The sequence below is a fragment of the Maniola jurtina genome, chromosome 2 (assembly GCF_905333055.1).
Source record: "Maniola jurtina chromosome 2, ilManJurt1.1, whole genome shotgun sequence".
Classification (NCBI taxonomy): Eukaryota; Metazoa; Arthropoda; class Insecta; order Lepidoptera; family Nymphalidae; genus Maniola; species Maniola jurtina.
The window spans coordinates 5,557,903-5,702,081 of record NC_060030.1 but is presented as its reverse complement, the minus strand read 5'-3'; the positions used below and the strand labels follow the sequence as shown (position 1 = coordinate 5,702,081).

Here is a 144,179-nt window from a genome sequence, read left to right as displayed (position 1 = left end):
CGAATGTAACGACGACAAACATTATGTTAATTCTATCGCACAATCATCCCATTACATGTGCTTACAGAAATACGCCACCGAAGCTATTCGGGCTGTTTTCGTCATTTACCTTAAATATACCACCATTACTGTGGAATACTATAGGTTCCATAATCTTAGGGAATACTATTATGATTATGATTATGATGAGTGCTATTATGTCAAAAATAAAAAATTTCGTCCACAAAGGATGTTTTACCACGCACGACACGACAAAATACAGTGAAGCTATCAAAGCTGTTTTCATGACATTATTGTGGAATACTATGATAAGTGAGATTATTACGTCAAATACACTTTTCGTCCGAAAGATTTTCTACAGACCACCGTGTACGACACGACAAAATGTGGCGAAGCTATCCAGGCTGTCATTCACCTTAAATATATTTGTAATCATGCGAAAAATCTTAGGTCTATGTTTGTAATACTGTGGAATTCTATTATGGTTATGATTGTGATGAGTGCTGTTACGTCTAATATAAATGCGAAAATGTCTCTGTCTGTCTGCTATCTTTGGGGTGTTATAAGTTTGACGTGTGTATCTGTGTATCTGTCTGTGGCATCGTAGCTTCTAAAATATTGAACCGATTTTAATTTAGTTTGTTTTTGTTTAAAAGATGGCTTGATCGAGATTGCCCTTAGCTATAATCCAAGAAAATCGGTTCAGCCGTTTGAAAGTTATCAGCTCTTTTCTAGTTATTAGTGTAATCTTCGGGGATGTTATAAATTTTTAATTTACACTTGTTTATAATAAAAAGATTTTTAAAGAAACAGTTGAGAAGTAAACATGTCAAAGCCCTCCTTTACGTATAAGTTACGTATAAGGCTACACAATGCCCCAAGGCTTAAATATTATATTTCACCCAGTTTGTATGAAAATAAATAATAAATATACTTAAATTCTTGCCGATGTTTACTTACCTCAACGTAACAAGATTTCAATTTTTCATGTGTATATTCCCCTTTACAAAGAATATCTTAACAAGTTACAGGCTAATCCATTCAACAAAATAACGCCAAGTGTATAAGCCGGTTTACCGAAAAGGCTTATGTTTGTAGAAGAGAGGTAAACTCATAAAGTATTTACTGCATGAAAGTACAGTGTTTCTACGCTGAAATATTGGACGATCAGATTTGACCTCAATATGCATTAATAATAAGGTTTGATATTGCATGCTTGTTTAAAGACAACCGAGTTTAAATGTATATGTGTACGCATGGTTATAAATTAAGTATAAGGTATTCGGAATTATTAATAAGCTTGTTCATCCATGATGCTACCTTTGTGATATTGTAAATTTATTAATTATGCAGATGTTGGACAAAAGTTTAAAGTGGTCAGTAGAGAGCCTAATTTGTTTATCTGATAATGTATGCAAATTAGTTCAGAAGTTTTCGGTTTCCTCTCGGGACCTGGCGTTTTATTTATTTTTAAATTTCATGTCGTCAACTATGTTTTCTTCATATCTTTATTTATGTTCAAAGGGCTTTTATACAAAAGGCATAATGTACCAGTCCTATCTTTTTATATTAAACAAATTAGCCTAATTAATAATAATCAATTTATATCAAGACTATTATAATTGTACACATTCTACAAGGTACCTACTTAAATAATAGTTAACTTAAACCTTTTTTATACCAAATTTCTAATCTATTTTTAAAACATTTTACTTTTATACAAAAGCTAAATAGAATTTTAGCCGAAACAGAATTTTGTTCCGCTAAAATGCTATGAACCTTTTATATTTAAGGCCCGATTTCCACGTAAGCGGAGTGGAGAGGGGTTGTGTTCAGTCGAACAATCTGTTTCTTATTAAATGACATGAAGAAATCATCATCATCATGTTTTATAGTAATTCTGATTGGTCGACTAAATATATCTCTCCGCTTTGCTTAGGTGGAATCTGGCTTCCAATCTATGTTTTTTAAAACACCTAGGTAATTTTCGATTTTAAAACGAAATTGTATTCAGTTATTAAATCGACATTTAGATACAAAAAAAAACAATTTTAAGTGATTATATTTAAAGTCTAGGCTTAGAATATAATTATAATAGGACAGGTCTAGGTATAGTATGTGATATCAGAAGCCGCTCCCATTTTCAGCTTCCATGAAGTGTTGTTTGACTTTCAGAGTTTGAATTCACTGTTTGTGATAGTAAAAGCATTTGCTGATTCATTTCTGCACTTTGGACTTATGCAATCCAGGTTATTTCTTCTATATTTTATATTCTGCTTTTCGTTGCAAAAGTTATTGTTTGTTGTTCAGTCACGCTAAAATCAGTGAACTTTTGCTTTTCATTCTGTTCTTTACATTATTTACTAAAAAAATACAAAGATTTGGAAAAGCGGTAGAATATAATAAGAAATTTTTGTGTATGACATTAATAATAACAATTACTCTAAGGCCACGATTACACCTATAAGTTTTACTTAGCTAAGTAACTCACGTAATTAATGGACAACCAATTTACTAAGGTGAATGAGACTATAAGAGTATTGATATTAGTGTTGTAAGTTAATCAATAATCATGTAAGCTAGAGAGTAAAACTTACAGGTGTAATCGCGGCCTAAGACTGACATCTATAGAGTCTGTTTCAATTTTTTTCAGACTTTAAGTACAGTAAAAAGAGAAAATGTAGTTAGATGCATAACTCTGTCCCGTTTTAACTGAAACATAAGTCGAAAACGCTCTCTGTATTTAATATCTTTCAGTGAACGGCCATAATTATATATGTAGATAGCTGAAAGCTGTCTTGTCTGTCGGTCCAAGATGCGACTGCATCATCATCATCTACCCATCCACAGCTCACTACTGAGCACGAGCCTCTTCTCAGAATGAGAAAGGTTAAGCCATAGTCAACCAAGACCAAGTGCGGATCGACAGACTCAACACACCTTTGAAACATTATGGAGAACTCTCAGGCATGCAGATTTCTTTACCATGTTTTCGTTTACTATTAACAGGGCTCTATCCGTCACTTACTCCATACAATCGTAGCTCCAATTTCATTTGAATATTAAGCAACCAAAGTCCATGAAATTTTGCAGACATATTATAGAAACTAATATCTGTGCCTGTGCCTGTGGTGTTTTAGATTTTTCTAAAAATATATAGTTTTGAAATTACAGGAGCTCAAAGATTTGTATGTGAATTTTTAAGACCGCGTAACTTTGAAACCGAATATTTTAACGGAAATCTGGAAAACCACAGGCATAGATATTAGTTCCCGGAACATTTCTACAAAATTCCATTGAGTATGATTGGTTAGTATTCCAATGAGAGAGGAACTAAGTTTGTATGGAGCGAATGACGGGAGACCCCTCTTAAAACAAATGATATTTAAGGCACATAACTCCGAACGTTTAGAAGTTACGTGCCCGGTATTGAACCCCGGACCGCCTGAATATGATGCCAAGGTCTTAACCACTACGATATCATCGTTTGCGCGACTGCGTAGTGGCCTACAATCTTCCTTTCATTGTCATACATGAGATTGTTTCAAGCGGTCCAGGTAGGTCCATATTTTGTTCAAGGATCAACGGTTCGAGTTGTCCATGGCCACTCTAAAGCTTCGTAACTACCTAGTTAATCTGTTTAACGAAATAAACTTAAGAGGAAAAGCCAGTTCACCGAGAAGGATTATCTCGCCGAAGAGAGGTAATTTCATAAACTATTTACTACACGTATGAAACCAAATGTAATAAAGCATATAGGAACGAAGAAATATAAACTCTATTGACCAGTTGTAAGGTTTTATATCGAGTACGTAGAAAATAATGATATCATGACTAAGTTTGTTCCTTGTGTATCACGTGAACGGTTTTTAGGGACAGGAACTTTGGAATTATTAATACGCCTCGCTCACTCATCTCCGTAGCTTTTTATACAGATTGTAGTTTGAATAAGAATGCAGAATCTAGCTGGACTATGTTTTTTTGGTTTGTTTTACTCTTTATTGCACATAAAAATGTATATGGGTGAACTTAATACCTAGAGATGTTATTAGTAGAAAAATGTTAAACAAAATCGTCCGATAAAGGAAATCCTTCATCGCATTAGCTAAGCACGTCCGTGGCTACGAGACTGCTACGCAGCTACGATGCTACGCAGGTTGTCATTGTCCTCATAATTATTTTAGCGTTAGCTTAGTTTTTTATTTAAATACTATTTTTATTTTAATAATAAAAAAAAGGAACAAGGTACAGATATTCAGTTTGCTAGAAACATTTAGAGTGTTCAAGCCAGTTGAGGGTCACTTTTTAAGGTAACGTGACGCCGGAGTGACGCGTAATATCTACTAATATTACAAAAATAAAAGTTTGTTTCTTAGTTTGTCCTTTAATTACGCCGTAATGAGAAAACACATACATATTGACATAAATAAATAAGTTTTATGTTCATACTAAGCATTCAACCAAGATCTTTATCAACGTACCTACGACGGTTATCAGGTATTCATCAGAGTACACTGAATAGAAAATTTGCTGACTAATTTATGCACAGACGGCTCTACATATTACAACCTTCAAGCTTATTTAATAAACAATTTGTTTTTCTATTCATAAATTGTGTAGAGAACGTAATCAAATAATATTGTTTTTTCAAGTATTCAAACATTTTAGGCCCGTTCTCGGAGTGAGCTCAACAACCTATTTGCATTTCTCATTTTCACCCCTCATTTTGTACTCCCCCGAGCTAAATTTTCACTCCACGGCATACAAAGTAGGGTTATTCTATGTGAACTTTTTTATTATATTTTGAGGAAATTTAGTTGCCATATCCTAAAGTATTTTAAAAAAAATCGCAAAAAAATAATTGAAATGCCGGCAATGCATTGACGGTTCCTCTGGTGCTGCAAATTTTCATGGGTGGAGGTAATCACTTAACATCAAGTGGCCCGGCTGCTCGTTTGATCGCTATTTTTATTTCAAAACTTATATCTATGATAATATAGTTGTTATATCTATTTATTCTATTCAATAGACTGACATCACGCAATCAATAGAACGATATAAAACTTGTTCATTTCGAAACCATAAAATAGACAGAATAATCAAATAATTCTTGGAGTAAAAATTGGTTTACTTAAACCCAAAATACGACCCAAAATTGACAATAAACACTACTTTTTAATCACCATAATAATTTTGAAGTTGTATTGCTATCTTAAAAAAAAATTGCCAGTGTTTTAGTTAAAATAATGAAAACAAACAGCGGATTCTTGCAGCGAAGCATGCGTTATGCGCGCCCTTGGCTCGGCTCCAAATTGTGTAGGGAATAATATCTACATACTCGTACTCTCCATTTAATCCTATCTTCTACCCGTAAATTTTATTTCCGAGGGATATACGAAAGTGGCAGTTTTAAATTCTTCAATTACCACCTTGGTTTTTATTTTTATTTTATCAGCACTTTAACAGTAACTATTTAAAAAATAAAATTATCAAAACAAAATTGGAATTTGCAGATGTTTTTGTTAAAATAACGAAAACGAACAGCGTATTCTTGCTGCTGGCGTGCGTTATGCGCGCCCCTGGCTCAGCTCCAAAATGTGAAGGGAATATGTGTACACTCCATTTAATCCATTCTTCTACCCGTAAACTTTATTTCCGAGGGATATACGAAAGCGGCCATCTAAATTCTTACAATTACCACCTTGTTTTTGTACCACCAACATAGTCGTGCATTCTTTGTACATAGTTAAAAGTTATTGTTCAAAGATTTTAAAAACATAAAGTTTGAATTCATTATTTTCTTTTCCCCAATAGGTGGTATCATTTAGGATGTTCTTATATACCTTATTATTTATCAAAAGTCATAGTGAGTTGCCTAGGATTTTGTATAAATCAAATTTCTATATTTAATTTTAATGTTTGTGTAATCTGCATTATATACGATTCGTATTGAAGTACTTGTAGTTGGGATATAGCCTTTTCAACTCGTTTTCCCTCTTTATAGCTCTCGGATCCAATTTGCATAGTGAATGCATGGTTAAGTTGACTAAAGAACTTTATGGGTGCTGTTAAGCGAAAACGGACGATGTTTTGAGTATGAGTCATTAACATGACACATTAACCGGTGTGGTTCCGCCAGAATAATGATACTGCATCGCTGCGTGCCAAATGCCTTGTACAGTATGCAGTTTTTATTTTTAATTTTACGTCATATTTTATCGTGTATAAATAATCTAGCAGCCTGCAGAATGTCCCGTGAATTCTCACTAGTCTGTAGGAATAGCGCGTCGTCTTTCATGGAGTTACGTTGGCATAAATGCTCTACGTTAGACGCATGCTATTTTCAATGTACTGTAGTTAGAGTTGTTACCTCACAAAATTAATGCTAAAATTGTTTGGTCAGTAACAGAGTCATTCGTTGAGAATATAAAAGTGGAAGGTACGTTAGGACTAAAAGGTGTGACTAACTACTTACTATAATGTTGTTTGTTGTACACCGAAGGCTATCGTAGTAAAATATAATAATACTGGATTATGCCCATGACTTCATCCACTTGGGCTTAGGTTTTTAAAAAATTCTGTGAGATCTCTTTGATGTTCTAGAATAAGTAATAAGTAGTCTATATCGTTTAGTTTTCTAACTAGTTTAGTTTTTTTTTGTTTGTAAGGTGGCTTGATCGAGAGTGTTCTTAGGTATAATCCAAGAAAATCGGTTCAACCGTTTGAAATTTATCAGCTCTTTTCTAGTTACTGTCACCTTCACTTATCGGGGGTGTTATTAATTTACACTTGTTGTAATGAAGATTGGAGCGAATAGTGATCCTCTGATGGTATGAGATTAATTTCTGACCAACTGCATAGCAATGATTAAAGTTTTACGCGGTGTGCTAAAAGTGCCGCGACCATTGCGGGCACCGCAGATAAATTGGAGGCCGATCGTATCTGGGGAAGCAATTAAGATAAGCGAACATTGTGCTGTCACAGCTCTATTGCGCCGAGCGGACACTCGCCCGATTTATATGTTCCTGCACGGCAGACATACATCTATGCCAGGCTCAGCCGTTGTGAATTCGGAAGCCAACACATTACACATTCCTATTGTCTTTAATAGGCTCAACACTTCGTTTTGGCCTGAATTCGTTTACCTGTGTATTTACTGTTATCAGAACTAAAAGCCGATTCACACCAAGCATGTACACCGTGACACGCGCGTAGTGACGCACGTGAATCTATAGACATAACTGCACGCATTACGTCTACGCGAACGTTCACGCCACGCGAGCTTTATGCCATGTCTCATACAGTTCCATAGATTACAACGCAAATGGTACGCGCTACGTCAACGCTTACGTGACGCATACGCGGCCTGTGTGACCGGCGCTTAAACAGCAGCAGCTCTAGCTCATCTGATGCTATTGCTAGGTATTATGCAGAAAACTGGCATGCTTTGCTTTACTTTTATATCGGATATATACCTACTTTGGAATGTCTGCTCAGGAGCTCCACAACCTTGTTTCTTCTTTACCGTTCTACCACAGAACGAGACACCGTGAATGCTGGCACCTTTATGTGGTCAACATCGAATCAACTCGCAGGAAATATTTTTGCTCAACGTTTCTGATACAAACCGCTAAGGTGTGGAATAGGTACTCTTCCAGCGTCCGTGTTTCCTGCCAAGTATAACTTAAATACCTTAAAGGCAAAAGTGAATAGGCATCTTCTATGGAAGCGAGGTAACATCATTGTTTTTAAGTAGACATGGTTATCGTCAAGTACAAACCTATTCAAAAAAGTAAACTGGCTCGTGTTACTTACCGTTGAAATCTAACGTAGGTAGGTACTTTGATCTTCTAAGCCTCAAGGCAAGTAGCTTTAACTCCAAAGCTAACTAAGGCTGCTCGGGTAAACAGCCTTAGTTTGATTCACGTGGAGGCTTGTTGTGAACTGAGGCTGCTCATATTATTATGCTGTCCACACAGTGCCCTGAGGCTGACACAGAAGTGAGTCTACAGTGTTGATTGCATAAAATAATATTTTATCTTATCCAATCCAATAGTCTGTATGTATCCACTGCTTGACATTGGCCTTTTTAAGAGCGCGCCACCAAACCCTGTCCTCCGCTCTCTTCCTCGTCCACCTTTCTGCCACTTTCTTCAGCTGATCGGTCCAGGGGACTAAGAATCATCCTATACTGCGTTTACCTGTACATAAAATACAAAAAATATTTACACCTACAGAGGACAATAATTTCAAAATCTACATGGATTTTCTATTTTTGATAGTATTATGAACTGATTCGCAGTAAGAATGACTGACTACTAAACAATGTAAGTACATACCTATATCGTAAGATAGAGTTTCGAAAATATTTCTTGAGTACCTTAGGAACGCAGCAGGAATTTTAACGTGAGTTTTAAAATCCACGCGGCCGAAGTTGGGCAAATAAGCTAGTTTTGGCATAATACGTTGACGGGCGAGTATTTTAATGCATAGTTTGCACGCAAGCCACGCAAAATAGCTTGAACCGAATTGTGGAAAAATAAAAGCAATTAAAACTCAGATTTGTACCACAGCGTTTGTAATTAAGAGGAAAATGGATGGTCTGAATTTTACTAGCCTCGCTTTTAAAACTATTGAATTTTCATAAATATGATTGTAATTTTAACTAACTGCTTTTTTACATACACTATTTTAAACTCTTTCTTTCTCGTTTTCAATAAAATAGCTATTCGTAGTGCGATTTAAATAGTAGGTACAACTATCTAATCGTACAATGGACAAAGTTAAATATTCATTCTGTAAACTGGCGTGTTGAATATAAATTACCTGCCGTGAACCAAACCTGTTTCTAACTATAATGACATGACTGAAATGAATTTGTTAAAAGGTTGATTTCTGAACTAATTAAAATCAATATTTAGTTAACATTAAAAATTAAAAACTAAGTGGTTAAAACTCTTGCTAACCTCTAGCAAGCTTCTAGCTTCTAGCTTGAAAGTGTTAAATTATAAAAAATCACAATAGGTATTTTATATAATACACAGGTATTTAATACACAGATACACACATCAAACTTATAACACCCCTCTTTTTGGGTCGGGGGTTAAAAAACAAGATATGAAATACACAATGTATCCATCAAGCTTGTATGAGTATGTTTCATTGTCAACAGCGAATTTCCGCATTTAATTACAGGTACTCCGTGTACACGGCGGTGTTGACAGCTTTAAGATGAATTATTGTATAGCTACGTGTGCAAGTCGGAGACGTTGCTCGTTACTGTGTGACAGCCATCCTTGGTGATAAATTTTCCAACACTTATTATTTCCAGCCTTAAAAAGTTGATGTACACCCTATTTATAAAATTCTTTTCCATGAATAGAAGAATAAAGCATTTTCAAAACTTTTGTCATCATGTTTGCATACATATCATGAAAATGATAAAAGTGCTTGGATTTAACCTGCAGCTCGCTCCAGCAATGCGCGGGACTTCAATTACTTTTGTGAATAGCATAGTATTGCATATCAAATCTTTGAAAAGATCAACCGCCGAGTTTCTTGCTGGCTCTTCTCGGTAGGAAAGGTATTCCGAACCAGTGGTAGATGTAGGTACTTGACGATTCTAAAGCACTTGTAAGAGTTCAATTGAATAAAAATATTTTGAATTTTGAGTCAGTCAGTGAGTTATTACTCACGCTAAATAATACCTATATCAAGAATTTGCGCGCGGTTTCTGCAAATTAGAAATTGGCACTTTTGAATAATTTTCATTTATTGAAATTATTTTTCTTCGCTGTGATTTAACAGTTGAATTTTCATGGAAAGTCATTTTTACTGTCATTTGCTATATTAATTTAACTATGAATCAAGATTACGCTGAAAAATTCACATGTCTTATTTTTAACCCCCGACCCAAAAAGAGGGGTGTTATAAGTTTGATGTGTGTATCTGTGTGTCTGTGTATCTGTGTATCTGTCTGTGGCATCGTAGCAACCGATTTTAATTTAGTTTTTTTTTGTTTGAAAGGTGACTTCATCGAGAGTGTTATTAGCTATAATCTAAGAAAATCGGTTCAGCCGTTTGAAAATCAGCTCTTTTCTAGTTACTGTAACCTTCACTTGTCGGGGGTGTTATAAATTTTTAATTTACACTTGTACTTACTAGGTAGTAAGTAGGTAGGTTTATTATATCTAATTACCTAGTGTGGAATAGGTTTCCAAAACTCTACCTCCCTATTAGCAACATCGTTAAAATTAGAACTAAGTAATTTTCTGTACCTAAACGATCGTTCATTTAATGTTGCCAGACGAATTTACTTTGAGATTAATAAACCATTATCGAAACTGGGTCACGTGGAAAGCAGGTCTTTGAAATGGCAGTTTAATTTATTTCTTTGTATGTCAAGTTAACTTAATTACTTTAAATAAGTATTAATTAGCCTTAACGACTAAATTATGATCTTTGTTAGAAATAATACTTAATAGTAGTTGGGAGTAACTCGAAGCATATTTTGTGGTTTAGCACCATACGCAATACCCAATCATTGTATTTATTGTGGTAAATCTCGTTATTTATATTTTATTTAAGTTTGTTGAAGTTGTGAATAAAATAGACATTTACTCTTTTTTAAAAATTTTACTAACTCTAAAATCTATTAAGCGCACTTTGACCGTGCTCATTGAATGAAAGAAGTTGATTTTAATCAACTACACTATTTCTATTTTTGGTTTTTATATCCAATTCAGTACAAAGTCTGAAAGTAAGGATCATGGTAATGATCCAGTTTGTGGAAAATTGCAGGCTCAGTAAGATCCCATTCTGAGTCGGCTCCGGGGAAATTAAAATTGTTTATTCGCCTACAATTTGAATTAAAAAGAAAAAGAATCTTACTTTGCATAGTAAAGGAGTGTCTAAGAACAATTAGAAATAGATATACACAAGTGATGTGGTGCAGAAAATTGCTAGGTTAGCTAGGTTCTTGTCTTACGCTCAAGGTAAATTAAGTATGTTTATTATGGGAATATAATTTGTAAACTATCTGGCCCGTTCCAGCTTTGTATGGGTGGAATTTACGAAAATACATTATAATATTATGAGGGGGTCTAGATTAGATAAAACTTACATGCAAACTCTCAGGTGAAGGCTGTACGTTGATTCGTATAAATGTACATATATCCATACTAATATGCAAATGCCTATCTGTCTGTTTGTGTGCTAGCTTTTCACGGTCCACCCACTCAACCGATTTTGACGGAATTTGGTACAGAGATAGTTGCATTTCGGGGAAGTATATACTTAGATCACGGAAAATGAACGGGCATAGGCTATTTTTTGTAGCAGAAAATTTCCATTATGTTTTGAAAAAACCTAAATCCACACCGACAAAGTCGCAGGCATCACCTGCTCGCAGAGATAGCTTGAATCTCGGAAAGGGATAGAACTTACTTTTATCCCGGAATATTACCTGTTTCAAATAGATTATGCCCTTGACTTCGTCTACATGAATTTAAGTTATTAAAACTCGAGAACTTGAGAACTCTTTAGTTTTCCTGGACAAAAAGTAGCCTATGTCCGGGGTGTAAGCTAACTCTGTATCCTTCGAAGTAGGTTGAACTGATAGGCCGTGAAAACGTATCAGAAATACAGACAGACACTCTCGTAGTAGGTATGAACATTGCTACTACGGGAAATCTTCATTTGAGTCTTACTCCAACTGCTAGCTTCAGACTTCCTTATAATATAGTATCTACCGTTTAATGAAAACAAACAGAGCAATATTGCTCCAAGGAATGCGTAACGCCGGCCCTGGCGTGGTTCCAGGCCGTACAAATACGCTCGCTGAAATATATCTTCTGCAAACTTTAATAATGTACTCATACGTGACAAATTTACTGCACCTTATTTCAGGTAAGATCGCGGTTCGCCTTTTTACACTTTTGGACTAATATTACTTAAGTGTGGTTTTCCAGTTTAAATAAAAATAAAAGCAGATATGAAGTTTCATTTCGTTATCCATTACAATAGCCCATTTCGCAATCTTTTATACTAATATTATACAGAGGTAAAGTTTGTAAGTTTGTTTATAGGGGGTAATCTCTGGAACTACTGAACCGATTTTGAAAATATTTTCACCAGTAGAAAGCTACATTACATTATTCCTGAGTAACATAAGTTGAAAAATGAGATCCTACAAATTTAATAATAAGCTACCCGTACGAAGTCGGGGCGGGTAGCTAGTATGATATAATTTGAACTATATTATAATAATTTTAACTAGGCGAAGAAAGTTCGTGGTCAGCTATTTTGTTCCGATAATACATTAATTCCTCTGGAAAATATGTGCTAATATTTTCAATGGAATTTCATTACTACAAGCGTTGTGGCTTTCAGATAAACAGGCGTTTTATTGCTTTCCTTCTTTCTGCGTGGTTCAGTATTGGAATTTATAAAAGTAGTTTAAGTCTAAGATAATTTTGTCGAAAGAAATAAGTATACGTAGTAGAGTCACAGTAAGATAAATATCATCCTTACTCTGTGGTAGAGTTGTGTCACGTATGACGTCGTTTCGTAAATATTCTAAGGATCCTTGCGGCTGTATGCAATCTCAGGCCTCAATTTCTCTTACGATAACTGACTGCAAGTATTACATTACCAAAACGGAACCAATATACGCACCAGATATCGATGTAAGGGGTATTAAAAGAGAGGGGCAGAGCCCTGATTGTAAGTTTTTATAATTATTAAAAACGGAACACCAGATTACCATTCATCTGTTAAAATTATGTGAAGATGTCATGGATAAAACGCACGATTAACGTTAACTTGAGAAGTTCGCTAGAACCTTAAAGTTATCTATACAATCACAAATATACTATTACTATGTAAAGAAGGAACACTCATTTGTCCCGCCAATTTATCGTTACCTGCAACGTAATGGCGGTCTACTGGCACTGCTTTTGGTGTCATTCGGTTCTAACCTTGTTGTCACACGAGTGAGAAGCACTGATCTGTTGATTACTTACACCTGTGTCCTTGTCCCGCTCGATTGGCTTCACTTTGACCTAAGCCCTGTAGCCTATAATTACTTACACAAGTAACAAGCCGGTGTTCGATAGTAGTGATGATATTTAAATCAGTTCGCTTGTATGGACTACTTTTTCTTGAACGTTCTTTTGTTTTACTTTGATGTGAAATAATATTAAAATTATATTAAAAAATTTCCTTATCATGGATGCCAGGCAGATTAAGACCCGCTCTAGCTAGATTTTCCTCGGGCTTGACATCACCTGGCGTCCTTATTCCACGATATTACCTCATGATTTATAGTTCCCGCATTTCTGTGCTTTCCGTTTTACATTTTCCAATTTTCGTTTAATAACAATGAAGGTAAACATATTAAATCTAGAAAGTTTTATTTAATTGAAACGGAAGGTTTTATATCGAAAACTATAAAGGTACAACTTTTTGTATTATCACATGAAATTTTAGCTAGCTATGTTATAGTGTTGGAAATACGAGTAATATAGGATGTTTTTTGTATAGGCTGACTAACTGACACATCAAAGTGATCTTGAGAATTTTATCCTCTTACGTAAATCCCCACTAATGTAGTAGGTATCTCGAGAAATTCCAACGAAATCTTTAAAAACCAAGCCCACGCAAACAATATCACCGGGAAAAGGAATTCTTGGTATAAAAATAAACCTAAAAGTATAATACGAAAATAGATAAATCCATCAGCAAAATAACTTTCCCACTCAAATTAAGCCGAAGAAGGTACTCGTACTGCAACTTTAGCCTCATTTACACGAGAAATCTTTGCCAAAACTGCTCTACTTAGGATATCTTAAGATTTACCTTTTCCCACATGACCAAGAAATGGGAGCTAAAAAGCGCAGCTGAAAAGTTCAAGTATAAAAACATAAATTAACATCGGATAAGTTTTTACGGACGGCTTAAAAAACTTGGTGTGGTTGCTACATTCGGTATTTATGTAACGTTTAGTTCGAGATTCTGTAGAAAAACGCAGCAATGATCACGTTTTCATCTTTTTTCCATAGAATAACGATGGTGTGTGATTACCTATTATTTAATGTATTTTATTTATGTGGTATTTTTAGCAATACATTAATCAAAATAATATAAATAGTTCGTAAACTTGTGTATATTGTTCATCCTTTAGTGCTATAGATACCTGCTAATATTATAAATCCGATATTGTTACTTTTTGCCTAGGTACCAAACCAGATTCAACGCAAGGCACAAAGCTAAATACTACCCGAAGAAAAACTTTTTATCCCAGAGAAATATAGAAATTCCTACAGAATAAAATAACTTAAGGTACGCGGACGAAATCGTGGGAAAAAGCCAGTTTTAAATACAACCGAGATTTTGGTACTTCAAGCCGGATACGAAGCAACAAACGAATCATAAATAGACTGCCAAAAACTTAATCCAACTTTTGGCCTTGTAGTGGAGTAATAAATATTTATAAGGAACCAGCTAAGTCGCAAAGCGGTGACTTAAATCTCGATTTATTTTGAATAGGTCTGTGATGGATTGCGCCATAAGCCTTCTCAGAAAAAGGGAAACCAACTCATTACGTGAACCCAGGCAAGAACATTTCGCATTCTGATCAGAACTCGGCATAATCTATCTGCCACATTGAGAATTGTCTATTATTTTATTTAGAAGCCTGATCTCGAGAGATTTTTGAATACATGAAATTCACAGCCCAAGTATTTTAAATTCATATGAGAATACCTGTCTGTTGAATCACTCTATCTATTAAAAATCCGTTGCGTACTTTTAAAGATCTAAGCATACATAGGAATAGACAGCGGGAAGCGACTTTGTTTTATACTATGTAGTGATTAGTTTGTTGCTAATGATTCTAATACTTCAAATATGATTCTATTATATAGTCTAGTGTCTTTAGTAAAAAGGATTGGGCTGTCGCTGCCACGATTTCACCCATTTTTCCGCTTTGCACCAACTGAAACCGAGAAAAATGGTTTACTGTCAACTTACACAAAATAATATTACGAGCTGCTTAGATTTTTGAACGAAATGATGTCTCGGATAGGAGCAAGGAATAGCTATTACGTATAAAGTTATGTAGCGTACCTAATATAGAAAACTCTTTATGTAGAGAAAGATCAACAGACCTATTTATCTACTTTTGACTACTAAAGGTTTTCAAGAAAGTATGACAGTAGGTGCATGTTATGGATTTACAGTCATCTTTTGAGTAGAGTTCAGGCATCAATTTTGGATTAGGTATTAGGTACTCGTATCTGGGTAGACTATTTGATAGGAGTTCGCACCTAATCCAACACATCGAAATTTAGATTTGACAATTATAATTATTATTATAATTAAATTCTAAGATACGCTGTATGGCATAAAATAAATATTCGTCTTTAAGATAACTTACCTAATACGACTCATCTTTATTTTTACAGTTAGTACATAAGACTAGAATTCGTGATACGTGGTTTTCTGCTCAACAGACTACCTACTGCCAAAATTAATAAATAATAATTAATCAATCAAATGGCGAGTTAGATCTCAAAATGTACGCATTATATAATTTTTGATAAATAACGACGTTGCTTCTTGCTAAGGGACCTATCGACAGATTACAAATATGATCGACCGATATTTGTAATTGCATGTAATATATGTGTCTCAGTGGATATCTTAAAGACCCAAACACACTTTGGTTCTGCGATAAAGTTCCTAAATTTTGTCTGTAATGTTCTGTTAAATATGGACTTTAATTTTAACAAAAGCACTTTATACTTTTCCCAGCTTGATAAATATCCGTGCAGATTTTTTCCCATCCACTCTTATTAGTGGCTCTGCGCGATAACCACCTGCGCCAGTTGCATTAAGCATACGAACACACCAGAGACTTTTTGTTTCAATTAACATCTCTATGTATTATGGTATTAATACCTTGTATCATAGGTCCACATTACACTTGTGGCAACATTACGTTCCAGACAGACTAAGGAACCGAAACGTGTAACGATATAATGTGATTAATTGTGTTGCACACAATGTCTAATCTTAAGAGGGACTTCGTCTGCGATGGCGTTCACTGGCGCGCGTGTTGTGCTTGTTTGGAGTGTTTTTTTTGTTAAGAGTGGCTGGTTTTTGTGTTAGTTGGTGTTTTTTGTTGGTGGAACTGACTGGGAAGCGCTCTAAAGGGGCGCCGCGCGTATGGCGGCGGGCGCCGGCGCAGACGGAGTCTATACTTGTATAAATTCAATAACTTGAAAATATCACAAACTTGACATTGGCTTATCAGAGTAAAGCCAGATTTAAAGGAAAAAAAAAAATCTTAAGAGGGGTCTCTCCGTCATTCGCTTCATACAAACGTAGTTCCAATTTCATTTGAATATTAAGCAACCTAAGTCTATGAAATTTTGGAGACATATTCTAGAAACTAATATCTATGTCTGTGGTTTTCCAGATTTCTGTTAAAATATTCGGTTTCAAAGTTACGCGGTCTTAAAAATTTACATACAAATCTTTGAGCCCCTGAAATTTTAAAACTACATTTTTTTAGAAAAATCTAAAACACCACAGACACAGATATTAGTTTCTAGAATATTTCTGCAAAATTTCATGGACTTTGGTTGCTTAATATTCAAATGAAATTGGAACTACGATTGTATGAAGCAAGTGACGGAGAGAGCCCTGTTAACTAAATTGACAGACGTTTTAGTGCTCTCTTTTTCTACAGAGAGCATTGTGAAAGCAATTTTAGACCTGCCATTTTTGTTATGAGATTGTGTCTAACAATAACCGCATTGTATTTCATAACAAAAATAGTTGCTTAGGTATAGGTAGTTACTAAATTAAGTGCTACTTGTGATTTTATTCTTAGAAGTTAAATACTTTTTTGCTAATATTCAGTTTGAAAAGACTTTTTTTAATTGAATTTACAATAAATAAAACAGACAGCAGCTTTTTATGCTTGTCTTCGATTGCACTAGATAATTATTTCGATGCATCGGGTCTAGACCGGTACATTCAGTTTTTTCCTTATAGGATATAATAGCTATACAAAGTTTTATCTTGGGGCATGTCGCTAGTGTAATCTTATCCTAAAACTGTGCACCACGTCACTGTGCATTTTTCAACCTTGCAGTAACTGGGACTAAGAAAAATGGTCCGCTGTTACAGAAAAATCTGCCCGATACAGAAAAATACACAAGTACCCCTAGCATGTTCACGGCACATAAGACCAATAAATAATTTAATGACCGTGGATGAAGTCATTGGTAAAAGGTAATATGTCAATGATCGGAGATCGTTTGATACCTGTTGAATTAATGAGTAGGTCAGTAGTTAAACAAAATAGAAAGATCTATGAAAATATTGAACTTAAATCGTTTAAAAAATTAATCCATTGAATTGGAAGGTTTAAATTTGTACAAATGAAGCTATTCGTTCGGAACATCGAAATTATTGTCTGGAAAGAAGTTTATTTAAGCAATGCTTCAATAATTTTATTGTTTTGAGTATGATTTTATCAGGTATGTTTTAATAAAGTTAGAATTATCTATGGAATTAATTTACATTTCTATAGCTATGTTTATAATATTTTTATTGGTGCATGCCCGAAACACTAAATCATAGCAATTCCTATACTTACTGCTATCTGATACCGGATTACCCAAACATTATATTTCCATAAATTGAAACGAAATACAAGTTCATTAATAAAATTTTATTAAATTTGCAGATTTATAGTCCCAAGATCGGTTCCTTTGATAAAATAGCAGACCGTAAATTTAAAAAAGGGATGAAGAGATAATAAAAGAGCTTATTGCTTAAAATTAATTTACCTGAAGATCTGTCTTTTGGGCATCCAAACTCTTAATCCGTAAGGTTTAGTAGATTTACAAAAAAAATGTTAGGTGAGCTTTCAGCGCAGCCTTGCATGAGGTACAAAACTTAAATAACACTCACCCTCACATGTTTCTGTAATATTTAAGTTTTATATGTCTCATTTAAATCCAGCAATCTGTGATCTATTGTTGTTGTCTACAATATTATAAAACTTATCTCTCAGCTTTCTAAGTTTGGGGTGGGCGTCGGCGAGTCAATCAGGACTTTGTTTTATATGTTAGACCTCAATTAATGTTCAAATAAAGGAAGGAAATTAACAGAATTTTCAAAATCAATTTATCAATTCATCAATTTATAATTAATCAATCGATTGTATGGCATTAAGTGAACATTATTCCTGCAGCTTTTCAACCTTCATTTTCAATTTCATGATTGACTAGCTGATGCCCGCGACTTCGTTCGCGTGGATGTGGGTTTTTAAAATTCCCGTGGGAACTCTTTGATTTTCCGGGATAAAAAGTAGCCTATGTGCTAATCCAGGGTATAATCTATCTCCATTCTAAATTTCAGCCCAATCCGTCCAGCAGTTTTTGCGTGAAGGAGTAACAAACATACACACACATACACACACACACACACACACACACATACAAACTTTCTCCTTTATAATATTAGTATGATTGAAAATTTAGAACCCGTGCTTTAGGTACTTAATTATTTTACGGTACCATAAGTTTACAAAAAATCGATTCAGTATAAATAATAACGTAATTGGAAAATTCGTAGCGAAAATTGAAACGAAAACCTCTACCAAAATTATATAAAATTGTTTACGAACAGTGTTCTTTTTCCAATATTTGTTCAGAGTTCAGGCATAACTAATAAGCAGATAACTATCGATAAGACAATAAATTTTAAATTTGTATTTTGTAGCGGTGCAGTACGATAATTTTGCTTCTGCATTAGGCACGATTCCAGATTTTAATAGGTTCTGTTATTTATTTTGCAACTGCAGTCTGCAGCGAGGGAATCACGGAATACGCTTGACTCCCACTTAACAATTATTACAAGTACAGATAAAAGTATTTTTCGACATTATTTGGATTCTGATATTTGATCCTGTTTATGTCCAAATGGTTAACGCTACTCCTAGGGCCATGTAATTGTACTTGAAGTAAACTGAGAATAGTGTCCGAACGAAGGTCGATTTCTGACGAAGCGAAAGCCGAAGCCAGTTAATCGGCTATCGCCACAACCCTCGGCCGGATAACCCTAAGAAATTCAGTTCAAGATTGGCTAATAGTGAATAAAATATTATTTTTTAGTTTATATCGAAATCTTCCCTTTCCTATTGCGCTCTCCCGTATTCGATGGTAATAATTCGTTTTTCAGTGCTTGCTAGAAACCTTCAGCTTCGGCGGACACTAACTGACAAGTATGGTCGTAAAACTTGAAAACTTCCACTCAGGGCTCTAAACCATTTAGTTCGTATATATAAATGTATGTTAGCTTCGCATTTCATGAAAATGTCACTCTACAATATAATTTAGGAGGAATTTGAGGAAGCGAAATTTTAAACTATCTTATGGAATCGTGCGTATACTTATGCTTTTTGTACAGATCCACATTTTATTTTGAAATTTTGCCCTATCAGGATGTCATGGGGATCGGATATAGAGTTCGATATGGATGCTAGTTAACATTTTAGTTAGGACTCAGGAGTTTCTGTGCGTAAGATTGTAGTGTGACTGCAAAGAAGTTAATGCTAATGATTATGTGTTTTGCGTATTTCTTAAATATTTATGATAACATACCTACCCATTAAGACTGCTGTTCCTATATAATTTAATTACATTTGAAACCATGTTGACATCAATAAAAATTTGAGTCGTGTCTTGAATGCTGCTTACTTTGCAAATATTATCACAAATTCAATACAAGACAAGAGACGTCCACACTGATGCGTTGTGTCTCCATCGCGTCAACATTTTCTCCAAATATAATGCTTAACGCACATTTCATTGATGTAAACCTACCTTAAGAGCAACGGCAAGGCAATGTTGCCGAGCTTGTACAACTCCTCTTTGCGGCGGGTATAAAAATATGCGTTAATGTTTCACAAGGAATTTCATTACAGCGAGCGTTGCTGCCGTTTAAATAAATAGACAGTTTATTGGTTTTTGTTGCAGAATAAGGGCATAAGTAAACATTACATAACTAGGTTTGTACTGAGTGCTGACCTCTATTCAAAATCTAGGAAATATTGGCAATGTATTTTTTACTAAAGACATATCTATAGTTAATATTATAAATGCGAAAGTGTGATTGATTGTTTGTCCTTCCTACACGCCCTTACTAAGCAACTAATCGACATCTTTAGCAAAGAGATAGTCGAAAGGACGGAGAGTAAAAAAATACATTTGTTCTGAAATCATTGGAATACTTACTTACAATATTACATTAGAAAAGATAACAGTTCTTTGAATACTAAAAGTTACATAACCTAGTTCCTGTAGGAACAAGTATTGGTAAATTTACCGTAAAGCGTCTGTCTGTCACATGGTAACGAGTTCCGTCTCCGACTTGCCCGCGACTGCCAACCATCTTTAATTAAATGCGGAAACTCGGGTTGACATCTAGGTACGGAACATTATCATATGAAACTGGCGATATAGCGTGCACATAATTTATACGTAGGTGATGTATTTCTCATAACTCGTATAGAATGTACAATGCCCACTGAAAACATTTACTGTGTTAATTGGCAAACAAATGAAGTGAAAAGATAGTTTGACATATCATTGACGTAAGTCAAAATAAGCAACTTAAGGCCTCATTCATACGAGAGCTTTTTTAACGTCCGTTAAAAAAGCGTTCACATAGAACAAATGCATTCCCAAGTATCTGTTCACACGTCAACGCTTTTTTATCGCGCACTGTTGTATTTTCAGCGTAACGCCGGGTTTTAACGCAACGCATTTTTAACGCACGTGTGAATTAGGGCTTACAGGGGAGTAAACTTGCTATATCTAGAGGTTTGGATTGTTTAGTAGATACTTTTTATTCCTTGAAGCGTTTCAACTGGACGTTTTCTTGTTTCTAATGGCAGAAACGACGTGTCTCTCGATGCTCTAACGAATTGCATCAAAACCGCCGCAAAATGATTTACCTGGTGTTAGAGCCTAAGCAACGATATGGAAATTGTATGAAGGCGCACGCACTCGTGAAAAATAAAATGAGTGAAAGGTTCCCTACGATTTCTTTTTGTCACAGAATTCTGCGGGAAAAATCGAGTAGTGAAATTTTACAGTGCGGGCTTACCATAAAGATAGGGTAGTATAATAATACGTTTACGGGACTTAACCCTTGTAGCACTCAGTTACTACACCAGAGGTCGTCAAATACTACTTACCAAGTTTTTTATGTAAACAGTTTTCGCCATAAGCTTAAATAAACGCTATACGATTGAACAAAGGAAACTTGGGTCACATGAGTGAAGGGCTACCACACTGTTGAAATAATTGTTTTATGAGGCTGTTGTTCTATGCTTCAACTTACATTGTACTTTGGAATAGGAAATGTTTAGCGATTTAAATAATATATGCATAGTATAGAATCGCTCATGAGAACCCTAGAATATGTACAACACGCGGGCCGATCGGAGTACGAGACAGAGCCTAAAGGTCGTAGCTCATTAACACGCCACCGTTCCCACACAACACACGCACGGCTCAGCCTCAAATCTAATGGCCGCTAGTTGTCCACGCATCGACAGCTACTCGTAGCAGAAGCTCGCTTTTACGCGATGACAGCAGCTAGCAGTTTATTATTTTACCGTGTGTGAAAACTGTGCCGTGTAAATGAACTACGAGCTTTAGTCTTTACTCACACAACATCACGTGCCCTAAGCAGCCTAGTTTTCAAAAAAAGTACTTGTCTAAATCACACTAATATTATAAAGGCGAAAGTTTGTATGTGTGTGTGTGTGTGTGTGTGTGTGTGTATGTTTGTTACTCCTTCACGCAAAAACTACTGGACGGATTTCGCTGAAATTCAGAATGGAGATAGATAATATCCTGGATTAGCACATAGGCTACTTTTTATCCCGGAAAACCAAAGAATTCCCACGGGATTTTGAAAAACCTAAATCCACGCGGACGAAGTCGCGGGCGTCAGCTAGTCAAGAAATAAACTTAAATTTTATAGTATTACGATGTCGTTGTCTAAAATAACTTGTAATTATCGTTACTTGAATATAATAGTAATATGAGTATTATTGTATTAAATTCACTTTCAGTATATTTCAATGGTTTACTCGTTTTGAAATTGTCACTCGCAACTCGCATATCCAGACTAAACAAGAAACCGTACATTTAAGTTGAACACAGCGAATGTTCCGGACGTTATAATTCAGTACCTAAGTTCATTATGTACCACTGTTAAGTGCCTGAATGTTACAAGATGAGTGATGGAATTGAAAGTTGTACTGTGTGGTTCAAACCCGAGGGACTCAGACGGTTTCTGCCGAACTCAGTAGGAACTCGTTGAACATCAACGTTAAGTATAAGTAGAATGGAATTCTCTGGAATTTAACCACACTCCCCCGCGCCCTATAAATATGGAACTATTCATAATATATCTACAACTTTGTACGAATACTTCTGGATGCTTGATCCGAACGCTCAACATCTTATAGACTACAGGCCCATGTTCAAAAATGGATGGGTCATATGAACCACCAGATGACGAATATAGTACGATATAAGACCATGCAATAATAAGATTCAGCACTATGCCGTCACTTGTAAGCTGTCCAACTGAGTGCTGGTGGTGGACCACGGAAAGAGAGGGGGTTGCAACCCTCGATGTTTTTCCCCTTGTCGCATGATTATTGTACGGCGTTGTGGAATAATGGATTAGAGGCTGTATTGAAACAGTATGAAACTAATGCCGTACAGAATGAAATGACCAAATTCACCTTGGAAATTGTCAGAAAATCAAAAAATTTACTGACTTTGTGGCGCACCATTTTTTTACGGCACTGCGCGCATTCTTATTATTTTTCATGGATCTATCGATGGTAAAAGTGCCGTATAAAAATATATGACCAAAATGTACTCACTCTACCTGCACTTTTGAATTTTCACCAGCACTCAGTTGGACAGCTTACAAGTGACGGCATAGTGCTGAATCTTATTATTGCATGGTCTTATATCGTACTATATACGTCATCTGGTGGTTCATATGACCCATCCATTTTTGAACATGGGCCTGTAGTCTATTAGTCTACATACTAATGAGAACATAGTCGAATGAAATATTATGATAATTTAGATAATTTTGTTCATTTAGGCAAAATTGGCTTATACATAAATAATAGCACAGGGAATCCTTGTTTGGAGACCAGGAACGTTCCTAGATACATTATTTTGTAACCGTTTTAATAACGTTAAGTTTTAACTTAACTTAAAATTTTTGTTTTTTAACTTTAATGTAGGTTTCAATTCATTATACTCGCCCCTCGACAAAATTTTTCAAAATCTGTGAAGGCATTAAATACGTATTTCATCATTTTAACCGAAAGTCCAAGTACCAATTTTCATGGATATAACTTGAAAAAACGACGGAAATTCAAACACATTTTCATCTCCTGTTTAATCCTCTTAGGGGTGTAATTTCCAAAAACGCTTTCTAAATGAATATGCTTATATCATAAAAGTAACCTAGGGTCAATTTTTTTAACCCCAGCAGCTAACAGTCAGTCAGTCAGGACAAGTCTTTTTATACCGTGTATTGTATATATATTATTATAGCCTACTTTTTACTTTATCTACTACTAGCGACCCGCTGGCTTGGCACGGGTAGCTTATTCAAATTTTCGTAGGGATCTCTAATTAAAAAAATTATAATATAATACAGCCTTTGTCACTCAGAAATAATGTAGCTTTCTACTGGTGCAAAAATTTTCAAAATCGGTTTAGTAGTTCCAGAGGTTGCCCCCCACAAACCACTTACAAACTTTACCTTTAAAGTACTTACTACTTTTATAATATTAGTAGAGATAATGTAGGTACTGATTCCCGGGACTGCAGTCACGTGGTTTTAAGGTAGGTAAGGTGAAAATTCTATAGGAACCATTTGTTTTTTAGGGAGCACAACTACGTCAAGAATAAATATAAAATAGTATGAACTATTTATTCAAACAAAAACAATGAATATTAGATTCAATAAAAAGTTTCGCTCAACTCATTGCTAGTTAATAATATTTCTATGTGCTAGTCAGATTCAATAAAATTGAATAAACTGTGTTATAATAGTAAGTTCATTGAAATGAAAGCTTCTAGAGGCTTATTTATTTAAATGAACGTTTGGAAATGAATATCGAATAAATCAGACATTTTGTAGCTATTGAATTGAACGTTTTCAAAACGATCAAATGAAGTTTTTCATCGGCGAAGCGAACTCAGTGTGTGTAAAAACGACGAGACAAGTTTCAATGAGGTTTCAATGGAATAGTGTAAATACCTCCCCGTGCATTTCGTCGACTTAATTTTCTTTTTATTTTTATTAAAAACTATCAGATGTCCGCGACGAAAAATGTCTATAGTAAACTTTATTTACCCAAGAGAATATTGACATGTGGATTCATTATTTAGACTATGTTATTCATACTCTATTATAAACATCAATCTTGTTAAAGATTTTCCTATAACCTTTTTCTTATAAAAATAAATTTTGTAAAGCGTTATAGGAACCGTAAGAGGTAATGACGCCGACATAATTTCCTGCGGTATATCCTATTGAAGTGTAGAGCGTAAATGTTCCGTAAAGAATATCCCAATACTACCCTATTTCCATTAAATTTTACAACCCTGATATTAATAGTACCTACTTTGGATCATATTACCTACTATTATTCAATTCATAATAGCTACCTTCAGGATTCAATACCGGAACACTTTTTTTATACAATTTTAAACTAGCGATGATTAAGATGTTTTGTTGGTAAGCAATATAAACGCACTCTTACACCTTTAGGGAATGGTCACAACTACTGAGCAAACACGGAATTGCGTCCTTTTCACTCTTTTACAATTGTGCAAAATAGAGCCCCTCATGTTAACTCGACTCCTTGAACTATAAATAGTGAAGTAAACGCGATCCAATCCAGTAGAGATCTTTAAATAAATAACAGAAACAATACAGGCAATGTCGTCCATTACATTCATCCATATACTATCCATCCATACTAATATTACTAGCTGATGCCCGCAGCTTCGCCCGCGTGGATTTAGGTTTTTAGAAATCCCGTGGGAACTTTTGAGTTCCCAGGACAAAAGTAGTTTATCCGTACCGCGCGACAAAGTCTTTACTTGGTAAATATATACCTTCAATATCAATTTATAACCGACGACAGTTTCTAAATCCCATCCACTTTGGTGATCAGATCCCCTGCAGCATCAGGCTTGAGGAGTTGGAATCCAAATTTTTTATAGGGCAATGTCGCAAAGTTCCTCTATCGATTAAAAAAAAAATTACGCAAATCGGTTCAGAAATCTCGGAGATTTTGGTATACATAGGTAGAAAAACACAACTCCTTTTTTGAAAGTCGGTTAAAAAAGTAGCCTATGTTACACCCTGATGAATCCTCTACTTGTCTGTGAAAGTCCCGTTAAAATCGGTTCAGCCGTTCCGAAGATTAGCCTTTTCAAACAGACAGACAGACAGACAGACAGACAGACAGACAAAAATTTTAAAAACGTGTGATTCTGTTATGGTATCGTTCAAATAACCATATGAGCTTTATACGAGGTAGTTATTTCGAAATTACAGACAGACACTCCAATTTTATTTATTAGTATAGATATCTGTCTGCCTGTCTGTCTGTCTGTATGCTAGCTTTTCACGGCCCAACAGTTTCACCGATTACACGTCATTTTTTAAAACCCTAAATCCACGCGGACAAAATCGCGGGTATTATCTAGTTTGTAATAAAAAATATCTTGAACACGTGAACCTGTGAACCGGGCATAATATCCTTGAAGTTCATAAACTGTGCTTATTAAATTTCTGTAAGTGCCTTCCTATTTTCTTATTCTTCGCGGTACATCAAAGCTTAGCTGACTACCCACTAGTTCATTGAGAAAGCTTTACGTATCATACTCCAAGAGGAAGTTTGTTCCGCAGTTGAGAGTTTGTGTGGATGCCGGCCGAAGTTGAAATTAGATGTAGGTAAGTACAATCGCATAATACGTATTATGTCTACATCAGGGTTGCCTCTTTCCTAATTACACTTATCAAATACAAAGGTTTGAGTCACTTATCACTGGAGATCAATATCAGAGATCGTATCGCTGTTCAGATCACTCTTCATACTTTTTACGTACCTGTGCCAACAAAGCCCTATTACTAAGCCTCCACAGTCCGCCCGTCCGTCTGTATGTCAGCGGGCTGTATCCCATGAACCTTTATAGGCAGATAGGCAGATAGTTAAAATTTTCACAGTGTGTATTTCTATTGCCGCTATAAAAAAAAATTAAAATGGCCACCATTCAAATTGAAAAATTGAGTGTGAATCTTGTACAATAAATAGATTTTCTTTAGTTACTCTTTAGTGCAGTTTATCATGCATTGGTTACCATCATATACCTCAATAGTTCATTCAGGCTCAGCCCACATTGCTGAGTTAATAAGTTCATACGGAATGCATGTAGGTCTGCTTATTTATAGATACACAAATAAAATAAGGATTTATACTGATATTTTTATACTGATGTTATAAACTCTGATAAATAATAATCATCCGTGATGCCATATTAAAATATTTTATTGCCTACCATGAGTTTTCATGCCTTAATAAAAGCTGATCAGTAAAGAGTGCTCACTGCTCGGCTTTCGTTTTTTTTTGTTTTTTGTTTTGTAATAAACTTGAATAGAAAAAGTTTGCAGTTTCTTATAAATTAATTTATGTTTGCGTAAAAAGAGAAGAAATATACATCTCAATGACTACTGGCTCTGAAGTCAACAATAGGAATACGTGTAGTGTGAGATAGAGGGCCCACAATAGAAGCTCGTTGCTCTCACAAAAGTCACGAGTGTGTATCTACATAGTGTAGCAACACATCCGTTGTGCTTACATAAATTGTGTTTTGTGAAGCCTCTTGTGGTTTTCTTTCATACATAAGAGAAAACCACAAATTTCCACTATCCCGTGGGAACTCTAAGATTTTCCGCAATAAAAAGTAGCCTATTTCACTCGCCGGGTCAAACTATACCTACGCAAAAAAATCTCACGTTGATTCGTTGCTTCGTTGTGACTTGATTGAATAACAAACCAATAAACAAACACACTTTCGACAGCATGATCAAATTATTATTATTTTCATTCCAAAATATTCCCCGCTATTTGACTATTCTTTTTATACATTTAGACCGTAGGTTATTTATTTACATTTATTGCAAATTCATAAACAAAACACATCGGACATTCGAAAATCATGCCTACTGGGTATGTATATTATTAAAACCTATGGAAGTGTAAAATATTCATAAATGGCTTAGAATGAGAGTTATAAAATATTCGAGAGAATGTAGCATGAGGGGCGAAAATGGGAAATGCAAATTGGTTGTTGAGCTTTCCCTTACACGTATAAGCCTATAAGCTCTTGAAAAATAACATTATCTTTTTTACTTTCCTTGTGTGTGTAGTTGTGTTTTACAAAAGGAAAAGTTGTCTGACTGACTGCTCTATCAACGCCAGCTTAAACTACTGGACGGATCGGGCTGAAATTTGGCATGTAGGTACCTAGAAAAAACGCAGACAAAGTCGCGGGCACACGCTAGTATTATCTAACAAAATATAGTAGTGTTCCGCCGCGGAAGATCGATGGCGAAATTTCCGCGTAGTGTAGCGCTAACCAATAGGTAGTTGCTAAACATAACATTTACGACTAGTCAAGGTAAACGTCGAAATTTCCCGCAACATTGCTTAGGCAGCGTGTTTGTGTAATGAGGGCCGTTGAACCATAGAATTAGCCCGATGTTTGCGGTCGAAATAATACTACCTCCCTAAACTAAATATTGTGTGCAGAAACGTTAAATGTTTATAGTTAGTAATGTGAATCTATGTGTGAACCTTCAGCATTACCTTGAGCACGACCAATCAAGTGTTTTATTAGGTTAAGAGCGTTACACTTAAAATTAAGCTAAGATTTTACAAACAACTTAAGTACGTAACGTAAGTAGGTAGGTATATGAGTGGAATTGTAATCCAGGTGGTGTAGGGCCGAACTTCATTCCTTAGAGTTATTTTCTCAAGTCAAGTTGACTGGTTAGCGTGAATAATATGTAGTTTTGCTAAGTTAATGAATATTGGAAAAAATGGAAATTGAATCCTCCATATATTTTTACTTATAGGCTATTACTAATACTTATTGTCTTATTTGGTATCATGTGTATTATTTGTGCCTGAGGCCGCAGTTAAAAGAATTGTGGTATGATACAATATTGAAAATCATCATGCTAAATGAGCCACGCCCTTGAACTTTCTGGGTTATAATAATATGTACTAGATATACTAAATATTATTATTAGCTATAGATTGAATGGGCACAGTACCACATAGCTCGCTCATGATATAAACAGGCCCATGCCTTATGGCTACAGAAAGCATTCACAATATAAATACAGACACTGGAGTCATAGCTACTCATACTCTCAAAATTTAAGCCTTCAAGCTGAAACTCTCGAGACGAATGCGTGACACATGCAGTGGTACGACGTGTTGTGTACGAATGTTTACTCTGTGTACAGTGTGCTAAAATAATATGTAACTTCTAAATAATGTTTTTAATACATATCAAACACACTGGTAGTAACAGAACCGTGGCTTAGAGGTCAGAACGTAGGGCGCGAACCCAGAAGACGTAGGTCCGAATCCTGCCGGTTCCGATATGTATTAAAAACATTATTTAGAAATTTCCATGAAGTGTAGGTAAAACACTATCATAAAAATTATAAAAATATGTAGCTTTTATAGAGAATTCTGAGGTTCCATACAATTACTTTCCTATAGAAACTTTAAAATAGTTAGAGGTCGTCAAGCTTATTAATCTTCTCTTCGGCAACGATAATACGTTATGAGACGTCTATTCAGGGCGCCTTCCATACAAATGAGGTTGTTTGCTATTCAAAGTTTTATAAACTCAAAAAATCTTTGAATCCGGAATCATCAAGGTGGAGGGTACCAGAGGGCAAAAAAGGTCGCCCATGCAATGGACCGACCAAATTGAGTCTGCTGTGGGTGGTGGTGCACTAGTGTACCAGACTATGATTGGCCAGCAGAGAGAAGTGGCGAATGCTCGTGAGGCGCATAACATGTGCCCCGAAAGACATCTCTTTATGCTGACAACGACGACTCTGCCTAGAGTATTACGACGAAGAAGAAGACGCCTGAATTAAAAAGGAGCGAGCGACCTTTTAAATAATAGTAGCCAGCCTGTTCCCAGTCTTTCTAATTTATTAGTAAGCTGAAATTCGTATGACATTGTAATAATATGTTCTGTAAACGCATTTATGACAGTGACTGTACAGATCCGTAATTTTTGTAAAAGCGACGCTCACTCATTGCGGACTCGCACCCTCACCCTTTTGTTGTCACAAGTAGTTGCCTACAGGTACTTTAGAGTACTAGTAAATATGTGGGAGGAATGGATCGTAAAATATTGTATTTTATATTATTTATATTATGTTATCATTTATTGTATAAAATCAACTTCTTATTGGTTTTATATACCTAGTTAGTACAGATACTTTCGGTTAAGTGGCTTAAAAAAAAAAAATCTTTTAATACTGGTTACCACCAGTAACCAGTATTAAAAGTTTTTTTTTAAACCAGTAGGTGGTGGTAAGTCTAAAATTGAATGCATATTCTGAAAAGATAAATTAGTTGCAGTCGGCGTTTCATGATTGTTGTTACAAGTACCTATTTTGAACTATTGAACGTTAGCAAGTTACTTTTTAAAATATCCAAGGAGTTTCTCCCTAGTAAAAAGTGTTATATTATATACTAACAGATGCCCGGGACTTTGTCCACGTAGATTTAGATTTCTCAAAATCCCGTGGGAAATTTTTGATTTTCCGGGATAAAAAGTAGCCTATGTGCTAATCCAGAATATTATGTAAAACGTTGCCAAACAGTACGGTATGAAAACGTAAACTATCGTCCTCTAATCTAATTTCAACTTTGAAAAGCGTCCGCACGTAGCCTGCGGAATAAACTATTTCGTACTGGTATATTATAATGCGTTACTTAACTGTAGGTAAGCCTTCTCGATGAACTAAGCCGTCGAGTTGGCTAAGCTTTGAGGTATCACCGCGAATAGATAATACATTAAATAATCTTATTATACAATGTTAAGTCAATCTGTAGGTATAGTCTGTTTTTGCATAGAACACCTAAAACATTCAGGAAATCTAAAAAATATTCATACTCAACCGATTTTAAAAATTCTTTCACTTATAGAAAGTTACATTAGTAACGAGTAACGTTTAATACATTTCATTTTCAAAAAAATTAGAGATCTCTAGGAAAATTGTAATAATATAAATCAAGTCGGGAAAAAACATCTCACCTGAGAGCTTATGTACGCTGCCTAATTGGTTAAAATTACACAAAAACAACGAATAGGGGAAAAGTTCTTTTCCCGCGCAAAGCCGGGGCGGGTTGCTAGTTTAATGTAAATCATGGATAAAAAACAGCTGTAATTTCCCCTGAGCCGGTGGAAACAGCGCGAGCCTGAGCCAGCAATTTGCCGCGCCCCGTCTCATTATGAATATCGCTGTTCTACTAGCATGGTCCTGACTTTTTCTGACAGCTTAGAACGATGATATTAAAATATTCAGCTCGTAATAATATAAAAAATCCAGCTTGCCACAGTGGCTCCACTCATAGATAGATAGATAGATAGAACTCTTTATTGCACACAAAAACACATTGAACACATTGAACACAACACAGAAAGATAAAACAGAAAAAACAGTTGTGTGCAAAGGCGGCCTTATTGCTTAGAGCAATCTCTACCAGGCAACCTTTGCTGAAAGGAATACTCATCTCAGAATTGCCGAATAGAAGAAAAGCCGATATGCCGATAAAGAAGTTGCAAACTAGATTACTATAAACCAGGCTTCGAATATGACATACAACCATATTATAACCCTTTAGAGTGTAAATATTCAACATCATCACCATAATCAACCCATTGCTCTACTGAGCACGAGTTTGGTCTCATAGTCTACCACGCTGGCGAAGTACGGATTGGCAGACTGATTGTGGAGGACTCTGAGATATGTATAGGTTTCTTCACGATATTTATCTTCTCCATTGACGCTAGTGATATTTAGTTTCTTAAAACTTAACTTTGACAAGTGAAGGTTATTAAAGTAATAACTAGAAAAGAGTTCATAATTTTCAGACGACTGAACCGATTTTCTTGGGTGGATAGCTAAGAACACTCTCGATCAAGCCAAGCCACCTTTCAAACAAAAACAAACTACATTAAAATCGGTTCATTAGTTTAGGAGCTGCGATGCCACAGACAGATACACGGATACTCACGTCAAACTTATAACACCCCTCTTTTTGGGTCGGGGGTTAAAAAGTTAGAGGTGTACGTCCGGGATCGAGCCGGGGACAGAAGGTTGACGTCTTAACTATCACCACTTCTTTTTTTATAAATATTAAAACCCTTAAAATAGCCTAAATTTTTTAAAACGCAGATACACGAAGATTACCTATAGTTGTTGTGAAAACAAAAAAATAGAAAGACTTGACCAAATAATCACGTTTTATAACAATGTGATAAAAAGAACGTGCTAAGAGCCAGACAACTATAAATCAAGAGATAATATCGGAAAGTTAAGGCGCCAGGTCTTACAGAAATCTCTAGGAAACCCAGCTCTTCGTCCCGTCTTGTTGCCAGGCACATTTAATATAGCTTTAATATTCTTTCTGATGCGAAAATACTATATTATAAAAAGGATTCCTAGAATAAGTACTTTGGTCTGAATCTCGACAAACATTTTATTTATGGAAAAAAATCTAAGAGTAGATTGTATCTACCCTGTTATTATTTACTGGCGAGGAAAATAAATAGTAGAAATATTTTAAAAGTAGTTTTTTTTATTTACTAAAAATAACTCATAACTCTAATGAAAGAAAACTAAAACTAATATAATTCGTACTACTAATGATACCTATATTTACAAATGCGAAAGTGTCTGTCTATCAGCTAGCTTTTCAAGACCTATCCAACCAATTTGGATGTTTATTACAGAGATAGCTTACATCTCGGGGACGGACATATTTAGGCTACTTTTTGCCCCCGAAAAATCAAAGATTCCTCACAGGATTTTCAAAAAAACCAAGTCTTACACATCATCTAGTAATAATCACTTGCCGTATCGTAGCTTCGTAGCCTACAGAAGTACTTGCGTAGTAGGTAGTTACTTGTAAATTAAACATTTGAAAATAGCAACCACCGAGTTTCTTGCTGGTACTTCTCAGTAGGAATGGCAATCCAAACCAGTGGTAAATTCTTTAGGTTCTCTAAAAGTTTATTTCAACAAAAGTCTATTCTTTTCTATTCTACCTGTATTGTGTCTAAGCGACTAAGCAATTATGATTCACACACACAGGACAATATGATACATTGTACGTAGGTATACGCGTACTCATCTTCTTTGTATTGCCCTTTTATGAAGTTTCCTAAGCCGCAAGCGTGAAAGGCAACCCGCGATAATGATAGATGGCTCGACTTTCTCATGGTAATATTAGCATGATAAATAACGTGTCCTTATTGAAAAGGAGGGCCTTTTTGGGGAATTTGTATAATTCTAACTTCATGACGAGCGTCGTTATTTCTTCAGATAACTCACTGGCATTTACCTTATCAATAGGCCTATTTTGTTTGAAATTCGATTAACAGAAATGTTTTTAAAATCATGCGACTAACCAACAAATTTAAAATTCTGCCCGTTTTTAAATTGATGTCAGTAAGCTTGGTATAAGTTTGCACATTCGACAACGTTAATAGATAGTTTTATATTTTATTAGACTTCAAAACATTGAAATGTCCTAAGATAGAAAAAATGGACGAAAACTGCCTTGCGATTCCGACTCGTTGATCATACACTACAAGCCCACATATTTTGATATTCAAAATCTATTATCGTTGTTTTAAGTGAAAATAATCCTTAAAATGAATGAACAAGTGCTGAATTACCTAACATTTCTAACTCAAAGTCCGTAAACTAACTCTTACAGCTATTACCTACTGAGATCTTTAGGTCTTTTCTCTGATGTTACAGTGTTTTGATACTCGAATCTCGATCTATTATCGTTGTTTGCATACTACGTTTTACTATACAAACTCGTACTAAGACGTAGGTAGTTTAAGCAAAATGATTATTCTATCCGATATCGGCATTAGTTTTATTGTAAAAACTTAAAACTATACTGCAGCGTCAGGAAATTCAAATTAAGTGAAAATAACCCTTAAAGGAAATGAATAAATGCAGAGTTAACATTGCTAGCTCAAAGACTCCCTTTAGTAAATTTATTCTCACGGCCATTACTGACTACAATCCATATCCGAGAGCTTGCTAATGGTTATGAATAAAAATTTATCGCCTACAAAATGACCCTTTATACTGTTAAGCTCTATCTCAATTAAAACGCTATTATGCACTTGATTTGTGGGCGCAATGGACGCCATGTGGTACGAACCATTTTCATAATAATATCTAGATACTTACGTTCGAACTAGTAGATTTCCCATGCAAAATCTTACAAAACGTCATGAAAAAATATGTAACATAATATGTTTAATTTTTTGTGGTTAATATTTCAAGCCGTACCCAACATATATTACAATTTGTTTCTATATGAACAAGTGAAATAGTTATGAAGCTTAAATGAATTAATAAAAGAAATAAATACTTAACTAAAAACATGATTATAAGGTAGGTATCTAGCTCATAACCTACCTGTATCGTAAATAATAAAATAGTAACATCAATTAAAACAGTAAAATTACTATCAGCCAAAGTTTCTAAGCTTCCACTATTGTATTCCAGTTTGAAAATTGTATAGTTTAAAAAATGGTGTTAAATGGCCTTATTGGCATTGCATTGTAGATATCCCCTAACAAAAACGAAATTCGCTGAAAAATTCAGTTTCGCATTTGATACTTAAGTTGGGTACACATTGGCTCGGTATCTACTATCGTCAAAGGGAACGCTCTTTTTGGCAGCGAAACGGCTGATTTTAAACAGTTTAGTCTTTCATCAAGACATGATTATCATGATATCATGATATCATACATTACCCAGTAGAGATTGCTCTAAGCAATAAGGCCGCCTTTGCACACAAATGTTTTTTTCTGTTTTCTTTCCTTCTGTGTTGTGTTCCTTTTCATGTTTTTGTGTGCAATAAAGACTTCTATCTATCTATGATTGTAGGCTTGTTTTGTGGTTATAATTAAGCGTTAATACTAATTCATCAAGATCTTTACTCATAGCACGAGGTAGCTCAGGTAGGTATCCGAACAAAATTATTTATGCAAGATAACTGCCGAACAAAACTTTGAGTTTCTCTTTAGAATCCTTGGATGTAAGCCAATATGCGCCCAGCCTTAAAATCTAAAAAACATCCAAAGCTCCACATTTTACACTAAAAGCCGACACGCGGTCGCATGCGTTTTTACATGTATATCCGATTTAGAGCAATAGCCATGTAGGCTTTTTGGTATTTCAGCCTTTCCAACGGCCGAGTCTGGCATAAAGTATACGGCATTTACAATAGTATCGCTTCGCTTAAAACTTTGCTGTGGCAGCAAAGAGCTTGTTTATCTTAATTGCTTCCCCGGATACGATCAGCCGCGGAATTATCCACAGCGAGTAGAATTCTGAATTGCTGTGACACTTTTTTATGTAATCGAACTGTAGTTAGTCACTGCTCGATTGCATAAAAAGTTCCAATGTAATTTTGTTTATTTTATGAATGCGTCTGATCCCGCGGGTTTGTCTGCATGGATTTAGGTTTCCAAATATCCTGTAGGTACTTACTCTTTGATTTTGCGGAATATTAAGCAGCCTGTTTCACTCTCAAAGTCTTGAACTACTCGTATATCTATGCATAAAAATCACATCAGAACTGTGTTATGGGAACATTACAACCAGTATTTTCTCATCTGCTAAAATGGTCCTCTAATTTTTCTATAGGGCCTCGCGTTGTACTCGTATGGGATCCGTAGGATACTTAGCTTTTGTTCTAACTAAAGTTGTCTCTATCAATGATTTGTTGGAGTAAACTCTATCTCCATTGAAACAATATTATCCAGCTAATTCATAAGCGCCATGTGGTTCGAACTGCCTTCATAAAATACACTGAAACTTACTTAAGGCTATCTATGTAGATATCCATAGTTTGACAAGAGAAGATAAAGACAAGACTACGACAAAAATACGAAGGAGTATGACAAGAGTACGACACGACCAAGTTAAGACTATGACTAGAGTACGACAAGATTAAGACAATATTGCGATACCACTATAACACGATTGCGACACGACTACGATATGAGTACGACAAGACCACGACTTGACTACGACAAAATAATGTCAAGAGTACGACATGACTACGACAAGACCATGCTAAGAGTATGACACGACTACGACAAGACAACGATAAGACTATGACAATTTTACGACAAGATTACGAGGAATGTTTTGCGTTTACGGTAGCTCAGAGTAGGCGATATGATACCCTGAGAAAGTCCATAGAGTCAGAAAAGACGATACTTAGCTTTGTAAGCGATGTAGCTTGCAGGTGTCATGCCCATGTTCTCAGATATTTGCCTTTACACTTAAACTGTGTTACTAGTTATTCCAAGCGCTAAACATGAACAAGCGACATTTTATTACCCACGGTGTTTCTATTTAATAAAAGGCCTGTTAATTATAGTAAGAGTGTTAATGAAGCCTTTCACGTCAAAACATTACTCAGCCGTTTCTATTCTTCGATCACTTTAATGGGGTTGATTACGCAAAAGTGGCCCGGGAAATGAAGGTAGCGACAATATGTCGCCGTACCATTTACGATAGATTATTTTATACAATTAAGTACGAACTTTTATTATTCATAAAGGACTATACTTTTTGAGTTACGGAGGAGGAGAAAAAGGCCTTAAGGCTGCCATTCCATCATAATATAAGTGATAGATCGCGCGTACTAGCGAGCAATGCATCGATTGGCTTGCGTTGTGCATTTAGCTCCAAGTAAGTAGGTACAGGAAAACAGGTGAGTAAAGGAAAACATCGCAAGGAAACCTACATGCCTGAGAGTTCTTCATAATGTTCTCAAAGGTGTGTGAACTTTGCCAATCCGGACTTAGCCGACGGATGGGTTACCTATATTACTTTATGCATAATATTATTTACATCACCAACCTATAGAATATAAAGGACTAAATATAGCTAACAATGATATTAATTATTTTGCAGCAATAAACAAATCATCTGTAAGGGCTTAAATAATCCTAATTTTGACCTTAAGGCTTAAAATACTCTTGCAAACTCTATTTCAATAAAATTAAAACTGTATTATGCAGTGAATACCCGCGCGCCATGTGGTTGGAACGACTTTCATGAAATATATAGCGTTAATCGTCAATGGGTCTATAGCATGAATTGTAAGCGGAGCTTTTCTTTACATAGTCATATAAAAAATAAGTACCATAACAGTACATCAAATCTTACAAGGAGAGTAGACAATCATAATAAAAGTCTCATAGCAAAAGTGTGTCTGTTTGTTGGTTTGTTGGTTCATTCTTCAGTCACGTTGCAACAAAGCAACGGATCGATTTGATTTTTGGAGTAGATATAGTAAATAAGACCTGGATATAGGCTACTTTTAATCTTGAAAAATAAAGCGTACCCTCGGCATTTTTAACAGGGCTCTCTCCGTCACTCGTATCATACAATCATAGTTCCAATTTCATTTGAATATTAAGCAACCAAAGTCCATGAAATTTTGCAGACATATTCTAGAAACTAATATCTGTGTCTGTGGTGTTTTAGATTTTTCTAAAAATATGTAGTTTTAAAATTACAGGGGCTCAAAGGTTTGTATGAAAATTTTTAAGACCGCGTAACTTTGAAACCGAATGTTTTAATAGAAATCTGGAAAACCACAGACATAGATATTATTTTCTAGAATATGTGTGCAAAATTTCATGGACTTTGGTTGCTTAATATTCAAATGAAATTGGAACTACGATTGTATGAAACGAGTGACGGAGAGAGCCCTCTTAAAAACCAAAATCCACGCAGACTTCAAGCTTTACATGTAATGAGTTATATCAAATAATAAAAATATAAAAACTAAATGATCACTCCGCGTAGATTTAGGATAAGGATGTGTCCGTCTCCAGAGTACAAGCTATTCTTCTTACCAAATTCCAACAAAATCGGTTAAATGGGTGAACTGTGAAAAGGACAGACACGCTTTCGTATTTATATTTTTAGGAACCAGAAGCGGAAATAAATAAAAAAACAATTCAAAACAATCGAACCTCATTTTTATTCCACAAAGGAATTACCAAAAACAAAGAAAAAGGATCAGTCCAACCTCATTTTATAAAGCACACGAAATAATCACAATTCTACACAAAATTAATTACAAAAATAACCCAAAAACAGATAAATATAGCTCACGTGACCTGATAAGCCCTAAAACACTGTCAGATTACACTTTTCACGTGTTGCACTGTCGAACGCCACGCCGTCAATGAGCGCGCGGCCCGGTATGTGAGCTCGCGCGCCCGCAAGGGCGCGGGAGAGGCACGTCCGAGGCAATGGCCTCCTGCATGCGGGATCTTCCGCCTGGCGTGACTACGCCAGGGTCCTTGGGTTGGCCCATGGGCCTACGGGCTTTCCTCCTCAGTGAGGAAGAGGGAGTTGAGAGCGGTCCTCACGCCGTCGTGGTCCGACCTAGCCGGGTGGAACCCGCTTGTGGGAAGCCCAGCTGGGTGGTCGACGTGTGCGGAGGACGCGCTCCGAGGCATCTATGTGGCGCGGTTCTCTTCTTCCTCCTGTCTGGCGTCCTTGGTAGGCTGGGCCTCACCGGTGAAGGCGGCGAGTCGTCGCAGTCCCTCCAGGATGCGCAGGAGTGGGTCTTCCCCGCCATTTTTAATGGCGTGGAAAACGTCTTCAAGAGTCTCAAACGCCACGGCTTTGATGGCCGCGACGCTTGGTTCGGCGGTCCTTTTGGGCTGGGGCGGGATCCCCTCGGCAGGTCTGGGCTTCTGCGCAGGCGGCGGCGAGGGTGCGCGGGTTGGCGATGTCGCCTTCCTGCGGCGACGACCTCTCCTCTTTCTGGCAGGAGCTCTCTGCGTGGCCTCTCGTGGCTTCGGGTCGTTTGCAGGCGTCCGTACCCTGGAGCCGGTGGTCTCGGTGCGCGGCGGCGGTCTTGGGACTGTAGCCGCGACAGTGCCCGCGCGTCTGTTCCGTGCCTCCTTGCGGAAGACGGGACAGCCCACGTGGTTTGCGGGGTGGCTGCCTCCGCAGTTTGCGCAGGTCGCCGGGTCCTCTCGGGGTCTTGGGCAGTCCCGTGCGCTGTGCTCCTGCGAGCAGATCACACAGGCCTGGCGCCTGTGGCAGTGCGTTGAGGCATGGCGGAAACCCTGGCATCTGTGGCACTGAGCGGGACCCTTCTTCCCTCTCCATGCCTCGATGCGGACTCCCCCCATGCAGAGCAGCTCGGTGACTTCGTACACTGCTGGAATCGTGTGTGGGGTGCGGCGGAGCATGGCGAAGAAGAGGCAACCTGGTCTGCCCTTCCTCGCCCTGATCTGGCGCACGTACTCCGGCTCGAACCCCAGCTGGCGGAGTTCGTCTTCTATCTCTGCCGGCTCGGTGTTGAAAGGAAGGCCGCGGATTGCGACCTTCAGGCTCCTCTCGGCCGGCAGTGAGTAGGAGAACCAGGACACGCCCTCCGTCTTCTCCAGGGCGGTGAGGTACCGCTGGACGAGGCGGAATTCCTGGTCTTCCTGAGGCGTGAATCTTATACCCTTTCCGTAAGGGCGAGCTGCTGGGTTTCTACCCAACTGGAGCTTAATCTGTTTGATGTGGTGCGTCCAGTTGGGCAGATTTTCCACGATGAGTGGCGGGTAGCGAAGCTTTCGCTGTTTCGTCGGGGCTGGGCCGCTCGGTGGCGCACCGCCGGAAGGGGCGGCGGCGGCGGGCTTCGGCGGTGGCGTTGCTCTCGCGCGGTCGGCGTAGGAGCGTGGGGCCGGCGTCGGAGCTCGGGTGTCGTCCGACCCAGAAGCTTCGGCTGTGCGTCGGGGCATCTCGTAGCGGGAGGGAGGGGTGGTCTTCGCAACCCGTTTCGCCTCAGCGGGCGCGTCCTCCTCCGAGTCGGTGCGCTGCCTGCGGCTGGGGAGCGCACGGCGATCTGGGCCTTCCAGGGCCAGGATGGCGGCGTAGTAGGCGTCATCCTGCCGAAGTCTAGGCTGGACCGTTGTCTCGCTGTCCGCCACACTGTTGTCGTCGAGCAAGGGCATCGACAGCGGGCGCGGCGCGGCGGTTAACGCGGCGGGCGCGGGTGCGGCGCGCGAGACGTGCGGGGCCGGTGGCGCGGCGTACGGCGCGAGAGCGCGCGTGACGGAGCCATACGGGGCTACAACGTCGGGCGCACTCGCGGGTGCGGCGCGTGATGCGGGTGCGGCGCGTGGTGCGGGCGCGGCCGGAGGCGCGGCGCACAGCGCGAGGTCGCGCGTGACGGAGCCGGTCGGGGCTGCAACGTCAAGCGCACTCGCGGGTGCGGCGCGTGATCTCGGATCGCGAGCATGTCGTTGATGGTGGCGGCCCTGAGAAGGGCCTTTGGAGGTGGATGGACGGCTGTCCATCCTCGCGCGGCTCTAGCGGCGCGTGGGAGCGGTCGTCACGCCACCCAATCGATCACCGGCTGGTGAGATCGGGCATCTCCGGGGTTCGGGCTTCTCCTCCGCGCAGACAGAGCGCGCGGGCGAAAACTGCTGGAGCTTTTTCTCAAAAAAGGTCTTCAGTTTTCTTCAAGGTGTAGGGTGCGTGCGTAGTGGACGACGTAGCCAATCCGAGCGCGCGGCAGAAATCAACCGGCTTTTTATAGCCGACCTGATAAAAAATGGTGGTCACCCTCCAAGACGGCTTCTCCTGACTATGCGGCGTCCTCGCCCGCCACTATAGCCAGAAGGGTCGCGAGATCCCGTCTGTTAGGACTCTCAGCTGGTGCCACAACGCCGTCGGCGTGCGGTGCACGAGGGGAGACCGGCGAGGGGCGCACGGGAACGAGCAGCGCCCCTGCCCCCGCCTCCAGTGGTGTCGGAGTAGACTCAGGTGCGGAACAAAGACCAGCACCTGGGTCGTCCGCTGCATCGTCAACGCCTGAAACCAACTTTGGTATAACACAACCCCATAGCTATGATTGGCAATAACAAAACGAATAAGCAATTCGAAATTCTACTAGTATTGGCTAGGCATGTAGATAAACCATTTAGCCTTATGGGGTATCCCTATCACCTAGAAGAGGTGATACCTAACAACCTATGAGACGTCTCAAACCTAGCGCGCGCACCCATGGACCGCCATACGGCCTTGCATCCATGTCAGTAGATGGACCGCCATTCGGCCATGCGTCCATTTCAGTAGATGGACCGCCATACGGCCATGCGTCCATGTCAGTCAGATGGACCGCCATACGGCCAGCGTCCATGTCAGTCAGATGGACCGCCATACGGCCAGCGTCCATGTCAGTCAGATGGACCGCCATACGGCCAGCGTCCATGTCAGTCAGATGGACCGCCATACGGCCATGCGTCCATGAACCAAGAACTTGAGATGACCATCATCAGACCGCCAGACTCGGGCAACGGTCGATGAAAGTTTATCCCAACTAGCCACCGTTGAACTTTCCTTGAGGGGCAAAGCATTACCGTGATTGGTTAATCATAGCACTAAAATAGATGTCATGGGTCAGTCCATAAGTAGGTAGGTATCCAAGGGCAGGTAAGGCCTTTTTCGTTAAAAGGGTGGGAGTTGCTGGGCACTATGGTTAACAAAATCACGACTTTAATCTTTACCACCACAAGGTAGCCAACAGGCTGGACTTTCGAAGAAAGCAGCACACGCATCCGGGCACCACTCTCCTCTCCTCGCCAAGGCACCATGTGCTCCGCCGCCGCCCGAGTGGTCTTGCCATATGACCCACTCAGCAGCCTTAACTCGTAGCGGCCACTTGGCAAGATATTCAGGACCTTGTATGACCCCCACATACCGGGATCAAGCTTCCCTGTACACAGAGAATTTCATTTCAAATACAAGGTCTTTAAATCCATTTGATAAACTCGTTGGACTCAAGCGTTCACCCTTTATCGCAGACCATTAAGATTGATACGCTTAATTCCCTGAGTTACTGCACGTTTTAACGCGATTTCATCTTTTGACGAGGTATTGGGCACAGTAGGCAATACTTGGTGAATGCGTCTATCATTAGCATGTTCCCAGGACGAAGACTGCCAAGATACAACCTGATACGCATCGAAAGGATGCAACTTCCGGAACCAGACACTAGGTCGCCAGACTTGGGAGCACGCTGCATCTGGGCCACACCAGCCACACGCTTCAACCAGCAAGACATCTCGCCTCACACCCACTCGTACGCGAACACATAGTACGTGCTACTGTAACAAAGGAAGCATTGAAATATTCGGTTGAATGCAGCGCAACACTCGAGATACCACTTTCTGGATCTTAGATTCTAATTTTCCCGCGGAATTGGAGTATTTGACAACAAAATCTGGTCGTTAATCTTAAAAACTTTGGGAGAGTGTCAACGACATTCACTGAGGAATCTTACTTAAAACCTTGCATGTGAAACCAAAGAGCAACAAGAACTACATCACTTTGGTACTGATGTACATTTCAGTAGATAACTTATGATGCAATTTAGCCATACAGGAACACCGGTCAAATAAAAACAAAGTTTTCTATCCATGACGGTAGAAGAACAATACCTTTCTGATTGAAACTGCAGGAGTGCTATCTAAATTATGTAATCAGGTGGCAAGTAGGTATTCACTAACAAAACTAATCTGCACAACTTAAGACAAGTTAAACGAAGTCAGTCTAATTCACTTGATCAACTCCTAAATAAGTGCTCGGTCTACCTGACCTTAACACATTCAAATCAACCTTTCACCTTAACACATTCAAACACACCAATCAAAATAGTACTTTCCAATAAAATCTGAAACTCAACGGTAAAATGAGATTGACTCGATTGAAAACTGGCAGAAACAGCACGTTACATGACGTGTAAACAAGTACTATTCTTTTGTAAAACAACAGAACATTATCAAAACCATACCTAAGCTTGTTGAACTGGTAAAGTTCGTTATAATGTTTTCCAAAAGTACTGAATCTCCATTTTTCACATCCACATTACACCATTTATGAACTTACTGCGTCATTGGATCCCAACAGACAACTTTTACCCATAGCGAGACAAGCAAAGCTAGAGCAAGGTATTTTCTTTCCATGATACCAATGATTCAAATAAAGTGCTTTACTACAACAGGTATCGACATTATAAATCCTCACTGGATAAAAACAAAGTAGGAAAGGTCTTACCAAATTGCAGCTGATACAAATACAAATGCTTATCACATCACCCCATGTGACAGAGGGTCTCACTGAGGCACCATAATGAGGCACCGCGTTTCATAGCAACGTGCACGGCTTGGCCACAGCACCAGGCGTTACGCTCGCGGAGAGCGCCGAAGCTCGAAGTAGCGTGCGCGGCGTGGCGCCGCAACACCAGCGAGCTGTCACGCCCGCGGAGAGCACAGGAGCTCGCAGCGCCATGCGCGGCGAGAGCGTAGCGAAGCGCCACCGCACCAGTGAGCTGTCACGCCCGCGGAGAGCGCAGGAGCTCGCAGCGCCATGCGCGGCGAGAGCGTAGCGAAGCGCCACCGCACCAGTGAGCTGTCACGCCCGCGGAGAGCGCAGGAGCTCGCAGCACCGTGCGCGGCGAGAGCGCAGCGAAGCGCCACCGCACCAGCGAGCTGTCACGCCCGCGGAGGGCACAGGAGCTCGCAGCGGCGTGCGCGGCGAGAGCGTAGCGAAGCGCCACCGCACCAGTGAGCTGTCACGCCCGCGGAGAGCGCAGGAGCTCGCAGCAGCGTGCGCGGCGTAGCGCCGCAACACCAGCGAGCTGTCACGCTCGCGGAGAGCACAGGAGCTCGCAGCGGCGTGCGCGGCGAGAGCGCAGCGAAGCGCCACCGCACCAGCGAGCTGTCACGCCCGCGGAGAGCACAGGAGCTCGCAGCGCCGTGCGCGGCGAGAGCGTAGCGAAGCGCCACCGCACCAGCGAGCTGTCACGCCCGCGGAGAGCACAGGAGCTCGCAGCGGCATGCGCGGCGAGAGCGCAGCGAAGCGCCACCGCACCAGCGAGCTGTCACGCCCGCGGAGAGCACAGGAGCTCGCAGCGGCGTGCGCAGCACAGTGCCACATCTCCAGCGAGCCTCACACGGCACACCCGTGTGAAACGCCAAAGCTCGCAGCCAGTATTGCGCCAGAAATTTCGAGAAAAGAAACATAAAATCAATGCGAGCACATTGTTCAAATGTAAGCAGCACCTGGTTGGTTTAGTATGTCTGTTTTTAATACAACAGATCTAACTATTCATAGAAAATGATTTCTAATGTACTTTCGGGAAGTTCAACGTCGTAAAATAATTTCATTCTACCTCTTGGCTGTCAATGGCACGTTATATGCAAAATGCGGTAGTTTGAGTACACTGAAAATGGTTATCAATCGATTCAGATAAATTACGTAAGTGATATCGTTGATTCACTGTCAAGCAAAATATCTACAGGTACCCTCGGTAAAACTACAGTGCAAATAACACCGACTTTCTTCTATCTTGCAGCAAAAATTGTTTAACAAAACAATCATCTACATTATGATTACTCTTTTTAAAAATAAAATTTACAAATGAAAATTGACCATTCGATTTAACTTTTATGGTTACAATTTTGGCTCCTCGTACTGGAAGTATTTTGCTAATTATGTGAGCAACAAAGATGACGACTTGAAACATCGATCACAACTCGACCTACGGGAGCGTATATTACAAGAACGTAACCGATGGTAATGAGTCTTATGACAATGTCGATTGGGACCTAGTTCACGAAAATTCCCTGTCCCTATAAGTAATCATGGCGCGTCATGGCGTTCGACTTCTCAAAAAAACTTTGCGAATGTGATCTCAATCTCAACGCTAGCTAACCCGAGACGGGTTTCGCGAACTGTGGCAAACCTGGCCACGTGAGCCATCCTTGGATCGGTCTTTCGATCAATAACGTGATCTATTTCGTGGCAATATTAAAAGAAAACACACAGGGTACTTACGTAACACGTAGAACCAAAACACGAAAATGAACATAAAAAATTCTAAAATGTGGGTAGACCTGTTCCCTTTTGATATTCTTTATGTGAGCGTTTTCTTCTAGCAGTTCTTTATCCCACTTCTGATTTTAGGAACCAGAAGCGGAAATAAATAAAAAAACAATTCAAAACAATCGAACCTCATTTTTATTCCACAAAGGAATTACCAAAAACAAAGAAAAAGGATCAGTCCAACCTCATTTTATAAAGCACACGAAATAATCACAATTCTACACAAAATTAATTACAAAAATAACCCAAAAACAGATAAATATAGCTCACGTGACCTGATAAGCCCTAAAACACTGTCAGATTACACTTTTCACGTGTTGCACTGTCGAACGCCACGCCGTCAATGAGCGCGCGGCAGAAATCAACCGGCTTTTTATAGCCGACCTGATAAAAAATGGTGGTCACCCTCCAAGAATATAATATTGGTCATATATTTCAGAACCTAAAAACAACTAGTGTGCCGATATGGCCATGGTCTGAACAAAAAACTCTACGCATATTTTCATAAGATTCAAGATTTACGTACCTGATTGGCGAATCGATAACACTAATTTTAATGATGCCTTTTACGCTGAGGCATATTTTATCCTCCCTTTCCATATTTTCGCAGGCCTCGTTATGGGCGTGATTACACTTAACAGGGCTCTCTCCGTCACTCGTTTCATACAATCGTAGTTCCAATTTCATTTGAATATTAAGCAACCAAAGTCCATGAAATTTTGCAGACATATTCTAGAAACTAATATCTGTGTCTGTGGTGTTTTAGATTTTTCTAAAAATATGTAGTTTTAAAATTACAGGGGCTCAAAGATTTGTATGAAAATTTTTAAGACCGCGTAACTTTGAAACCGAATATTTTAACAGAAATCTGGAAAACCACAGACATAGATATTAGTTTCTAGAATATGTCTGCAAAATTTCATGGACTTTGGTTGCTTAATATTCAAATGAAATTGGAACTACGATTGTATGAAACGACTGACGGAGAGAGCCCTCTTAAGTGCCACTGGACTGGAGCGGTAGATGTAAATAAATAAATATTCGGTTTAGTAAATAAAATTTATGGTTTAAACTTTATTCGTGGCCCCAAAATAAATTTTAGGTATTTCAATCAATTTACGGATTTCCTTCAGTAGACATAATATTATACGTACTATCTATCTAATGACACATAATATTATAATTAATAAATTAAAAATTTATAACACCCCCGACAAGTGAAGGTTACAGTATCTAGAAGAGCTGATAACTTTCAAACGGCTGAACCGATTTTCTTGGATTATAACTAAGAACACTCTCGATCAAGCCACTTTTCAAAAAAAACTAAATTAAAATCGGTTCATTCGTTTAGGAGCTACGATGCCACAGACAGATACACAGATACACATGTCAAACTTATAACACCCCTCTTTTTGGGTCGGGGGTTAAAAATTAATAATTTTCTAAAAATGTCGCATTCGTAATACTACTAGATAATTTTATCCTTGTATTTCGTACCATACAAATGATGTACATTTTAAGATGAAGTAAGTATTTCCAATTTCCAATATGAAATTCAAATTTACGTGCAGATAAAATTTTTGTCACGACTAGAAAATTTATCTAAGGACGTGAAGTTATACATAGTCGTCTATTTCGCATCGTACAAAATAGACGATGAATTTTATGGCATCGAATATTTGCTTACAACTACGTCCATGTACCAAAGTCCTCAATTATATTATCTCTAACAACTTATCCTCTCTAACAAGATTATTTTATTTCTCTCTACCTAATATTATTTTCGCTGGTATTTATAATTTTAACCGAGTTCATGGAAACAGTTGGAACAATAACAAGCAATATCGGAAAGAAGAGAGAAGTATCTCACAGGCACATTGATAACTGCATAAATGCTCTGTTAAAATATAATAATATGTCATCCATATTTTTGTGGAGCCTAAGGCTTAAGGCACACACTGTGACAGAGTCGAACTGACGCGGTGCGAGGCGTCACACCCGCCGTAGTCCGTGACGGTGGCGTTTCACTATAGCTCACGACAGTTAAGGAAACTTGTAGCAAAACGCCGAGGCTTCACCTGCACTAGCAGGCATCAAATTTTACCTACGTTCGACGCCAGGTAGGAAATGAAACGGCTAGGTATCTTTGATTACACGGCACTCAGCCTAATATTTAACAGATGTCGATTCAGGATCAAAACTGAGAGTTTCCTCACTCTAATTCATTCTTATTATTTTCTGTCAAGAGATTGATGCAGGAATAAGCACGGGCATTACCACGAGGCTGCAGGCGTCTCCCGCAATACGCGTTGAGCCTAAATGTTCCCAAAAGTTAGAAGCAAAGAGGTATTTTATTTGCGTCGATTTTATTAAATTCGGAAAAGTTTCGCCATCTCATTTTACCCTTTGGTTACCCACATGAAAAATTCAATCCGCTGCCTCCTGGTGAAATAAATTCTGAAGACAAACAACGTTATTAAACTGTAAGTTTTCCAAAGTTAGATGAAGTTAAAGATAACGTATATCCTTAATAAACATAAAAGGCGAAACTGAATGCTTGAAATATCAACCTACAGCTGCAGCTCTAATCGCTGGGTCTAGAAACTTGAGATTTTATATGTACCTAGATTCTCTCTGTAATATAGACACTATAAGATAGGGCTTTCAGAAATTCCACATGAGCGAAGCTGAGGCGCGTCGGTAACAAAATATTTTTAAAATTCATTTGATGAGACTATTTTCCAGGATAATAATTTTTTAACAAGTTATTTTGGTTTTTGCCAATGTTGGATAGAGATATTAAGTGCAAGGCATTTGTAGATGTCCTAAAAAACTCCGTCTAACAAGAAAATAAAAAGATTACAACCGATTTAAGCATAAGTACTTATGTAGAAGCATACAATGTAAGAGTCAGTATAGGTAAAGGTTATATGCCCCAGCTAATGTCTCCCCAGAGCTCGCCTCACATTAATTAGGCCGACTTGCCTTAACTTTTTTGTGCTAATAACTGACATGTGATAAGGTCTTACAATGCCGATCGCAACTTCGTATTACGAATAATAGGTAATAGCTCGTAAGCAGAAGGTTACGTAAGGTTGAGTGAGTTTGTAGCACCAGAGGAACTACCAATGCGTCACCGTAATTTGTGTTTTCACCTTTCAAAAACCACCTCATCCGCAGAGAATTTAGTGGACTGTGACCTCATCACTACATTCCATACTTTTCAGGAAACACTGCAGATGCATTATTATAGTTTCATTATTTATTACTTGTGCGAGATACATTACGTGCAGTTGGCGAATTTTAATTCAATTGCTTTTACAGTAATTTTTACATTAATATTTGGTATTCAATTGAAAATAACTTAAGTTTACTAAAACCCCGTTATCTTATACTTATACCGAAGACATTTAAACGCACTTGGTTCAGTTCTGTCTGCTACAGAATCGTAAAAATATGTGAAGAAAAGCGAAAAGGTTTTATATCGAGATTAATTTGCCCTCTGAGCTCACCTCCCATTAATTAGGTCAACCACAGCTGCTTTGGCGGGTTTTGTGGTGACGATTGATGTGTGTCCCGACTGAGGCCTGATACAAAAAGTATAGCCAAATTACTTGCTCCAAAATTACTTAATTTAGGATTTAATTTAATCATGAATGGTTATTTTTGTATTCTGTTTGTATGTCCATAGCTTACTAAAAAAGGTAAACAAAAACAAATGCAGAAAACTTCCCGGATAAAGTTGTTACCGAAGCATTTTGTTCGTTTGGCGGCACACCTTTGCTGATAGGAGGTAACTAGCCACGACCGAAGTAGGTATCCCAACAGATCAGACCAGAGCCAATTTACAAATCCGAATTGTTCCTGTCGGGAATCAAATTAGGAGCATACCACATAAAGTCAAGATGCTCACCACTACGCCAGGGAGGTCATCAAATCACGGCATTTTAAATGAGCTATAAGTATATCTTAACTTTTTATTAAAATTTAAACTAACAGCAGTAGTAGAACTGACTTGATGTCAAGTAATTAATGCTGTGCATGAACATTTGCTAACAGCTGAGCGTTGACCGCTTTTAGGAATTTGTTTATCCGCCCTTTGAATAACTTATTCGTTTATCTGACCATTGTGAGGATACCGCAGAAGGGAGCTGGTTCTATGTTTTGTATGTTCATAAAAGGTTTTTGTATAGGTATACTTTAATATGTATGGTAGGTATGTGATCAAAAAATACCGTTGTTGAGGTGACGAGATATTATATTAGAAAACCTTTTATTCGAATTATTAAAACAGAAAGAGCTATTGAGTGATACAATACAAGTTGGCTGCAGCTATTGGTCATGCCTACTTATTCTTGGAATCACTAACTCACTAAATATTCCTATATACAACTGAAAGCATTAAACAATAAATTTGAGTCACGAGTATAATTTTCCACTTCTTTTTGCTGTCATGTATTTGATGTCATTGTAGAATGTAGAAGGAAATATCAAGTGATTGTTGCACCAGGCTTGTCCAAAATCTCGGGCTTTTCTACATCGTCGGCGACTCTTTAGCTTTCACTGGTGCAAAACGTGTATTTACTATTTATCTAGGATTGTGATCTTTGACGTAACTTAGATCAACGCGCGACGACAGGACAAACAATACATTGAATTTAAAATCGTACATTATTTCGTGTTGCTGCCAACCATTTTGTTTTTTTTTTTTTTTTTACTAAACTAAAATAGAATTACGTAACATAGGCAAACTTAATAATACCTACAGGTATTTTTTCCCATTTTTACTCCAGGCTGCTCTTTGTGCCAGTCCAGGTCAGCTTTAATAAAATATTTTTTATCTTATGCTCGTAACCACCACTGGCCCCTATTTCCTCTTCCATTTCATTCATTCACTCGCTTTTAGGCACCTCGGTGTGAATATCAACGCTCAACAGACAGACGTGCCATTGTTCAGCGTTTCACAATTTTTTCACATTTTTTATCATTGTTAAAAATAAAATGATAAAAAAAGCAAAAACATTTTTGTGCCTCTTATCTCACTACATGTTTTGTAAAAGGTTATAAACGAGCTTTTGACTGTATCTCATTTTAAAGCCATTTACACTTGACGCACCGAATATACGAGAATATTATTAATCTCATAAAAAGAATCATCAGCACGTAACTTATTTTTCCTAAAAGGTTTTGCCAGTGAATAAATTTAGGTTCGAGTATTTTTGGATTTCCATTTGAAATGAGAGTCGATTTTCCAAAAAGGAAGAATAGAAAGGACGATATCTTTTCTGTATTTACATGAACATTTGATTCGTTCGTGACGTCATTTACGTACAGTATTGGTGTAAAACGACTGGGCGTCCAAATCTCGAATTTTCACATGTTTACTTATTTCATCTATTTACTTAAGCAATGTTTTAACATACCTGATTGCGCAAACAAATAGAACTCTACGCTCATACCTGTGCTCATACTACATGAATTAAGTAATAAATAATATATCTCTATCACAATTTCGAGTTATTAATCGAAAAGCTTAACGTATTCCAGCATTATCAAAAAAATCTAAAAGGAAATTATCATAATATGTAGCAAATCGATCAACGATCCAAATAAAGATATCAGTCAGTTATAGTCTCTACAAATGTAGGTCTTAGCTTATGAATACTTAAAAGGTGAGCCATATAAGCAGCGTGCACACTGAAAGGAATTATTGGAATGTTGCCCGTAATAATTTACGAATCCCGTGGAACGTTGAAAAGTATTTGTGAAACGGGGGATGTTCAAAACATCGTGAATTCACCCGTTGAAACAATGGCCGCGCGTAAAGAAAAATACGAGCAAGTTTCACGGATCGTGCGAGCTTTGGAACTGCTCGTGTGAGTGAGGACTTATTGTGATGGAGACATGCGCGGTGTGTGGCCCTGAGAGGGACTTCGCATAGTGACGGCCGGCGTCGCGGGGAACGCTCGCCGGGAGCGCGTCCTCCTACCGATCGCTACCACGTTCTAACTTACGTAAGTTGAGGAGAATAATAAATCAACACACATCAACTACCAATACTAATTACAGGACACAGTTGGACACTTGTGTCACGAGTATAAACCAATTATGACAGGATTGATGATAGCGCGCGGCTAAAGTTGTGGAGTGAGCAATCATAAGTGGGTGCTAGATCAGTGTTTATTTGACATTTGAGTGTTAAATTGAATAGCTCCGGCTTTTCCGCACGAATCTTATGTAAGTATTAACTGACCCGCTCTGATTTCCCTCGAGTAGAATTTTTAAAATCGGTTGAGGGCTGGAATTTACGTACAAACAACCCGAAATATGTATTTCTTTATTTTTTATCCGAAAGCTCAAATACCAATTTTTCATGTTCATTATTTTAAGAAAAATGGCGGTTTTTTATACAAACTTTCAGCCCTTATTTACCTCCCTAAGTGGGTGGAATTTCAAAACTCCTTTACTGCTGAGTGTCTACGACTTAGACACTAACTAATAGGTACACACTACACACAATAACACATAGACGCTACGTCATAAAATAAACCTAACTGTCAAAATTTCAAGTTTTTAAACCCAACGGTTTAGGTTGTGCGTTGATAGGTCAGTTCAGAGTCAGTTAGTTAGTCAATCAGTGAAGAAATTTCTTTTTCGAAATATTTTTAAAGGAAAACATTATGTAATAAGTAGGGATAATGTCCTTGTAGAGTGTAGATTGTACATATGGAACGCGGGTTTGAAAGTTTTTTTACTAACGATAGACCGTACTTACCTACCTAATCCATACTATTAATATTATAAATGCGAAAGTGTATCTGTCTGCCTGTCTGTCTGTCTGCTACGTTTTCACGGCTCAACCGCTGAACCGATTTTAATGAAGTTTAGTAAGTACAGACTTAGGATATATTCCAGGGAAGGACATAGGCTACTTTTTATTGCGAAAAAACAAACAGTTCCCACAGCATGCTCTAACACATGATAAAATAACTTAAGCTTTGCACCAAAAAATATTGTAACAAACCTCAATTATGATTATTAGATGACCTTGAGTCACGCGAGCGAAGCCGCGGGTAATAGCTAGTTTACCAATAAGCAGTGGATCATGATCTTAATGGATTTTGTCTGCTCACCACTAGGTAGTGGGGCGTCCTCCAACGCTGAGCTTTCCGGTGAGAGGTCGCCAATCTTGCACCTTGGGATCTCAACGTCTATCGGGCTCTTGAACTATCTGTCCTGCCCATTGCCACTTCAGCTTCGCAATCCGTTGAGCTATGTCGGTTACTCTCGTTCTCCTATGGATCTCCTCATTTCTGATTGGATCACGTAGAGAAACTCCATGACTCGGATCCAAGACGGATTCGGACGGATCACCTGATCTGCGCTCTCTTAATTCGGTCACACGTCTCTTTAATCATAATGATTATTATCAGTATGATTAAAGAGTGATATAATTATACCATGAACACCATGAAATTTTATTATAGGTACAGCAACTTGTACGACGTTAAAATTAACAACACGAGTGCTTTAAATTTTTAATAAACTGCGATTACCATGATTACAAAATTGTTGAGGCTAAGGTGCTACGAGTATTTATAAGCACAAGTGTAAATTAAAAATTTATAACACCCCCGACGATCCAAAGTATTTGAGTTTTCCAAAACATCATTTTCAAATAAATAATTTTGTATTTAGGCAACGTCCATCTTGACAGCTTGACATTTGTCTATTGACATAATATTATGAACCTAACAGTTATCTAACCTTCTTTTCTACAAGAAAACTAGAAAAGAGCTGATAACTCTTAAACGGCTGAACCAATTTTTTTAAATTATAGCTAAGAACACTCTCGATCAAGCCACCTTTCAAACAAAAAAAACTAAATTAAAATCGGTTCATTCGTTTAGGCGCTACGATGCCACAGACAGATACACAGATACACAGATACACAGACACACAGATACACACGTCAAACTTATAACACCCCTCTTTTTTGGTCGGGGGTTAAAAATGTAATAAGGTAGCGAAGTAGAGTTTAATTTTGTAAAATAATAATTGATGATTCAAGGAAGTACTGCATAAATACCTTGAAGGCTTAGGCGGCTAACAACCATACGGATTTGTTGTGAGTGTAAATCACTTCCATTGAAATACGATTGTACATAATATTCTAGCAAAGGTTTTTCTGTTAGTTAGGGTCTTAACTAAAAAAAAAAAACTAATTTGCTATAGGTATCTACAGCATAATATTTTATTATGATTCTGACGTTATATTAAAATATTGTTTCGTTTCATTTGCTCATGTATACCTACCTGTACGAAATCTACGCCAAAATAGGCAAAAACACACAAAACGACTTTTCGATCTGAAGGCAACACACAAAACTACTTTTGGACCTGAAGGCTGAAGCCCAGCGTGGTGACAGCTCCAGAAGATGATGATGCCTGTGTTTCACGTCGTCAAATTGCGAAACTTGTCAACTTGCTGGCGTGAAACACAGTGGTATTGCGCATCGTATGAAATAGAAGAATTTCCTTTTTAGCTGTTCCGAACAGATTAAACTATCCGATACAGCACTGTATACTGCTTGTTTCGTTGTTCTGGACATCGAATACTCCGTCATTCAAGGACTGAAGCCTTGAAGTGTATACTTGATATATGCCTAATTCTATGTACATATTACAAAAATATATTAGGACAAAAAGCATGCTTCCTTGTTTCACACCCGAATAACATGAGCTGTCTTCTATTAATTTTAGAGAGGTGTCATCCCTTATTACAGGAACAAGTCAAATATCTCAAGTCAGTACATTCAAGTTAAAGTTATACTTATAAAGGGTACTTCATTGATAACATTGTCTTTTATTTAAAACTGCAAATTTTTCCAACTAAATATAAACGTGGTTCAAAGAAAAATATGCCGTCATGTATGTAACAAGAATTGCAGAAAGTGAGTTTCTGGAAAGTAAAGCCGGATGGTTAAGCAAGAAGTACTGCGGGAAATTTGTTTCGGGCTCTCCTGAACGAATTTACTGCACAACTTAGTCCATTAGTGTTTCAAGAACGTACGGTTTTTAACTCGGCCTTGAAAACTTTGTTAATGGCTGCGGCAGAATGTTTTTCGGATTAAAATTTTGTACCAACATTGTAGTTAAACTTTAATGATATCCCACGGGCATCTACTCGAAAAATTTCAGACGGAGTTGAAGTTGCTGCAATAAAATAAAATGATTTAGATGAAAATGTTTCATTTTAAACAGAAATTTTCGTTTAAACGAACGTCGTACCTACTTGTGAGTGAATTCACGCGAATCGTAAATATTTTAAACGAGTGTGACATAATTTAAAATTCTCTCGTTGGATTTTGGAACTTTATTGTTTTTTTTTAATATTCGTATTCATAAAATGGAGCATAATATTTAGTATTTATGTTACGAATGGATAATAGGAGAATGTAACTGATTTGTATCCACATTTGAAATCATTAACAAGAAAATCAGATTTAAATTTTATTGGAATATTATAAAATCAAGAGTTTAACATCATCATTGTTATGGAAGAGCGGTGTCTTCTGACACAGAGGTAGTTCTCCTATCTGAAAAAGAAGGCTCCAACCTCTTACAGATTTGACATAAGTTACCGGAAATAAATAATTTTGAATTTGACCATCATAACGTATTTACCCAGTCATTGTGTTTAGTAGGTAAATTCACGGCTAGGAGTTGTCGAAATACAAGTAACTCATAGACCCATCAGTGTGACATCTTACCGTGCATCTTCGCATGTCTCGAGTTGCTCTAGGTTTTACTAACGCTCTGAAAGCAATTTAAAGATACCAATTTTTTAACCCCCGACCCAAAAAGATCGGTGTTATAAGTTTGACGTGTGTATCTGTGTATCTGTCTGTGGCATCGTAGCTCCTAAACTAATGAACCAATTTTAATTTAGCTTTTTTTGTTTGAAAGGTGGCTTGATCGAGAGTGTTCTTAGCTATAATCCAAGAAAATCGGTTCAGCCGTTTGAAAGTTATCAGCTCTTTTCTAGTTACTGTAACCTTCACTTGTCGGGGGTGTTATAAATTTTTAATTTACAATTGTTCTCCTAGCTAATGTCCAGCATAAACAAGCATATTATAAAGTTTCAACTGAATCAGATGAGCGATAGATACCTACGTGAACGCATAGGTACGCACAGACAGATAGACAAACATCAACAACAATTTAAATCTTTTAATATGAAACCTTAGGCTTGGGTCAGAGATACTTTATATCACTTTTACATTTTTTTTTTAATAATGTCGGAATTGAAGCAGAATTGCAGCGAAAACTTAAAATACGTCTGGATAATAGCGCACTCAACACCGTGAGCATAGATGAGTACTTTCTACAAAGCTCGAGCTTAGAGTTCAGTCTACACCTGCAGAATATTAGATGCAAACTTTGCACGATGACACTTGAAAGAAGAAACACAAAGTTAAGGTATTAGCATAATATATAGGTCAAGTTAAGATCAGCGCGAGAAATGCGCCATTCCAACCGTCGCGCAAGCCACTTTCATTTTTTGTATGCAAGCGAGAGTGCCAAAAGTTTTGCGCAGTGCGTCGCTTCCTCTAACTGAATATGTATGGAGTTGAACTTGCCAATTCAAATTCGGCTAGGTACTTCATTCACCACATCGCGGGATTATTGAATTTTTTATTGAGGAAGAGCATACAAAAAACTGGCTGAACGTGAGCCGCCAATAACCCACTTTTGTTTATTGTATTTTCCACTTTTAGATATTGAACATGAAACTCATAGGTATTAGGTATAAATAAATAGAATAAAAGATTTACGGATATATATTGGAGTAGAAAGGGTCCTTTATACTTTAAGACACGTCCGTAAATCTTGCGTAAATCTGCTGTCTAATAAAATAAAGACAATTGTAAATTAAAAATTTATAACACCCCTGACAAGTGAAGGTTACAGTAACTAGAAAAGAGCTGATAACTTTCAAACGGCTGAACCGATTTTCTTCAATTATAGCTAAGAACACTCGATCAAGCCACCTTTCTAACAAAAAAATAAAATAAATTAAAACCGGTTCATTAATTTAGGAGCTACGATGCCACAGACAGATACACAGATACACAGACAGGTCAATAAAATAACAATAATAATATGGTAAATGACAATCATAAGGTTGTTACGGCACTCGGTTTGTAGATTGCTAACTTATTCAGGTCACGAGATGATCGGTCGCAAATGTCAGTGTGCCACACTATCGATAAGTACAATCAATCGATCCGTCTATGTTATTTCTAGACGAGGGAAAAGATGCAAGAGAGTGCCTGTGATTTTGTGTGCACCACATAGCTTATTACATACTTACGCTATTGCCAGCGAACATGAGGCATGCGCATAAGCATACATCTGAGAAGTTAAGAGTTTGCAAGTAGAAATCGCACCAGTGTAGTAAGGCCATAGATATGTAGTTAGACCATGGTTAGACCTAATGTCATCGACATATTACTGTCACGCATACCTAATTTTGATTGCGAAACGAGACCGGAGACGAATGGGTGAATCCACCTTATGAATTTTAGCAAACTTTAATATTACGTTTTATCATTATAAAGCTCTCACTTTATTATGAGTAAACTCAATTAAAATCAAATAAAAGTTGAAAGATATTTCAAAATTACTTTTCTACTAAAGTACGGTGGAAAGTTTTTCTTGCTCACCCTTTTTCATCTGTTATTTACGCCGTCCGCTCGACCGTTACATTTTACACTTGGTGAAACTCTAAAAACTCTGCTGGTAACTTCACTGGAACGATTCTTCGAAGTTTCTGGAACTTTCGGCCTGCTCAGCAAAAAACACAATTAGGAATGTAAATAACAGAGGGGTTTTTTATTTTTTGCACAGAAAATGTTGGTATGATGTTTACGAGTATTATTATTTAAATACTTGCCCACGACTTCGTTCGCGCCCCGCGGGAACTGTCTTTTCCCGTGGATTTTCAAAAAAAATCTTTCATACAAACAACCTTGTCCTGACAAATTACAAACAACAAAAAAAGAATTACTTATCCAATTTGGTGCAGTCTTTCGGAAGTTATGCGCGTACATACATTTCGGTAATTCACTTTTAATTATACTATAGAAGTAGAGTTCCGTAGTTAAAAGTCAGTCCACTTTTCCATTAGCCAGCACGACCGACGCAAGCACCGGGACGCTATATAGGCAAAACGGACGGAATAAGTGCGTTAAAAAGTGTTTGATGTTTTTAACGCACCTATTCGAGCCAAAACGCACATACAAGACTTAGTTGCTCTGTCTGTTAAGAAAAACAAATAAGTGCTACACCAAGAAAGACAATTCACTCACAAAAATAAACAGTAATATTGATAGTTTCCTTGCTTTGCCCTACGGTAAGTTTTTTTTAACTACGAAATGCTATCGTATGCGCTTTTTTAAAAGATTTTCTCCAAGAACGATATTGGGAGATAAAAGCTGTAGTAAAGCTGTAAGTCTATCAAGAATGGAGGGAAAAGGGTAGAATTTCAGTTATTCCATAGGTTATCTATGATATTTGTTGCTCAATCACGTTGAAAAGGTTGTATAAAAATTTAGGTTTTGCATGTCTGCAGCCAACAAGCATTACTAAATAAACCAATAAATAACGCGTCGACCCAAAAAAAATTGCTTTGAATGGTTAACACTGCAACAATTTTAAAACAATTTTGAGAATTTTGCGCCAACACAGCTTTCAATTTTTGTTTTATTTATACGTTTGCCTTCGTCATTTCATTTTGACGTTTGATTTAAAAAGTAAAGCGAATCAATTCAAACTGGAATAAATATTTGGCTTCAAAAGTTGTTTAACATACCTAGTAGGTAATAATAAACACATTTTTGTTGGAATCCAGCTTATTTATTGAAATATCAATGAATTAATAACTTTCATTTTAGTACTTTTACATTTACCATATAAATAGAAAATGATGCTTATAATTCTCTCGTAGTGTAAAACACAAGTTTAGTAAGGGGGTAAAATAAAGAGAATGTCTTTATTTTCAATAATACGTTCATAGGTCTACATAAGTACAAAGTTATATTGTTCAGTTTACCTTAATTCTTGTGGGTGGGGGGATGTGCCGTTGTTTTTATGTATTAGTAACACTTATCGCAACGCAGTTAGCATGTAAAAAGTAAACAAAAAAGCCATTGGGAAAACACATTTCTTTTACACTAAATGCATTTTACCGCTTGAAAACCGAGTAAAACGTTTTATGTATGGTTCACTTCACGAGCTTAAGTTTTTTCCCCATTATTTTTGTTATCTGTTCGGCCATTATGCTTTGCACTAGCCAAAATAGCATTGAAGTTTGTGGAATAAGAGCTCGCAAGGGCCAGACCTTAGTTATTTTATAAAAGCTAAGTATAAGTTTCACTGCAGATTGTCCCTAAGACAGGGAAGAAAGATCAGTGGCTATGATATTTGGATCATGGTGGCTTTGGGAGATAACAGGTAAAAAAGGTATAAAAAATCTTACGTCAAAATTTAAAGCGTAATTTTTTAAATATTTTCTTCTGAATTATAATAATAAATCACTTCATACATTGCCAGACACATAGTGTCGTGGCAATCCCTTGCCAGACACTCTTAAAGTTTAAAAGTTTAAGGGAGTCTGGCAGGGGGTTGTATAGCTTTTTTACCTGTTATCTCCCAAATCCACCATGATCCGAAATTCATAGTCACTGATCGTTCTTACTCGTGTTGGGGAAAATACGCAGAGAAACTTTCAGTTTTTATAAAATAACGAAGGTCTGACCCTCGCTGGCTCTCTCTCTATTTTTAAAACCACTTTGAACTGGGAACATATCTGACAGAGTTACATTTATTTTAAGCGTTGGCTTCATCCCTAGGGATTGAGAATTTTAAAAATCCCGTTTTGATTTTGATTTCCCGGGATAAAATATAGCCTGTGTCACTTTCCAGGCCTATCTCATATCCATGCAAAAAATCATATCAACTTATTGCTCCGTTGCGGCGTGATTGAAGAACCCAAACATACTTTCGCATTTATAATATTAGTAATATGTATGACTGGAAAAAGATTTTTTTTATTAAAATATGTGCGTATTTCCTGCCTTCAATGACAGGAAGATGAACGGATGTTGCAAAAATAGTCCCCTTATACCCTTTCTATACGGGATCTCTAAAAGGACACTAAATCTCGTTGCTATTGACAAATGACGCTCCTTGTTACAATATCGTATCGCTTCCAGGGCTCGTCGTATTTTATATTATTCTGTTCCATTTTGATGTCATTCGATCGTATATACGAGTACCCTATTTCATGGTATAATGGTGAATAATGTACGGTTTGGTGTGCTATTGAACATTTCCTTATTTTATGGTTTCTGTTTCCTCAAATTTTCATGGTGTTCTATTTGGATCTCTGTTTTTATTCTTACTTTTTGCTTTTATATCTGTCTAGCTACTGCTGCTAGCTGGTGACGGTGACTTATTCCGCGTGGACTCAATAACCAGGTTTTTTAGGCTACCGTACCTTAAAAGGAAAAAAATCCTTTATAGGATCACTTTGTTGTCTGTCTGTCAAGAAACCTACAGGTACTTCCCGTTGACCTAGAATCATGAAACGCAAGTAGGTAGGTCTTATAGCACAAGTACAGGAATAAATCTGAAAACCGTGAATTTGTGGTTACAACATTAAAAAAAATATAAAAATATGTTTCAATTTTCAAAGTAAGATAACTATACCAAGTGGGGTAGGTATCATATGAAAGGGTTTTACCTGAAAATTCTAAAACAGATTTTTATTTATTTTTATGCATAATAGTTTTTGATTTGTCGTGCAAAATGTTGGAAAAAATGCCCGAGTACGGAACCCTCAGTGCGCGATATACTTACTATATCCGAGCAAAAAATCACGTTGATCCATTGCTCCTTGGTGGCGTCATTTTAATCACACACTAATATTTGTAGAAGGCTAGTGTGATTTTTGATTTGTTTTTCTTCGATCTATAACAAACAATCTACTTGTCGAAGAATATTTTGATAATGAAAAATACTGCTCTATTAGACTTTGAAATATGTCTGGTCCGCCGTCCAACCCACATATTCGCATAATTTGGCCCCGTGGGGAATAGATCGTAAATCACCTCGTAAACCATAGCTTTCGCACAAAAGTCCACATGTACCTACCTACCTAAATATTATGATCATGCGGGTTATACAAATTATTTTCTTTAATAATTATGTATAAAGTTCTGCAACGAACATGAATCAGGGTGTTTCCAGAGAAAAACAACTTGATAATACCATCATGTCAGGCCTTCAATGCCTTCAAATAATAATTATGAACTTTGCCTGAGTTGACGACAAAAAGCTATCTATCTTCAATTTCAGTTTCTATACAGTTTTAAGTATGTCTGGCTCAATTAGTCACCTTTTTGACCTTTTTATAAATTTTACAAACTACATAATATGAGAGACTTAAAGAAGTTACTAAACATTTTTTTTGTGCTCTATATCATTTTTTTTTCAACTCGAGGACCGAAAACTGTTTTAGATCAGTAAGAACTTAAATTGTTTAGTGTTCGATTTTTTTATTTACACTACCTATTAGGTATTTCTCCAAAACTTTGACTAATCAAAGACAACAATATTATACTTTACTTACTGGTATAATAATTATGAAACTGGTAAAAAGGTAAAGTAACTGGTAAGATAATGTTATCAAAATATGATTATTACTGTGTTTCTTTAAATCTGCTCAGGGGGTTATTAAGTGCGAGTACATGCTTCGATTTAGATTACTTCTATAAGTTCGTTATGCCGTCTAGACAGTGAAGTACCGAGGACAATTTGCCAAATATCCTCCATTTCCCACAAAAGCGGCTATCCTCAACTCTCTCCGGAAATGATGAGCAGAAAGGCATTAAATCTGTCTGAGGCGTTCGATTTGCATTGAGAAAATTGCATTTTCGAATCGGCGGCGACAAGGCGGCGTCTAAAAATGTTTGTGAAAGCTTCCGAAAGCTTTGCTTTACTCATAAACCTAGGTACTTTGTAATATGAAAGTATTACTATCTAACTAGTACTATCAAACCTCAAGTTTTTCTCAAGTATTAGTATCTAAATATCATATCATAGTATCATGTTTACTTTTACGGTCTGCTATTTTTTAAGGAGTTCATCTATTGTCAAAACTGTTTTTTTTTTTGCTTAATAAATATATTATAATAATAATATATTTAATAATATATATATAATAATAATAAATTAAATAGTACGATATCAAATCTTAGCAATGTGGCTAATTCTGTTGTATACAATTCTCTAAGCGAAATTAAATTGCAGGGTGCTCACAGGAGCATTTATTTTATTTTAATTTAGATACTGTACAATTTGCCACAATAACGTTACTAGGAAAGTCAGCAATTATCTCGAAAAAGAGATTACATTTAAAAAAAAATAACTACCAGCCATCAAAGCTCTGTCGGTATTTTGAAAAACAAAATTTAATTTAAATTTGACAAGTAAAAACATATTCATTTTCTTCCTTTTGAATGTTTATTTGAAATTTTTTGAGTAACAATTTAAATATTATGCAAATAAATTAAAAGTAAGAAAAACTGTATAAGGAAAAGTAAAAAAATGGCATATTGCTTCGATGAATTGGGGGACTACGCCGTAACACCAATGCTCGTGTCACCTTGCGACCCAGAGAAATGTTGCCAACCACCACCGTGTTATCCTTGCCTACCCCGCTGCCCAAAAGGACAGGTTGTGTATTATTGTGAGAAACCACAAAGCACACAAAGCAAGTCTTCAAAAAACTGTGATAATTGTTGTTATGAAACTCCAAAAGCCGAATCGCATTGTAAGCGTAGATCGTCGTCACCTCCAAGAGATGACTGCTGTCCTACATGCAGTAATCCATGCAAACCAATCAAAACCAAATACGTAATACCATGCTACCGTTATGAAGATGGACGAATCGTAAGCTTAAAATTCTTTTATAATATAATAGCTTTATAGACCACTAGCTGATGCCCGCGACTTCGTTCGCGTGGATCTTTGATTTTCCGGGATAAAAAGTAGCCTATGTGCTAATCCTATATAGTATAATCTATCTCCATTCTAAATTTCAGCCCAATCCGTCCAGTAGTTTTTGCGTGAAGGAGTAACAAACATACACACACACACACACACACACACACACACACACACACACACACACACACACACACACACACACACACACACACACACACACACACACACACACACACACACACACACACACACACACACACACACACACACACACACACACACACACACACACACACACACACACACACACACACATACAAACTTTCGCCTTTATAATATTAGTGTGATGCTATAGTCAATAAGTAATTAATTTCGTCTGATTATGTGATGGAAATTTACCGTAAGTAAAATTAAATCTATTCCAAATAAAAATATTTTTAAATTATATGATGATCCTGGAACCAACTTACGAGTAGTATATGCCAGTAAAATCATATTTGTGGTTGGTTTCAGGAACAGTACGTTCCGACGCGACACGGTAGACTTCCTATTACGGCATACCGTAGAAATGGTATGCAAGACCAAATCCATGGGTATAGAGGGGCACAGCGATATCTGTGCGCTGGCAGTATAGGCAGTGAATACCACGTTTACACTGCAGTGGAACCTATCCGCAGGATATATCCAAAAGTTACACAAGAAATGTTACCCGTTAAAAAGAAAAGGATAAAAAGTGAATTAGGAATTAGGAATATAAACCAATAACCAATTTTTAATTGTACCTGTGTATTTAAAATAAATCTCGCCTCTGAATACATACTTTTGAGCCACAAGAATTGACGAATCGGCAGGTAAATCCCCTACCATCCAGTGCGTTAAAGCGGAACGGCCTTCAAGATCAGCAATTTTTAGAAAGCAGTGGAATATCGTATATACGCAAATGTTGGAGAAATGCCACATGGAGCGATAGCCCATTTATTTTACCCGTCAAACCTATGAAGAAACTTCCTAGTATTGTCTCTAAGAAGCGGTGATCTGATTCGGTGGGTTAATTATTAATCAATTTGCCTATGAAAGACATCTTATGGCAGTGACTAATGAATTTAGGAAAGGAATTACCTATGCCTTTATTGAATTTATGATAGGGCGCAATCTCTTCAAACTTGTAGTTACTTTAATACATTTTTTATGTATAGGTATTGGAAAACAAGATAATAATATGCAAACTTAAAAGATCACTGTCAATTCCAGGTACGAAAATTACCAGTGTCTGCATTCAAGCGAAATGGTATACAAGACCAAGAACATTCTAAGTTATTAGGCACCGCAAACTTTCTTAAACGATGTCCTCGTGATGTAGCAATAGAATGTGAAGTTAGCCCTGTCCCATTAAAAGTGAAAGATCCTGTCAAAGTACCTGAATACAATAATCCAATCGAATGTTGTTTACTAAAGAAGGAACCTATTGAAGTTTCTTTAGAAGATGTTTTGTATGACTAATACAAGTTCAAAGTTAAAGCTTATAAAATAAAATGTACGTGCCCTTGAAAATTCTTTTTTTTTTTTAAATATAATACCTTCTTGCTGAAACGTTATTATAAATCAGTTGAATATGAAGAAAGCTGTGACGTCTATAAGGGTAGTGGCTGTAGTCTCGTTCCATTGAGTTAGTATAAACAATATAGGGATTTTCTCTTAATTAAAGTGCATGATTTCACCAATGATTTCACCAAAACAAGCGGATATGATTTTACCTAAGCAGATTTCAAGTTCCACGGTTGTAATAACGATCAAATACGGAACGTCTCAAAATAAATTTAAACCAAATGAGCAATTGCAGCAGGATTGAGCAATGAGAGACTAAACTATCCAAAGATTATTTTACAGACTGGGGATAGAATGAGAATTCGCTCGTTTGGTCTAAATCTGGTGTGGTAGTTTCATCGTCATTAGCAACTAATAGACGTCTACAGTTGGGGGTGGACTGGTGCTAGGATGGTGACATTCTAGCACCTTAGGACCACTCCAAGCATAGCTTTCTCCATCGCCCGCTGAGTGACTCAGAAGTTTCTTATTTTTAATCCTTTTAAGCCTTTCAAAATTATGTTAGGAAGGTTGGCAAAAATTTTGTTTATAATAATGTGCAGTTTCCTTGTTGCAGGTAAATCAGCCTACAGTTCTAATGCGCCGCGCATGTGAAGTAGCCGTGGGCGCTCGGCCGAGGCGAAAGCCTTTCGCAGTTTCTTCAGTTTGCATAGATCCTGATCAAGAAGTTCATCGTTACCACAGTCAAGATGATATGGTACAGTTTTACAGTTAGTTTATGTATTCGTTTTCAAAAGAAATAATAGTGTTTTTATAGTCGCTTCCACCTACTAAAGTATTCGTACTCAAAATTAACTTTTGCAACAACTTGGCGTGAATATACGTTTTTTTTAAAGATCTGATGAGAATTTCTCAAAAACTTTTTTACGGGGGTTTAAATTATAGCGAGAACCTAGTGCAAAATCTCAAGTTTCTAGACTTTTGGTGTTTTGTATTTTTTATATCAGTTTCTTTATAAAATAGATGAACTAAAACATCAGATTTTGTTAATTATTTTGATCTAAAAATATTTAAAACATACCTAACTTTTGAGCTATGTATTACAAAATTCTAAAATATCATATCATAGGATCATAGGGTTCTTCGAAATAAGTATAAAATTTGCGATAAACATAATATTTGTGAAGAAACTTTGAAGTTAAGTCTAAAGTTTTTAATTTCCATACAAAAGCCAGAATTTTCTTGAAAATTAATATTCACCTAAAGCTATATCAGGCCGGCACCTGAATTGATTCCCACGCAATATCCTTTGATGCAGCCAAAGCAAAAAGCCGAACAAATACCGCCACTGATGCCCTGAAGAATTTCAATATTATAAAATCACTTCAGACCTGGAGAAAAGGGAACTAATATTAACTATGAAATAAATTTCAATATCTTTCCGTCCAATAAAGATTTCAGCATTAAAGTAGATAATATTATAATCTCCTTTTTTTCTTCAATGCCGGAAGATAAGTAATGACTACTTTTAAACCTTTCTTGACGCTTTTTTTAAACGCCATCTAAACTTAATTGATGACTTATTAAGTAGGTAAGTAATTTAAATGATGACGATTAATTTGATGTACATAAAAACCTTTTTATTTAAACATGCAGATTTAAAATACTTGTTTTTAACCCCCGACCCAAAAAGAGGGGAGTTATAAGTTTGACGTGTGTATCTGTGTATCTGTCTGTGGCTTCGTAGCGCCTAAACGAATGAACCGATTTTAATTTACTTTTTTTTGTCTGAAAGGTGGTTTGATCGAGAGTGCTCTTAGCTATAATCCAAAAAAATTGGTTCAGCCGTTTAAGAGTTATCAGCTCTTTTCTAGTTTTCTTGTAGAAAAGAAGGTTAGATAACCGTTAGGTTCATAATATTACGTCAATTGACAAATGTCAAGCTGTCAAGATGGACGTTGTCTAGATACATAATTATTTATTTGAAAATGATGTTTTGGAAAACTCAGATACTTCGGATCGTAGGCGCGGAATAGTCCAAGAAAATCAGTTCAGCCGTTTGAAAGTTATCAGGTCTTTTCGGTCTTTTCTAGTTACTGTAACCTTCACTTGTCGGGGGTGTTATAAATTTTTAATTTACACTTGTTAAAATACGAAGATGAAAAGAAATCAAATGTAATCGTACTGTATCGTTCCCTTTCTCGGACAAATTACTCACGATTTGACATTACCGCGAGGCTGATTGCTTAGTGTTTATTTATGCCGATCGTCCGTCAGACCGCAGTGCTTATTCATTGGTTGCGGCGAGGGTTTAGATGGATTTATTTTCTACTGAAGCTAAAAATACGACCCTTCGTGATTTTCCCTTATTTTCTGGTTGATATCATGTTGGGAGCTGGCGGCATTTATAGCGTAATAACCTCTTAACATATTTGATATTTCGCGTCGCGCGCTTGCTATATTTTTTTCATCAAATAAAAGTTGATTAAAAAAAAAACTTTTTCAGCAATTGAACACTTTATTTTTAAACAACAATAATTTTTGAAAGTCTAAAATGTTCTGACCAACTACGATAAAGCACCGGTCTCTTTTTAATCCAACTTTTTTTATTAAATACATTTATATTTTGACTTTTAAATACATAAAGAAACTATAGTGTTATAAATTCCCTTATTTTGACCAGATGTTTTAAATAAAGAAACTAAAGCGATAAATTATTCTAGGAGCTTAGAAAATTGGAAAGCGAGATTACACTTCCTTGATAAGTAACGGAAAAAGCAGTAAAACGAAAGAATTTGAACTTAAGATTTTAATTACAAAGTTAATTAATTTACGTGATTCGCGTAGGAAAACTTTGCTTTTTATGCAAATAAGGCGTTTATTTACTTTAAATAACTCAGAGAACGTTACTAAACATTGTTTTATGAGAAGTATTTTTTATTTCAACAAATTAATAAAAAAATGTTGGAAATAAATGCTGGAACTTTTGGGACTTTATTGGGATGTTGTAATTTTCTTCATAATTCGATGCGATCCGATTTTTCTCGCATAACTCTGTGACATATGAAAATTGAGAAAGAAGCCGCCCGTATTCGTGGAAAAAAAGGTGAAAATAATTCTTCTACAAAACTGTGTTTTGCTGCATGTTTGCTGCAGAATTCATCGTGCTGCGGCGTGATTTAAATTCGCTCGAATGTTTTGTACTATGAACTGTATAGAAAAAACTGACAAAAATGACGTGTTTGTTACGTGTTATGCATACGGGGATTATAAATCGCTAGAAAATATTTTGCAGTGCGGACTTACCCTTATATTTACTATCCCTATTAAGTTTCACTTTATAAAAATTTAGAAGACATATTTTTAGAGAATAACTTTGTATCTATCTGGCCAGCCTCAAGCCTATCAGTCTAGACTTGAGGTAAACAACTGCTCGAATAATAATAATTTATACATCTGCTCTTTTCATTGAAAAGTATTACTCGAACTGAGGCTATTTTGATCACGACAAAAAAAGCGTCTCGGCTTCATAACATGGCCTACAATAAATTGAGGCAGCATCTTAGCTTGATAGGAATTTAAGTGCTTTGAGGAAGCTGCGGCAGATTCTAGTTGATATAATTGTAGCTTATCGGTTTCTATGAGACTCTTGACAGTGACCAATAAATTAAAGAAAAATACATGTATTTAAAAATCGCGTTTTTAACAACCATCCTTCGAAAAAAGGGACTACTGATTATAGAGATGTCATTTAAATTAGCATAAATCGGAACTGACTCATGATTGGTTCATTACTGTGTGTCATGCGACACTGGCCGCTATTATAGTGATTGTTCGATTCAGTGACAGTGATTAACCAATGGGTTACGAACATTTTCTATGCTTTGTCGTTCATTGATTAGAGTTTAGACTAGCCTATATGATACAATGGTACTGATTCTGATGGCAACAAAATTTTCCAGTATTTGCATCTTTTTCTTAACAATGCAATAAGAGAAGGACAGATAAACTTATTGTAATTTTATTGTAATAAATCAAATTATAATTTAAAGCTATCAAACGCTTTAGGCGCCAATTTTAGCATGGTTTTTAAATTTGTAGCACTATTTAGAGGATTTAATGTAAAATTAATTTTTTGTCCTTTTTCGTGCAGATATTTAAAATTTTGTTTAAAAGAAACACATCAGAATCGACGCCAATGCTCGACTTAAAATACCAGTGTACTTACTTAAACTATTTATTTTTTCCATTAGGGTAACTGTTGCTACTATTTCGAGAAAAAGAACACATGCCACGCTACCCAGTCTTGTCTGCAATGTGGGGACATTGTCCCCGCTACACCGGCGATGCCACCTCGGGGCTGTTATTTCCAATGTGTTTAATTCTTTTTTTTTTTTTCATTTAGTTAGGGGCTTTTAAACATGTTTGATTTCTAACATTCTTTGATCTTTTTTCGGTCTTAATGAAAATTGAATGCTATTTTTTTGAACGATTAGTTTGCACGTTGTACCCATAATGATTTATTAAATAAATATTTTATTATTTTCTGTTGTTTGTTTTTTATTTGTAAAATATCTGATTTTTTTTTAAAGATTAGGAGACTTATCTTAATATTAGAGATTTAGGTGGTTGACTAACCTGGAAGGACTCTGGTTTTCAAATCCTTGGATTCTCTATCTACTCCTAGGTCTATCGAAGAATCGTGGCAAACGTTGGCCAAAGTAGACGGACCAACCACACGTTGCTACTTGTATTGCGACCTAATTGCATCTGTATCGCAGTAAAAAGTCGCAGGGAGCGATCTCTCTCAATCGCACAATTTGAACCTGTGACCCCTTGCACCCTAGCATTCATAATAATCCGAGTCATTGGCATAACTAATTCTATTTAAAACTATGCACTCACACATTTTGTATGATGTCGCGTTATTTTGATGAAACTAATATTTTGATCGATTTATTCAAAATACTGCTTTTAAAATCCAGTGTATTTACAGAGGTACACTATACAATTTTAATCAAAATACGGCTTTTGATCATAACTCTACCGGATTTTGATTAAAATACTGCGTCGCATAGGTATACATAAATTATAAATATTTTAGTATATACAAATCATATGCAGTATACAGCACTCACGAGCTATGTTTGATTGTAAAACAGCCACGACCGAACCATTCCTTTCCGGAGTTCGGTTGCTTTGTGGAATTTGGCCAGCGAGGTATTGATTTTGTCGGAGAGACGATAAAGTAGTGCACAGTGCACACTCGCAGCCAGCGATCTTTATCTTCTTCTACAATTTCGTTTCACGCTTTTAAAGTTCGGTGCTTTCTCGGAAATACGTTCGGATTTAGTTACGTAATTTTAAAACGTTTGTGGTTCTTGTACCTATTTTCTTATTTCACAGAACTGTTCTTTTGAACAAAATAATTATAAGATTAGAGTGTTTCAAATAAGCTGCAGTTTTTAAAACCTTCTTCGTGCAATGTTAATGATCATTATAGTTTTATAACAGCCCCTGATGTGGTCCTGTTGTAAAACTACAGTAATCACTATGACCATTGCAGCAGGCTCCGAGTTCGATTTCTGGTCAGTTCAATTTCGGAATTCATAATTTCTATATTAACTAAGGGTCTTATGGGTTACCTAGCTAGTTACCACTGTGTGACCAATAGAATATAAAAAGACTAATTCACAAGTAAATAAGTAATATCAATTGATGATGCCCGTGAATTTGTCAATGTGGATTTTGGGTTTTTTAAATCTTGCGGAAACTCTTTTATTTCCCAGGATAAAAGTAGCCTATGTCCATCCCTGGGATGCAAGCTATCTCTGCACTTATCATCGGTTAATGACTGGGCTATGAAAAGGTAGCAAAGAAACAGACAGATAGACATACTTTCACATTTATAAAAGTATGGATATGGATTTTGAAATCCAGCAGTCTGTATATAGTAACTCTGCCGAAGTAAACTGTGCCTAAAAATACAGATATTATGTTGACTTGAATAGTTACACTCAGAGCCCTGTTCCTTGAGCTATGAGTGTGATTTTTCAAGTTATTTGTGCGTAAATCTTTCATCATCGACAGAAAAGGGATGAAAAAATCCATCCCTTTCCCATCCATTCTAATAGACTTAAACGCAACATTATCGAAGTTACATTAGAGCCTCAGAAGGTTATATTGCATAATGAGATATCACTTCACTACCCATATTAGAAATGCGAAAGTGTGTTTGTTTGTTGATTTACTATTTTGTTGATTTGTTGGTTTATCTTTCAATCACGCTGTAACGGAGCTACAGATTGACGTGATATTTTGCATAGTTAAAGTTAATGACCTGGAGAATGCAGGTAAATATAGGCGGCTGCTTTTTATACTGGAAAATCAGAGTTCCCACGGGATCTAAAAAATCTAAATCCACAAAATTCCCGGTAAAATTTTACACGGATAGCAAAATTAACACGGATCACAGCAACCGGTTTCGCTGGAAGCGATCTTCACGATGTTACACGTCGAGCTGCATACATTTCCTACCTTACCAATTCGTCAAATAAGCCTGTACATTCTATAAGTTTAATGACTATAAATAAAAAATAAAATAAAAAACAAATAATATTTTGTTTCAGGCAACTCTCCGCATGGAATTCAAAACAAAATTACCAGGAAAACAAGAGGATCGGAGAGACCCGCAATAAAACCTTTATAAACTAGGAGCGTTGTGAAATAACAATAAAAACTACAGTGTTTGTGCAATCATGCAAATCGGGGCGCGGTCGTTCGTTATTGTTTCTGTTTGTCCGTGAGTTGGGGGAGTGTGGGGGCCAATGCGAAGGCGCGGTGGATGCCCGCGCGCACCATGCGGCCCGTAGCGGTGCTGCTCGCCGCCGCGTGCGCCGCCGTCTCCGCACAAATCGCTTGGACACCCATCTTTTTAGATGGCAGCAGTAAGTAAATTTTTATTCGAATACAAGTAAAATCGAATACTAGTAGATAAGACGACCGTGAAGTGAAGTGGATATTCAGGGGTCCAGGGTTCGATTCCAGGAAGGCACCTTTGAGTATTCGGAATTATGTGCGTTTAAAGCAATTAAATATCACTTGCTTTAATGGTGAAGGAAACATCGTGAGGAAACATGCATGTCTGAGAGTTCTCCAAAATATGCACTAAGCCAGCGTGCTAGACCATAGCCCGCAAGCTCTTTTGAGAGGAGATAATATTATGTGCTCAGTAACTTAGTGATCCCTCTATGGGGATAATAGTTAAGAAATGATGATGATTGATAACACTTGGTGGGTAATTCAAATGTTATCATGACGTCTGGGGTGGAAAACAAGAGACAGATTTTTATAAATCCATATCGTAACACTTAGTTGAAGAAGGAATAGTGTGAAGCTTGGGTTCATTCAGGGGTCTTCTTGGGCGTGACGCGTGTAACATCAGCTGCAAGAATTGTCCGCATTGAGCGCATTACAGTAATGCTGATGAGTTTAGCAGTCTTAGGTGCCGATTTGACCTTTATTTTCGTCACTTGCATTATGTACTGTATTTTGCGTCATCCTGTTCCTGCAGGCGTGTGATTTTCTTTGTAAGCATTTTCATAATCAAACAACAGGCGTCCACTACTGGGCTTAAGTTCCTTGTAGGAAGTTCCACACGCCATGTCTTGCACTACATAAATTTAGCAGCTCCATACCGCTTGTTTGATGTCGCTTGTCCACGTAGAGTAGAAAGTGTCTGCCAGTGCTACGCTTTCTTCAGATTGAGACCTCAACGTCTGTAGGTTACTTACAAGCATTGCTTCCCTATAAAAGCTATTTTTCACAGGTCAAGTAGACCTTTGGACACAGTCATCATCAGGCTGCACGTGCCCCGGCGGGAGTGAAGACTGCGCGTGCTGCGTGCGGGACGGAGCATGCCCTTGCGGTGATGTCGCACCTACGAGATGCGCTCAGTGTGGCTTGGAACAGTACTGCTCTAACAGTAGGTCTTTTTATTAATAACTAGAGGATGCCCGCGACATCGTCCGCGTGGATTTAGATTTTTAAAGATTCCGTGGGAAATCTTTGATTTTCAGGGAAAAAAGTAGCCTATGTCCGTCCGCGGAATATAAGCTAACGCTCAAATTTCGTCAGAATCGGTTAAACTGTTGGGCCTTGAAAAGGTAGCAGACAGACAGACAAACAGACAGACAGACACACTTTCGCATTTATATTATTAGTATGGATGGATAATCCATTTACTTGCCAAAATCAGACCGCCAACTTCACATCGTCGAGTTACCTCAATCGAGGAATGGTACCATCTTTGAATTACTTTGTATGAAGTAATTAATAGAAGACCGTGATGCGCCTATAGTCTGTGATATTTTTATATGGCTGGATAACACGACGACTCGGCGTACGTATCGTTTAACCTCCCCTCCTAGTCATCTGTAAAACATTCTAGGAAGACATACATGGTCGCCACGATACAGGTTATCTAGTGTGGGAACCACTAGCAAGCGACACTATTATAACCTTTAAAGATATTTTATTTATTTATTTTTTACCTGGAAAATCAAAATCAAAATTAATTTTATGTACGACCACTAGTGTATCTTATGCTACGAGTACGTCTGTGACTTTACTACCGATTCGAAATGAGAAGAGTTGGAAAGACACTCTGCAGTTGCTCTTTTATCAACAACATTGATCATTATGTAAAAATTCACTCATATAATAAAAAAAAGATTCCGACGAATTGAGAACCTCCTCCTTTTTTGGAAGTCGGTTAAAAACACCTTAGTGAGGTTGAGTCAAGTCGAGGAAATCATGAGGTTACGACTTAGAATATGGGTATCTACTTAATTATGGTCAACCAAAAGCTCAGCCAAGCTTCCAATGCGCACTGTCGACGTAATCTCTGTTTTTACATTAAAAGACTCGCCGTCTTCTTTTCTTTGATTATGTAAGTTACATTTACTACTTAATAGGATTTGTACAAATAAGCGTTTCAGCTCCATTTCTGACCGACCCAAAAAGAGGGGTGTTATAAGATTGACGTGTGTATCTGTGTATCTGTCTGTGGCATCGTAGCTCCTAAACTAATGGACCGATTTAAATTTATTTGTGTTTGTTTGAAAGGGGGCTTGATCGAGAGTGTTCTAAGCTATAATCTAAGAAAACCGGTTCAGCCGTTTGAAAGTTATCAGCTTTTTTCTAGTTACTGTAACCTTCACTTGTCGGGGGTGCTATACATTTTTAATTTAGACTTGTTTGTTATAGTGTGCAACATAACAATAGACTCCCGGGTCCTCAAGAATAAATCGGGCAAAACATTCGGCCAGATTAAGTCTCCATCGATAGAGGGTCCGGGTGCTTGTTCTTACGTCCTTCAGCCTGACGCTGGGCAGCGGGTGGAGATCCAGCTCTACCGGCTCGTCTCTGTCGGTAGATTTAATGGTTCAAGGTAAAGGTTTTAAGGTTTTTAACTGTATATGCTTGCGTTTCACTATGCAATAATCATACCAAACAGCTGATGCTGCAGCGTAAGGTGAAACGCGCTTGCCTAGCTGGTCACTCTTCTTTTGAAGATATTGTATTAGATTAATATTTTTATTTTAGACGAATTATTAACTTTTATTGTAATACATCACACAAATCAGTACAAAGTACAGAAACACAAGAAGTAAAATAATGTATATACGATTTATACATGTTAAGATTATTTAATTTTTTTTTTAAAAGCAACGAATCCGACTTAATCTAATCAGGTATACCACGCCAAAGAAATTGCTCCAAGTAATAAGTGGGGTAGGTTGAAATTTTATTTAAAAATTGGAATATGAAGCATTTACACGTCAATTATGAAAAAGTAGGTAATGGGATAGTTAGTAGGGAATATCTACCTAATAAGTACGTATTTGCTAGATTGTTTTCGATGAGAAATTCAATTCTGAAATGTTCAATAAACAGAACTTGTGAGATAATGAGAAGTTTGTGTTAATGTTTTTGAACACAATCAACATAATATTATCACAATGTATCTTTAGACTGTGATAATATTATGTAGGAAGACGAACAGTGGCCCTGGTGGATCAACTTAGATTTCTCATACATATGAAACGTAAAACTTACACTCGGGGATAGTTCAGATAAACGGTTCAACCCAGTTAGGCTTTGGCGCACAGTAGAAACTTATACATTATTGTAATAATCTGTGGTAGGTAAAGTGAATTGAAATTTAATGGGTCACCTCAGGTCTACTAACCTCAGCCCCAACCAAGTATACCAAAGTACCCTATGTATTTTGGTACCTCTCATCATTTGAATGAAAACAATTAATTATGACTACAATTTTGGTACATAAAAATAAAAATAAAACAAATAAAATAATTATCTTCCTTCAGAATAATACCTACTCATATTATAACTGGTTTTGAGCTTGTTAGGTATTTGTAGAACATGTCGTAATAATACAAAAGATACCCGAAGGCGATCTTCAATCAAAACAATGTATGGAACGTCATGCCTTTTAAGTTATTATTAGTATTATATTCCTCGTATAATTATAAGATCTAGGCTAGACATTGAAGGCCTGAAAGTTGAAATTGCTTTATTAGGTTTATGTAACCAGAGACGCATACGTGATATCACAAAGGAGCAACGATTGTATTTAAATGTTTGAAAGCATAAAATTCAGTGAGATAATTTCTGTAGGTCTATGTACATAATCTCTAAACAAGCATAATTGACAGGTCTGTGCTCCTTTTATGCGTAGGACGTTTTGAAAGGAATTACAATATATTTAGGCCAAAAGTTTTAGTGTAGAGCTTGTGTAGAGGTTGTGTACAATCGAGTTGGCTTTTATTTCTTGCAGATATATTAGACTATTGTTGTGCCTAGTAAATAAGAATTCATTAAATTAATCTTTATACATAGTTCAATAAGGTTTGCTAGTGACATAACTAATTCCCTTTTTATGTAGTCTAAATATATAAAAAGAAAAGGTGACTGACTGATCGATATATTAACGTACAGCTCAAACTACTGCACGGATCGGCCTAAGGCATGCAAATAGCCATTATGACGTAGAGTGGGTAAAAGGGGGGGTTGAAATTTGTGTAGTCTATGCGGATGAAGTCACGGGCATAAGCTAGTAAAATTATAATTTTTGATTTGAGTCATTTTGTAAACAAATGGTAGATAAGTAGTTTTGTTTAATATCTACAGTTTAAAATAATTTCAGTTTCAGGACCAAATTTTTGTATTGATTTGACAAAGTTTGACTGAAATATACTACAATGTAATAATATCATTACGATCATTACGAGTGACGAAGCTCAACTTCACAATACATTACCAACATTGTGTTGACATAGAATATTTCGTAATCCATTACACGTCATTTGTGGTTTTTGAATAAATTATTGAATTGTTGAATTAACCTGTTAAAATGTAATAATCGGAATATTTCCACGAGTAAATACCTAACAAAATTCACAATTCAACATCATAATTACATACCTAGGTCTCTACCGTGCTTTTATTTGGTCACTAACAAAAATTCCTGGTTTGGATGTACCGTTGAGCTATTTAGGACATGCACATACGTACCTAATATTAATGTGTTATGTAGTTATGTGCGTTTTTAGCAATTAAATACCACTTGCTTTAACGGTAAAGGAAAACATCGCGAGAAAACTGCATGCCCCAGAGATCTCCGTAATGTTCTCAAAGTTGTGTGAAGTGACCAATCCGCACTTGGTCAGCGCGGCGGGCTATGTCCTGAACCCTTCTCATTCTGAGAGGAGATCTGTGCTCAATAGTGAGCCGGCACGCGTAATGGTTGATCATGATGATGATGATGATGAATTGATATTTATTTGTTCTTTTAGTTAGTCCATGGTGTACCATAGTCCAACGAAAATTGCCATTATTTTTTATAATAACATGAATTTCAACTTTTGGGCCAAAAAATCTGTTATAATACCTAATAATTGTAAAGTAGGTAAGGTACCCCTCAGAACTCTATGCCCTCTACTGACCTTTTCTGAATGGTTAAAAATCAATAAAATATTGATCTAGTTGTATAGGCGGATGGCTGCAGCTGGGCGATGGAAGTGCAGTCCAAGACGCCACTGGTACTGCGCAGACCAGGTTGTGTGGAACCAACGAGAGGTATACCCCACCTGTCGTGCTCTTCGCTGACCACGGAGCTTCGGTACTAGACTTTAGGTGAATATAACTTGTATTTAAAAAAAAATTCTCATACAGAATTTCTGAATGCAGAGTTAGTATTTACAACTTGGAATTTCGGAAAATTATTCATATTTCATCCATCGATGATTTCATGAGTTGACTACAGTTGTTGTCGCGAAGTTTTCGACATAGTACCTACCATTAACGTACAATAGGTGTGCAAGAGTTGCATTGCAAAGCCGGGAATCAGCTAATTTAAAACATTATTATCTGTACTGAGATACCTCAATCTGTTAAAATAAAGTAAAGTATTCTTTATTGCACACAAAATTTACATAAAAAAATACATAACATATTTGTGTTACCAAAATATTTGTTTATTTGTGTTCGCAAAGTAATTATTATCTGTAATGCGTATTGTTTCATGTTAATTAAATTAAGTGGATGGGTACTTACGTCTGTTTATTATTCACCAAAATCTGCCGCTTCATGATTTAAAATACACACATATTTTGATATTGAATGCTGCTATTAAACCCAAAATCCGTACATGTAGTTCTGCGGTGGCGTTCAATCCGTATTAAATGGTGTTTACGTTCATTAGTCGAGGCATTTAAATGAGCGTTAGGTCCATGTAATATTAACAGACAGATATTTCGAGTCCGTCTAATATAACATGAACATACGAGCAACGAATGCCGACAGCGAATTAGCGCTTAGTAATTTTATTGCAAATTAGCAGAGCCGAGCCTTCCAAGCCTTGCTTGGTTGAAATTTCTGATAAAATTATTTCTTAGTATTGTAATGCAAAAGCAGGTGCTACTTTGAGGAGGTCCATGATACACAACCACAAGCTTAATTCGCTATACTTAGTCCATCATAAGAAACAAATCTGTATGGTCCAACTTGCACCATTCGATATGCAGCACCACTCCGCTCCTTTGTAGATTTAACAGCTCTCAGAGAACATGACGACTATAGAAATATGATGATTAAGTACGACTATTATAGAACTTATGTCCGTAAACGTATTGTGTACATTGTATCAAACGAAATTCTCCGTAACAGTATTTCATCTGCCCTTGTACGGAAGGATTAGTAATGCTCGGTTCGGAATTGTGGTTATTCGACAAAGGGGACATAGAATTTGTGATCTACGACGCTCACAGCACAGTGTCCTATTGGGAATACAGACCGATTTGGAGCTTTGTTAGAGCAATTTCGTAAGTTCTACAAAACGTACGCGGTGACGCAGAATATAGTTCATGCACAATTATCATTTCACATTGACATTTTACATTTGGCCCTAGAAGCTAGAGGGCCACGATGGCATACCCTAACTAGTGAAATGGCTAGAAGACTGAGTGTAGGTACTAACTTCACTCCGTGCCTTACCCGGTTAAGAAGGCTATGCCTCAACGTCCAGACCCCCGATTGGTGCCTGTTTAACGTAGACTGCACTCTCTCTCTCTGACATTGACATTTTTTTATTTTGTTACCAGGATAACAGAAAAAACAATCAGGTCACAATTTCTCGCATTCTTCAGTTTCACTTCTCTGAGCAACACACAAGGAGTAGGGTTCCACCCGAGAGGCGGCTCTAGAATTCCACATACGGGTAAGATTACATTATAGATTAATTTTAATAGAAAGATAAAATGATTCGAAGTTGTTTGACTGCGGATTAATTAATACCTTTCTTCTTGTTTCAAAAGCAAAATGGCCTAATTTCATTGAAGAAAACCCAGCGTCGATCTTTGACTAGAAATTCGCACATTTTGCATTTAATCAGTAATTGGTCAATGAAACTAACCCGCCATTTCGTCCGCGTTGATTTAGTTTTTAAAATCTCATGAGAACTATATCAAAATAAACACTGAATATCAAATTCCGAAATAAAAATATTTTATTCTTAATTCTTTTATATTGAAAGTTTCATAATGTTAACAGTATTTATTGGCACCCAAGATTTATTCATAATCCTGCAAGAGTACTGGACAAGGTGCGACCCTCGTCACAGTCTCTTTAGATTGAGTGTTCCATAAAGATACGAGTGGATTTGAAATTTTCCTTTCTCATCCAAACGTACAAATATATGAATTTTCAATTTATTACTCTTAACATTAATATACTCAGGAGACTTATTACACATCACTGCATACGTAATTTACAAAATGTGTAATATTTGTCAGAGGTTCCCTTAGGATTGTCTGGGAAATAACGTTGAAAGCTTATTTCATTCGCGTTACTTTTACTCGTATCTATGGACGATGGAATTAATAAATATAATTGGATTAATGCGTAAATATAATTTTGGTAAATTGAAAATATTAATGAAACAAGTTATAGGCATCACAGATAAAAACAAACTATTTCGTACACAGATCTCGGACGAACGAAATAGCATGTTTAAAAAAACAAGTTGCAATAAAACAAAACAGTTTTATAAAAAGGGTTTAAAAATAAAACAATGTTGATCGATTTTACTTTTATTCTGGCTTTAAAATTTTTGGTTTCGCAAAAATAGGTACCAGCAATATTTTAGTTAATAAATACTAAGTATTTAAATTACAGTATTTATCACAAATCCTAGACAAAAATGGATTTACTTTAGTAATCAATAAAACGCTAACACTTTTTAGCTGTGCGACACGTATTTTAATTTTAATGCTTCTAAGGTTGCGATTACACCTGTAACTTTTACTCGCGTAAGTAGCTTACGTTATTAATTGACAACAGGTAAATGACACTTATAAGAATTTATATTAGCCAATTTGTCGTAAGTTAGTCATGTAAGCTGTTACGAGAGTAAAACTTACAGGTGTATCTAAATGCATAAATTCTTTACTTTTAAGGCAATCTAAAGAGAAAAATAAAGGTTTTTCATTTTTCTTTTCATTTTCACGTAAGTTTTTCGGCCTTATATTTTTCCGTTGTTCCCAGACTGTGATTGGCTGTATCAAGACGTGTCATGCCGTGGCTCCGGTACATGCGTTTTGGCAAGTCCGGGCTATCCGGGCTTATACCCACCACATCGTCGCTGCCGCTACCTCTTTGCGACTAACTCAGTTCATACGCGAGTCAAGATCATCTTTACCTCCATTATGCTGCCAAGAAAGTGAGTATCCTCTACTTTTACACAACTCCCAAAAAAAGTATGTAGATTTAAAATTACAGGGGCTCAAATATTTGTATGTAAATTTTTAAGACCGCGTAACTTTGAAACTGAATATTTTAACAGAAATCTGGAAAACCACAGACATAGATATTAGTTTCTAGAATATGTCTGCAAAATTTCATGGACTTTGGTTGCTTATTTTTCAAATGAAATTGAAACTACGTTTGTATCAAACGAGTGACGGAGAGACCCCTCTTAACGATTTTTTTACAGCTTGAATAAAACTGACACACTTTAAAATAAATTCAAACAGATTTAATTATTGAATTGACCTGCCATTAAATCTACATTAAACACTGCAGAGCCAGCCGTATTTACCCGACGAGAATACCTTTTGTTGAATTTCCACTCGTAATTATATTCAAAGAGTGTTGTTAGTGGAACGTTGGCTTTGTTTCGCGTTCTTGTGAGCTCAGCTGGTGCCTTGGTAGAATTTCCACATTATTTTTCCTGGTGCTAAGTGTCGAGCTAATCTAAGTATCTAGTTGCTTGTGAAACGTACCTGTTTTGTTCATGAGCATTACACTTATTAATTCGTCTAATATTTTTGCCTTGTTACGTGCGATTTTTTGTATAAAGAATCGCTCGTGGTCATACAGGGTGTGACCAGAACCCTAACAAAAAATTAGCGTTATTATTATACTATCTTAACACAATCCAACGCCATTTTGCCTTGCCTTACCTAGTTTTAGTGATTTAGTATTTTTCAAGCCCGCATTGTATATCATGCAAAACTCTCGGGTCAATGCCCCACCTACGACGCGGCATTGATTTTGAGTGGACTATTTACGCAACGTTCATTGACCTCTAGGTCAGTCAGATGTTCTATTTGCAGTATATTGTGAAATTTCAAAAAATACAGGATTTTCAAAATTTCTTTTTCATAGTTCATTTAATAGTATCTTATCAGTAATCATCATTAATACTGTCACTTGTCTTCGTTTTTGCTAGAATTCTAATTACACCCTGTATACTATTTCATTTGGATTGTGAACACACAAATTATTGTGATGACAATATTTTGCCTATTAATTTATTGTCAGTCATCATCGTCATCATCGCCGGCTCAGTATCACGGGTCTCTTCTCAGAATGAGAAGGGTTTGGGCATAGTCACCAAGATGGTCAAGTGCGGGTTGGCACACCTTGCGAAAATTATGTAAAACTCACAGGCAGGTTTCCTCATAAGTTCTCCTTCACTAGTTAATAGTGAAGGAGAACTTAAAGGGAAGGGGATGCTTAAAGTGCGCATAACTCCGATAAGTTAGAGGTGCTTGCCCGGGATCGGACCCCCTAGCTTTCGAATAGGGAGCCAATTTCTTAACCACTAAGGGCACCAGGCTATTAAATTTCTAACATTAGGTAATAAAAATTTTGCGAGTTTATTTACCTCCATAAATCGTAATAATATATTTTTCGTCAAATACTCCACAGAAGGGTAAAAAATCATCATTAAAAAACCTCAGGAGAAGCATTCTGTGTCAAACCCTAGTTGAAATACTTTTGTCTAGCGCCCGTAAAATTCATACGAAACGACCCTGTGAAGTAGGTAGCTGTTATAGCACAAGTAAAGGAATAAATCCAAAAATCGTGAATTTGTGGTTACATCACAGGAAAAATAATTAAAATGTGTTTCAATTTTCAAAGACAACTATACCAAGTAAGTAGGGTATTATATTATGAAAGGGCTTTACTTGTACATTCTAAAACAGATTTTTATTTATTTTTAAGCATAAAGTTTTCAATTTATCGGGCAAAATGTCGGAAAAAATACCCGAGTACGGAACACTCGGTGCGCGAGTCTTACTCGCACTTGACCGGTTTTTTTATGCAGGCTTGCATGCTTGCAGTTACGTATGTAGCCTGCACCTTGAGTTTTCATGCTGTTCACAAGCGAGATATTTGCACTAAATTGTAAGACAGACGCTTAAGCATTCTTATACAAAATGATATTTTGTTCATGCTGGCCTGTTTAACAGCTGTATTGTAGCGCAACGGATGTATTAATAATAGTCTACAGTGATTGAGATTACAGTCAGACAGAGTATTGTTGAGCTTCTTGAGCGAGCATATTTCTTTTAATTTCAAACGCTACCAACTCTATTTATCTTAAGTAGTAGTTGTTAAGATTTTCTCTCGTAATTATCCTCAAAGAGTTTTGTTGTTAAAGCGTTGACTTTGTTTGCCTTTCTTGCGGACGTGTTTGCTGTTTAAATAGAGTGTTTTTATTATACTGTATTATTTTAGTTGCTTGTTTGCTATGATCTGTTTACTATACAAGTAAATACAAATATTAATTGTGAGAAATCCAAGCGTGTATACTGTATATTATACGAGTGTATATCTCCATAAGATAAAAAAGAAGGGCGCGCATTTACGCGCGTACAAAAACGCGCTAAAAACGCAAATCTGAAACCACTTTACAATTCGCGCTGTGATGGCGTTATAAGTAAGTAGTGCGTTTCAGGCAACCCTTTTTTGAAACACACTCGTAGGTGTCAAAAGTGTAATATCTAGGTATATAATCTGTGTCGTACCTGTATAATTATGTAATGAACACACACACACACACACCAGCGTACGGATTTGTCTTCACTTTTTAAAATACAATCGCACGCGCTTTGCCCATCTGTAGTTTTAAATTATCTTTGCTTTCAGGCTTTAGAGCGTTGAGTTACGTAGAGTTTCGCTAAAATAAAGCGACATCATTAAAAGTACCTCGGGACACCCATTCTATTTCAATTCCAGAGTCAGTATTTTTATCAAGCGCCCGCATGTGAATTCGTATGTTTTGAAAGGCCATTGAACAATCGTTCCTGCAAATAAAAGAACCTCTCCGTATCTCTGTTTCACCCGCGCGGACACGCTCGCTGGAATATGTGGACCAAACCAACGTATTGTAAACCAAATGTAAATTCTTTTTTCAAATCCTCGGGCCTCGTAGTTTTAAGTTAACGAAAAGTAACGAAAAAAGTTATCGACATCACTTATAGCTATGTATGAAAAATATTAATATTGACATAACGACGGTCGTAACTTCTTTCCGTTAATCACATATCGGTAGGAGTTTTTTTGAGATAACTATGAGGTGAAACTTCCAGATCCTTCCGCATAAGACTGTCCTGTGACCTAGGTACATTTATTTCATTCTAGGTTACCTATGCTTAAGTTGAATAAAGATGATACTGCACTAAACCAATTAGAAAGAAAATGAATTCAAATTGCAACCTAGATTCGTATAAATAAAATTTAATTTCAAGATATGAATAGTCCCGTTTTTAATGATGAACCGTGTCCTATTTTTGCAGGCACACCTATTCATAACGAATTACGTATACCTAAATTAAATAGATTTGGGGTTTCATTTTCTTGGAATATGATTTATTAACAACACGTATGCCCAAAAAAAACTTAACAATACCTATTACTATGATACCGATTACCAAATATGATGAGTAACGTAAGCTTGTAAGTAAGCAATTTTCTGTAAGCTATGCTGAATACAAAATTTCCACAGATGCGAAAAACTATTAGCTTTAGTCAATGACTTCTATGTATAGAATAATAATAATAATTTATCATTAGGTACTATACCACTGTCTGCAGTTAGTAGTAATAATTATTCGATCTCTTAGGAATATCGGATAAGCCATCAAATAAACACACTTTCACATTTATAATATGGGTACCTATTTAGATTAGTCCAATTAAAATATTTACCTATAGTCTATACCGTTTTCTGTAACTTACTTGAACTCCAAGCTACTTACTAGTTACTACTACATAGTACGGCGTATGAGTTATTATTTGTAAACACTGACTCTAAAGTTTGTCAACACTGTTTTGTTAAGATAGTAAATATTTATTTATTTCCAAAAAAAAACCGGCCAAATTCAAGTCAGATTCGCGCACCGAACGTTCCGTAATCAGGTATTTTTTCTGCCATTTTGCACGATAAATCAAAAAAAGAAGTACCCTATAGGGTTTCTTGACTGACACGACAGACGGACAGACAGATAGACAGAGACATACAGACAGACAGCCCGACAGACTAACAGATAGACAGACAGACAGACAGACAACAAAGTGATCCTATAAGGGTTCGGTTTTCCTTTTGAGGTACGGAACTTTAAAAATAGACCCAACTAAAATCGTCGCTCAAAGTCGTTAGCACGCTTCTATTCAGCGCATTCGCACTGGCCTGGTGCAGTTGGACAATTGATAATTATCACCTCTTTGCAGCCATTGTGCCACGGACTATTTAACGTTGCGGGCTGGCAGCTCGCCCTCAGCGCCGCTGCTGGCGTCGCTCTGCTCCGAGAGAATCGCCACGTTGGAACATCCCGGCCCCAACCTATTGTTGGAATTCAAGTACGTAATCGGTTCAATTCGAGATTTATCACTTGTGACAGCATTTCGAATTTTCCGATACAATTTTAATAAAATGAGTCAAGCTACGACCTTTTTTTAACCCCCGACCCAAAAAGAGGGGCGTTATAAGTTTGACATGTGTATCTGTGTATATGTGTATCTGTGTATCTATCTGTGGCATCGTAGTTCCTAAACTAATGAACCGATTTTAATTTTGTTTTTTTTTTTGTTTGAAAGGTGGCTTGATCGAGAGTGTTCTTAGCTTTAATCCAAGAAAATCAGTTCAGCCGTTTGAAAGTTATCAGCTCTTTTCTAGTTACTGTAACCTTCACTTGTCGGGGGTGTTATAAATGTTTAATATACCTTGATTACATGTTTGTTATGTTTAATTACATAAGTGTAGTTCGCGACAGCTCGACATGGCAATCGGGGTATGAGGCGGGTGAACGCACCGCACACCCGCACATCACCCGCGCTATCCCGCATCGGATTAGCGTGCGTTGCGAACCTTTGAAGACCTTTGAGTATTACAATGTACAATACTTAGTGGTTCTCTCAATACCTGTAACAATCACACTAATATTATAAAGGAGAAAGTTTGTATGTGAGTGTGTGTGTGTGTGTGTGTGTGTGTGTGTGTGTGTGTGTGTGTGTGTGTGTGTGTGTATGTGTGTATGTTTGTTACTCCTTCACGCAAAAACGGATTGGGCTGAAATTTAGAATGGAGATAGATTACACCCTGGATTAGCACATAGGCTACTTTTTATCCCGGAAAATCAAAGAGTTCCCACGGGAATTTTAAAAAACCTACATCCACGCGAAAGAAGTCGCGGGCATCAGCTAGTATTTCATATATTTAAACGGAATCAAGTACTCTAGTAGGTATAGTGGGATAAATGGAAGCGGCTCTTAATATTTTTTAGCTTAGCATAATGTTTTATACCTATTGAGTTTTAACTTGACAAAATGCCACCTTTGAGGGATAGGTATTCATTAGAGCGATGTTATAAGTCACTGAAATACGATATTGATCCACGACTAAATTAGGACGTATATTGATCGGAACTTCAGACCCAATCATAATAAAGCCAATAGAAACTTTGCAAAGAGTATTATAGCACACAGCTAGCTATCTTTCTGACCTACTTTTTGAGTTCGAGACAGTATTAATAATTGTGTGAACTTTAGGTCAGTAATAAATCTCTTCTACTTAAATGATTACTGGATCCTCTTTTAACAATTACTAGCTAATGAGAATGTAATGGATATCCACGTAACGCACTTAGCTATTGCTTAGGTGAATTTGCTAGTTCACTATTTATTAATGGGTAGAGAAACTTTACTTAAGTAAAACATGCTACGCAAAAGGAACAACTGCACATTCGAGAAAATAATACTTTCACGTAAACTTAGTAGTTTTGTAACAAAAAGTTCTTTCGCGTCGCTTCTCTCCTGGTAATATTCTTTTTTAAATTGCCTTATGCTTCAGTTATAAAAGGTACCTTTTAGGTAAGGAGGCTCAGTGTAAAAAAATAAACTCCTAAATCAGTTTCAACAGAATGCACACATATGAAGATATTAAAAGTATTTAGAACTAAACGAAGCTCAGTTTTAATACAATTAGGTATCCACTAATAAAATTCCATAAAACTGAAGGTCAATATAACTCGCATTCTTCATGAAATTGGGCTTCTTCACCAATTTTTTATCAAAGCCCTTTGCCCAAAATTATATTTCACAGACAAGGTTATCGCATGAATTTATTAAAAAAAAAAAAAAAAAAACAATTGTGGCAGTATCTTTTACAGTTTGTTTTATTTAATTTGAAAGCTCGACCGGTCTTGATGAAGAGCCCTTTATTAGGGTAAAAATAAAATATAACAACGTTCCCAAAATAGTCCAAACTATCTATTTTAGCCAAAAAAGATCTTGCGCTTTGCTTCCTCCTGGTAATGTTCCTTTTAAATTGCCTCGTTGCAGTTTTCTTACATGCAACCTCTTTTATACCCCAATACTTTGGTCCAAATTGTTTTCTTTTCTTACAAGCATTGTAACAATCAAAAGATTTTTTATCTTGAGAGATGAATGAAGAGATTTTTATGCACTCATTGTAATCTTTTATTCATCAATTTTTATAAGGAGTTCATTGAGTTATTCCCTATTTATTCGATGAACATACTTTGTTCAGGTTGGCTTATGAAGCTTAGTATTTTTCTGTATAAGTCTTTTCTAAAATACTTTCGTAAACATACAGTTGCAGGTTTTACGGACATTTTATTTATTTCCACACGTTGCATGGAGCAAAGCTGTTTTTACAATTTTTGTCAACAAAATAATCAATATTTCCGCTGAAACAAGAATACTTTAACTTAACAATCCCAGATCTTTTGTGTCCATCTCAAAATAGCCATCCTCTTGCTTACAGTACTCTTACAATCGTCTTTTAAAACTTCAATGCTCTGACCCAATTTGTTAGTCGGTTTTCTCACTCGCATCTTAAGTTGTAACTTCATTTCAAAGCTGTTTCTCCCCGCCTTATTAAATTTTTATCTGTTTTATCTTTTCGCAGTTTCTCGTTTATTAAAAGTATTAAGTAGGTATGGCTTAAGTGTGATGTATATAAGAAAAGAATGTTAAGTTTGTCTTTTTGTTCATGCATTACCTTTGCATTTGCGTATCTTTCATTCGATTTAGTTGAAACTTTGTACTGTCGTTTTTGGAACTTGCGTAAAGGTTTCTGAAATAATACCATCAATGTGCAATAGGCGGTGTGTTGTCGTGAGCGTGAGTCACTTGCATGGCAGTTTTCGATATTAGTTCCTGAACCTGTTTGTCCAAGTTCCAAGGTGATGTCATATTTCAATGTTAATAATGTTTGTACTTGGACGAGTTTAAGAAATAAAGATTTTATTTCTTTGTCTAGTTCTGGACCGCTTATTCCACCCTATGACTACAACGGATTTATTGCAAAGCTGGAATTCTTGGAGAAAATAGACACAAGTGGACCACCACCCACAGTAGCAGCTTCACCACCTCTTGCGGCGCTTACACATTTAACGCATGGTAAAACGATTTTTGTTTGAATTTCATGCCATTTTCATAATTATGTAACACATAACAGCGAGAAACTATAAGCGTTAGCATCCTTATGTGGCCTAAGTACATTCGATCTACTCGCCCGATATATTATGTTTTTGCTCAACGTTTCTAATACGAACCGCTAAGACGTAGAATGCCCTCCGACGTCCGTATTTCCTGCCATATCTAATCTAAATACCTTCAAGGTATGAATAGACATCTTCTAAATAAGCGTGTTTCATTTAGAACTTATAATTGGTTTTTATTAAGAGTTATTGTCGTCACTTGCACTCAACAAGAGCAATCTTACAATAAGAAAAAACTCCTTAATGACAAGTCTCACCATTTCTAACTTTCGACGATCAAATAAATCATTAGAACTTGTACTGTGCTTACATAGCAAGACACTAACATACCTCTATCATTAAAGGGGAGAGGAATATTCTCGCAGAAAACGATGCAGCATCCAATGAGATATCGACCAATACAGGAGACCACATTGGGTGTGGGGCCACAGTACGAGGCTATGGCGCGGGCGGCATCCGCTCGGGGCATTTTGATACAAGGACCACAGCGTGGCGATCGCAATGCGTTATACATTTAGTAGGAATTCCAACGGATGTGGTCCAAGTGTCACTGTTTAATTATAATCTAAGGTATGTTTGCTTTTTCTATGTCATAAGTTCTGATTTTGCATCAGGTTATTCCGCCAATTATGTCACTACCAGTCATTGCAAGATTATTACAATATAGGGGATTGTAGCAAAACTGACAATAAAACTTGTCGTATAATGGATACCCTATAATGAAATCAAGAATCAATACATATATTGTAATCATTGATCAAATGATCATTGTGAATAGTCAATACACTCATTGTGCGCCATGATTATGTTTATGTTATAAATTAGAAGTTTTTTTTTTAGGTTACAAAGTTGTAGATCTCATATTGAGATCTTAGAAGGACTTCATGAATTTGGTGCAAGAGGAGAGAGAGGAGATAGATTTGAAAGAGGAGACAGAGCTCTCCTACGTGTATGCGGTCCATCTGTAAGAGAAGCAAGGGATCCTTCTGGAAGGTTTTTATTTCGTCAAGCGGTTACGTCAAAAGGATCAAACTTGACGATATTAGTGAGGAGAGCAACATCACAAAGCGTTGATGAAGAAGAGTTTGTGGACGGAGCTTTCGCTTTTCATGATGGTAAGATACTAAACATTACTCCATATAATTTCAATGTATACCTAAATTATACAGGGGTTTATCTATACTTATTACTAAAAAATGACCGCGGCTTTGCTCCCGTGAGAATTTCGCAATCCTCTTTGCAAAACTTCAGCCTTCTAGGTTCAATAGTTTGGGTTGGGCATTAATGGTTCAGTCAGCGAGTTGCCTATATCAATTTTCGGGATTCAAGCTATCACTGTATCAAAATCGGTTAAACGGCCCATCCGTTTAATTCCATTTGAGAATCCCGTGGGAACTCATCGTTTTTCCGAGATAAAAAGTAGCCTATCTCCTTCCCAGGGATGTAAAATAATTTTGTATTAAATTTCATCAAAATCGGTTAAACTGTTGGGGCGTGAAAAGCTAGCAGGCAGGCAGACAGACACACTTTCGCATGTATAATATGTATGTATGTATATTAGTATGGATTTCATGGCACTATTAAATGACGCGAGACTGTGTCAAGTCATAGAATTTAATCTGAGATTCAGATTTTTGTTTTTCGATACAGAACAGCACGAAGGCACAGCGTCACCTGATGCTACATGTGCGTCAACTCACTACGGCTTAGCATCGCCTGCTCATGGAGGAGTTTCCGCGCCTTCACACCACCACATATTTTGGAATATCGAAGAAAGACTTATGTGCACGCATCGATTTATACCTGCATCTAATCAAAGCGTTACTATAGAGGTAATTATTCAAGTGATGGATTAATAAGATCTCAATTTATTTTTTTATTTTTTACCAAAAATTCATAAAAGTAGAAAGAAAAAAGGTAAAAGTAGACGGGGAAGCACTTATCTCTATAAAGAGATCTTTATCAGTGACCCCTTATTATTGCCAAGGATACAGAATAGGGATATGTGTATTTCTACGTAGTTAGTATTTTCTACGTAGTTGGACTATCTTTTGGACTTGATTATAAGCTTGCATCATAATTGAATTTTAGTCCTATAGGCAATTGTTACTCCACATGGTATCAGGCTATTGGGTTGAGCTCTCAGTTTAACAAGATTGATTACGTAATCACAATCATCCTTTCCATCAATTTCGTTAATTTGTCGTGCCTAGGTCAAATTAATTTGATGCCAGAATGATGTCAAACTGATGCCAAATTGAAGCCAGAATGATGCCAGAATGATTGACTAAATTCCTTAGATTCAGCGCCTGGATCGCATGTGGAGTGCAGAACAACCCGGCAGCGTGGCAACAGGCGCGGGCGGTTGTCGGACTGCTTGCGGCGACGCGGGCTGCGAGTGTCGCGCAGCCACTCCTCTGCAGTACCACGACCACGTGGCCCTTGTAGCAGGGGATGGCACCCATTTATCCTGCCTCTGTGGGGATTTTCAGGTAAAACTGCATAATATAGTGAGTTCCAATGCCAACCTTCCAACTCCAAAGTCAGGCTCATGTCAGCGTATTTTTTTTTAATTTGCCTGTCTACTAATGATGCAGAAAGATCTGTGAACCCACCGCATTATTATCCCAAGAGAACTCGTGCTGTTAAAAAATTAATGGAAATAAGTCACGACCCTCAGGAATGAGGAAAACGACTATGAAGAAGCCTATGATGTACTACTAAAACAAAGCAAACCAAACCCGACAGTATTATGCTATCAGAAAGTTCCGATGTCCATCCATCTTCCACCTCGTTATCAAAGAAGCATAATGGTACCATAACTACCTATTGTCATACAAATAACACGTGTCTGCAAAATTTCAACACATTCGGACAATTAGAAGTATCTGGCATAATCACATACCTACTTAGTGATTGAAAATTCCTTAAAATTCTAAATGAAAAAACCAATTGCCGACAAATCAATTAGCAATTTCGACGGAATGATAATATACGAACAAGTCAAACTAATAAAACCATCTACTTTGCTCACAGTTAATTGTAGAGTCGAATTTTCTTTTATAACATGGAAGGGGAAATTGGATTTTTATCGAGATTCAAAAAATCAGAGATCGAGAGTCGAGTAAATTGACGATAATAACCTAACACAAAGGACAATCAAGGCAAGCAGTAAACAAAATATTGCCCACTTTATGTGACCAATCAATGAGCAGTCTTTCTATACAAAATCGTTATCGTGATGATTCGAACGAAATATTTATGAAATACTTGGAATCGTTTGTTTATATCTATCTTATTATTTCTGTGAGAATTAAGATCGCCATGGTACTTTTTTGTATGATTATATTAAACCATCCAACTTATAAGGTCGAGAGTGAAAATCGCTAAAGAAAAGCTATGCCCGACAATAAAGTAGTTTATTGGTTGACACGATGACTATAGAAGTTTTATACATATTTACGTATCATTAGTTCACGTGCCCCACTGCCCTCGCTTAACCATATCTAAAAGCTGGGACACACCAAACGCGTATGCAGCACGTAAGCGTAGACGTAGCGCGTACCATGACGTTGTAATGTATGGAACTAACTGTATGAGATATGGCATACTGCTTGCGTGACGTGAACGTTCGCGTAGACGTAATGCGTGCTGTCATGTCTATGGATTCACGCGCGTCACTACGCGTGTGGTCACGTGTACGTGCTTGGTGTGAATCGGCTCTAAAACGCCGAAAGACCTTTTGTAAGCTACACGATAATTCATGTACAAGTGAAAGTCGGTAATAAATTGATCGTGTTATTCGAGTTAACGCCAACACGAGGATGGGCCAGCCCTTCTACGACTGGCGTCCGGGTCGCGGCGCGATCCGCATAATTAAGTAAGAGGATTTCCATTAAGTATGTAATAGCAATAAAGCGCGAGCAGTCATCCAACCGTAAGGGCGTTTTATACGGACCACCTCACGACACGATTTGCGGTCACGATATGGAACAAACTACAAACAACGGCATCCGAGTAAATTACAAAAAGTTTTCTTTTGTGACTCAGTCGATACATCGTTTGCAGCTTCATACTCGTATATTTTGGCTATAAGTAGATAATATAAACCTATAATCGCTGCCAAAAATTCATATCAATACGTGTGTCGTGTTGCTTAGAGGGCTTCTTTCACAAATCATAATCGCCAAATAAACTTTATCTGACAATTAAAGACGTTTTTTCAGTCTTTGTATTGGAAATCAGTCAAAATCTCAAATTAATTCGTCAGATAAAGTTTGATAGTGTGATTAAATCTGAGACTGTAACACAGATCCTTAATTAAGGAATTTTGTGTGTCGTGAAGTAATCCGTGGAGAAGCACCTTAAGGGTCTTTACATAACAGCAAATTTATCGCCAAATAATTTTCCATGTTCCAAGTCTTATCCATATTACATGTGCTAAGTAACATTGCCCGTAAACTTGGGTTACCGGGTTCAGTGACTTAATACCAGTCGTAAAGTATTTCGTTTCATATCTCTCTCGTGTAAACTTGACTCACTCACTCGAACGGTCGAATAAGCGTGATCCGTTGGCTCGCAAAGATTTTACTTGAAAACAACTGAAAAATACTCGTAATTTACATTCTGTTGCGTCTTATCCATATTAACTGTCACATAAACATGGGTTCTTGGATTCGATGCGTTGATACTGGTCGTAAACTGTTTCATATCTCACTTGTACATAAAGTCGACCCAGTTGAACTGCGATTTAGTGAAGAGATTTTTGATAAGTAATATAAGACCACTATTGCTGTTTCAACTTACAGGAACTCTCTTCACTAAATTTTCTCTCACCATATTAACGTTGTGCGATCCAGCTACTCAACGTAACGAAAATAGTGAGATGATTAAAAAGGACTAAACCTTTGGAGTGAATACATAGTGATTAATGACAATGTAGTTCTAAAAGAACACTTGGACAAAGTGTCTCATAGTCAAGAAAGACAGAGGATGCGTCATTGGACAATTTTGACTCAACGACGTGACTCATAATATGTCAGATCCTAATACTGATCTTCTCATTTCGGATTTGATCAGTTTGATAGATAAGCTAGCATGGCTCTCTCCATCATTCGTAGCCCACCGGTTCATAGTAAGCGACCATGTTATGAAGTCAATAAATTGTCATCAAAGCTACTACCTTGCTAAATAATTCACCTTTAGCTAACGTACCTAAATTATCCATTTTTCATGCTCTACTTCACTTCGATTTTCTTCAACATCAATTTCGAGACGTGACCCAAAATTGAAATAGCAATTAACTGATAACAAAATTTACTTAAGCTAATTGGAGAACTCGATCAAAAGTAAAACGTTGAAAATACAATTAATGTTTTAACGTTATAATTATTAAACAATATTACGAGTAAGGTTTTTTGATCTTTTATTGTCATCATCATAATAATTATTATGGAAACTACTTAGTTATTGAAACACAGATTTGAGACGCCACATAATGATTTATGATAGTTATGTTTAGTAATTTAATCATACAATAATTATAATTTGTGGTGTAAAGTAACTCTCTCAATAATAGACCGTAAGACATACCTAGTATTTCACGAGGAAAAACCTATATATTATACAACATCTCACAAATCATCTATAACACACACATATCGTATGTTTCAGTCTGACACCGGAGCATCTTCTAGAGATGTAGACTATAATGCAAATTGCAAAGTAGGTACACAGGCTCAATATTTGATACTGTATCAGGATTCCAATCGATTACATAGTTAATGTTCAAGCTAACATAAACTTACGTGAAGGATAGTTTCATACAAAAATTTTAACCCAAAAGCTCTACGACATTTTTATATCTTTAAAGCTAATATTTGCTTTTCCCAAAGGAATACGTAAAGGTTCGTCCCTCTCTCTTTATTATAACTATGCAAAAAATCAAGTTATTAAGTTATCGGTGCGCGGTATTGGTTTCCCAAAATATCCGGAGCCATATGAAATTACTTTCATATTATTATGAAAGTAATTTCATACTAAACAGTGTATGTAAAATAATAAAATGATGTGTACCTACTATAAAACTTCAAATAAGTATAATGAAGAGTAACAAGACGTAGGCTCTCTACGAAGTAAATTAGATTTATACACGCACCTCGACGAATAATAAAGGTCACACTTTGGCCTACATAAAGAATATTCAATTTACAATAATTAAGTATAACGATAGATATTTGAATATTTTTAACAGCTTTGACCTTAGGATATTTCTCATGAAGTATTCTAGACTAAAGTTCTTACGGGATTTTTAAAACACCTTAATCCACATGGACGAAGTTGCGGGGATCACCTACGAAGTAAAGAGTTATAGCTCTTTCACACTGGCTGCGTAAGCGTAGACGTAGCGCGTATTATTGAATTGTACTCGTAATGTATGGAACTGTATAAAACATGGCATACAGCTTGCGTAACGCGTGGACGTATGCGTAACCTGGTATGTTAGGGGTTTACGCGCGACACTACGCACGTGTCACGTGTACGTGCTGCATACGCAATTGATGTGAATCGGCCTTTAGCTTGCACCCTGCTGATGGACATACACTTTTATCCCGGAAAATTAAATAGCTCCCACAGGATTTAAAAAAATCTCAAGTTAGGCGGGCGAAAAGCGCGGAAAAAAGCTAGCGTGGAATATTTTATGAGCTTAGATATTTTCTTGTCAATTAGGCTGCTTGGCTGCCTGTGGTAGTGCGGAGTTGGACTAGCCTGCGGTTGGAGTACTCTGTAGCGCACTACACGTACGCAAGTCGAGGATTTGATTATGCAGCCGCATACAGCTTTAACGACGACGCGATGTGCGGTCAGCGTACTTACACGACGCACTCTGGTAAGTTAATACTGCCTTTTACTATAGAAAATAAAACGTTTTTTTTTCTTTACTGGTGAACCCTGGCGTGTGTACTTACGCTAAAAAAGAAATACATTTCTTAAGTGGTCTAAAACCATATTCGCATTATTGCATTTCTATTGAAACTGGTTTGGGGCACATCAGTTGGATGGTTTCGAAGTCTATAACGAACATGGGTAGAAACAATGTTTGTGTTTCACATTATAGTTATTCCTATTAGACGTCACACTATTAGGTTACTTTAAGGTTTCTTAGTGAAAGAAAGCTAGTACTTACAAATGAAAAAATGCGTGGATTTAACTCGCAACTTGTTTCAGCAATGCGTAGCACTAGAATTACTTAATACATGACATAGTACGAATATTTGAGAAGATACCGAATATACAACTGAATATTTTGAAAAGAGCAATCACCGATTTTTTTGCAGGTTGTTCTCGGTAGGAAAGGTATTCCGAGTCAGTGGTATATTAACTTGACGATTCAAAATCACTTGAAGAATTTTATTTGAATAAAACGTATTTCTTTAAAGTCTCTTCAGAGGTATTCATCTGTAACAGAATATAAGGGAGATCGCGCACCGCGACCTTGCAGCGATAGTAGCGATACAGCTACAAAAGGTTACGATCTGTGGTTGCGATGTAGTTAGTAGTGATGCGTCGTTAGTCGTCTACCTTTGGCATCGAGTTTGTGTCGCTACATACTGTAGCGATTCAGAATCGCATTCAAGATGCGCCCGGCAGTAGGTATCGCTACAAAAAGTCGCCATGGGTGATGTCCTTTAGCGTCACCCGATATAGAACCACTGTATCACCCCCAATCTGCATTTTGCTCGTGAGCGGAAAATCTGACAAAAATGTCCCATTTCCCTACCTTGTTCAGTTATTTATTTACTCTCGAACAAATTATTTTGGCACTCGGAATAGGAATTTTTCATCAAACTTAACTTACAGCGATATTTCAGTGAACTTAAGATTCATATTTGTGGATTTTGGCAGATACTAAAGTCGTTTTTCACCCCTGTAATCCGATAAGAGATATGGTTAAAGCTCAGACGCTTAAACTTTTCGAAAATAAATCCCAGATAATGTGGCAATATCGTTCAGCCGATAGCAATATAAAATTGGCATCTCTTCTAAAATGAACTCCAAAGATCCCCAATCGTGTAAAGGGAAAACAAACACTTCAATCTCAAATTCCCGAAGCGCCGCGAACGTTTGTTAAAACGCGTTGGATATTGTTCCCGTTAGTCAGGAGCGTGTCCGAGAAAATTACGCGCTCCCCAGTTTCACACCGCTTTTGGGTTGAAATGAAAAACCTTGAAAGAGATTCGTAATGCTCCAATTACGTTGCTGAAAATGTCATGATTTTTGTTTTGAATTTAAATTTGCTGCTCTGAGACTGCAGCGTACCTACTCCAGAGCATAATAAGTATAAGTATTTGTAATCGTTTTGAATAGGAAAATTTAAATTTTTTATACTTAAGTTTTAGCACGACGTTATTTATCAAATCTTCCGAGGATTTTTGAAGCTACCTAATAAAATTAGTAGTTACCTTATCTCCAAATTTCAAATTATTTTTATGAGATTCTTGTTTTTTCTTTTCTTAGGAGAAATAACATCAAGAAATGTGACCGTGACTGGCAGTTTGAATGAATTTTTCTATCAACAATGCACCTGGGTCCTGGATTCGAATGTTGAACGTCAGCTGTACATAGATATATCTTCTGAACAGGTAATCTAGACTATCCATCAAGTCTAAAAGATACTATCTATAAGAGTCATAACCCTTTCGAACCTAAACGAGATTAAAACTTTAGACGGAAGTTAAAGTTATTGAATCTCTTTCGGAAAGCTCGCCCAATGCTCGGTTATTACATAAAACTTCCGAATAAATTTCATATTGTAAAGCGAATATTCAGAATTGCGTTTTCATTATTCCTTAGGATAAGTCGTGTAGCTCTTGGAATATTACGCTTCACGAATGGTCTGGAATGGGTGCACACAGCGATGGTGGACTGGCTGCTTCCGCTGGAGATCTGCTTTATACCTTCTGTGCACGACAGAAGAACCATACGTTCACTTTGCCGTGGAGGCTTAACACCGTAGTTATAAGGTACGTTTATTTTTATTATATCGTATAGATATTCAAAACGAACTTGTTTTAATTTTAAAAATTTCCACAGGGCGAATTTATATTTCACGCCTGAAGTTTTAATCCTCTTTGGTTACTATATCAGAGGCCAAAACCGCGACAGACCTTTTAAAATTGAAAGCATACAGATACAATACAATATATGTATTTTTTTTTAGGAAATCGCATTTTTGTAAGAGCTTTTATAGTGCGCAGGGTATTTTGCTAGGATGAAACGATTGTATCTACCACTTATTTGGGAAATTACTTAAGAATGGCCGTTATCTAAAATACCCCATCTGACCTTAATAAATCCGTAAAAGCACATGCTTTTAAAGCGGAGTATTTTCTCGGTGCAAAGATCTTTTTCTTTGTACATATTAGATGGAACCCGTAAGCGGCTACGTGGCGAGTTTTCGTAACGACATCTCCCCGTAAATCCTGAATAACGATGTGTGAAAACATACCTTTGTCGATGAATTGGGAATTTTGTCTTTTACATTCTTTACATAATGCTCAAAGGTGGATATTTTCAATACCCGGGAAAAAAATCCGGATTACTATTTGCAAAGGACAAAGTGTTACCGTCACTGCGTGAATCCTGTTTTGTGGATGTGTAGATATAAGAGGGTTTTCAGGAAACTACATATTTTTCATATACATATACGTATCTTTATATACAAATTCTTTTTTATTTACTTCAAATTCATTATTCTTCTTTGTTGGATTGTCCTTCAATCACGTCGCAACGGAGTAACAAATCGACGTGATTTTTGAATGGATAGGTACTTTTCATTTCAGAAAATCAAAGAGTTTCTACGGGATTTTTAAAAACTTGATATCGACGCAGATGAAGCGGGCATAGTAAGAATATAATTATTCTGTCCAACTTGTTTGAAGCAAGGATTTCTCTTACAGATTAGTTGCACTATCTCGTCAGCAGCCTCTTTACACCATCCGCTGGAGGTCGCAAGTGGTGCGAGCCAACAATCGTCTCGGCCCGCCCACGCCCGTGCCGGCCGCCTCCGCCAAGGCTTCCCGCCCAGAACACATCATCACTACTTATCTATTATTCTCTTTACTTAGCGGATTCCTGGCATCAAAATATTTTGTTATAAAATGACCGTGATTTGTATTAAATAAGAGGTTTTAAAAGTAACATTTTCTTTAAAGAACCCAAAGAAACAGCCTTTGTATTCGTTCGACATTGTAGGCTTGTACAGTGACGGACGTAGGTACCCGCAACAATTACTCGGCTAGCTTGGCCTCATTCACCGCGTCCCACCTTGAGTTAATGCCTTCTTTATTATTCTCTTTACTTTGTGGACTTGGGGTAGGTACAAGGTATTTTATGAAAGTGCTGACAATGTTTTTGTTTCGTAAAAACTCATTTTTAGCCCCCCGACGTCTGTCTGTCTGTCTGTGTCGGTTTGTGGCATCGTAGCAGTTAGGGCCATACCAGCCATTATACTTTTAGTACCAGCGATCGGCGATTTTGTGACTACATCGATACTGTTTTTTATTCCATTATAAGTTAGCCCCTAATTGCGATCTTACCTAGTGGTACGTGACGATGCAGTCTTAGATGGAAGCGAACTAATTTGATAAGGGTTTAAGGAAACCCAAACCCCTTATCGGTTTCGACACAGGATCGTGCCGGAACGCTAAATCGCTTGGCGGCGCGGCCTTGCCAGTGAGGTGGTAACTAGCCTCTTACTGACAAAAAATATGCCATTTTACTATTAAGTATACCAAAAATCCATCTTCAGTCAATAAATGTAGCTAGTCAATTTTTTATGAAGTGGTGATAACGTTTTTATTTCGTGTAAAAAGTGATTTTATTATACACATTCCCCGTTGTAGATAGTACGTAGGTAACAAAAGTTTGCCAGTTTCACACTAGACAACGACTGCATGCGCCAGCCACAACGTTCCAACTCCAGTTAATGACTTCTTTATTATTCTCTTGGATATACTTGGAGAAAAAGTTTCGCTCATAATGTTGGCACTTGGCAGCAAGGCCTTTTGAGTGAATGTTATCTTTTTTTAACAATAACAACACTTATACATTTAAAAAAATGTTTTAAGTGCGACTCTATTATTATAAATAATAAAGGTGTTTTTCCACTCACCATCGCACGACATGACAAATTGCGGTAACTACAAATGAGCTCAACTATTAAGCATCATGTATCAAGTTATGAGTTTTTGCAGTTAGTGCAAAATAAATATGGAAACGCACCGCATAGTTCTAACGTAACTATTACTAGCCACAACTGCCTGTCTTGTAGGTAGTTGCTGGAATCGTCACTCGCTCGTATAAAACACGAAAGACAGGTTGGACATAGGAGTGCATATTGTTACATACATTGTATATCGTATAGTGCGGATTGTGACTGCAAATCGTGTCATACGGTGGTGCGTGGATAAACAGCCTTAAGTAATTAGTGGGAAAATATTATGTTCGTCTAAAGACTAATATCTAATCGGCTATACTATAGTGATGACTGTTTATGTGTAACTTAGTGATAATAACATAGTGAATTGAGTATGTACAGTTGTGATGTTGAAGTGGTGTACATATTTTCTACTAAAATTATTGTGAAATATTGATGATGGACAACGTTTCAAGTGTAAACTGTCGATTTATGAACATTGGATGTGAATTTGATGAACTATTGTTAGGAAAATCGTATTGTAATTAGCATTTTTTTGTTTTTGTAAAACAAAAACCTCAAGGAAGTATTTATAAAGTTAAGAAGTACGTTCCAGTAATGATTTAAATTATTTATTTAAAACATTTATTAATAATGAGTTATTGATGTTATTGTTTTTTTTTAAATAGGTAGCTGTACACGTAAAAATTGTGCTATACGATATACCACAAATGTCAATTAGAAATAATGGTAATTAATCGAAATTAATGTTTGTACTTAGGTGACTGGAAATAAAATTCACAGAAAAATAAGATAAACAGAAACATCCACAAAAAATGTTAGTATAATTTAATAATATTTCACTGCTTTTTATGAAATTAAGTAAAATCCAAAATGACGATATTGTAAAATTAGCATGCTAAGAGTGCTTGTGCACTGGTTTGATTCAATTTCGAGAAAATACTGTTATTTAGTACTAGTAGGTTCTACTACCTAGGTACCTACTACTGCTATGACCAATCAGACTAGTGAACAAGCCCTTTAATTAGTTAGCCACTTTTGGGGTATTTGACATTCTAAATTCCCGTTTCACAGCCGACGGATAAGCTTCAACTAACGGATTTTGACATATGACTATCATAACGTCAAATTTATTCGTTAGATAAAGTTTATCTGGAGGTTGCAAAATTAACATAGAAATAATTGGAATCTTTTTAAAAGAAACATTTATCTCGGAAAAATAGTTAAGTAATTCCATGATTAAATTTTACCATCTTTATTGAAATATAATGACAGAAGTTAAAAAAAAATTAAAGTATGTAAATTATGCGATTTTTAGTCAATTTACCTACTACCGATGCTATTTGTAAACATACTTAGTGTAAAAATTTCATATCGAGTTTTTCTTTACCTGGTCAAATACTCTAACTCCATACTTTTTATACTTAAGTAAAAATCAAAACAAAAAATGACAAGTCCATTGCCTTGAATTTTGAGACTCTTCTGAACGAAGAAACGCGTAAACATATAGGTAGCAGATAATATGGTGACTATCAGTTTGTCTGTGTGATACTTACTTATCAATTAGGTAATATCGCAGGAGGTATTAATTTAAAAAGCATTTTTGATACAACCATAATTATTTATTTATAAACTTTGCGCTACCCAAATCTTAAAACTGCCTAAAACACAATACCTTTTATGATATTTAAATGCTCATTAAATAATAATTAGTAAGTCATGGATTGACTATAAAAAAATTCTTTATTTACGCGTGATTTAGATACCTATATGATAGTGCAATGAAGGCTGGTTCATTTAACACAATGGTAATTATTCGGTTGTATACAAATCTCTAAATTAAATCGAGAAGTCTTAACGTACGCCATCCTTTTCCACATAGAACATTGTGAAAAGGATGGCACTAATTTATGACTTATTAATTTAGTTTAGAGATTTAGTACAATAGATACCGTACTGGCAAAATTTACAAGTTACAGGAAAATTGCCATTGGTTTTACACCCGTTGTATGAAAAAACTAATTTACATTCTGTAAAAGCTCCTGTTTGCATAACATAAGGTCCAAATATGTTACTGTGTTGTGGATGTCGGGTGTCGTAACGAGACAATGATGTAAGTCATACTGCATTTTATATAAAAACGTACAATCTAGTCTGACGTTATTAATAAAATGTCTGAACAGCTGAACTCATGTGATTACTTAGTCGAAGTATACCCGACTGGAGTCCAACCCGTCCGGGGTCCTGTTTTGAAGGGCCTCCGCTTGCGATGCGGTACCATGAAGACTGCCGGATGGGTTTGAAACTAGTCGGGCTTACTCCAAATTATCACGTAACTGATAGTCTCAGCCCTCAAAAATTTGTATTTATTATGGATATCACTAACACAGTTTGAACACTATTATGACCTTTTGTCACTCTAGGCGTTTAATTAATACAAAAATGTGTTACAACACCGAACACACCACAACTCAGTTTGTATGCACCTTTACGCTCAGACAGAGTTTATTTTTGGCGCTATCTATAATTGTGGAACTACCTTTTTTTATTCACTAGCACACAGTATTAGAATTTGTGTCGAACTCAATAATATGCTTGGAACCACTTAATCTTAGACACTGTACATTTCTTGTAATTTAAAAAAAAAGTAGGTGTAAATAGTAAACACTCTAGTTGTACTGAACGAATGCTAATTTAATAGATTCAATTAAAGTAATAAAATGATGTTTGTTACACCGAAATAGAGAAATCAAAAGTACCTAACCTTTGTTTTATTTTTAGATAAGTAACCACTTCCTTTCTAAGGAGTTTCTTTTTAATTCCTGTGAGAAAATAAATGCGTATTATATAACCTAGTCCAAATACTTAGGTACCTCTCGATACTCGAACTCGAAGGCAGAAAATATTGCATATCGAACTCTAGAAAGAGATTTTAGTTTCGTAGAGCTTCGTCTCTAACACTTGTTTCCGACGTTTTGTCGGACTCAGCAACAGAGACAACGCTCTACGAAACCTTTCTCTTTCTAAACCTATTCCTGCCAAGTGCGATGTGTTCCTGCCAAGTACTGCGAGTTAGGGTGGCAAGTTATAGAACGGCATTCCGAACCAGTGGTAAATTATTTGACGATTCAAAAGCACTTGTAAAAGTTTATTTGAATAAAAATCTATTCTATTCTATTCTATTCTATTCTATAGGTACCTATTTGCCTACCAATGCATTATTGCAAGAAAATTGCACACCATATTTTAGCAGGTTGTAGTATAGTAGCACTTCTGTGTGCTTCTCATTTTATATCTCACTAACGTTTATAGGATTCGAGCATTGAAACACTTAAGCCTAAAGTAAAATATACCTTAACATTTTTGTTTTAAAGCTCTAGTTTGGATATATATGTACAACCATCGCTCCAAGGGGAAACATAATGAAATCAAAACCGGTGGTACTGAATTTTTGTCTTTAATTCAAGAGATGTAACCTTTTTCGACGCTCGAATTCTATCAACGTCGGTGAGATGTAAAATCTCATACTAACCACACTGAACGGATCTGAAAACGAAGTTGATATCAATTTACAAATGATTTCGAGCTCCCGATTTATTATGGAAATCTAGCTACTTTAAATAATTTGATTAGCATAATTGCTTTTATTAAATGAAACAACATAATTTAGAATAGAATTCATAATCGGATTCATCATAAAACTCATTACGTTAATTGAATATTAAAATTTCTGACTAGTATTCATACGAGATAAGAAAATATAGCTTTTTTTACTTGTGGTTCTACTTCTAAATAGGCAGGTACTCTATTCCAGAAAGACTTTCGCATTTTAGTATGAATGTATGGATATTTCGCTGGCCAGTACCTCAAACGCGCACAAAAAATGCAGAATCATATAAGTCTATGTGCAGAATGCATATTTTCCGCCTATATTATGTAAGTATAATAAATAATTATGGCGCTGTCACACTACATTTTCCACTCGCGAAATTCCGCATGTTTCGAGCTAAAATTAGTCATCTGAATCACAACAAACTGGTCAGTGCGAGGCGGACTCGGACACGAATGGTTCAGTAGCATCTTGCAGATTTACACTAATTTGTTCTTTTTACAGACGGAGAGCGGAGGACTAATACTTAGTTTAGTAGTAAAGGGTTTCGTTGGCATCCTTCGGGTACAGACTGAAAATGCAGTAATTGATAGCATTAAACCCAGAGCCCAGGAAACTTTGATTCATTTAGAAGTAATCCTCCCCTCCGCATCTGCCTCCCACTATCTCATTAGCCGACCAATTTGTACGAGGATCACTCAAAGACTTTAATCTTGAGGCTTGCAAGTTGTCGTCGCGACATGGTAGCACTTTCAGCACTTTGAGAACCCCTATCAGCCATAAAAAAATTGATTGATTACAGTTGTAGGTTTTACTTAGTTATTTGATGTGGCGTATGCCACAGGATCATGAATAAAGCTTTAAAGAACTGGTAGAGGGGCGCGTGTTTGATTTCTGATATATATTCTTGTGCAGGTTATTGTAAAAGTACCTACTTAGAGTATTGCTCAACTGCATAGCAGTAGGTAGAGATTGATCCACGTTGCTATGTAATCAGTCAAAAGATTATTTTTTTTTTCGATATATCCGTACTTAAAAATATTATACGAGTAAATACGAACGTATGTCTGTCTGCTAGTTTCCATGAAAAGTTGGAGTTGACGAGAGCTTTGTGCACACATGGCTATAGCACGCCTGTTGCTACTGACGCGGCTAGAATTTTCTTGAAAAAATGTATTCCCCAGGGTTTGTAGTAGGTAAATATTACCAGTAAAAACTTGCAGTGGATTTAGTGCAGCCAATATAGTACGTTAATTTGCATATAAAAGCTCTCTAGAGCGAGACTTCTCCGCTTGCGGCGCCCGCACGCAGTCAAAGTCGACAGACGCCTAAAGCCTGGGAACTAACGTTTGCTGTGCAGGAACGAGTATAATAAGGATTCTAGACAAAAGATAAGTTAAGCCTCAAAAGTTTATAAAGTTTAGAGCCTCGATAGTTCAACGGCTGAGGAGCGGACTGAATTCCGAAAGGTCGGCGGTTCAAACCTCTCCCGTTGCACTATAGTGGTACCCACTTCTGGCACAAGCTTTACGCTTAATTGAAGGGGAAAGGGAATTATTAGACATGATTAGCATGGCTGATAATTCTCAAAAAAAAAAGATATACCTACTTACGACGGCGATGAATTTTCGACGACCTGACCCAGAGCTGAGCACTGTTGGTCTCAGAGGACCAACACTAACAGGCCGCCATTCCTTGAAACATGCTTGAAGATGTCAAAGGGTGCGTAAACTCCATGCCAATAGGTATATCTATGTATTCTGCACGTATGTGTTGTCACACGTACAAGTGTACGAATTTCTCTTCGCTCTTATAAATATAATTGAATTAGCTTTACCTATATAGAATTTTATAATATCTTTGTAGAGAACCTGGGGTCAATTCCAATTTGAGAGTCCAGATTTTCTAAATTGTATCTGGTCTGGTCTGGTTGGCGGCTTCAGCCATGGTGAGTTACCACCCTACCTGCAAAGAAGTATTATGAAGCGATTTAATAGCGTTTTAATAAAATATGGTGCATAGAAACTGATATCTATGGGTGTAATTGCCTACATCTTTCGAGTTAGCCCACCTACTGCAGTATCACTTAGACAGATCTCAGTCAAGTTAGTTTTGAACTAAAAGCGAACTGTGGTTACTGTTAACTGTGTAACTGGGCACTTTTGGATTAGCCTAATTCTTATTTGAGAAAATACGCTCCAAAATAACAGTAGTTACCTCAACAACCGTACCCATATTCTCGGATTCAGATCAGAATAAATGCTGCAAATTCAGTACAACATTTTCTCGATCTGTATTTTCTCGGATTCGTTTCGGACTACTGCACAACAACAAGCGCTCTTACTTTAACATTAAACCAACGTAACAATATTTAGACTAGGGCATGATGCCCGCGACTTCGTATGCGTAGATTTAGGTTTTTTTTTAATTTATAGAGTAGTGCTTGACTGTAATCCGACCTGTTGGCAAGTGATCATGCAACCTAAAAGGGAGCGCGCTTGCCTAGATGTCTATTCACTCTTGACTTTTTGGTTTTCAAAACCTCATGATTATTACTCTTCGATTTTCTAGGACAAAATAGAAGCCTATGTCTTTCTTCGGAAAAGGTATAAGTAAGTATCATCGCCGTGCAAAATTTCGTTAGAATCAATTAAACGGATTGGGCCCATAAACGGTAGACTGACAGACAGACAATACATTTCATTTATAATATTAGAATTCAGAGAAAAAAAATATTGGTTAAATAAGTCAAAGTAAAACTACAGAATTTAATTCTAATCCCAAGTCTTCCTAAAATGTCAAAGTTTGGATATTTGTTATTCTTTCACGCCACGGTTTGGCTGAAATTGCAAAATGAAGTTATCTATACTAATATTATAAAGAGGAAACCTTTGTATTTTTGTATGTTTGTATTGAATACATACATACAAAAACTACTGGACCGATTTCAAAATTTCTTTTACCATTACTTAGAGGGATTCTTCCGAATCCGTATAGGCTATATTTTATCCCGGAAAATAGATAGGATTTTTCGTGGTAGTGAAAATTGTGGAGTAAGGCGTCGAAAAAACTGCCGTACGTTAACGATTCTCGCGAACGCTGCCTAAATGGTTAGAGATGTATGGTTGACTTCTATAGAAAAGTTGTAGAACTCAATAATGCCTACAAAAAAGTTCGCGATAGTATAAACCAAACATTTATATTTTAGCCATTATAACCACTTTTCCATAGAACACCCGTGCGAAGCCGGGGCGAGTCGCTAGTCTTATATATTGAATTAAAACATAAGTAGGCTATCTTATTCCGGAAAAACAAAGAGTTCCCACGGGATTTAAAAAAAAAGATATAGGAATCCATGTGGACGAAGTCGTGGGCTGATAGCTAGTTAATTAATAAAATAGTGAGTTCAGGTACCGAGTTCAGTTACAACGTTTGTTCTAAATGGGAAAGTTTTAATTCATTGTGGCGAAGGCGAAACCAACATGCTATATCCACTGGCATACTTTAGACTTCAGACATACAAGTAGGGTTCCCATTCAAAAAGGTTTTCTGGACTTTCTTAGGATTTATAGCGTAGGTACCTATTTTTGCAATCATTCAATATTATTTTTGTATCTTAGTTGTTTTTACCAGAATAAAATTGTTCTATAGCAATGCATGACCTAGATCCACGCTCCTAAGACTTCTTCATTTAGATCTCTCTATTACCTACTAAAGGTTGGAAGTAAGTTTTCTAAACTTCTTATCCATGGCTAGGTGAAATATTTTCCCAACTGTTTTTATTTTAGACTACTCCCTTATGCTGTGTGGCAATGTTTTTTTCTTCTTCCCAGTTCTTTTCTTCCTGCGATTTTACCCATCATATCATTTGCAGCCGGGGAGTCTATCGCCCGAAAAGAAACTAGTCCTCGAGTCGGGAGGCACACCTTTGTGTTCGTGGTGCGCCTCAGACGGAGTGTAGGGACTATGCCGCCCGCTGAGGAGAGTCAAAAATAAAATTATTTGTATCACTTATTTCAGTAGTCAGGAACAAGTAAGTGTATCGTTTTTAATGCAAGATAGGTTTCCTTTTTACGGTTGCTTGACGGTCGCCAAAAAAGCTGTTTCTCAGTAAGAGATCAGAAATTTAAATAATGAAAATCAAGTTCCTGTCATAAAAATGGTGAATGCGAATACGATTTTACTAATAGGAGAATAGGAGTCGTGTCGACTCATCGCTGTACGTTTGGCAACCCTACACGAGAATACATCGCTAGCTATCTCAGTGTACAATAAGAAACACACACACGTCTGCTCGAAGCTTTCGGCTTGTTTGCCAACTCAGTTCCTTTGTGCTCTGCCAAATAATTCCGCTGCTACTACACAAAGATACTCGAACTGGCTAATGATTTGTAGGAAAACAGTTTTGAAACACTTAATTTTTAACTAAGACCTCTCCCGACTTCAGTTTTAGTTTTGCTAGTCCTCTACTCGTTAGTAACTTCATTTTCAACGGATTTAAACGTACGAGTATGAGTACGAGAGTGTTTTGTTGAAAATAAAAACTTAAATAGCATTTTGTAGTATGAATCCAAACAAACACACAACAAGGTTAAGTTCCACGTTTGTCTGCGTACCTTACTGAATATTATAAATGTGAAAGTTTGAATGTTTGTTATCCTTCACAGTGACAAAACCAATTTGGCTGAGAGTAGAGCTTTTTCTTACCCTGAATTAACTCGAGAATACTTTTTATTCCGAAAAATCAAAGAGTTCTCGCAGCTAGTTATAACTTTTGATTTTAAAGCAATTTTCTCCATCATTCTAAACTACTACTACTACTAAATTCTAAATTCTTATATTATATGACTAGAAAAACAATAACTAAAACAAAAGCAAACTTTTCAGTGATTATGCTTTATGAGAGGATAAAGTTTCTTAGCTTACGGCTAACTTACGGACACTTCTGAATAATATTTACTTAGATTCCAAACCAAACACTATGGGAACTTGTGTGGGATTCTAACCGACACATGTGTTCCTTGGCGCGCATCGAGTAACACTTCGACTAATAGCCCCTTAATGACATTAAGAAAACAGCAGTAATGGTGTGTAGTGCCGTGTTAGTTTTAAGTTGCTTATGGAGCAAAAGCCTCTTCCTGCAAAACGTACCCGAGTTTATAACCTGGTTGGATTTTGGAAAATGCTAAAACCGGCCCTCTCTTTTCGTCATTTTTAGGGTTCCCTACCTCAAAAGGAAAAACGGAACCCTTATAGGATCACTTTGCTGTCTGTCTGTCTGTCTGTCCGTCTGTCCGTCCGTCCGTCCGTCCGTCCGTCCGTCCGTCCGTCCGTCGTGTCTGTCAAGAAACCTATAGGGTACTTCCCGTTGACCTAGAATTATGAAATTTGGCAGGTAGGTAAGTCTTATAGCACAAGTAAAGGAATAAATCTGAAAACCGTGAATTTGTGGTTACGTCACAGGAAAAAAATAAAAATGTGTTTCAATTTTCAAAGTAAGATAACTATACCAAGTGGGGTATCATAATATGAAAGGGCTTTACTTATACATTCTAAAACAGATTTTTATTTATTTTTATGCATAACAGTTTTTGATTTATCGAGCAAAATGTCTGAAGAAATACCCGAGTACGGAACCCTGCGCGAGTCTGACTCGCACTTGGTTGGACACCTTATTGCTGAAGGTCGGCACTCGGTTCTATTAAATCATAATGGCAGCGATTTTCTGACTATCTCGCTGCCCCGTTTTCAGCTCAGCTTGTGTTTTCTCTCTAGCTAATTAAATAATTAAGAAAGTCGTTTCCATGTTTGCGTCTTTGTCTATACATTATATAGGTACGTTTTGTTCATACAATAAACCACTAAACTTATCAGTGGTAAGTGGATATACCTAGTTGTGCTTTTAGTGAAATATACCTAGGTACGTTAACGTTTTTTGAATACATACACTCATTCTGTAAATAAAACATTGTAAACGATCTGAATAAAGTATGATGTTTGCAAATCGCACGTTGATCAGACCATGGCCAGAAGCGACCAACACTGTGTATTCCACTTTTATGCTGTATAAGTTTCGTTTCGCCATTCTCCAACGATCGCCGGAACTGTGCTGAGTTGAATATTTTATTTGTCGCTTTGATTGTTGCAGCGGTTCTACCACAAACCCAGATGGCATGGGTATTGAATAAAACATGCACTATCGATTATATTGTGTGACTATGTAAAGCTTTCGGGGAGTATTTTTAGGGTTCCGTACCTCAAAAGGAAAAACGGAATCTTTATAGGATCACTTTGTTGTCTGTCTGTCAGTCCGTCCGCCCGCCCGCTTGTAAAGTATACCTATTTAAACAATTGTTGACCCGCCGCTGACCCTACTTCGCACGGCTGGGTTTAGTTTTGTCGATATTTTAGAAAACTATGATCGCGCGTCAAAACCTAATGAGCACTGGACAATAGCAGAGCCAAGGCGAGGTGACATTCTTGCTAACAACTTAAACTGAGCTTTAACATACCTATTTAGAAGTTACGCGGTAGGTACGTGTGTTGCGTATTCTATAGTAGCTACATACCTATATCTGAAATTAGGTAGATATAGACTCAACTACTCTCCACTCCGTCTGTATGCGTAGGCTCTAGGCGTCAATTCTATTAATTAGGTACGAGTAATAAATCACTGTTAGAGCAGAGATTATAGATTCTTCAGACATTTTTCATACAAATATCGCTGAGAATATGGCAAAACTATCGTATAATAGACCCCTGCTTATCTTGCAGCTTATCTTGCAGAAGCGAAAGAATTTGCTTAGGATTCAAAACAAACAGAGGCTACAATATTTGTGGTTTCTCCTCGTTATAATCGATGGGGGTCGGAAGGCAAACATTGGATTTAATAGCTTCTTTATGATGCAGCAAAAATATTAACAGCCATGCCGAATTAGGTTAATGGTAGAAAGGGGCAAAATTGTTATAATCATGATAGAAAATATACTTTGTTTTGCCGAAAACCTACTATTTACTTGGGTCAATGAATATTTAATAGAATTCAGATATATCGCTTAATACGTATAATTTTAGAGGCAGGACCATAATAATAGTTTATTGGGCTAGACTCTATTTTATTCACTATTCCAATAAATGTATAATATACGTATATACTAATACCTACTATAAACTATGTTTGAAATAGGCCCTTGACTTCTAAACTACTTTAAGAAAACATAGTAACATCTACTTCTTGTTCAGTTAGTTTAAAGTTAGTAAGGGATCACTGGACTAAATTAATTTGTAATTTATGTTTACCACGCACTGGATGAGAAATTCGTTGAAGTGACTTTCATGACTTCATAGTTTTATAATAATGAAAGGATGAACAAACAATAAAATTACTTGTAGGTACTTATATCTATGTTATGAATGTTAGTAGGTACTAATAATAATAATGATATAGGTATAGGATCATTTTTGAAACTCATTTACTATTTGTAGGTATGGTTTAAGAGCCATACATCAGTAGAGTTTGTGCCAGAAATGCAGCAACAAGCAGACTTGAAATAAAATATTCAGCTCAACACTGTTCCGGTGATCGTTAGAGAATAAGCAGGGCCACGAGACTTGAATTCAATAAAATACCTGCTAGATTCACAACGCATGTTATAATTTGGCTACTTGAAAAATTTGTTCTCAAAACAATTTCCTATGAACTTTAGGTACGAGTACAAAAAAAAGAATCGAAATTGGGCTGGCAATCGTTTTTTTTTTTCAAAACAGTATTTTTTTTTTCGATTTTTTATAGTTTGAATACACATTACTTTTAGACCTATCTATATTTAAAAATCTGCGTGGTACAACTATAGAGACAGGCGGTCTGATCACTAATAATAAAAATATTACTATAACTACGTACTAGTCTGGTTAGAAATAAAAGCAATAAGACTCAAACAGAACAAATATTATAGTTTTCATGAGACAGAAGTTTTTCTTTGAAAATAAATTATATTAAAAAGAGACCTAACTAAATAATTGGGTTAACATACAACAATGTTAAGCATCTAATGTAGCGTGTAACGCAATATTATGAGCAACCACACACCCTGATGAAAGCAGAAACGTGCCACTCTAATTGACTATGTTAACTAGGTGATACTATGTAGGTAAGTACATTAGTTTGTTTTGCTTTTAATATGATGTGTAGGTAATAATAGTTTTATATGATGTCTGTAATACCTAATGCATTGCAAAAAAAAAACGTGGAAAACTAACCTATTTTAATCTAGTTTGTAATTACTAAGATGCATGAAGTCATTATCCACACTTACATATATTATAAAATGTGTCTGTCTGCTAGCTTTTTAGTGCCCATCTGTTAAACCAATTTTGACGAAAGGTAAGTACATGATAGCTTGCATCCCTGGGACGGACAAAGCTTATTTTTTACCCTGGAAAACTTCAGCGAATGTAACAAAAGTAATGTCATGCAATATTCTACAAGTTTAATAAATAAAATTAAAAAAAAAAAACTTATTATTGTATTCAGTTATAAATTAAAGTGTATTTCATGCACTTTACACCATCATTTATAGAACATTGAAGGAGAAATAGAATAATAGCAAGACCATATTCTGTACGACGCTGGAGTGATTCAGCTAGTATACTCGTATCTACAAAGGTGTAACACAAATAATTGAATTTGTTTCCATTAGCGATCCCAATTATTATAGAGTCACGAGAAACTATTACCCGTTAATGGTGTCTGTCGGGGTCTTACTCTTGCCAATGAATAAGATAATTTAATTCATGAGAAATCTAGGTATATACATTGTACCTATTTAGTTTTGTTCAACCTTAGATGACCCCTAAAGAAAATTAACAAAAAAGTTAAGGCTACAGCCTGCCACGCTGGCCAAATGCAGATTGGCAGACTTCACACACTTTTCAGAACATTATGAAAAACTGTCAAGCATGCAGGTTTCCTCCTTCACCGTTAGAGCAAGTGATACATTGTAATTGTATAAAACGTACATATAACTCCGAGAAGTTAGAGGTGCGTGGCCGGGATCGAACCCCCGACCTCCGATTAGGAAGCGGATTTAACCACTAGGCTATCACGGCTTTTTGTTAGAGTGGGGATAGAGAGAGCATCCGCTCGTTTTGTCTAAATCGACTTTGTAACTATCACAACTTAAACCAAATCAATATCAAAATTTCAGGTGATACCTCGAGTAATATAACGAATCTAGGTATACGGTACTTTACTCCACAATGCAGTCATTGCGCGGTGCAGCGTCAAGCCAAGTTTTAATTACGTCCGTCGGAGAAAATAGCAGTTCATGAATTGCTTTTCAAGTTGAAATATCAAAGAGGACATGTAGCGGCAAACGAGTCGTCGACAATTGAAATGCTGATGTCTGTATGAACAATAACAAGAGCAGTTTATGACTAGCTCGACGTGGAAAGCTTTATTGGAACGTTTATAGTGCTATCATCTGTGTAGCGTTCTATTGTGAAACTTATTAATTTTTAAGCGAATAGAAAACCATGCCAATATACCTACATATTTTTTACTTGATTACAAGTAAGGCCTTAGTGGCTGGTAAGTGCCTATATAGTGCAGCTATCCTATTTCTAAAGATCGATTAACTGCAAAAAAACCGGCCCAGTGCGAGTCAGACTCGCGCACTGAGGGTTCCGTACTCGGGTATTTTTTCCATTTGAGTGACAAAGATTTGGTCAAATGCAGATTGGTAGACTTCACACGCTTTTGAGAACATTATGGAGAACTCTCAGGAGGAACCTCGATGTTTTCCTTCACCGTTAAAGCAAGTAAAATCTATGTCTTTGTTTCGTAATATTGTATTTCAGCTTCAGGTTCAGACTTCACAGTCAATAAATATCACGATATACGGTATTACGAACTACGATACCAGTCAGCGTTATCGCATTACACATCAATTATTTTTAATGGCATCACCAATATCACAAGAAATTTTTAAAATATATTGAAATATTTGATTTGAAATAGAAAGTTCTTTTATTAAAAAAACTTTTGTACCCAAGTGCTTTTGAATCGTCAAAAGAATCTGCCACTTCTTGGAATATTCTTCCTACCGAGAAGAACCAGCAAGAATTTTCAAATATTCAATTTACAATTACAATGCTTTTTTTTGTTTGCAATGTAAATTTGCCTAAAGCATTTTGATTGTAATGTAAAGCCTAAATTATAAGGATACGATGATGCCCGCGACTCCGTCCGCGTGGAATTAGGTTTATTTAAAAATCCCGTGGGAACTCTTCTGGTACGTAAGCTACCTCTGTACCAAATTTCATTAAAATCGGTTAAGCCATGAAAACGTAGCAGAGAGACAGACAGACAGACACACTTTCGAATTTATAATATTAGTATGGAAGAATGGATTTTATATTAATGCACCTATGTGTCTTTCTATAAGCTTGCGTCTTCTCCCGGAAATAGACATTGAAAGCGCACTACCACATGAAGACCATCGCCTCCCTAATCTACCCAGTTTCATCCATCTTCTTAATGTCATTTTGTCGCAACAGGTAATGTTAGCAAACAAAACTCTTCGGGTAATATATGTATTTAAGAAGACATTTGCTTAAAAGAGCGTTAAATTTACTGTAGCAAATAATGTCCACGGACTATGTCCTTAAACTTAGTAAGAGCTGAATAATTAAGGGCGTACTCCTTAATTTTATACGGTACTGTAGCGTACAATTTGTTGTCCCTAAAGCCCGTTGCCGTGGGTCGTAACAATAACATTTCCCTCCATTGTTTCATCAAGTAACAATTCTCTTCTAATGTCTTGAGGTTTGGTATAACTTGAAAATGCACCTGACACTTTACTCCACTCCATTTATTGTTAAAAATACAATGTATGTCTATCTTTGCCTCCTTAAGTAACATAAGTTCTTAAGAACGCAGTAGATGCTGAAAAGTCAGAATAATCTTTCTATTGTGAGGTAAAAGTTAGTTTGTGATTAAGTATGTAAGACTAGCCGATGCCCGCGACTTCGGCCGCGTAGATTTAGATTTTTTGAAATCCCGCGGGAACTCTTTGATTTTCCGGGATAAAAAGTAGTCTATGTGCTAATCCAGGATATTATCTATCTCCATTCTCAATTACAGCCAAATCCGTCCAGTAGTTTTTGCGTGAAGGAGTAACAAACATACACACACACACACACACACACACACACACACACACACACACATACAAACTTTCGCCTTTATAATATTAGTGTGATGTGAAGTGTGATGTAATCACCAGAACTACCTTAGGACTTTGATTCCGAAAATTGTTTCGCTGAAAGATAGCTTCATAATCCCCGGGTAATACAGACTACAAAATATTAAATCATTAAATGAAGTTACGGGAAAAGCTAGTAAAAAGGAATAACAATAAAATAATAATTAGCAATCAACGCACAGTCTATACCGCTGGGGTTAGAAACTTTTAATTTTGACAGTAGGTTTCTTTTACATCGAAGGCGCTCACTAAGATAGGATTTTCGGGAATTCCATCCTGAAGGGGCTACACCCACATCAAAAGTTGGGTATGAGTAGGTATATTAAATTACCTTAAAGGCGCTTTGCAGATGGAGCAACTTCAGTTGAAGAAACTATCAACTTTTTGAAAATTTCCTTTAAGAGTTACCAGTTGCTACAATCAAATAGCCCTGTTTACAATTATTGCCGCAGCTTTATGGCAGTCTGTGAGCAACTTTGATAGTTGAGTTGCTCAATCTACGTACAGTGTGTCGATGGGTATCAAAGAAGCAGCACTTGTTCTCATTTTATCCCGTCGTCGCCTTCTACGGCGTTAACAACACAAAAAATTATTCACAACTGATTCAAAATTCAACAGTTGCTAGTTTCGGCAATTAGAAACTAACTTAGGTTGAAATCTATAGACCGCACTTTGACTTTGCTTAGACTTAAGTTTCAGTTAAAACAAGACAGATTTATGTCAGAGGTATAACAGTGTCTTAAGTCTGACCAAAGTCAAAGTGGGTTCTATAGATCAATCATGCAATCGATGCCTTAGTCATCATTTGCAGCAACTGAAAACTGTTGTAAGTCACCGAAACTCGCAACTGGGGTTGCTACGTGGGCGCAGTTCCGTTGAGATATGTAAACAGCTAGTTCGCATTTGCCCTGTTGCTTCAATAGTTGCTCCATCTGCAAAGCGCCTTAAAGCTCACTTTCGTAAAAGAACATCTTGAGTTTCATACTCCTGAGAATAAGGCTGCCAAGATAGTATAAACTCCATCATAAGTTTAATTATAGTTACTTAACTATTAACTAGTTTCGGGTACTCGTTTGTGCATCGAAGAAGTAGTAATAACAAACCCTTTGTAAGGGGAATTCATTTTGCTACTGGTTACTAACTTGAACTCATACAATTTGAAAATGGAACACCGTGGCCGCCATAAAAAATAACTGTAATTATGTATGGCACACCTTATCAAGCGTACTTATATATTTTCTCCATATATCTATGATTCAACTGCAGTCGACAAATATTATACTTATAGTGACAAATGCAACTCTTTATATCTACTATTGAAACAATTTGATAATAAGGCCATTGATGTCTGAGCAGACAGGCTGTGATTCTCATTGAATTTCAAGTCATATCTTACTCATTACTCAAATATAATTTTTTACAATAGGTATATAATATTTTATATCTGAAAATGTGATGGAAGTAATTCAACAATTTCCAGCGTCAAAATTAACTCAAACATGAATTGGAAACCCAATAAAAGGTTGTTTCTCATTTCACCAAAGGGAAAATGATACAGATCCCATCGTTTTAAGAACATTGAAGGTAGGTAAGTATCTACTTTTGCCTGCTAGGGGTAGATAAAGGCTCGAGCCTATTAAATACAGATTGTTGCGTATTACCGTACCCATTTACATAAGTCAATGAATATCAGACCCTCATTTAGCTACTCGGGATAGGAATCGATTTGATGCGAAATTGGATTTTATTCGTCGATAGACCGTCGGATTAAAATACAAACAACTTCAAATCTAATCCATTTCAAAAATATCAGACATCTTTGTTTTATATCTCCGATGTACTGTAATTGTAAAAAAGTAACGACAGAAACAATATTGTAGTGAAGTTCAATTATTTATCAATGTAAACTGAATTGCTGTAGCTATTGCTATAGTTATCCATACCAATTATAAATGCGAAATGTGTCTGTCTGTCTGCCAAGCTTTGAACCAAATTGTACGTAATTGTACCAAATTTCATCAAAATCGGTTAAACTGTTGGGCCTTGAAAAGCTACCAGACAAACAGATAGATTGTTCATTCCCTTTCACATTTATAAAATTAGTAAAAGTAAAATAAAATATTAGTTAAACTATGGAAGTATGGATGACAGGTACTTGTGTCAAGAGACGCATTAACAGAACTGGAGCCACTTTGAAACTGACTCCTCGTACAAAAACAATTATGCGCTGTAATTACGTAGCACGCTGTAGATCGTTAGACTCTCTTAGACTATGCATGTCAAAGGTGCTACGTGTCGGATTCTCACTTGGACGACTTCGGAATGTAATTAATTTATCGAATATTATGTATACTTACGTATGTATATACTATATGAATACAATACATGTATGTCGGGTCAGGAGACGCTAAGTAAGTACCTATACAATTATTCTTAAAGTCTTTGTTAGCTTGATCTATCGAAGATTGTTATTTGTGCAGTCAGCAACAAAGTCAGGTTTGCAGGTACCTAGCTTTGTTGCTGACTGTACATGATTAGTCTACGTACATGCTTTCCTTCTTGCTGTTTAAAACTTTTTTATTTTGGTTTAAATCTTGATAATATCATATTTGTACCAAAAATCCGCAACAGAAATCGCCAAATAAAATGTAGGGATTCCTTTTCCATGGGTAATACTAATAATAAATCAAGGCAAAAGGGAAGTCTCCGAGTTATTCGCTTCGAATTGGAAATGGCATTGCTTTTCCGCAAATATGTACCTTCTTATTTTAATGAGATGGAAATAAAAATATTAGGTACTTCAAAACATGTTGCATATTTCTTCTAAATATTTGATATTGTGGGGAAACTATATTTCTGAAAGTAGTCTCCACATCTAGTCTAAAAAAAAATGTACTTACCTATCAAGCGTACAAGCATCTGCATTTCAGACAAGTGTAAATTAAAAATTTATAACACCCCCGACAAGTGAAGGTTACATTAACTAGAAAAAAGCTGATAACTTTCAAATGGCTGAACCGATTTTCTTGGATTATAGGTAAGAACACTCTCGATCAAGCCACCTTTCAAGCAAAAAAATCTCAAAGCATAAAATCAGTTCATTAGTTTAGGAGCTACGATGCCACAGATACACAGATACACATGTCAAACTTATAACACCCCTCTTTTTGGGTCGGGGGTTAAAAACAGTTTTTAAAACTTCCGAATCCCAATTATACAGCTTATGAAACCCACGCCGGTGTAGACCTCCACCAAGAAAGGATGTTGAAAAATCTAAATATACAGCGTGTTTGTTAAATTATATTAAATGACGACACATATTATGTATTATACACATGCTCTTTTGATAAAACTTCTGATAAACACATTGATGAGGAACTATGAGGAAATAAAATTTTGCGGACGAAGTCGCGGGAATAGCTAGTTTTATCATAAATCTTTTAAATAAATCTTTCCAAATTTTGCACCATTAGTATAAATTCTTGTTAAAGCAATAAAATCAGTATCTCTATATCTTACATTCGGAGCTCTAAACGGTAGAGTTTAACATAGTCATAAAACTTTGCGTGAAGCAAAGTGGCGGTACATTCTCTAGGGGATATATTTCACGCAGAGTGGTTAGTTGGATACGGTTCTAAGATTTAGCGAACACTACTTACGTGCCGGAGTATAAGTTCCAGTGCTGAGTGGATAGAATAGCACAGTTCAGAATACAGGCGGAATATTATAACTATAAATCGTGCCATCTTGTATAATTCAGTAGGTTTATAATGTAAAGTAACGTACCTATCGATATTATGCCTATTGCCTGTATAGTAGTGCTACAGTTTTGATTATCACTGACTGGATGTGTTACTTCTAAGCTTATCTTAATTATCACCAAAATAGTAATATAAATTTATCATTAGCGAACGAGCGTAAACGATTAAGTAGTAGGATAAGGAGCATAAACGATTATAATTGATTCCTAAAGATTTTTTATTTGCCGTTGCATTAAAACATTACGTAAAAACACACTTATTACGACTTCAGGCTATATTGTATAATAGCATCTACGAAAGCTATCTTCAAAATTGACAAACCTGCGTGAAAGTGACCGGCTGAGCTTTTAGGTGCCCACAAGATAGACTTCTGGTATTATGTGGACATATTGTAACTTTTTATGATTTCAAAAGAACAACTGCTAAATTTCTTGCCGGGTCTTTCCAATACAATCTACATCCCGAACTTATGTGGACGCGACGGTGGTACAGTTTCAAACGTAGTACGAGGTACGAGTATAAGAGACACGTCTTGTCCTACACAAAAAATACGATCTTTTTATTTTTGAACAAGATAAAGTTATCCTAATAGAGATGGTTTAGATACAAATATTACTTTGCTACTACGGTCGTATATCTATCTAGATTTTAGCTAGAGATCGAAGCATGTTTAAGTCGAAATAACGCCTTGCCCTGATGCCTTACAGCTACGATGGGTACAAATAGCTGTAACAATTGTGTAGACAAACTGCCAGCGACCGGCTCCATTACTCATTGTCTGAGCAATACTGCAATGACCTGCATTTCTGTTTACCTACGAACCGTGCAACCTATAGCTACTTTGTACGTATAGATTATTACAGGCAAGTAAATAAAATTCGAATGTCTGTGATTACGAAATAGCTTTTGGTTAATAACACAATATTAAAACTCAACAAGTGTAAATTAAAAATTTATAACACCCCTGACAAGTGAAGGTTACAGTAACTAGAAAAGAGCTTAAGAGTTTGTGAGAGTAAACTTTCAAACGGCTGAACCGATTTTCTTGGATTATAGCTAAGAACACTCTCGATCAAGCCACCTTTCACACAAAAAAAAAAACTAAATTAAAATCGGTTCATTAGTTTAGGAGCTACAATGCCACAGACAGATACACAGATACACCGATACACAGATACACACGTCAAACTTATAGCACCCCTCTTTTTGGGTCGGGGGTTAAAAACCAGTTTTTCTGTCTTCTCTGAACTGATTTTGAAGGCAGCGTAGATGTGATTTTGGTTCATAGGTCGCGGATACACCAAGTTTCACTCACGTAAGTAACCATTTTACTAATGTACGCTCTTTACAAATTACTTCTCATCATTTCATTTACCTTAGTAAAGTTCTTACGTTAGTAAAACTTACGGGTGCAATTGCGGCCATAAAACAATAGGTCAAAACAGTAACTTAGCTTTTAGGGTGATTTACTCAATTTAGATGTAATATTATAAGAATAACAGTCCCGCAGTTATATTACATTAACAGGTACAGATGGATATAATATTTGAAATTGAAAAATATAAATAAAAGATCAAACTTTTTCAAATAATAGATCGTAGGTTCAGCAAAATAATTAATATAACGGAAATTAATTTTTAAAGCTCAGTTGTTGAAAGCCGATTAATGCCTCATAAAGTTTACGGGTTATGAGCGTTTACGTATTATTTCTCACCATATTTATGAACACGCCACTTTATGGTGCGCTATAAATGTGAGTATGAATAAATATGTTTGTTTTATAGCAATACTCACAAATCAGTGCGTCATAGGTGATTATCGTGATAATTGACAGTAATAAAATAATATGTTGTGCTCTACTACCAAAGCGTTTGTACACGTTATCAAAGTTTTGATACATAATATTGTACGAGTAGAATATTTTGGTGAAACGAAATTTAAAACAAATAAATTGTAAATTAAAAATTTATAACACCCCCGACAAGTGAAGGTTACAGTAAGAACTAGAAAAGAGCTGATAACTTTCAAACGGCCAAACCAATTTTCTTGGATTATAGCTAAGAACACTCTCGATCAAGCCACCTTTCAAACAAAAAAAACTAAATTAAAATCGGTTCATTAGTTTAGGATCTACGATGCCACAGACAGATACACAGATACACACGCCAAACTTATAACACCCCTCTTTTTGGGTCGGGGGTTAATAAAATATATGTTTACGAGTACAAACATTATTATTTCAAACATACTTTAATTATACATGTATGTAATGTAAGTATATTTTAGTTTTGGCAATTATACATGTTCCTGCCTACGATCTATATTTTACTGAAAAAAAAATTCAGGTGTTGAAAAGGTTATACACAAAGAGTACAAACGATATCTCCATAAATGTCGAGAAAAGTCCTTACAATTTGTGAAAACTGACGCCAACGAAGATTAGTAGCCAGGTAGAAATTCTGTCCCTGCAAACGTTATTTCTTTTGAAATATTCAATTAAAAGAAATCTTGATGTAGATAGATTATTTGGGACAGGAAAATGTAAAATGGAAATTCTCTCGAGTGGATGCTTATTGCGTTTTACGTAAATCGAGACCATTCGGGACTTAAAATTAAGTTTCTTAATTTGTCTGAATTCAGAGCTCATTAGATGTTAGGTACCGATTAATTATAATACTTTTTCTAACCTAACAGAAAACCGTGAAAACCTAACGGATAGACAATCACATTTTCACGTTCTAGATTTTTCCCGCGACTTTCCAGCATCGGATCATTACCTATAGTTTCGGAGATTAGTCTCTACATCCTAACTTACAAACTTTACCGCTTTATAAAATTAATGTAGATAATGTAGATAAAACTTATGTAATATATATTTTACTTACCATATTTTTGTATCAATTCGTCCGCTTATTTGAAATGTTTGAGAAAATTGAATTCTCTGTAACGAATGCATCTGTGCATGCAATGTTGTGGTGACATAAATTCTCAGTCAGTTGACTAAACAGCTAGCTAACTGATGCTTTCAATACTGACATTCTTATAAATTGAACGATAAAAAAATTCAACCAAAGTTAAGTAAGTAAAATTATTTTTAAAAATTTAGTTTCCATTTTCGAGATCGGTGGACATGGGAAAAAACATTTTCAATATTAATTTAGCTCATAACCGAATTGAGGACACCCGTTGAACATCGGAACGATGTCGTGTTAACTCTTCGGTGACTGTAATCCCCAATTACTGTAATGGCGACACGAATTTATTAAGCCTACTTGCAAAGTGCTTTAATTAAGGAACGGTTCTATAATAATAATTGTACCTTCAATTATTTATTCACGTAATTGGATTTTCTTACTCTGATTTTACTCTTTCTTGTAATTAATGGAATGAATGACATTAAAAGGATTAAAATACTTACTAATGCAATAATATTTAATACTTAAGTTGCTTAGTTAGAGTTTTGAGATTTTTAAGCGGCTTTGTTTCATTCATAAGTATCTCTAGGTCTAATTAGTTTCACGTTGGGTTTCACAAGGAAAGAAGAGTTATTAATTTACTAGATAAATGTAATATATATTTTAAAATATAGGGAACTATTCCTTGTCTATATCATAAATGGAAAATATTATTACATTTCTAAGTCAAAGAGTTTGCAAGAGCTGGGCATTGATATAATCATTCACTGAGTCAGAGAACTTTTCTTTTTATATCCATACTAATATTATAATTGCCAAAGTGTATCAGTGTGACTGTCTGTCTGCTACCCTTTATTCCTTTTACAGCCCATCCATTCAACCAATTTTGACAAAAAGGTACAGAGATAGCTTGCATCCCGGGGACGGACATCAGCTACTTTTGGTTCCGGAAAATCAAATAGTGCATAATATTTCTGGTATTTAAAAAAACCTAAATCCAAAGTCGCGGACATCATCTAGTACGTAGATAAAGTGTGAATGCTTTTGTTTACATTCATCTTATTGTATTAGCGAAGACAAACAATAAATATCTTATCGGAAATCGGTTAGGATCAAGGACTTTATTGGATCTGTCTAGACCCGAGAGCTGCTATCTTAACGCTGCAAGTGAAACAAATTGGTTTTACACCCGTAGGTACCGTGTTGTATATTATCAACAGTTCAGTAAAATAGATCTCAGTTGTTTGCTTCAGTACATTTTTAAAAACTTAAAAACCCATGTTAAAACGTTTTTAGATTTTTCGGCTACAAAATCGACTACTGGTTTCTTTGACTATCTCGAATAGTATAAGCTTTACGCTTCATTGACCACTCCCAAAACACTCTGTATTTCAATTTTTTTAATTAGGTATACCTAGTAATAGGTATGGTAAAACTTTAAAAAAAAGTTTTGAATAGGTTAGTCATAATTTCTTCTGAGAATCTATGAAGTAACTTTTGAGAGTTGCCAAATGTGCCCTCACGTGGAAATGTATAGATTCCGCATTCTCTCGAGGTTGTTCGCAAGGCATCTGTGGAATATTAAAAGGGGGCATACCGGGCATGGAGGAATAATGCGGAATAAACTGCCGCAATAGAACGTGCATGCGGAACGCATACACCGATGTTGTTTTTGCACTTCGGCGATGCTTTACGTTGTTTTGTTCCCAGACTTCCGTGAAATGTAGGATTTGTTTGTTTACCTACTCTTCTATCGCGGTGCATTCTCGCTAATGGTGGAGTTTTAGTTGTTTTTGCTTTGATCACTGTTTGCACATGGAAATAACGGGATGTCTCTCAATAATATTGATTTTTGGGGTTCCGTACCTCAAAAGGAAAAACGGAACCCTTATAGGATCACTTTTTTGTCGGTCTGTCTGAAAACCTATAGAGTACTTCCCGTTGACCTAGAGTCCTAGAATCATGAAAGGCAGGTAGGCAGGTTGTATAGCACAAGTAAAAGTAACAATCCGAAAACCAAAATCCGTAATTAAAATGTGTTTCAATTTTCAAAGTGAGGTAACTATACCAATTAGAGTATCGTATGAAAGGACTTATTCTGTACATTTAAAACAGATTTTTATTTATTTTTATGCATAACAGTTTTAGATTTATCGTGCAAAATGATGGGAAAAATACCCGATACGGATATACGGACCCCTCGGTGCGCGAGTCCGACTCGCACTTGGTCGGTTTATTTATATAAGTAAATACTAGCTAGCAAACGTCCAGGCGCGGGTGAATATTTGCAGAGCCATAGGAACCGAATTGTCATACATACGTGAAAAGGCATCTCCTTACCAGCTTCCTTCTGAAGATATATGTATAAATAAATTGACATCTTTAAGATATTTGCCTTATTATCTCCATAGATTCAAAATGTTCATCTGGAATATTATACATACTCCTAGGAAGGGGTGTAATAAACTACAGCCATGAAATCTGCATGCAACGTGCATACACCGACGTTGTTTTGAACTTCGCCTTTAATTTACTTTGCTTTGCATCTACTTTGTTGTTTGATTTGTTTGTTTGTATCTAACGCAAAAACATAAGCGAAGATTTTAGTTAAGTTGAATGCCTAAAACCTATCTCGTTAATAGGTAAAAAGATGGCACGACCCGACTATCATCAGTGCTCTTTAACTTTCAGCTAAAATAGTCCATCTTCGTAAGTCGTAAAACATCCTAAGTATGACTGATAAAATCCGTTCATCTCTTATAATAGATCCACACATGCCGCCGGGTTCAACCCAGAAACCAGGCGTATTATTGTGTGGATCCATCTACATCCATCGGCGCTGAAGCCGTTAGCGTAATATGTGGATCCTGCATTTTATATCAGTTCTTGCAAATACAGAGGTAGCGGTGGGTTGACTTTTCCTTATCTACACTATGTTGTGACTTTTAGGTATAGGCACACGTACACGTATAGTATACAACTAAAGTAGGTGAGCCTACCGACATAGCGAATAAGTATAGTTACTTAACGCTACTACCTCTGCCCTCACACACACACACACACACACACACACAAACGCACACGCACAAACACACGCACAAACACACACACACGCGCGCGCACACACGCACACATGCACATACACGCACAAACACACGCGTGCACACACAAATACACCCGCCCGCACACACACACACACACACACATACACAAACACACACACACGGGACTATTATGTACAAGTATAGTAAGTAGGTGGCCATTTAATAAGTTCAAAGAGGTAGTAGCGTTCAGAAACTATAATTCCCCGCTAACTCCAGTGTGCTTAATATGAGATTGTATATTTCATCAACGTTGGCAGAATTCGAGCGTTGAAACGAAATAACGTCAAAGTAAAATGGACCTAATCGTCCTTGATTTAAAATAAACTTTGAAAAAGTTTTCAACGCTTTTCACTGCATTTTTTCACCCTGCCCATTAAGCACATAAAATCCGCCATTTTGATTATTTAAGAATGTTACCTATATACTCAGTGACACTCGCGCCATCAAGACAAATCTAATGACGTATTATGTATCAAAATCAGTGTAGCCGTTGAGTTGTTACGAGTGGACATAGGAACCGACATACATATTATAATATACAGGTCAAACATAATATAAGCCTTCTCTTGGGCTTAAACGTAATCTAAAAAAAAAAAATTGTACTTAGTAATACTAGTGGCAAATTATTTTGACGATTCAAAAGCAACTGTAAAAGTTTACTTGAATAAAAATATATTCTATTCCATTCTACTACTTACAGAAATATTTTGACGCTCTAATACAACAACATCGGTATATAATCTTATACTAAGCCTACAGGTGTGACTAGACGTGTGCATATCGTTCTTTTCACGACTCTTGCAAACTGTCGCCACTGAGACACCTTTCAAGTCTCTCGTTGAAAGCCTCGTCTTTGCGTACGGTACTCAAAGGAAATGCAATATAAACTTTAAATTATCCTTAGCTTACCTTCCTAGCTCTAGTAAAGCGTAACCAAACTTATTCGATCTGGTTTGTATTTATCCCTATTCTATCTCGCTCCTACTCTGCGTTGTATTCCTCTTGGCTGAGAGTCATACCCCTTTCCATTGATCACATATTGGTACAATAGTGCAGTGGGTTCCCAAATCCTTTCGTCTTAGATACTCGTAACTCGTATTAGAAAACGAGATTTCGACTCTTAGGTTTCATTATCAGATGTAAGTGGCAATAACCATGAATGACGGCTTAACGTGCTTTCCGAGGCACGGAGGAACGGAAAAGACCAAATTCAGGCCTCCAAACTCGATCACCCTTCCAGTTACTGATTTGGGTCAACATTGCTTAGCAATCGTTATATGAATTATCACGACTAAACCACAAACTACGCATCCCTCATAATAATATCCACCACCTAATGAAATATGGTAGGTTATACATAATATACATCGATGTAAATATATACAGATACCGTATTTTTTAAACAAAAATAAAACAAATACTCCATATTGGAAAAAGCGTTACAATTGATCACGTTCCGTTCGAAAATCACGCATGTACGATTAATAACAAATTCTAAACTCACTCTCTTTCAACGAATTTTACAGTATATTTTTGTAGTCGTTTTTCAGTTATAAAAATGAGCAAATAAAGGGCTCCCACAGTAATCCAGTGCGTAAAACAAACGCAAGCGCCAGCGGCAGACAGGTGTCGGCAATAACAAATGGAAAACACTCCTCGCTCATGTATCACATTAATAACACGTACCGGTACAGCGCCACACAACATCCTAATTTTTTATTTCTATTTGAGTTTTAGGACCCTTTTATCGATGACAAAGGATGTTTTCACTAAGAATACTTTATTTAATAGAGTCAATTGTGCTAATTAGGAGGTATGGTACGCAAATCTCTTAAGAGGGCTCTCTCCGTCACACGTTTCCACTCGTTTCATACAATCGTAGTTCCAATTTCATTTGAATACTAAGCAACCATAGTCCATGAAATTTTGCACATATATTCTAGAAACTAATATCTATGTCTGTGGTTTTCAAGATTTCTGTTAAAATATTCGGTTTCAAAGTTACGCGGTCTTAAAATTTTCATACAAATCTTTGAGCCCCTGTAATTTTAAAACTACATATTTTTAGAAAAATCTAAAACACCACAGACACAGATATTAGTTTGTAGAATATATCTGCAAAATTTCATGGACTTTGGTTGCTTAATATTCAAATGAAATTGGAACTACGATTGTATGAAACGAGTGACGGAGCGAGCCCTGTTAAGTCGTCTCCTATTCGCGAGGTTCGAGGTTCGATCCCGGGCACGCACCTCTAACTTTTCTTAGTTAAGTATTTAATGGTGAAGGTAAATATTATAAGGAAAACTTCATACTTGAGAGTCACAACGTCTGCCAATCCGCACTCGGCCAAACCCTTCACAATTCTGATAGCAGGCCTGTGCTCAGTAGTGAGCCGCCGATGGTTCGATGATGATAATACTGAATAATTTTTAACTATGGAATATTTCAAATGGAAATCAATAATTGTAGAATTTGGGAAAACTATTCAAATTAATATTACGTAGGTACTTATTAAGGTACTTATCTTTTGATATAAAAGCGTGGGGAAGTTTTGCACCTTTCATTATTATTCCTAACTTCGTCATTTATTAGAAAATAATAAATTAACACATCCCTTACTATATAATATCATAATAAGCCAATTTTTTTTGTTTCTAGAATATGTCTGCAAAATTTCATGGACTTTGGTTGCTTAACATTCAAATGAAATTGGAACTACGATTGTATGAAACGAGTAGAAACGAGTGACGGAGAGAGCCCTGTTAATCATAAAATAAACTGCAATTGAAAAAAACTATACTTAGTAATTTTCATATACTTACCTAACATACTATCATAGTAAGTATAATAAGAATTATTTTTATAATATTCCATGAGGAAAAGAATAACAAAATAAATATTCATGGTGATATGGGTAACATCAATATTTATTTTGATAGGATCGTTAGATAGTGCAAGGACTATTAGATGCCTAAAAGTTCGGATCGCATAAAAGGCGCTGAAAAGAGACTTCATATTTTTAACTCCCGACCCAAAAAGAGGGGTGTTATAAGTTTGACGTGTGTATCTGTGTATCTGTCTGTGACATCGTAGCTTCTAAACTAATGAATCGATTTTAATTTAGTTTTTTTTTTTTTGTTTGAAAGGTGGCTTGATCCAGAATGTTCTTAGCTATAATCCAAGAAAATTGGTTCAGCCGTTTGATAGTTATCAGCTCTTTTCTAGTTACCGTAACCTTCACTTGTCGGTGGTGTTATAAATTTTTAATTCACATTTGTAATATTACAACTTCTAAGAGACACAGGAGGAATCTAATTTCGTGCATAAGAGTAGAGAGATAAATGTTTGTTTAGTCAGTTTCAAAAGGCACTCGAAAAGCCTAATGTGAGGGATGATTTAATAGAAAGTTTGACGTTATGAAAGGTCCATGACGAAGCGTTTTCACGTGAAAACGTGTCAAAAATATCTGTATGTCATTTTGTATGGGATTGACATTTAATAAAAAGACCTCGCCTTAATTGCTATAAGGTTTTTATATTGATGACAATTTTTTGATTGTGATCGATAGGAAGCGGGGACGTTGTTTAAATGATTATCCTCAAGTATGTGCGTGTTTACGGGGATCTCTGTTTAGAGAGCATATTTGCTACTCCTTTTATACGTGCAGTCTGAGAGATCGCTTTATGGCCTTTGGAAAATTATTAGAAATCACGTCTTCCATTGCCAGACGCACGGCAACCGCCAGTTGAAATGTTTAAGGGTGTTTGACCGAGAGTTATCTCAATACTAAAAGTCTGGCAATACATGATGTTGTCTCCCAAAGCCACTATGATTCAAACTTCATAGTCACTGATCGTTCTTCCCTTTGTTGAGGAAAATACGCAGAGAAACTTTTAGCTTTTATAAAATAACGCATAATATTGTAAGTATATCAAATTTTTGAAAAGAGCAACTGCCGAGTTTCTTGCTGGTTCTTCTCGGTAGGAAAGGCATTCCGAACCAGTGGTAGATGCTTTTGACGATTCAAAAGAACTTGTAAAAGTCTAATTGAATAAAAATATTTTGAATTTGAATTTGAACGATGGCCTGGCCTTCGTTGGCTCTCTCTGTATAATAAACCTATGATTAATAATGAGTATACCTACTGACGAAACAATAAGTGTATGGTAGAGTTAGATCAGCTGTCAAGAAAATTGACGATAATTGCGTGACATAAAAGAAAAATCGAAGTAAACAGCAAGCGCGCAGCGCGACCTATAAATTAGCGAGCTTGTTCGTGCGTATTTTTAGAAAAGATTTCCCTTGATCCTTTAAAGATTTCTTGAGTTACGAGAAGTCTGTAAGAATAATATTTTCTTACTAAGCTCAATACACAGCACAGCACAGACTGACAGATTAACAGCTGACAGCAAATGAATGAAGTGCAAATTTTTGTCAAAATAGACTTCTTTATGACAAAACAGACTCAAATTTTTTACCACATGCAATACAGAAGACGTATATTTTATCGATTTGGCCACGATTTTAGCCAACTGTATCTATTTTTAACCCCCGACCCAAAAAGAGGGGTGTTATAAGTTTGACGTGTGTATCTGTGTGTCTGTGTATCTGTGTATCTGAGTATCTGTCTGTGGCATCGTAGCGCCTAAACGAATGAACCGATTTTAATTTAGTTTTTTTTGTTTGAAAGGTGGCTTGATCGAGAGTGTTCTGAGCTATAATCTAAAAAAATTGGTTCAGCCGTTTAAGAGTTACCAGCTCTTTTCTAGTTTTCTTGTAGAAAAGAAGGTTAGATAACCGTTAGGTTCATAATATTATGTCAATAGACAAATGTCAAGCTGTCAAGATGGACGTTGCCTAAATATATAATTATTTATTTGAAAATGATGTTTTGGAAAACTCAAATACTTTGGATCGTCGGGGATGTTATAAATTTTTAATTTACACTTGTAAATGTCTAGTACTGAAGCTAGTATCACCTTGTATTGCAACTATTGTTAATATTTACAATAAGTGGTATGGAATCTTCGAATAACAATTGGAATTTATAAAAATATGGGAAAAACAAAAGAAAACAAATAAGAATCAAGAATTGCTGGTTAAAAATTAAACCACTTCAGAGGTAAATAGTTTTATATTTTCTTAATATCGAGGAAAAAGGTAAGGGTCTAACGCTACCCTTCCTTACTTTATTGTAAAGTAGGCAGGCAAGAAAAAACTTACCCGTATCAAATTACTGAAACGATTCTTTGGGAATTGCAACTAAGCTTATGCTAAGCTTTTTAATTTTATTTTTAATTTTATTTATTGCTATCTACAAACACATTTCAAAAAAATCACGGTGATACGCATTCCAAAAACCACAGGAGGTTGCCCGCAGTGCGTACGTCTGCACTTGACAAATTCAGTTTTTACCTACTTTACTATATACCTATCACGTAATATATACAAAATACAAATAAACAATATTACTGAATTCTAAACCCAGTTAAAAAATACCTAAACTAAAAAATAATAGTAATAGACTTAAAGAAAGAATGCATAAATAGACTGCCGTATGCTACTTAAGACCCCAAAATTTATATTTGCATAAATGTAGTATGCCACACTGTCGCAAGTTGTTGCTCTGGCGTAAAACAGCTGTTATGCTACGCAACGTAGCATCAGCTACGGCGTAGATTTAAATCCAGTAAAATAGGTTAATGCAATGATCTGATCCTGATTAAACATATTTTCATAGAGAATGTTAACGTTATACTATGTGTACTATGCTTTAAAATGTTATAAAATAGCTGCCCACAATTTCATCCGCATGAATTAAGGTTTTTAAAAACCTCATGGAAACTCTTTGATTTTCCGATAAAAATCACGTTGACCCATTGCTCCTTTGCAACGTGATTGAAGGACAAACCAAGAAACAAAACACTTTTGCATTTGTGATATAGGTATTTGTTACTAAATATAGTTGTTTAAAAAAATATGTAGCACACATGTCGACATTATTAATATTACATAAGATAAAATTCTGAAAAAGTTGATTCAATCCTCTCGGTGTAACAACGTGTAAAGTTATACTATTCGCGATATATTTGAAGTGAACATCGACAGTTTCCTATGGCAAAAAGAGAAATAGTCCAATTCCACATTCGTGGACCGCCGCTAACGTTTGTTGGAACACGCTGGATATTGTTCTTGTTGGCACGGGACGTGTCTAAAAAATTACGTGCCATGAAACAGTTTTACGTCGTTTTATTGTCGTAGGTACATACTCGTAAACGTTAAAATAAATTGTTTTTATTGGAACGTCTTCTACTAATAATTTTTAAAAAACAGTGATTGCTTACTGGTTAAAACGTCGGCCTCATATTCGCGAGGTTCGAGATTCGATCCCAGGCACGCACCTCTAACTTTGCTTAGTTAAGTATGAGCGTTTTGAGTATTTATCACTTGCTTTAATGGTGAAGAAAAATATTATAAGGAAAACTTCATACTTGAGAATCATAACGTCTGCCAATCTGCACTTGGCCAAACCCTTCACAATTCTGCTAGGAGGCTTGTGCTCAGTAGTGAGCCGCCGATAGTTCGATGATGATAATACTGAATAATTTTTAACTATGGAATATTTCAAATAGAAATAAATATTTGTAGAAATTGGGGAAACTATTCAAATTAATATTACGTAGGTACTTATTAAGGTACTTATCTTTTGATACAAAAGCGTGGGGAAGTTTTGCTCCTTTCATTATTATTCCTAACTTCGTCATTTATTAGAAAATAATAAATGAACACATCCCTTACTATATAATATCATAAAGAGTCACATTTTTACTATCGAAAATGCCTTCAGAAAACTATTTTATCCAGGAGTAACATTATGTTCCGCAGACGCAGTCGTAAAAGCTAGTAATATTTGATGCGAAATTGCGTCTTTCTGTTTGTCTATCTACCTATTAGTTACCATTTCACGGTTAAACCGCAGAACCAGTTTTGCTAAACCAATTTTGACGGAACTTTCATAACCAGAATTCCTCCAGGACTAATTAACCTACATGTAGAGCTAGTGCCTACCTAACAAAAGCCAAAACGAACTCGGGCCATGGTACAAAGCATCTAAGTGGGTTACATAACAGTTTTAATTAATGCTCGGGTCGTATGCCTGTTGTCCGTCCCTCCTACTCCTGTCCCAACAACCAGCGGAAAATCCTCAACCCAGCAAGCTTTTACATGCAAATTAACTGCTTCGCTATTGGATTCACTTTGTACCCTTTATTCACTATTTTTCAATTTATTTCTGCTGTAACGCAATTTCTGCAATTTCTTTCTTTCTTTATAATGTCTTGAAACCCTTGTCTTATTTTGTTTGTCTCATAATATCTACAACGAGGTTAAAAATATCATCATCATGATCAACCCATAGCTCTCACTCACATAGAACTCACTACAGCAGGATCTCCTCTCGGAATGATCGGCTTAGGTCATAATCTGCCACGCTGGCCCAGTGCGGATTGGCAGACTTCACACAACTTAGAGAACTCTCAGGCATGCAGGTTTCCTCATAACGTTTTCCTTCACTGTTAAAATATAAGCTGGAATTTTTGCAACTTTAGGTAAATCAGCTCGAGCACAATCAGTGCGACATAATTATCTCTCTCGCAATTTTTGCAGCGCTTTGTTTATGACAAGTGTAAATTAAAAATTTTCAACACCCCCGACAAGTGAAGGTTACAGTAACTAGAAAAGAGCTGATAACTTTCAAACGGCTGAACCGATTTTCTTGGACTATTCGGCGCCTACGATCCAAAGTATCTGAGTTTTCCAAAACATCATTTTCAAATAAATAATTATGTATATCTAGGCAAGTCCATCTTGACAGCTTGACATTTGTCAATTGACACTTGAATATTATGAACCTAAGGGTTATCTAACCTTCTTTTCTACAAGAAAACTAGAAAAGAGCTGATAATTTTTAAACGGCTGAACCAATTTTTTTGGATTATAGCTAAGAACACTCTCGATCAAGCCATCTTTCAAACAAAAAAAAGTAAATTAAAATCGGTTCATTCGTTTAGGAGCTACGATGCCACAGACAGATACACAGATACACATACTTATACACAGATACACACGTCAAACAACCCTGTTTTTGGGTCGGGGGTTAAAAACTAAAATGGTAATGGATGGGTGACTGACTTTAGAAATCCGAATTTCCACTTTTCATTTTCTCCATGTCTTGAAGTACACGTTAAGCTGTCGGTTCCGGTAATTATCACTAACATCCGATACTTACTGTAAAAACCTAAGAACCGATTTTTTTTCTCTTTTTATGCGGAAGGATCTGACGACCAACTGCATTAGGTACCTAATATCCCAAAAAAACGCCTACCATTACGTGAACAAATTAAAAGGGGTTATGACCCTCAGTAATGAGGAGTACATAGAGAGAGGATTGGTTAAACGTTTGCCAATAATTTTGAATTCAACAATGATATTTACATTTCAAACGTTGGCGTTTGGTATGAACGTTGGCTTTGATACAGTCTCTTGAGACTAACCGCAAGTTATTGGCCCGATACTGCTGTACTTATTTAAGTTGATAACTTTATTTATAACCAACGAGCTCCCATAACAAGATTATATTATTACAACATATACATGATTAAAATGATAGAGTAAAATTATTGTTCAACCAATATAAATTATATTATTATATTTTCTTGGTTAAATTAAGTCCAGTGAGGCCGTGCGTTTAAATTATTATTGCTATCATTTGATAAGTGATATTTGCCTAAATATTTCAAGTCGTTATCCATCTTTCACTATGTACTTACTTATTTATTGACTTATTTTAAGAATTTTAATTCGGTTTTCACCGTCATTGGAATAGGTATGACATGGGGTTCACCACCTTCCTGGTGTAGTGAGTAATGTGGTCGTATAAGTGTGTGGGTTCGATTCTCGGACAGGCTGATTTGGGAGTTAATAACTTCATAATTAACTTAGGCTACGCGCGCTGGTCCGCTACCGCTTTACCAGCAAACACCAGTATGTAGTTTTTTTTCCTTAGTAGGTATGTATTTAACTCACTCAGACAAATTATATTATTATTATTATTTCGAGAAAATCTGTAATTAGCCATATTTATGTAAATAGCATTAAAGCATCTTATTGTTATAATTTCGCTGTCGATTTTCCTTTTATAAATAAAATAAAATAATCACAGTTGAGCGGATCTAAAAAAGCGAACTGGGACATGCCAGGTAATATAATCAAAAGTTAGCTGATAAATTGATCTCACATATCGATGACTTTATACGATTTCCGGCAGCGAGAAAACTCTATTAACTATATCATCCGGTCACAGGGTGTAACGAGTAGCGAATGTCGATGGGCGGCAATATAGTTAACAAGCAGCAAATTTCAGCCAAATTGACTTAACATTTCCTTTTACGGATCGGCAATTTTTCTGATGATGAACTAGCTCTTTGACATGCGATGCGAAAGATTTATAGTAGAAATAAAACAATATCCCAACCCATCCCGTGACAAGCCCAACTAATTCAAATATAGTATTTTTAACCCCCGACCCAAAAAGAGGGGTGTTATAAGTTTGACGTGTGTATCTGTGTATCTGTGTGTCTGTGTATCTGTGTATCTGTGTATCTGTGTGTCTGTGGCATCGTAGCGCCTAAACGAATGAACCGATTTTAATTTAGTTTTTTTTGTTTGAAAGGTGGCTTGATCGAGAGTGTTCTTAGCTATAATCCAAAAAAATTGGTTCAGCCGTTTAAAAGTTATCAGCTATTTTCTAGTTTTCTTGTAGAAAAGAAGGTTAGATAACCCTTAGGTTCATAATATTCAAGTGTCAATTGACAAATGTCAAGCTGTCAAGTCCACGTTGCCTAGATATACATAATTATTTATTTGAAAATGATTTGTCGGGGGTGTTGAAAATTTTTAATTTACACTTGTTATATATGATTAAAAATCATCTCGTCACAGGTAAATAACAAACGACGAATGTCGGTAAGCGGCAATTATAATCAAGCAGCTTTCAGCCAATTTTCTTTAACCGATCGGCAATTTATCTGATGACAAAGTCTTTACGAAGAAATCAATAATTTATAATATCGCAAACCACACATTTTTTTTTCATTTTTTTTCTACATTTCGTGATAATTACAAACCTGGCCACTTGACCTATGCCATATTATTGTTCGTCAGCTGTACCAACTGTCCTACGTCAGTGAATATACCGAAGGCAAAAATCGAGTGACAATCATTATTTTGTAAACTTTTCAATTAGAAAATCTAGTCACGTAACTTTCCGACGATAAATATCTTCATTTAACTCGATCGCGCCGCCACACTTCAGCATGACTGCCCATTACAAGATAACTGAAGTACTTATCTGCTTTCATTTCAAACACGGTTCGCTTTTCATTTAAAACTCACTCTCCTTGGCCTAAATAACATAGTTTTTCTCAAATATCTGTGAACATTAACAAAATATTTTACATTAAATAAAACATAACATTAAAGGTATGCACGTGGTAGAAGTGAAAATCTAAAATCATAGGATATAGGTACAGAGAAACTGTTTTAGGAACCATTAGATATTTTTGTTGTGAAAATCAGGGGGCACGGCAGTGCCCCCGCCAAGACGAGCCAAACGCGGCGGCCGGGGCGCTACGTACCTTTTTCTCGAAGTGTTTCGCCGTATTTTCGACCCGTTATAACTTCGGTCTGGATGACGCTAGAAAGCTGAAATTTTCAGTATAAGGTGTCCTCAGCAAATTTACCAAATATACCAAATATCAAATATCTAGCTTTTATGGTTACAGATTTATTGATACCTAAAATACGCCGATTTCGTCCCTCACTGATGATCATCAAAACCTCTACTCAAAACCTCTAAGGTACTTCCCGAAGTCCTAGAAGACTGAAATTTGGTATATAGACTAGAAATTGCATACAAATTACAGGAAAATTAAGACTTTGGAAATTTCCCCCCTCTACGCCTCTTATGAGAAAAGCAAATCTGTAAATTCTGTCGCTAGAATGCTGATATTTTCAGGATAAGATGTCCTTGGCAGATTTATTAAACGCATTGAGTATCAATTGTCTAGCTTTTATAGTTTCAGATTTATTGACAGTCAAAACTTCTAGTCTGTAATTCTAGGGTACTTCCCGAAGTCCTAGAAGACTGAAATTTGGTATGTAGACTAGAAATTGCATACAAACTACAGGAAAATTAAGAAATTGGAAATTTCACCCCTCTACGCCTCTGTATGGGGGAAGCAAATCTGTAAATTCTATCGCTAGAATGCTGATATTTTCAGGATAAGATGTCCTTGGCAGATTCATTAAACACACTGAGTATCAATTGTCTAGCTTTTATAGTTTCAGATTTATCGACATTCAAAACCTCTAGTCACAAATTCTAGGGTACTTTCTGAAGTTCTAGAAGACTGAAATTTGGCATTAAGTAAGAATTTCAACAGATTATGAACAACAGATAAATTAAGAAATCGGGTCCCCCTTCATCCCCTCGTATATGAGATGCATATCTGTAAAATCTGTTGCTCGAATTCTAAAGTTTTCAGGATAAGATGTCCGTGGCAGATTTATCAAACGTACCAAGTATCTGTGTTTCCTGAAGTCCTAAAAGACTGAAATTTGGTATATCTGCTTCAAAATTGAGTTGCAAGATTCCACCCGAACAAACATATTTACATACGAGTACATTGCAAGTTGAATAAAAGCTTTTAAAAAAAGAGGTAACGATAGAGAGTGGGCCATGAAAATGATGTACCTACAAAAAATAGATCCAAAAAAATCTAGGGCACCTGCCAAAAAGAAATGAAATCCCACCAAAAACATTTCATGTAAAAAGGTAGCCAAGACTCACAAGTTCATAATGTTTTCACTGTTAAAAAGTTATGAGATCTCTAGTAGAGCCAAGCCCCTAGCTGAGCTTAGATTTGTGCTGGCCATGGGACCTATCCCAAGTCCAAAGTAATATAGCTCTTAAATGTTCTTGACTGTATCAAATTTATAACAATAAATAACAAATCACTCTACTTACAAGCTCTGATTCTACAAACCCTATATCTTGGTAAAAAAAGTACGGCTTGGCCGTTTACAGTTCGTGGATTTTTTATCTGAAATGACATCTAAGCCCGGAATTGCTTCTGCGACCATCACGAAGTACAATACAAATTAGTAATTGTCGAACAAACTATTCCTTAAGGCCTTAAAATATGTTATGTCATGTAATAGTTTTACGAACATTAAACGGCCAAGCCGTACTTTTTTTACCAAGATGTAGGGTTTGTAGAATCAGAGCTTGTAAGTAGAGTGATTTGTTATTTATTGTTATAAATGTGATACAGTCAAGAACATTTAAGAGCTATATTACTTTGGACTTGGGATAGGTCCCATAGCCAGCACAAATCTAAGCTCAGCTAGGGGCTTGGCTCTACTAGAGATCTCATAACTTTTTAACAGTGAAAACATTATGAACTTGTGAGTCTTGGCTACCTTTTTACATGAAATGTTTTTGGTGGGATAATATTTTTTTGGTCAAACGTGAATTGACTATAAAAATAAATAAAACAGCATGTTTTTTCTTGATGCTCATTTCATAAAAAAACGCAATATAGGAGTTGAGAAAGACATGCAATTTTTTTGAATTAAAAAAGGATTATTACGGTCTCCTCTTTTATGTCAAGGCAGAACAGCAAAACATCTTCGAAAATAAAATGTCTATAGCGTAACAGACAAGACGATTACATTTTATCACTGGCATCGTCGAAGATACTGAACACTGCAATTGCATACGATGATGTGACAACGTCGCTAGCTTGAACACGGGAAGTAGTTTCCACTAAGTTGAAAGCATCCATTTTTCCTTGGTACTTCCGGCACTTTTCAGTTTTTCTACATAAGCTGATATCCTGCTTGCTGACTTTCTATGAAAGAAACGATACTCTCTTTATACTTAAGGTGAGAAACTTTTGTACTATATATCTTTGTATACTTTATCTTTGATACGGGGTATGGTTGAAAAGATTGTAGTATGACAGTGAATGTAGTTCATGCTTCGTTCCACGCCCGTGTCTCATTTAAGCGTAAATTGTAGTGACTATAAAATTACTACGCGAGTGATATAGGATACTTTTTATCCCGGAAATCAAAGACTTTTTGACCCACGGGATTTTTGAAAATCTAAATCCACCCCGAGGAAGTTGCAGGCATCAGCTCAGCAACAAGGCAGCTTGTTCAATATAATACAACCATAGCTCTGCACGGTCCGTGAACGATTTAAACGAAATCTTACCTACTTACTTATCTACTTTTTATTAGGTACGAGTATCACATGATTGTATTGCCACATGAAAAACACCCACAACCTTTATTCTAAAGGTTTTTCATATAAATTATAAATAGGCGAGTACGTACCTAATATTACTTTACAATCTTTCTTTAGTTACTTACATAATAATGCGAACATTGATACTTAAGGCATACGGTTACTTTTAAATAAATTCTTGATTGTGAACTTGCTTTTACAAGGCACGTCCTTTACAATTATGCTACGTTGGAGTACTCACTTAGCGAAAGATCTTAAACTACGACACTTAAGTAGTACACCGTAAATCTTAGAACCGTATCCAAGTCACCGTGAAACTCAGCGTGAAATATGTGCTAGAGAGAATAACTCTAGAGAAAACGTATTACCTACCACTTTGTTTCACACATAAAGTTTTATGATTATGTTAAATGCTCGGGTGCTTAGAGCTTCGAATATGGCAACGAAGATACGGATTTTATTACGTTACAAAATATATTCATGATGTTTATTGGATGTTGAAGCATAAATCTCAGTATGTACCAAATCATTTCATTTTCCCACATTTTAGGGCTGCTGGAAGAAGTCTCTTAAGATAAGTAATTGTCCTTTTTACGTCTTTTCATCGTACATGTTTTAGTAAGTTTTAGTAATAGTCATTGGGGTGCTTAGGGCTAAAGGAATGGCGAAAACGTAGCATTGGCAGACGATGATGATAAGTTAAACAATTCAATTAAGTTTATTTTATATGAAAAACAAAATGGCCGAGTACGCTGTAGGATTTAACACTTTCTGCTGGTAAAGCGTCAGTAATACGATCGCTTCGTATTCAGTGTACAAACTGGAAAGAATGGGAATTCTTTGTTGTTTAACGAACTGTAGTAATGCACTCACGCCTGTGCCTCTTTTTGCATTTTCCGCAGGTGCAACCGTTCAATTGTTCGGTTTCCCTATTCAGCAATATTATTTAAAAGCAGAATTCCAGAATTCACCGCCCATTTTACTGTGCGTCGTAAAGAAATAGACGTTTCTTTTTAAAAATTTTCTTTATGAACGTTGTTTGGAATGTATTATTCTCAAACTTCACAGCGTACTTTGATGGAAGGGTAATGAAAGTTCTCTATATTTTCTCCCTCAAGAACGCTTTCAAGTCATGAAGCCTTTCAACTACAGACCGGCGTGATTTATTCGAATCGCGTTTGGTACCTATAGCTTTTTTTATTCCATATCAGGTTAGCTATTGACTGCGATCTCACCTGGTAGGTAATGATGCAGTCTAAGATAGTAGCTGGCTTACTTGGTACCGTTTAATTAAACCTAGACCCCGTATCGGTGTCTACACGGTGCCTATATCGTAACAGAACATCAAATCGTTTTGCGACACAGCTTTGGCGGTAGGGTGGTAACTAACCAGGCATAGCCTCCCACCAGATCAGAATGTGGCTTTAGATTTTTTAGATTACCTTTTCCGGAATCCCTGAGATGCAAGCTATCTTTTTGCCTAATTCGGTCCAAATGGTTGTTAACAGATGGGCCATGAGAAGCTAGCTAGACATTTAGTTTTATTTGCTCGAATAAATGTACAAAAAAGATACTCACTCATTCATCAGTTCCAACTTCCATCATATTCTGTCTTTTTGACGAATGGTATGTGAAGTAATGGTATGTGAAATATGAAGAAAATACACAATCGCGAGAACAGCAACGACCATTTAAGCGGTTGGAAGCAATTGATGCATTCGAGGCAGGGATCTTAAACAATCACTTTTTTTCAACCACAGACTTTCAAGAATGAATGCGAAAAAAGTGATAAGTAAGTGGTTGTTCAAGTTGTAAATAGAACAGCACATGTTATCATGTGCTACTTTCCAAACATCTCCAAGCAAGCATAGCATGTGTAACAAAAGCAGAACAATATATTAAATGTACCAAATACTTAGTTGTTTCGACAGTTTTCACGTCTGCCTGCTGGGCGCTCACTTCTTATGTTTTGTGCCAAAAAATCCAAGTAGAAAGTATTTTAACTTTAACGTAAGACGTACTTTACTGTAAAATAAGAACAGCAACGTACCTAACGTTGCTGTTAGGTCTCAGTAGATAGGTGGCCTTAGATTAAGATAAGATAAGATAAGATAAGATAAGATAATTTATTTGCGAGAAAGTTGGTACAATAAGATGGAAATTTATGATTAGAGTCCTTAACTTTCTACTAAATTATTAGTGTGCAAATATTTAAGATAACAAAATTAATTTAAATTAATGTCAAACAGAATCAAGAGTCAAGTGCATTATTTCAAATTTCATTAATTATATATATAGTCAAGTGCATTATTTCAAATTTCATTAATTATAGATATTACAATAGAAAAAGACAAAACATAGTGACAAAATATTAAACTATGTTATTGATATCATCCTCAAAAAACTCATTTACCGAGTAATAGCACCTATTCAACAAGGTTTTGAAGAGTTTAGATTTAAAATGGCTTATATTGAGTTTTTTAAAACGTTCCGGTAGCTTATTGTACACTCGTATGGCCATGCAGTATACGTTTTTTTGATATAAATTAATTCTTTGTCTAGGCACTGCAAGTTTATTTTGAAATCTATTCGACCTTGATATTGTGTCAGCCATACTCGGAAAATAATTTCTGTGTTTATGTACGAAAACAGAGACTTCGAATATATAGAGGCACGGGAGAGGTAATACTTTGCAGCTTTTAAAAAGTGGCTTACAAGTTTGTAGGGGTTCTGCTCCATATATAGCTCTAATACATTTTTTCTGAACCCGAGAAAGGACTATTTATTATAACAAGCGCTAATAGCCTAATGGTTAGGACGTCGGTGCCCTATTCGGGAATCGGGGATTCGATTCCATACCTTTTTGCACTTGTGTGCATTTTAAGAAATTAGAGAATAAAAAAATCACTTGCTTGAACGGTTAAGGAAAATATCATGAGGAAACCTGCATGTATGAGAATTCTACATAATGTTCTCAAAGGTGTGTGAACTCTGCACTTGCCCAGCGTGGCGGACTATGGCCCAAATCCTTCTCACTATGAGAGTAGATCCGTGCTCAGTAGTGGACCAGCAATGGGCTAATAATGATGATGAGATGTGTATTATGGCGGCATGCACGTATCGAGTATTACCGCTCGGCAGAGCTTCTTAGTAACAATGTATCACCAAAACCCAACCTTCTACGCTTCACGTAACAGTTCGCTTTACATAGGTACCACAACGCTTTACGTAATTCAACTCTATTCTAAAGCCAGTCAAAGGTGCCTGGTGAGGCGATACAAAGCTCCAAAGCGTTCATCAAGGAGCTGTCAAACATTCAACAACGCGTAATTACAGTAGATACGGAATTGATTTTGTATAGGGTTCCAATTTCTAAGTTGTTTTGTCCCTTAAGCCCTAGTGTAACTTTCAAGATACCGAAAGTTAAAGTTGTTGTCCCACTTCTGCGCACGGGCACGTCACGCATTTTAACTGCCTGCATCCGTTTTATATGTGTGTTATATAGTCTATGTTTCTATTGCACACATCCAATGCTACAGCTTAGTATATGGGTACAGCTTTAGTGCAGCTATAGCCCACGCAGTACAGTTCAAATTCATATGCCTTGTGGACCGAAGTACGGAAACGTGTCGTATTTTGCTTCCGTATGCCGCGTGCACAGCGCGGCGTGCACATTGATTTTTGAGCATTGAGCTATGTTGAGCTATGTGGGAGACATACGCGTGTAGCAACAATGTAACCAACCACGTATTTGTACGTAGCATGTTCGTGAGTTGTAGTGGACGTTATTACATAATATTTTCATACAAAGCGAAGCTAAGTCAATGTGTGAAGCGCGACCTTGCGCCGTAGTGAGTATTCAGTGTGAGACAGCACCTTTACGTGACCTCAGTGATCTCATAATAAGTATAATATAGGGTTGATGGGTGTGACGTTTTTTAAAAATGAAAACTTATTCGTGTGTTATAATAACTTATTATAATAACTTTTCAAATAACTTTACACTGTCGCAAATTACAACAAAAGAAATATCTACCATCAGTTTATCTAAATTATACATACTATTGATCACAACGCATAAACTCCCCCAAAATTTGAATGGAGTGATGAGAAATGTAAAATGAATAGGCTCGTTGACAGAGAGCTCATAATAAAATCCAATTTCTTATCCAATGCATTGTTATCTTTATTGGTGGAATCGAGGCATAATATTCATTTAACTTATGCAAATTGTTACGATAATGCGCAACAATCAGTGTTTAATACCTCGTAGACCTTTATCTGTGCGAAACAGGCAAAAGTACAGTTAGAGCCGTGTCATTTGAAGTCGAACCCTTAGTTAAATCGATAATACTTCTTTTTCTTAAATCACAGCAGTGTCGCAAAGCCTGGCTTTGCACGGCAGCGTGGCTGTTGTAAAATCACCTCACTCAGTACTTAGCCCAGACGGTTTAAGTAATCCTCAAAATAAATAACGTTCGACTACTTACTTTTGATTTTTGGCACAATATCTGTACCTTCTGCTTTTACTCCATCGATGTTCTTAGTCATATTATGTCCTTAAGAATCCCCACCCCTAGGATGCCGGCTTTCCCGCCTTATAACCCCTCAAAAGTCTCCGCTACCGTGGTGGTGGGAGGCTTCCGTATCCAAAGGATAAAAACGGAGCTCTATTAATGTTACTCTGCTGTCTGTACGTCCGTCTGTCTGTCCGCGTGTCACAGGTCTCTAGCTCGTAGACGAAATGACGTTCATAATTACGTACGGAACCCTAAAAGACCGAGGCCCGACTCGCACTTGACCCGTTTTCCAAAATGTTTGCCGATCACTGTACCTACATACAAAGAGATGGTTGAATTAACTATCCCTTCCCCCAGATTGTTCGAAATTATGTTAAGTACTACAAATTCCAGTATTCGACCAATAAATTTAAAAGTTTAAGCGATAACACAGACATATTGGATTGAGATATTGGTTTACATTATTTAGGGAAGAGAAGATTCAAACCAAGCAGGACAAATATTATATTTTACCGCCACTGAGTAGGTAATCCCAGTTCACGCCATTGTGCGTTCATACTGTAAACGTTCATGCAAGCTTTAAACTATTTACTCAATAATCCGACGGGCCCCGGGAGACAGCTGATTTATTAACACGAACACAATATGTACATCCTATCCCCAAATGTAAACAGTGATATCGGAAAACATTTATGCATTGAACTAATCACAATTTGATTGGTAACAAGATAAAGTTGAAAACTAAAACCCAACTGCGATCGTCTTAATAAACGCTGAAATATTATACTAAAATTGTTTTCCTGTCGCTTGGTATAATTTAATGTAGTAGTACAATTACATTCGTGAACTCAGAATTTTCTCCTCTTTCATTTGACATCACACTCGATACAATAGCAAAGAAAAATTTTTGGAGACCGCCACTTTTTTTTATTGTAACATACGTTAGGTTAATTTTTTCGTATAAAATGTAGCCTATGTCACCCGGACTTTAACAACGAATCAATTGACACCTCATTCTTCAAAATCGGCCCAGTAGTTTAGGCGCTACGGTGGAACACAGAGAATCTGGCTACAAACATACATACATACATAAATAGACTGCTAAAATCATAACCCTTCCTTTTGGCTTTGCCGCAGTCGGGTAAAAAACCATATCGATGTCTTTTTGAAAAATTGATTCCGACTATTGAATAGTTAGTTTATATAACAAGAGCGAAATTTCAGAAGTCTTATCGTGGTAGTATAAGTTTTTAACTATACTTACCTAGAAGAAATTTTCAAATAGAACAGAGCTTAGTTCTGTAATAAAAGAACTTTACTATCTCAATCACTGGTTACGATCCGACCGGTTCCATTAACTGGTAATTGCTACTCGTGGCTATATAATTGAGAACCGTAATGGATCCAGATAAAATAACTGTATTTCCTTAGATTTGCCTAATTATTACTCACTAGATGTTTGCGTGCCTGAGAGCCGTGATAGCCTAGTATTGAGACTTCCGCCTCCTATTCGAACATGTAACTTTTCGGAGTTAAGTATATGAGCAATTTATTAATACCACATGCTTTAACGGTGAAGGAAACATCGTGAGGAAACCTGTATGCCTAAGAGTTCTCTCCATAATGTTCTCAAAGGTGTGTGAAGTCTTCCGATCTGCACTTGGCCAACGTAGTGGACTTATCTGTTCTCATTCTCACCTGTGGTCAGTAGTGAGCCGGCGATCGGTTGATCATGATGATACTTGCGACTCCAACCATGTAGAATTAGGTTTGAAAACCCCGCGCCGACTTTTTTATTTCTCGAGATAAAAAGTAGCAGAAGTCACTCTCTCGATCTTTAATTTTATATATCCATGCAAAAAATTACGTCAATCCGTTGATCCGTTGCAACGTGATTGAAGGACAAACCAATAAACAAAGTTTCGCATTTACAATATCAATAGAAAGTTACCTATTTCTAAAGAAAATTCGTAAAGAAAAATCCTGATATTCAGATTTCAAGCAGCCTATTTCAAAATCTCTTTCCAATTTACGGTAATTCCTCTGCGGTAGGTTCTAGACGCAATCACATCAAAATAACATATTTATTACTGGAAATCTAATAACATTCCTAGCGTGATTCATGTTAGCCTCGGTGAAAATTACGTTAAGCAACGTTCAAGGCTTTAACTTGCCTCGAATCCCACAAATTATTAGCCAGTTTATCTTCGTGAACCAATAACAGAATTACTTGGCAGGGTTCAAAGGAATACAGTAAGCAAACAAGTAGATTTGCGCAAGCATGTGTGTGTTTAAACATATTATTTAAGAGAGTTCTGTGTTCATTTCAAGTCTTACTTATTCTAATTGGTGTTTGTTCTATGTAAAGCGTTTTACGTCGTATTTATTTCGGTAAGTATATTTTGAAATAAATTGTATGTAATACCGCCAAAGACAATTTTGCAACTCAAACTCAAAGCATTTATTCTAGATAATTATGCGAGTCAGTCAGATTCTTCTTTTGTCTACTTACTTTTTTATCTTTCTTTTTTACTTATATGATACCCGTAAATTTATCCGCGTGGATTTAGGTTTTTAAAAATACCGTGGAAACTCTTTAATTTTCCAGGATTTAAAGTAGTCTAGCCGCTCTCTGTGTCTTGAACTACATCCATGCAAAAAATCATGACGTTCATTCCTTCATTGCGGCTTGTTTGAAGAACAAACACTTTCGAACTCATAATATTTGTAGGATAGATTTTTAGTGGCACCAAAAATGAGTGTTCATTTTGAAAGCAGTTTCAAATAGCAGAGCTCTCAATTTCGCGCCACAGCGAAACAACAGAGTAACAAGTATCGTTAGAGCAAGTGACACGGTGCGCGGTGTCTAAGTGAGATTAATTAGAGTTTTAATTAATAGCTGCGTCGTTTGCCCGTTGTTTCCCCGCCGGCGAACGCTCTCGTCCACTATAGGTAAAGAGTTATACAAAACAATAACTCAATGCTACCATCGAGTTTTTTTCAATCCAACAATTTACTGTTCTGACCAGCGATATGAGTATAGCTGTACCTAGAAGATATGAAAAAAGTAAGTACTTCGATTGCGGCCCGAAAAATTGAGTCAGTTATTATTATCCTTATTTTAAATTACAGACAGACACTTCAATTTTTTTTTATTAGTATAGATTAGTCAAATTTTTGAATGTTTTGTTGAGTTGTTAAATTTTATTTTAGAATAAATATTTTTCTTCTTATGTAAAAAAGACCTTTTACAAATATAAATATTTTGCAATCGTTATTCAACTTTCAAGGGTTAAGATTTATAATAATACACTGAAGTTGATGATATTGCAAAACTTCTACATTTCGTAAGAAGAAACAATAGGTAGATGTTTACGTATATATTGTGTGCAAACTTTAGATATGTCATATTGTTCGTGAGCTGCCGTCTATGGTTATAACCCAATAATATCCCAAAACAACACCATCATTATCCCATGTTATCATTTTTTAACTATCTCATACAATTAAACATTTTAATACGTTCAAATAATCCTTTTATCACATAGACTACGTATGTAAGCCTAAGTACTTAGACATAATCACAACTTGAACTCAAATTCGTCAACTACCAAGCCTCGAGATTAAAGTCTTTGAGTGATCCCAGAACAAATTGGTCGGTTAATGAAATAGTGGGGAGAGGATGCGAAAGGCCGGATTACGTCTAAATGAATCAAAGTTGTCTGGGACCCGATCTAATGCTATCAATTACTATCTAATACCCGGAAACTTTTTATCCATACTAATATTATAAATGCGAAAGGGTGTCTGTCTGTCTGCTACGCTTTCACGGCTCAACTGCTGAACCGATTTTAATGTTCGGTACAGAGTTAGCTTACATCCCGGGGACGGATATAGGCTACTTTTTATCCCGTAAAATCAAAGAGTTCCTAAATCTATCCGTTAAACCGGTTTGTATAAAATTTGGTACAGAGCTAGGTTACCCGAAAATTAACTTCGGCAACTTTTTATCCCGGAAAAGCAAAGAGTTCCCACGGGATTTTTAAATAAACCTAAATCCACGCGGGCGAAGTCGCGGGCATCATCTAGTTATTTATAGGTTCTGACTTTAGTAGAATTTTTGATTTTTGCAGCGATAGAGTAGCTATACAGCCTCAAAAAGGGCGCGATATTCTAGGGATTAGTCGCTGGGCCATGTATGGCTGGCTTTGAACTACGAATTTGTTTTGCGATTCAGAATCGCCTCCAAAATATGTTCGGTGTATCACTAAAGAACGGCGATGTCTTTAAGGAGTAAGGACCCAAATAAACTCGTCATATTTGGACGTGCTTTCACTTTTATGTATCTTTATAATACTCAAAGCGTTTACACAGCAAAGTGCGCGTCCAAGCCTCACTACTGCCGTCGCGTTCCAGTGTGGCGTGCTTCATATTATTATCTAGTATAATTTCCCTTGGCGAGCCACTAATATTTT

General features: G+C 36.6%; 2 protein-coding genes and 1 long non-coding RNA gene across 6 annotated transcripts; 2 read left to right on the top strand and 1 right to left on the bottom strand.

The window, feature by feature from the left end:
- Positions 1-51,189: 51,189 nt before the first annotated feature.
- LOC123871141 lies at positions 51,190-69,567 on the bottom strand. The gene is made up of 3 exons (XR_006797222.1): positions 69,507-69,567; positions 54,238-54,240; positions 51,190-51,200 (listed from the first exon to the last, which is right to left on the bottom strand). It is a non-coding gene; the product is annotated as an uncharacterized LOC123871141 (long non-coding RNA).
- Positions 60,932-63,737, top strand: LOC123871130. Of its 2 annotated transcripts, XM_045914742.1 has the most exons (5): positions 60,932-61,440; positions 62,011-62,208; positions 62,349-62,513; positions 62,749-63,031; positions 63,659-63,737. In XM_045914742.1, exons 1-4 carry the CDS (start codon positions 61,096-61,098, stop codon positions 62,995-62,997), a joined length of 957 nt encoding a protein of 318 aa, XP_045770698.1. In that variant the 5' UTR covers positions 60,932-61,095; the 3' UTR covers positions 62,998-63,031; positions 63,659-63,737. The 2 variants fall into 2 exon arrangements, 1 of the variants encoding a protein (XP_045770698.1); XR_006797221.1 differs by lacking the exons at positions 62,011-62,208; positions 63,659-63,737 and having other exon boundaries at positions 61,363-61,440; positions 62,349-62,540; positions 62,749-62,838.
- Positions 69,568-69,773: 206 nt separating the features above from the next.
- LOC123871118 lies at positions 69,774-100,064 on the top strand. 3 transcript variants are annotated; one of them, XR_006797217.1, is made up of 17 exons: positions 69,774-69,989; positions 70,871-71,026; positions 72,310-72,493; positions 75,112-75,261; positions 76,728-76,843; positions 78,169-78,343; positions 82,645-82,773; positions 85,697-85,836; positions 86,303-86,507; positions 86,778-87,052; positions 87,588-87,769; positions 88,238-88,429; positions 92,667-92,826; positions 94,455-94,579; positions 94,791-94,960; positions 95,897-96,384; positions 100,051-100,064. XR_006797217.1 is itself a non-coding variant. In XM_045914725.1 (16 exons), the coding sequence occupies exons 1-16, from the start codon at positions 69,887-69,889 to the stop codon at positions 96,099-96,101; spliced, it is 2,688 nt and encodes an 895-aa protein (XP_045770681.1). In that variant the 5' UTR covers positions 69,774-69,886; the 3' UTR covers positions 96,102-96,598. The 3 variants fall into 3 exon arrangements, 1 of the variants encoding a protein (XP_045770681.1); XR_006797215.1 differs by having other exon boundaries at positions 86,282-86,507; XM_045914725.1 differs by lacking the exon at positions 100,051-100,064 and having other exon boundaries at positions 86,282-86,507; positions 95,897-96,598.
- The last annotated feature ends 44,115 nt before the right edge of the window (positions 100,065-144,179 follow it).

Coding starts and splice junctions, on each gene's coding strand:
- LOC123871130 (XM_045914742.1), top strand. CDS start 61,096: ATGGCATATTGCTTCGATGAATTGGGGGACTACGCCGTAACACCAATG. Junction 61,441..62,010: donor GTTATGAAGATGGACGAATC/GTAAGCTTAAAA, acceptor GGTTGGTTTCAG/GAACAGTACGTTCCGACGCG. Junction 62,209..62,348: donor TTACACAAGAAATGTTACCC/GTTAAAAAGAAA, acceptor ACGAATCGGCAG/GTAAATCCCCTACCATCCAG.
- LOC123871118 (XM_045914725.1), top strand. CDS start 69,887: ATGCCCGCGCGCACCATGCGGCCCGTAGCGGTGCTGCTCGCCGCCGCG. Junction 87,053..87,587: donor AGCTTTCGCTTTTCATGATG/GTAAGATACTAA, acceptor TTTTCGATACAG/AACAGCACGAAGGCACAGCG. Junction 94,961..95,896: donor CTTAACACCGTAGTTATAAG/GTACGTTTATTT, acceptor TTTCTCTTACAG/ATTAGTTGCACTATCTCGTC.